This window comes from Enhydra lutris, unplaced genomic scaffold (genome assembly GCF_002288905.1).
Source record: "Enhydra lutris kenyoni isolate GAN:26980312 unplaced genomic scaffold, ASM228890v2 scaffoldscaffold26, whole genome shotgun sequence".
NCBI classification, from domain to species: domain Eukaryota; kingdom Metazoa; phylum Chordata; class Mammalia; order Carnivora; family Mustelidae; genus Enhydra; species Enhydra lutris.
In genome coordinates, this window is record NW_019154110.1 from 12,812,929 (window position 1) to 12,957,107 (window position 144,179).

Consider the following 144,179-nt stretch of genomic DNA (forward strand, 5'->3'; position numbering starts at 1 on the left):
CCCTTACAGTCAGGAATAAAACCCATTTAGCCACAAACAGAAGATTGAAACTGGACCATTTCCTTACAACATACACAATCAACTCAAAATGGTTGAAAGACCTAAATGTGAGAGAGGAATCCATCAAATTCTGAAGGAGAGCACAGGCAGCAAATTCTGTGACCTCAGCTGCAACTTTTTGCTAGACACATTTCTAAAGGCAAGGGAAACAAAAGCAAAAATGAATGACTGGGACTTCATCAGGATAAAAAGCTTTTGCACAGCAAAGGAAACAGTTGACAAAACCAAAAGATGACCGACAGAATGGGAGAAGATATTTGCAAATGACATAGAGAAATGGCTAGTATCCAAGATCTGTAGGAACTTATCAAACTCAACATCCAAAGAACAAACAATGCAATCAAGAAATGGACAGAAGACATGAACAGACATTTCTGCAAAGAAGACATCCAAATGGCCAACAGACACATGAACAAAACCTCCACATCACTTGGCATCAGGGAAATGCAAATCAAAACCACAATGAGATACCACCTCACACCAGTCAGAATGACTAAAATTAGCAAGTCAGGAACGACAGATATTGGTGAGGATGCGGAGAAAGGGAACACTCTTACACTGTTGGTGGGAATGCAAGCTGGTGCAGCCACTCTGGAAAACAGTATGGAGATTCCCCCAAAGAGTTGAAAATAGAACTATCCCATGACCTAGCAATTGCACTACTGGGTATTTACCCGAAAGATATAAATGTAGTGATCCAAAGGGGTACCTGCACCCGATGTATATAACAGCCAAACTCTGGAAAGAGCCCAGATGTCCATCAACAGATGAATAGATAAAGATGTAGTGTGTCTGTATATAGACACAGACACACAGACACACACACACACTGGAACACTACTCAGCCATCAAAAAGAAATGAAATCTTACCATTTGCAATGATGTAGATGAAACTAGAGGGTATTATGCTAAGCAAAACAAGCCAAACAGAAAAAGACAATTATCATATGATCTCACTCACAATTATCATATGATCTCACTCAGAATTTAAGACATAAAAGGGGATCACAGGGGAAGAGAGGACAAAATAAAGCAAGAAGAAATCAGAGAGGGAGACAAACCATAAGAGACTCTTAATCATAGGAAGCAAACAGAGTTGTTGGCCAGCGGGGTCGGGGTGGTGGGGATTGGGTAACTGGGTGATGGACATTAAGAAGGGCACCGGGTATTACATATAAGACTGATGAATCACTGACCTCTACTGCTGAAATTAATAATACATTATTTGTTAATTAAATGAATTTAAATTTTTTAAAAATGAGGAAAAATGTAATAATATATATAAAGGGAAGGCTAATTATATTTAAAAATAGACTGATAAATCACTGACCTCTACCTCTGAAGCTAGTAATACATTATATGTTAATTAATTGAATTTAAATTTTAAGAAAGGAGAAAAGGGTGCCTGGGTGGCTCAGTCAGTTAAGTGTCTGCCTTCAACTCAGGTAATGATTCCAGAATCACAGGAACAAGTCCTGCATAGGGCTCCCCGCTCAGAAATCTGGTTCTCCCCCTGACCCTTCCCCTTCTCATGTTCTCTCTCTCAAATAAATACATAAAATCTAAAAAAAAAAAAAGAAAAGAAAAGAAAAGAAGAAGAAGAAAACAACAACACACCCAGCCCAAATAAGATAGCTGGAGTATAAAGGTGATGAGTTTGACACTAAGTCCCCTTTCTTTCCCTTCCAATTATTTTTACGATTTGTCAGGGGATGCTGAGTGGCTCAGTGGGTTAAGCCTCCGCCTTTGGCTCAGGTCATGATCTCAGGGTCCTGGGATCGAGCCCCACATCAGGCTCTCTGCTCAGCAGGGAGCCTGCTTCCCCTCTCTCTCTGCCTGCCTCTCTGCGTACTTGTGATCTCTATCTCTGTCAAATAAAATCTTTTTTTTTTTTTAAAAGATTTATAGGGAACCTGGGTGGCTCAGTTGGTTAAGCAACTGCCTTCGGCTCAGGTCATGATCCTGGAGTCCCAGGATCAAGTCCCACATCAGGCCCTCTGCTCATCAGGGAGCTGGCTTCTCCCTCTGCCCCTCGCCCCTTTCATGCTCTCTCTCTCTCAAATAAATAAAATCTTCTAAAAAAAAAAAAAAAGATTTATATTTCAGAGAGAGCGTACAAGCAGGGGGAGTGGCGGAGGCAGAGGAAGAAGCAGCCTCCTCCCTGAGCAAGGAGCCTGATGCAGGACTCAATCCCAGGACCCTTGGAATCATGACCTGAGCCAAAGGCACATGCTTAACTGCTTAACTCACTGAGCCACCCAGGCATCCCATTCTTCTCTTCCAATTCCAATCACCCACTACCCAGAATTGCTCAAGCCAGAAACCTGGAAGTCATCCCAGGCTCCAGGCCTCTCCCCACTTACATCCACACAGTCAGTCTTTCAAATCTACATTGCAGTGTTTGCCAGTGAAATCATTTTGACCATCATATAGAACGTAGGGAAAAAAGATTTACTCGTGAACTTTTTTTTATTAACATATAATGTATTATTGGCTTCAGGGGTACAGCTTTGTGAATCATCAGTCTTACACAATTCATAGCACTCACCATAGTACATACCCTCCCCAATATCCATCACCCAGTCACCCCATCCCTCCCACCCGCCTCCCTTCCAGCAACCCTCAGTTTGTTTCCTGAGATTAAGAGTCTCTTATATAGTTTGTCTCCCTCCCTGGTCCCATCTTGTTTCATTTTTCCCTCCCTTCCCCTCAAGACTCCCTGCCCTGCCTCTCAAATTCCTATCAGAGAGATCATATAATTGTCTTTCTCTGATTGACTTATTTTGCTTAGCATAATACCCTCTAGTTCCATCCACATCATTGCAAATGGCAAGATTTCATATTTTGATGGCTGCATAGTATTCCATTGTAGATGTCTATATACCACTACTCATGAACTTCTGAGTTTTAGATCTGCTTCCTCTGACACTCATTCACAAACTATACTAAAATAAATTTTTAAAGATTTTGCAGCTGTGGTATTTAGACAGATTAAGAACTTATAGAAGGGTAAAGTAGCCCTAACATTTAGTTGCTTATAAACCACAAAACTTTGATTATTGAAGGAGTATCTTATCTAATTATGGTGTACCCTTTGTGATATAAAATGCTTGAGGAAATAACTCCCTTTTAAGATTAATGTGGCACTGAGCTCATTACCATTTCTACTCACAAAAAGATATATTTCATCAACTCTGTGATAACTTTTATTCAGATTTTATTTTTTTTAATTTTTTATTTTTTTGAGAGAGAGAAAATGGGAGGAGGGACAGGGGGAGAGGTATAAAGAGAATCCTCAAGCATACTCTGCATTGAGCACAGAGCTCCATGTCGGGCTTGATCTCAAGATCTCAAGAGTGTGAGATCGTGACCTGAGCCAAAATTAAGACACTCAGACACTTAACTGACAGAGCTACCCAGGTGCCCCATTTTTTTTTTACTTTTTAACATTTATTAAATTGGAATGTCTTTTTAAAAAATATTTGAGAGAGAGAGCATGCGCACAAGTGGGGTGAAGTGGCAGAGGGAGAGGTGGAGAATCTTAAGCAGGCTTCATGCCCAATGCAGAGTCCATGGTGGAGCTCCATCTCACAGCCTTTGAGATCATGACCTGAGCCAAAATCAAGAGTCAAATGCTTAACCAACTGAGCCACCAATGAGCCTCTGAAATTGGGATGTCTCAAAATCAGTAGCGTAATTTACTTAGCATTTTTATGTTTTAGTGGTACATAAAATTATGTCTTACAATTACTGGTGTTTAGATATGGTGAAACATGCTTCAGGTCAAAATAGCAACTCCTTCCTAAGTGAGGTAAATATTCCCCTCTGACTGGCTTACTTTACTCTTTTCCACTTTATTTTTCAGTAAGACTAAGGAGAGAAAGGAGAAACAGAAAGAAAAACAATGATGTTTCAGGTATACTAGGTGTAGATTATTGCCAAGGAAATGAGCTTCAAGAAATTAGAAGACCTCTGTATTTATAGACCAATATTCTTTGGAAATATGATCATAGAATGTCAAAATAAAACAATCTCAGGAGTCATCTAGTTTGTTTTCTCAACGTGGGACTTTCCTAAGGTTTTATTTATTTATTTGTCACGGTGTGGGGGGGGGCAGGGAGAGAGAGAGTGCACATGCAGGAGGAGCAGGAGGCTGAGGGGGAAGCAGGCTTCCCGCTGAGCAAGGAGCCAGATGTGGGATCTGATCCCAAGGATCATGACGTGAGCTGAAGGCAGATGCTTAACTGAGCCAGGCAAGCGTCCCAACATGGTACTCTTTTTATAATTATCCTCAATAGTGTCCTATTTTATATCGTTAAGATTCCTTCTATTTTCTCCTTTGAGATCTTTTGGACTTTTACACTGGCTGTCTGCTTTGGCTATGCAGATCATATATTCATTAATTTCATGAATAAAATATTGAATAGAATTAGGTCCAACCAAGATTCTATAGCACAAGATTGGAGACAACCCTCCAGGTTGATACAGCTTCATTAATCAAGCCTTTTGGATGATTATTCAATTAATTATTAATCATCCCAGCTACTACAATACTTCCCTGCTTTGGGATAAAGTTCACTTTCCCTAAGGTTGCACTCAAAATTAAGAGCTTTTCATGGTCTGACTTCTTAATTCTGGCTTGGACTCCTGCATTATCTATCTCTCATAAGCACCTGTTTTAGTCTGTTGGAACTGCTTGTTTCCCAAATCCCTCATGGTATTCATGGGTCCTCTCCCCGCCTCCCTCAACTGGTTCCTCTGTCTGAAATTTCTTTATTCTCTTTATATAATACCTATGTATCCTTTAAGTCTCACTTTGTGTTTCCAAATCTTTTCTTGACAAACCACCTATCTCTTCATTAGATTTAAGTATCCCTTATCGATGTTCCCAAGACACCTTTTGCTTCCTTCCATCATAGTACTTCACATTTTGCACTGTATTGTTTGAACTTGTCTCTCCTAAAAACACAAAACACACACCAACCAAACAAAAAACAAGAACAAAAACCCCTCATCCCTCCTACCAGCATACTTGGAGGGCAGGAACTATATTTTATTTCTTTGCCTTTGGCACAGTATGGTACTGAATACTGGTTTGGATTAATGATTTCAGTGTAATGATACCATGAAACCTTATTAAATAACCTAAATATGCATCTCTGTATTGTTTGCTAATGCTGTCAAAATAAAATGTAGAGATTGATTTCAACTACTCTACTCTTTCTTGTATATGCACTGCATTATTATATTACAGTAGAAGGCCTATGGTGGTAATTATATATATATACGAGTATGTTTGTCAGTAGACTAGAGCTAAAGGTCAAAGATTTGTATCTCATAACTAGTGTACAGCAGATAGTCTATTAAATGGAGAGTGCTGAAAATATGCTGGTTTCTAATGATCTTTTTCTTCAACTAAATTTGTCTGTAGTTTCTTTTTAAAAACTAAAAAACGGGGAAGTTGTATGTTTCCACTCCTCTGGCATCTTCCAGTTTTCTACAGCGTTTCTGAAATCATTATCTACAAATTCTTTTAGTACCAAGGATGTAACTTTCTTGGACCTGGCACCTTTAAGTTCTTTTTGTCAGTTAACTATCTCAGATTTTAATTTCATCATAGTTATTTTACATTTTAGAGTTTGTTTTTTTTTTTTTTAAGATTTTATTTGAGAGAGAGAGAGTGAGAGAGCATGAGAGGGGAGAAGGTCAGAGGGAGAAGCAAACTCCCCGTGGAGCTGGGAGCCTGATGCGGTACTAGATCTGGGGACTCCAGGATCATGACCTGACCCTTCAAGCTGGTTTTTAGTTTCTCCCTTTAGAAGGAAGATAAAAAGTATTAAATACTTGACTCTTTGCATTTTTTCCATCCTTGATCTTGCTAAAAGCATGTTTTTAAATTTTCCTTAGGATTTTATTCATTTGAGAGGGAGAGTGAGAGTGAGAAGCAGGATCCCCACTGAGCAGCTCTGTGGGACTCAATCCCAGGACCCCAAGACATTGACCAGACCTGAAGGCAGACTCAACCAAATGAGCCACCCAGGCGCCCCTAAAAGCATGTTTTTAAAAAGTCCTGTTATAGCCTTTAAGCATTTTTTTTCCTCTGGCATGCCTTAATTATTCCAGATTTGAGCCTTCTACAGAACATAAAGGGTGTATTTGGAAAGTGGGAAAGCCTTAAGACAAAAATAACCATAGGGCTTTCAAAGAACTCATATGCCTAAGAGACTGGGAGGAAAACATATGAAAGAAGCCCATTTTGAGGTTTGTGAAAAGACAGCAGGATATAGATAAGACTTTTATTATTGTTTTAATTTTATTTATTTATTTGACACAGAGAGAGAGAGAGAGAGAGCGCACAAGTAGGCAGAGTAGCAGGGAGAGGGAGAGGGAGTAGCAGGCTCCACACTGAGCAAGGAGCCCGATGTGGGGCTCGATCCTAGGACCCTGGGATCATAACCTGAGCTGAAGGCAGTTGCTTAACCAACTGAGCCACCCAGGCGTCCCCAAGACTTTTGGTATTTAGATCAAGAAGCAGCCATAAAGGATTTTAAACTACCATGAAAAAAAATTACAGGTAATATGAACTGTGAGATGTAGAATAACTTAGTAAGGTACAAGTTCCAACAACGTACACCTCCTTTTAAAGCCTTATTTTAAAACTTCTGCTGGCAGAAACTATTTCAAAATGAACACAATTATTTGGGGGTTTGTCCTTACTCAGCTTAAGTTTGTACAAAAATATTTAAAATGGGTACCTATACAAAGTATTTTTAATGGATTGTTCATATCTGAACCCCTATGTTTCAAAACATTTATGTGATCAAATAGGACTGAACTAAGCTTTAAATATTTGAAAGTAACTTGTTTAGACTAGAAAACTGATACCAAACTGATCAGTCTAAAAGAAATATGTATGTACTTACACAGTTTTCTTGTATATTAATCACTGATATAGTTAAAAATCTCCTTTTAAATAAAATACTTCAGATAGAGAAATTAAAAGTCCATTAATTTTTAAGTTACCCCTTTCCACTTAGAATGAAAAAAAAAATACTATTAATTTTTACATAAGTTTAAGATGGAAATATTTTTAACAGAATGAGACACCACAATGAAGGCTTCATGAATAATTTATTCCATTTGAAGTTTTGTTTTGTTTTTTGTTTTTTTTTTTTAAAAAGTATAAACCTTTTCATTTCCTCAATCACAATTTGTACAACTCAGTGTTATGGCATTCGGCAGCAATAGTGTTTGTTCCTTATTCTTTTTTTTTTGTCACATAAAAAAAAAAATTGGACCATATTAAATGTCACTGCTAAACAACAACTTTAAAACGCCCCTTCATAAAGTGACCAAGCTATTTTGAGAGAGTTGATGCTGACATGTCCAGTAATGACGTTACAATTTGTAGTTTAAACTCAGTAACTTTAAGGTCCACAAATCCAGTTTACTTTGAAAACTAAAGCTATTTTAAAACTTCATGAATACATCAACCTGAGGAGTATTTTAGGTCCCAAATCCAGTTTTTAATTCATACTCCACAAAAGAGAAAACATGAAAATTTAAACCACAGTTCTTGGGCCCATTAAAACACCAAGAAAAACCAGAAGGTTAAGATTTCTAGCTGATTGGGGGTGGGGGGGGGACAAAAAAAAAATATGTCAAAAACATTTTTCCTTAATTTAGAAAAACTAAAATCTTAAGAGGAAACCCAGACCAAAACATTACTCATGCAACAATAAATGTATTAATAGACTGATATGTGATGCCATAGTGGATGAATAGCAAATTATATGATGCAACAGCATTTAAAAACTTCCTTTTAATGTATTCAATTTGAACATTTTAAATAATGCAACATAGTATTTTGATATTACAGTATTAACATAGTGCTTGATTAAAGATCTGCAAATCTTTGTAGTAACACATTAAGTTAAAAAATTACCTCAGAAGGTAAATATGAAGACGAAAAGAATATTTTAATACAGTAATCTGTGCCATACTGACAATTGAGTACGAATACAGCTGAGGATAGTTGACTAAGTAGTAAGAGCTTAATTTTAGTGGTTTAAGAAAAGTTTAGAAAGATTTAAAAATTACAGCTACTTTAAAATTTAAGGATTACATATAAGTACACTTGGTGGCCTTCTGGCCAAACAATAAGGTGTACAGAAATTTATTCATACAGTGTTAATTCACAGTCCTGATAACTGAATGGCTTGCATAAGAAAGTATGGCTAGATGTTTCTCACTGGCTGGAAGCAGACATTATATAACTAATCTTTTTAAATGCCAAAATACTGAACTTCCACCCTGCTTGGTAATGGATAACTGCACAAAAAACACATTAGCACTGTAACAAAGAAGTCAAGGTGTTGGTGATCAACTGGTATAAAGTATGTATTATTTTGCTTTACCATTTAAACAAAAATACTACCCATACTTGTCTGTGACAGTATGTTAGTAAGTCAGATCCATCATCCTGCATAAAAGGCTTAGTTTTTTTCTGAAATAAGTCTCCTGACCTTTCCTAATGGCTATTTAATAATGTTCTATTTAAGTGTGAACTTGTATGTGAAGGGAAGAAAATAAAATCTTATCAGCAAATCCTGTATATTTGGGAACTACTCCCTGATTCCCAGATAAAAAGGAATTGTATACTGGGTTTCTTCTTTATGGCTCCATATAAAAGAAACTGTCAGGGAATAATTTTTTAAAAATCTATTTTCAAACTGAGGTGTGGTTACTATAAGCTAGTGATATTAAACAACTGAGAATATAGCTTTTATTTTTAAAAGTTACTACTGAGCTAAGTATATAAAAAGGATACTTTTTATAGAAATTCCAAATAAACATCTTTTCCCTCAAATCTCAGACAAGTTTAAGTACAGAACAAAACATGCCAACATAATCTGTAGTGTGCTAGCATAATTTAAAAATGAATGCAGAGATGTGATCTTTAAATTCTAATTTCAAAAATGCTGACCACTGGAATTGCATTGTAATTTTGAAGAAGTGATTGAAAACCTTTGTCACCAGTTGTGTTCTTTATAGAAAAAACAAGACCTGCTAATGTTTTAATATACACAATTTGAAGAAGTTATACTGTTCATAAGAAAGTGATATTTAAGCTAAGCATATAGTATTTACAAAACAAGTTTCAGTAAAAACAAAATAAAACATACCGAATTACAGTTTTGTAAATACAACTGATTTTGTCTTTGTGGAGAATTAGTGAATGTACAAATTCGGAATTTTGCTAGACTGCTTCCAAGAAAGATAGGTAGACTTGGTGACTGTGAATTCAAGTCAGCAACACAAGTAGGAGGCTAACTTGGACTCTCTTGTGAGCAGCACTGTAGAAATAACGCTTTAACGGGGTAAAGCCTGCATAAAAGCATTTCTCTTGGCATGTGCAAACAAGAAGGGGGAAAGCTGTATTGAAGGAAGGGGTGAATTAAAGTCCCTAAAATTCAAGTCCCTTCTTTAGGGAGGTGAGAACCTCCTTGGCATATGCCCTGCCTTAATCTGAGCTGTGTTACAGAAAAGTACAGACTCTGGTGTTTGGGACTGCCATCTCCAAACCAAGAAAATTAAATAAATAAAAAAGGCAAAAGGAAACAGGTTAAGTTTAGAAAATGGTTCTTTAACTAGTGGAATAGAGTCTGAATACCAGAATTCACTGAGAATCTATTTACACCACAGTTTGATTGCACACACACATACACACACACATATACACCCATACATATGCATACTCTCACACACATACCCAATCTTTAATTTAAAAAAACAAAAAAAGTCAAACAATCAGAGTGACTGTTCTTAAAATAATTTGTAAAATGCCTAGAGCTGGGCTAAATTTCAACCTTATAGCAGATCCTGAAGATAATTTTTATAATTAATAATATTCCCATGCCTAGATGTGCCACTGTCAAAACTGAAGGAAAAAAAAAAAAACAAAAAATGAAACATTTAAGCATGTAACATTAAACACCAAAATTAGTTTAAGCATTCAGTAGCAAATGTTTTTCTTGTAAAACTAAGTTTCTTTCACTGGAAATGGCCTGAAATATTAGTCATAGCCCTAAACCATAGTACAAAATATAACTGAAGAATTCTCATTTTATTCTAAGTTAAACCACCCAACAATATCACTTGTATATTGCCATCATGTTATTCTGTAAAGGTGTGATATATAAAATGCTGTAAGACCTGGTACCTTTTTAATTTATAAACACAGTGAACTTCATTACTGTACATGTACTCTGCAACTACAGCTTAGCTGTAAATCCTCCACACACAATGGTATGGACATTATTCCTCCTCTATCCCCATTAAACTGTACATCAAGACAATACAAATTTACTGTCCGTCCCACCCACCCCCTTACAAAAAAATAATACTCTAAAAGCAACCCTACTGCAACTTTTTAATTAAGACGATTACATATATTTTAGACCAATTGCTTTAAAGCAAGAAGGCAGTATAAACCTTCTAGGAAAATTTTTATAAAAGAGGTTAAGAAATATAAGACAATTTATACATTTAAAAACTTACAATAAATAAGAGATGCAGGCATTTTTGAATACTAGATACTATAATCCAATACAAGAACATCTTGATGTTCTGAAGCCATATGTTGAAATTCATTGTTCCTCATGTTTCCTCTCCATGCTTTTAATATTCATTTAACATGACTGGGTACTATGGCTCATTACTTTTCACAAATACTGTGACTGGAAAAAAAAAGGTTAATTTTGCTACGAAAATGTTATAATACGTTTTGTATGATCAGTCATCATCCTAAAGAGTTCAGTATAGTCAGTGAAAAATAGCAGGGTTATAGCCCCTCCCCCCAAGTCAAAACAATATTTGTTGAAGTAATAAGAATTAGACCCCATCACAGATGACTTTCACTGAGAAAATAACTGTAACTTAATCTTGCAGCGAAATATTTTCCTTGTTTTTTTCTTGTACAGTTCCACTGAATGAAGATCACAGCATATTCATGATAAAGTTATATAACTGATTCAGCACCACAAAATGAATTGGGAGACATGAGCGTCTGTCCTGGATTGCAGGGTCACAGGTTAGCCAGGAGAGTGCATTGTACTGTTCCAAAACAAACCTGAAAAGTATAAGTCATGTATTTATTTTCACTGTAGATTTTGGAAGCAGTTCCCAGTTATGGCATCTAAGATTCAAAGCCACTTTGAAAAATGGTGGAAGGTATAGAATAAAGAGTTCTAGGGGAGATTAAAGATTAACTAATTTTCATAAAAAGTACTCTCAAAAGTAGATTACACATGCTAGGAAGAAAAGCACTCATTCTGAATGATGTACTTCATCTAGAGATCCAAGGGTACAGGACTGTAAATTATTGCCAAATATGAGAAAACTACATGAGAATCAACATTATATTCTTTCAAAGATGCAATGGAGAACCTTTAATGGTAAAAAAGAGTTATACCTGAGGACATCTGAAGTCTGATTTGAGTCAAGTGGGTGGGAGTGTTTACTGTGAAGCAGCTCATCAGATTGCACTGAAGGCACGTGGAGGTGCAAAGAGGCCTAAAAAAATAGGAAATCAGTCAGCCAAATGGAAAAGTTGTTGGTTTTACCTTATTTTTCCAAGGTCTCGTCCTTGATGAAATACATTTTAGACCTATGTATTGAATGGCCACCACTATTAAAGATGCTTGTTCTTCTTGCTTAACCAACTTATTACAGAATTAATTTTTAAGTGCATAACTTACATTCAATCTTACTTTATTTTCATAATCTCTACCGCTTTTGAGACCACATAATAATCCTTAAAAAACTTATTTAAAAGGTATTTAAAAAGTCATCTATTTTCTGAGTGTAACATGCCTAGATGTGTAAATGTTTAAAGAAGCCCTAAGCTGATAAACCTGAACAGTCTGTCTACAGGTTACTTAGAACTTTAAATTATACACATACATGAAGATCTAGCACTGAAAAATATACGAGGAGTAAGCATATGCAAATATACTGCTTACAAATCTATAATTTTAAACAAACCTACCTATGGTGGAATTGTGAGCACTCTAGTACAGTGCATAGAATGCCTTCTTTTGCCCATGCAATTTCATACTGGAGGCTTGGTGACAACTGTCACACCCATTTCGGTATGACAATGAAGAGTGGAAAAAAGGAATTTCAATTAAAGTGAATCATTTTTTTGTTTATTGAGTCAATATTTATAAAGTGTTTAAAAAAAAAACTATGAGAGATGGAGAAACTCTTAGCAGATCTGTATACTGTAAAAGGTACTATTTCATATTTAGGTGATTTCTCCTCTACAACTGTACTTATATATATTTATATATATTTATATTCTTGTATTATATATTCAAGAATATAATTATATATACATATTTATATTCTTGTGTTATATATTCAAGAATATAACCACAGATATATATTTTTTAACTGCCCATAAACCCTTGATTTATAAGTCATAAGAAGTCTCATATGGCAGATCACTACAAATTAGATGAATAATCAGTACTAGAAATTACTATTTAATTTCTATGATAAAAAGATTTTTTAATCATCTAGGTAACAATCCATTATTTTTCCAAGTAAAGAAAAACACATCAAGTGATTTTATTGCCTATGGTATAGGAAATAAAATGGAATGTATGAAAACAAAAGGTGAACAAAATTACGGTAAATTATGCCTTACCTGGTAATTCAGACCAGAAGTCCTAATCTTGTTACACTGTATCTGAGGGTGAATGCCCACTTTACACTATCCTCTCTGCAAATAAATATTGAGTAGAAAAGAATCTGGATAGTCCCTTGGACTTTTTGTAAAGTGGTGTTTCCTAAAAAAATGTTCTGTGAAACACTAAGGTCATGAACTTTGAACTGGTGTTACACAATTGCTTTTTTGTGTATTAAAGTAAGTTTGGGAAATAGTAGGTATACAATGTTATTTACTGCTGTTTTTTCAAAGACTTTAATGTGCATACATGTATTATAACAACAAAAGGGGGACAGAAAGCATGTGCAACATTTCCCAAAGGACCAAAGAACCCTTTGTTTTCTAGAAACACCAAGGACTACTATTTTGCAGAAACACTCTTGGGAATATGTTCTTGTAATGAGATCTGTATAGACCACTGTATATATATTGGAAGGGGAAGAAAAGTCATATATGATCAAACTTTATTACCCTGGCTGACACTCCCTAAATATATTATTGCATCAATAGTCAATTCACATCAAGAGCTGTTGTATTCTTTATGAATGTGCTACAGAAGTTCAATGCTTAGGCTCAAATGTCACTGACTCAATGTTATGTGGGCCAGGGGTAACAAGATAGCAACAGGCTTAAGAGAGGGCAAGCCTATCGGTTCAGGTACCCACTAAAATATAATCCCCCAAAACTAAAGCATAGTATCCAACCTTTACCCTAAGAGTAAAAATCAATTGGCAAGAAGTGATTAGCATGACTTCTGGAATAAAAGTCAACTTCTGGTGCATGTAGGTAAGAAAAAGTGAATCAGATCTGAATTTCCTATTTTGGAATAGCAGTAAGCTACAGAAGTAACAAATCCTGGATAGGGCTTTCACATCTCATTTTACCACTTTACAATGTATCTAAACCTCATTATGTCACTTGCTAATGAACTTGTTTTGATAAATAAGTCAGTATGGGTCTGAGAATCTTAGCACTTGGAAACCACTTAATAGTTTTAACATAGCAATTTACACAAAGCTAGAAAGAAATTTTAAGGAGATAATAAATGGACCTAAATATCAAATATATTCTTAGAAAATTATGAATCCTTTAATCCCCAAAATACTGTGGCATAATAGCAGTATGATGTAATTCAAAGAATAATAGTATAATCATGAAAGGACCCAGACTGTAGTTCTGGGTCTACTACCAATTTATGACTTCGGACAAATAAGTTTTTCTGAACTTTAATATGCTCACCTAGAAAATGAAAAGGTTAGATTAAAAGTAATATAAGGTTCACCCAGCTCTATACTTCATATGAGCAGCTGCAAATATTAAGAGCAAGGGTCCCAGAAATACGAAAAGATAAATTAAAAGTTCAAACTTAGTAGAGCTGTTTCATAATTAGATAACTTCTTTGTGATCTTGTCATATTTCACAATTCATTTAATAAGACCTTAGACAACTCTATATTTCTTTGGAACTAAGGCATCAATCAGCATTATTTAGGAACTGGCATAGAAATGGAAATACCTTAAGAAAAAGGGGACACTGATATTGTGCTTGAGGACATGCTGACCAGAACCAGTCAGGTAATGGACCCGCTTTGGCAGTTGATACAAAGTAACCAAGGGCCAATGGTTGCTGAAGAATATTAGTTACTTCATCATGAGATTCTGTTGAAAGTAGCCGATCAGTACCCTGACCCTTAAAGAGAGAAAATTAAAAGTATGTTAGTTCATTTGATACACCTTGGCACTAGATATACAGAGTGGTTTATGGCAATCAGTCTCACTATCTTATGACATCAACTTAAAAAAAAAACACTAAAGGATATTGAAAAAAATCAATTGCTATGTACTTAGACGAGCATAATTAGTAACAATATTAAAAGAATGAGTTTTAAGAGTTATATGAGGAAATAAATATACAAACTGTTTAATAAGTTTGTATTATGATGCCGAGCCCATGTTCAGTATATGTGTTTAAACCTTTCCAGCTAACTGAAAATACAAAATGTTCAATGAAATTCCTAACTTACTTCCTAATTATTTCCTCAACTAATTCCTGATCACCACACCTCAATCCAATAGGTAAATTAAATTTAGCTTTGTTCATCTAACACTATAAAATGCAGTTACTAGTGTTTTGGAAAGCACTATGGCAACAGGAAGGGATGACTATCAAGTGATGCTCATATCCTTTAGATTAGTCCATGTATTTCTTGGCATTTACATTAAGGAAATAAATAAAAAGAAAATGATATGCAAGGAAATGTTCATTGCAACATTATCTGTAACAGAAAAAAATAAGATACTTAAATATCCAACATTTTGGGAATGATATAACAATTACGGGAGAACAACGTTAAAAAGCTCATTATACTTAAATTTATATGTACTGAAAAGTTAAAATATAAACACATGTGAAAGGAAAGTAATCTGCTAAAAGTAAAAAACAATTTTATCGAAGTGGTGAGATTACTGGTGCTATTCTATATACATATTTTTTTTTCAATAATCTCACCTTTCCCCCCAAGTTTTTGTGTTTTTTTTTTAATTTTTATGTAATCTCTACACCCAAATTTAAAACCCCCAAATCAAGAGTTGCATACTTTACCAGCTGACCCAACAGGCACTACAATAATCTCACTTCTGTCCAGGTTTTAAAAAAGAGGGGAAGGAAAGAATCCAAGGTAAAACTGGAGAAAGATCCTTATTTTAAAAGGGCAGGTTCTAAACATGTGCATTCTATAACAATCAAATAACCACTATATATAATTTCACTCAAATAAAGATGTTATTCAAATGAAACCCCATTAGTTTTGGGTTCAAACAGAAGGACAAGACAGCCGGCTTCCCAAATATTGAAAATTAACATAGAGGAAAGAAGGAAGATGGTCAGTGTTTCTTCTGTTCTTAGGAGAAAATCAGTATTTCTTTTTTCCTTAGAGATCACAAGTAGGCAGAGAGGCAGGCAGAGAGAGAGGGAGAAGCAGGCTCCCTGCTGAGCAGAGCGCCCGATGCAGGGCTCGATCCCAGGACTCCGAGATCATGACCTGAGCCGAAGGCAGAGGCTTAACCCACAGAGCCACCCAGGCGCCCCAAGAATCAGTATTTCTATTACATTCCTCCAAAAAAGCCCTGATATGAATGGCAGCTCTTACAGCATATACTAATTTGCAGATAACCTGATCCTCTACCTAATTAGAAGGTATGGTAAAGTGGCAGGAAAACTACAAAAGTAGTACTAAAGCCAAGTAGTCTAGAAAACAAAGATACAGAAGAACCTTAAGAGACTCTCTTTATAATGCACAATTCAAAGTAATAACATCTGTAAGACAGAAGTGCAAGAATGTACTATTAATCTCACTTCTTGCTAATTTCCAAGGAAAAAATAGTGTTTTAGCTCACGTATCAATCCATTTATAAGTTAATGAATGACAGACTGACTAAACTTTTGTAACAGGGTTACCTTGCCAGCATCACCTCCATGGGGGTAATGAGATCCTGGAGAATGTACAGGAGACCCCGTTGGAGATGCAGGAAGAATATTAATGATATCAGGATCAAGATCATCTCCTGTGTCTAACAAATCAAAGATACCCATTCCATCTGCTCCATCTACATAGGAGAAAGAAAAATAAATAAATCCTCCATTTTTCACATCCCGCGGTCATATAGGAGGGTTAAAATAAATTAATGAATTTTAACCAAAATGGGTTAATTTAATTAACATCTACTGAATGTCTACCATGTGCCAGGTACTGTTTTAGGAGCCATATAAACAATTATATATTATAAACAAGCATGTGGTAGTGTGAATAATGCCCTCCCCCACAAGATGTCCACATCCTAATCCCAGGAACGTGTGAATATGTTACCATAAAGAACTCTGCAGATGTGATCAAGCTAAGGATCTTGAGATGGGGAGATTATTCTGGATTATCCAGGTGGGTCCAATGTAATCACAGGGGTCCTAATAAGAGGGAGGCAGTAGGGTTAGAGTCAGTGATGGAGATGTGATGATGCTACACTGCTGCTGCTGAGGATGGAAGAAGGGTCCATGAGCAAGAGGTGCAGGTGGTCTCTAGAAGTTAGCAAAGGCAAAGAAACAGATTCTCCCTTAGAGCTTCCAGAAAGAACCAACCTTGCAGACACACTGACTTTAGCCCAGTTAAGACTGATTTTAAACTTTTGATCTCCAGAACTGTAACATAATAAACATGTGATGTTTAAAGCTACTAAGCATGCGTCAATTTGCTACAGCAGCAACAGCAAATGAATACAGAACAAACGTAATATGCTAGAAATGAAAATGTACTTAAAGTGGGACTATACACAATAGTCTAATTATTATGTAAAATATATTCAAGTTATTGTATAACACACTGAAAGAAAATAAATATTCCTTGTGATTTTTTTTTTTTTTTAATTTATCTGAGAGAGAGAGAGTGGGGGGAGTAGCAGAGGGACAGAAACTCAAGCAGAATCTGTGCTGAGCAGAGAGCCTGACATGGGGCTGGATCCCAGGACCCTGAGATCACGATCTGAGCTGAAATTAAGAGAGGGATGCTCAAACGACTGAGCCACCCAGGTGCCCCCTACTTGTGACTTTAGAGATATGCCATTTTCTAAGGTACCTCAGAGCAACAATGGAATACCATTTATTTTCTCTTCTAATAAAATGTAATCTGTAAATTTATCTGTAAGAGTTATTTCCTACTATGGCAGTTTATATAAATACGGCAAATCAATTCAGAAAGGAATATACAATGTGCTGCCAAGTCTATGGCCTATGCACAGGTAGCAAGCAGCACAGACAAAAACCTGTGCATTTTATGATCAATTGTTGCCTTTTAAAATAAGTAAATATTTAAAAAAAAAAAAAAAAAAAAAAAAATAAGTAAATATTTATGAGATAATTCACAGCACTAGTTCCAATATCAATAAGGTAGAAGAATGGTTCTATTAGTTTCCTATTGTCTTTTAACCAGTTATCACAAACTTATTGACTCAAAACAACACACCTTCATTCTCTTACAGTTCTGGGGTCCAAAAGTCCAAAATCAGTTTTACTGGGCTGAAATCAAAGTACTGGTCATTAGGTCAAAATCAAGAACCAGGAGGCCTATGTTCTTTCTGGAGGCTCCAGGGGAAATCTGTTTTCTTCTCTTTTCCAGCATTTAGCACTACATTCCTTGCATTCCTTGGCTCATGGTCCCTTCCTCCATCTTCAAAGTCAGCAGCACAGCATCATTTCTCTGACTTTTCTTCCCTCCATTTCCATCACGTGACTTTCTCCTCTTGTGCATCATCAAATTTCCCTTTACTTCCCTTTATAAGGATACATGTGATTGCATTTAGTGCCCACCTGCATAACCCAGGATAACCTCTCCATCTCAAAATCTTTAACTTAATCACATATGCAAAGTCTTTTTTGGTCATCTGAGGTTAATATTCATAGGTTTCAGAAACATTTACCGGACAAGGATAGGATTGGGGAGGCACTCTTCAGCCTAAAATCAGCCACAAGCATCAAGACTTATTTTATATTTGCAAACCTTTAAAGAACAATTCACCTACCATTGTTGGGATTAAAAGCTAAGTCCAAATTTTCAGTGGTATAAGTAGCTGAAGCTACTTGCACAGAAGCAGAAGTAGGGAACACAAGTATATGAGTACATGATGTATCCTGTGGGGTACTTAGCTGAGATGTCTGCATGTTTAGAGTGGTGCTTCTTCCAAATACAGAACCAGTTGACACAGAATCTGAAAATAAAGAGAATTTATTTTTTCTTTCAATAAATAAAGAATCAACTTTACATAATATTAGAAACACAAGCACATGAAGAATTAAATCTGACATAAACTAAGGATAGCTACCTGGCATAATAACAAAAGAGCCTTGGGGTTCCATTGCTACCAAACAAGCACTGAGAATGCTAGGAGAGTCTGCAGCAGATATACCACACATTCTACACATGTCTTTGAGCCTTTTACTTAGAGATTGCAAGTTTCGACGACTCAGCAAGCTGCTCCAATCTGTGGGTATCAACAGTAAAAAAAAAACCAAAACATCAAAAGTAACAGCATTGTTAAGCCCTCTAAAACCAAAGTTAAAACACAGTCATTTTAAAGTCAGTGAATTCCTCATAATAGGAGTAATCATCAAGCCAAAAATCTCTTCTTGCTGATGTTACTCAATATCCTTTATCCCCCTAACTTTAATGTATATCAACATCAATTAGTATCTGTTAAACAGGGGATGAGCTGAATAATAAGAAGAGGAAAAATGGAAGACAATAAATAAGAACAGTAGTAATAACACTGGTATTAAAGTCAAAATATAGTAAAATGTCCTTTTAAAATTGGAATTAGGCCATTTGTGACCTAGACATATGTGATACCTCTTTGAAAACAAAAAACTAGTTTTTATAACCTCTGCATTTTATTCAGTACATATATCTAGATGTAGTATGATGGTGTATTAATTAACATAAAACAGAAGTTGGAAGTACTTGACAATCAAAGCACAACCTTACCTTTCAGTTCTCCATGACCAATCCTTCCTAAGCGGCCAATTACAACTCTCCACGGTAATGAACTCATTTGTACAAGTCCTAAGCACCACTCCCAAAGCTTCTGTAGACCAAACCTCCTAGCAGATCCTTTTTTCCGACGAGCCCTGTTTTAAGTAAATAGATAATTGAGTATTTTAAAATTCATATGAGAACATTTTAAAAGAGCTCAAATTTGGTGCAAAAACTAATCCCTTAATTTTAATGCTTGACACTTTTTATTTAAGTCCTAAGCAAGAATATACATAAAACAATAGGTTTTGCATGCTACTTTGTGTTTTTCATAATACACACTAAAACAGATTAACTTAAAAAGAAAAATTGTCAAAAAAAAAAAAAAAAAAGAAAAATTGTCCATGAACCACCAAAATTCATCAGAAACACTGTTCTACACCAGAGATTGGCAAACTTTTTCCCTAAAGGGCCAATATAGTAAACTTTCCAGGCCATCAAGATTCTGTTCTAACAAAAATTCTGTTCTATAGCATGAAGGCAGCTATACATAATACTTAAACAAATTTGTGTAGCCAGATTTGGCCCACAGGCTATGGTGTGCCAACCCTTGCTCTATACTTTAAATTGAAGAATATTAAACAAAATACTATACTTCTCAGACCAAACAACACTGCTGTGTTTTCTGCATGCATGTCCTTTATTAGGCAAGTACATGACTCTGTGGCTGAGCAATGGTAACTATGATTTACTGAGTACTTAATACATAGGAAGCATTATGCCAGTCAGTTTACACGTAATACCTCATTTCGGCCTAACAAATCCTATGAGGCAGATAAAATTATTCAACCAGGGTTTTTTGTTTGTTTGTTTTTTGTTGTTGTTGTTGTTGTTTTTTATTCAACCAGTTTTACAGAGAAGCAAGCTGAAGCTCGGCTAGCTAACCTGATTTTCTCAAGATCACATACCCAGAAAGTAGAAGAGTTGGGATTTGAACCCAGGTCACCACAACTCTGTGGAGTTGGACCTTTTAACCATTACCTCACTTCTACTTTCAGTAAAATGGCAATACTGTCTTTATATTGGAAAGGTGATTTATTCGTTCTCTACTCTTTCTCATCCTTCATAGATAAGCATAATATTTCCAAAATTCACTTAATGAGCATTTTAAAAAATCAAAATTGTTTCAAGGAAATAAGGTATGAAGTATTTCTTTAAGGTTTATTAAAAAATGGTCAATAAATCTTTATAACCAATAATCTAAGATTAATGTTTCTCTATTCTACTTCTTCAGCACCACTATAACCTAATATTCATTAAACATTTCTGCATATAATTAATTTCTGAACTTAAGGAAACTGATCTTTATATAATAAAAAAATAGGGGCTGGAACCAAACCTCAAAATTGAACATTACTTCATGGACTTGCCTTTCAGTTTCACTACCCTTGAAACACGTTACTAGAAATATCTATTAGATTTTAAGTTATAAGTTAATGTAAGTTATAGGTTTTAAGTTAATATGAGGCTTACCTGTTGTGATCTATTACAGCCCTCATAAATAACTGAGTATGACAGCTAATTACCACCAAGAAGAATTCTAAAAACAAGGCCACCATTTTCAGAAAACATTCCAACATTTAAAAGGAACATTTTCAGTCAACAATTTTAGTAAAGGAGGTTAATTCAATTAATTCAGGACTGTATTTCAGATGGCACTTAAGAGAAGTAAATGCTATAGGACAATCTTTTTTAAATGAAGAGGGCTCTCATTCCATTCTTTAAAATTTCTTAGGCTGAAATTATTGCCTCAAACTTCATTACATAGAATTGAGACTTTAATCTCTTTTGTCTGTGTAACAAAGCCCACTCACAATTATTTCTAATTCTAATTATACAATATATTCACCACCCCCCAAAATGAAAAGCACCCACAATCTCAAAACTTAATGTACATGACCCTCCAAACAGTTTTCTATTCATTAAAAATGAAACATTGTGTGTGTTAGAGAATTTCTTTAAATGGATGATACAGTGATACACTTAAAGAAACAGAGGTACCTATTTGGGACATCGATGTTAATGATACAAGTTTCTAAAAGTTCTCCATATAGATCTGTACAAGATGCAAGAATCCATCTTTGATCATGTGATAAACAGTAGCCCACGAAAAGAACATTGTATTTCTGTCCAGCTTCTCCAAATGTTTCTCCTAGCTCCGTCTGTTTATCCTTCACTGGAGCCAGAATAAAAGGAGGTGTATAAAGTCGAATACACTCTGGTCTCTGTAAAATAAAAAATTAAGGTACTATGGTATTACGCAATCATAAAAAAATATTTTATTGAAAATGTGATATACTATCTCTACCCAATTATAAGATAATTGGAAAATGAGAACTAAACAGAGAACTGCACTTAGTTTTGTATAAAATCATAAAATGTATATAGTCATTCAATAACTAGTCATGGAAAACACACTTACATCAGGACTCTTAAGAGCAGTTTCCATGGCTAAACCTGGACCAAAGCCAGTCAATGTTTTCACGTTGGTCGATGTTGGAAGTGGTCTCCGACACTGGGTAAAGGCCGAAAAAGCCAGGGATTTTAAATGCTGGGTATAGATTTGTCTATCTTCGTGTTTCACAGGTTGCAACAGGTACTGACAAGGAACAATCTAAGAATTATAGGCAAATATTACAAAGGTTAAACTTCCAAAAATAAAAATAAAAAGAATCATGGGTCTAAAACTCTAAAAACGTTTACTATAAAATTTGAATGTAATTAAAACTATATTCTAAAGAATTTTCTTATTATATAGGTTTTTAATAATCAATTTTACTAAAAGTTTATGTAAAAACCTTTTAAAATTTCTACATGGCACTTAATATTGTCATTGATTAGTCCTACTAGAGTCTGTAAAGAAATAATTCAGAATCTCTGCAAGCAAGTTAATATCATTAATTTCTTTTTCTTTTTTTATTTTTAAAAAGAGTTGTTTGAGAGTGCACGAGAGCACATGTGAGTGGCAGGAAGGGCGGAGGAAGAGAGAATCCTCAGGTAGATGCCCTACTGAGCACAGAGCCCGACAAGGAGTTCAATCCCAGGATCCTGAGATCATAATCTGAACTCTTGCAATCAAGAATAAAGCACTTAACCAACTGAGCTTCCCAGCCCGGAACCCAATGCAGGGCTTGAACTCATGACCCTGAGATCAAGACATGAGCTAAGATCAAGAGTCACAAACTTAACCAACTGACCCACCCTAGCACCCTAGTATCATTAATTTCTACTTTTACTTGCAATCTATCTTATTTAGAACTCTAGTTTATATAGATCCATGCTCTGGTCTTCTATTTAAGCTTATGAATTTAAAAACTGGTTTATAAAAATAACACAAGAGAAATAGTTAATGTACTTAAATGCAATCTTTTTATCTTCCATTATTATTGTGGTATGATTGTTAAGTTTATTTCTTTTTTTTAAGATTTTATTTATTTATTTGACAGAGAGAGAGACAGATTGGGAGAGGAGAGAGGAACACAAGCAGGGTGTGGTGGGAGAGGGAGAAGCAGGGAGCCCAATGTGGGGCTTGATTCCGGGACCCTGGGATCATGGCCTGAGCCAAAGGCAGACACTTAATGATTGAGCCACCTAGGCACCCCTATGTTTATTTTTTATAAAATCCCTAAAGATTCTATTATAGTATCTCTTAAAGTGAAATATAACAGAACATGGCTTTAAAAAAAAACCAACTTTGATACTAAATAGTATTTCTGAAACTTCTGTCTACATCAAACTGTTTTATATAAATTTAACTTGCAAAAGTGATCATTCTTACCTGTACAGAAACAGTATTTTTAATATGAGGAGGAAGAGTCTGGACCATTTCCAGAAAGCATCGAAGTAGCCCCAAAGTCCATACATTAGAAGAATTAGTGCTCTCATCTTTATTTTCATAGGTAAAAGGATCAATTATATAAACAACAATTGCAGGTGGATAAGTGACTGCATGTGAATCACCATCTGTGGGGATACCCACTTTATCCCGATCCATTGTGCTAAAATTTAAGGTAGAAATATACAGTTAGGAAAAAAGTTGTACCATTACTTTCTGAGGTAATATCAAAAAGCAGGTTCTTAATAACCTCCCCTCTTTTTCTGGTGGGGGACCTTCTCTAAAAATTGGGGACATCTCTTTCTCTCCAAATAGAATAGTAAGTAATTTGTAAGTAATACAAATACCCTTACATTAGGAGGGCTTGTATTAAAAAGGGGGATAGAATTTCTAAAACCACAGAATATCCAGAAACACTAGAAATCTTAGTGCTTAAGTGATAAAACTGAGACAAAGATAGGTTAACTCAGCTGCTAAATCACAAGGCAGAGCTAGACCAGAAAGAAACCAGGTTTTCAGACTTAGTCAATGTTCTATTACATTAAAAGTCTATACACATTCATTTCACACTTCATAACTTTAATAATGCACAAGCTTCATTCCTGGATGGTGATATGATTTTTTTAAACTCCAAATCTATTTAGATGTTCAAGATGAATGCATCAATCTGGGTAAATTAATAGTTTGTTTTTACTCACATAAATAAGTTTAACTTTGTGCAAAATGCATCTGGGTATCTGAAAGATATTACCAAGCTCATGTTAACCTAACCTATAAATCAAAAAGAAAGCTCACTCAATACCTTCATCATAAAAAGAATAAAGAGCTGCAATCATCACACATGTTTGAAAACATTGTATAGAGCACTTAGTGTACATTATTGTCCTACTGCTCCCATTTTACAGATAACATGTTCAGAAAGTCAGACAACTTTCCTAAAGTCACATAGCCAGTAAATAGCAGAGCTGAGATTCAAATCTCTGTATGGTTCTTAATAAGCTCTGAACAGACTGGTTCAGTAGTGACTTCTAAATCAAGGTAGTGATTTGCAGAGGAAAATTTACTTAACAGTCATGTCACAGAACATATTCAAACATCACAGTATAGTTGAACTAAATGGTTTTCAAGGTCTTAATAACCACAATGAGATTTTAGGATTCTATGCTAAAGACTTTATGAAGAGTCTACATTATAAAGATAAAATAATCAACTTTACAAAAACTAAAATAATTAATTATAAAACAAAAACTAAAATTTTTCAAGGATAAGATCAAAAAACTCTCCATGTTCATTCACAAGGATTACCTCAGACAGAAAGAAGCATAATATATTTACATTTCTGCAAAGAATAGTATATTCAAAGGTACCTTTCAGACACATCAGGATGAGGCTGAGTGGGAAGTGAAGATGATTCTCCAGAAATCCCAGCTGTTTGTAGAGCTGATGACTGTTGCCCTCCTAGCTGGCCATTCTGAACTGTACTTGCTTGTGTAGACATGGATCCTGTAGCACTACTGTTTATACTGCCAAAGGGTGGAAATGAAGGTAGTTTATTTGATGATACTCCACTATTCAAGTTGGAGGATGATGAAGATGAAGTTGAAGTTGTGGTCAAAGTTGAATTAGCTGTGGCAACTGAAGAAGACATGGTAACCCCTGATGTCATTGTCATAGTACTACTTGCTGCAGATGCTAGGGTGGCAGATGGAGTATTAGCATTTCCAGTACTTGTCATCTGAGATGGAGTAATCAAAGACTGACTTGTAGGGGCAACTAAATTTGGTTGGGAAAGTAGAGAGCTGTCCAAAGGCTGGGAAGCAAGATAAGGACCTAAAGATAACAAAAACAGGCAGGATATTTAATTCTTTATTAAGATTGGTTCTTTCTTTATTCTACTATATGAATAATAATCTAGTTAATGCTTTTTGGTAATTATCCTCCCTTAGTTGCATGCTAACAATGTAGCAGATACAAGCTTCTTATTTTGCCCAGAAACTGAAGAAACAAATTTTAGATGGAACTAAAAAAGTAAACAGCATTTTCATACAAAATAAACAGGTCCTGTGAAAGTATAACTAAATTATATTTACTAGACATAATTAACTGAATGAAAATAATATCTAGCAAATTTTTATTAAATAATTCAAAGGTTCCTAAATCACAAGTTGAATAAATATTGCCTAAACTGAGAGCTAACTAGATATAAAATGAAAAATGTTATCATGGGGTTCATATTATAGAGGTGCCTAAGGAGGGTCAATATTTTGGTTCTGTGTTTCTTTGGATTAAGTCTACTAAAGTCCATCAATATTTAATTCAATGTTAATTCAGGGGCGTTAAAAGCAAGTCTTAAATAGTTGTCATTTTCTTAGTTCCAACAAAGAACTGTTTCTTAATGTTGCAGAAGTAACTACAAGTTATTTCATCTCTAAACCATTAAGAAATCAAAAATTTTAATGTTAATAAGCTTAATTAAAAACACAAATTCATCAGATCCTACAGAAGTATAATTATTTATACCCACAATTTCTTCTTACCTGATGGGATCCCTATTTTAGGATCAGCAAACTTTTCCTGTCAACCGTCAGACAGTAAATATTTTAGTTTTGTGGGTCACACAGTCTGTCTCAACTATTCAGCTCTAATCTTATAGCACAAAAGCAGCCACAGAGAATATGTAAGTAAGTGAGCAGGGCTGGGTTCCAATAAAATTTTATTTACAAAAACAGCAGATACACTGGGCCATATTTTGTGACCACTGGTTTTATAAAAAAAAATACAAATTCAATACCTAGGTCATATCTGCAGACTTGTGCATAAAGCTTGAGTTTAGAAAATGCTTCATTGTTACCATCAGCTGCCTGAGAAAACCATTCTGCTACCAACTTTTCTGATAGTTTCTTTGATGCAGTAGATCCAACTCTCATGATTCCATCCGTCAACAGTCGAGAAATAGGTCTGTGTTGACCTAATCGACAGGACTACAGATATACATACAGAAAGCAGAATTAGTGAATTTATTATAGTATCTGAGTATGCATTACAAAATAAAGCATTTAAGTTATTTATTTTTTAAAAGCTATATTTCTAAGTAATCTCTATACCCAATATGGGACTTGAACTCACAACTCCGAGATCAAGAGTCGCGTGCTCTACCAACTGAGTCAGACAGGTGTCCCAGGCATTTAAGCTACTTAAACTAAGCCTTATAATTTATAATTAACATTTGAGATAAAAATATCACGTGAAATGGTACATCATTTTCTTTTTTACATTAGAAATCCATTAAAAATTTTTTTTTCAAAATTAAACTATCTCCAGTGAAATACAACACCTACATAATAATGGCACAAGGACCATTTGGTATGAACAATGAAAACTTACAGAATTCAGATCTAAGTGAGCAAAAAAAAAATGCACATATATCCAAGTCAAATCAAAATAAAAATTGTTCTATGAATATACTATGTATTTGTCAGCTCACTCTCTAATTCTGTGGGCCACTGATGTTTATTACAAGAAGCCCAATATCAAATAAGTTTGTAATACTAAATCAAGAAAATTAAGACAGAGGATTTTTTTTTTTTTTTTAAGTAGGCTCCACACCCAAGGTGGGGCTTGACCTCACAACCCTGAGATCAAGAGTCACAAGTTCCACCAACTGAGTCAGCCAGGCACCCTTAGACAGAGGATGTCTTTACTGTTAAGACTTTCAAAGGCTTTAATAATCCAGTATGAATAGTGAATCTCTTAGTAATGTAAGACATGTTTCCCCAAGCCTGTTTAATTATGGAATTTTTTCTGGGAATATTTTGCAGAACTAGTAGTTCCAAGTAACACTCTTTTTTTTTTTTTTTTTTTTTTTAAGATTTTATTTATTTAACAGAGAGAGAGACCACAAGTTGGCAGAGAGGCAGGCAGAGACAGGGGGAAGCAGGCTCCCCGCTGAGGAGCGAGTCCGATGTGGGGCTCGATCTCAGAACCCTGAGATCATGACCTGAGTCAAAGGCAGAGGCTTAACCCACTGAGCCACCCAGGTGCCCCCAAGTAACACTCTTTAGGAAATATTTATTTCCCAAATCTACAGGGCAGATACCTTGTAATTAAGTAGAATATTTATAAGGAGCTAAACCAGCACAAACTAACAACTCAGACTGTAGAAGAAATTAAATTTTAAAGACTGGATTTCTAAGCATTTACAGGGAAAGGAAAATATAATGAAGTTAAGACTTTATGTCCTGAAGCCCTTAAAATTTGTAATCACTGCACTCAGTGATGGATACAACATCAGAATTATTAACATCAGCTAAGAATTTAAAAGATCAGTCAAGAATTTCAGAAATGATATAACTCATAGAGATCTCAAGCACAGCTTTATTTTATGAAAGTGAGGCCTAGTGTCAGCACCTAAGGTCCTAGAGAATCACGTCCAGAATTTTTATAAATGTAATTTCTTTCCTGGCTACTTAATAATGCAACCCTTTATTTAAATTAAAAAAAAAAAAGATAATCTAAAATGACATATATATGTCCTCAATGGTTTTTCCCCAATACAGCAATTTCTACTGTAACCAAAGCACACCCATCTAACAAACAGTCCAGGTGTCAAATGCTGTAAAGACTATAACTGGCTAGCATGAGAACTACATGACTAGTTTCACGTCATTATTACTCTGTCCCAATCAACTGAACTGCCCCGTATTTGTATATAAGTATACAAATTATGGTTTTAAAATGCTACCTCTTTTTTTTTTTTTTAAGTTTTTAATTTATTTAAGAGAGAGCAAGAGCGTACTCATGTGCTCAAGAGACAGCAGGAGGGGCAGAGGAAGAGGGAGAAGCAGACTCCCCACCAGAAGGCTACCTCTTTTTAAACACCTACCTCATATATTGCAGTGAGGTCTCTAAAAAAGCTTTTGGCTCCATTTAACAAGGCTTCATTTTCTGGACATAATACAACATAGGCTATATCTCTTTGAGATCCATAGGGTTCCAGCATAAGTCTCTCCCAATAAGGGAGCGCAAATGGAGAAAGCACCAGAAAATCATAATCGTAACCCAACAAAAACGTAGGGATTGGCAGTGGTTCTGGGGATTCATCAGTTCCTAAATAAGAAAAACATATTTTAAGAAAATATTTTAAAGCAGTCACATGTCTTCCTTTTATTTAAATGTCAAAGTTACTGAAATCATTAGCAAAAATATTTGATCAAAGACAAAAATATCTAAAGCCAATTAATGTCTGAGACGTTTCCATAGTTAGGAATTTGCTAAATGGTCTTTAGGAAACATATGACCTATACCATCATTTAATTTTAAGAAAAATTAATTCAGATGAAAAGTTAGAAGTACAATAGAAAACATGGGAGTGGAGTTATATTTTATTTTTTATAAATTTGGACTGGGGAAAGCCTTTCTATGCATAAAATAAAATCTGTCCATCTAAAAGTTGATCAATCTGACTGTATAAATTTTAAAAACTGGCATAAAAGAACATTATAAAAGAGCCAAATGATTAACAACAAATTGGAAAAAAGATTTGTAATGCATATGACAAAAGGTTAAATTCCTTACCATATAAAGGGAACATATAAATCCCTAAGAAAATGATCAGCAACCTAACAGAAAAATGGGTAAAGGATATGAACTAAGTTTACAGAAATAGAAATACTTACACATAAAAAACTGCTCAATCTCATTAAGAGAAAGCAATTTAAAATAATTAATGGTGAAAAATTATACCATTTACTATGTGCTGGATACTGTTGAAAGATCTTTACACATGCTAACTTTACACATATTAACTCATTTAACCCTCACAAAACCATATAAGGCAGATACTAATATTAACCTCATTTTAGAAAACTGGAATGAAGAAGTTAAGCAACTTGTCCAGAATCACACAAGAAATGATAGACATGGGATTAGAGACCAGGAAACCTACTCTTAGGGTCTGTACTATGTTATTTCTCAAGCTATAATAAAACCACCATTTTCACCCATCTACTCAGCAAGGGTTTGCAGAACAGGCATTTTGCTGGAGGGAGTTTAAATTGGTATATAGAGAGTAATTTGGCAACATTAAACAACAACAACAACAAAACACACAATCTTTAAGCCAGAAACTTGTGCATTACAGAAAAACAGTTGTGATGGCAATGACAGAAACAATATGTATGTCCATAAACAGCAGACTGGTAAAATAATACCACATGTAAAGAACAATGCAATACACGAACCCCTTAAAAATAAAGGAAGATAGCTCTGTATGTACTGGTCAGTAAGGTGCAGAACTGTGCACGTGCATGCGTGTGTGTGTACACTATTTGGTTTTTAAAAGAATGTAAAAATATAATTAACCTGTATTTTTCACTAAATGTCAAGCTTTTAATGATCATTATTTAGCTGTTAATAAAAGGAGGAAAATGAAAATATGAGCAAATCTACTACTTCTGTACATAATGCATTCTAAAACCATGCATGGAAGTCAAAGATTTAAATGTTAAAAACTATTATTTAAAAAAAAAACTATTATTCCATATATATGTATATATATACTTGTGTGTGTGTGTGTGTGTATATATATATACATATATATATATATATAATTTTTTTTTTTTTTTGGAGAGAGGGAGACAAGCAGTGGGGAGAGATAGAGGGAGAGAGAGAGAAACAGAGTTCCCTGCTGAGCAAGCAGCCCAATCGCAGGGCTCAATCTGAGAACCCTGGAATCACGACATGACCTAAAGGCAGATGCTTAACTGACTGAGCCACCCAAGCACCTCCCAAATATATTTTTAAAAGCTCCCACCTTTCAGAGACAATCTTCAACAGATAGTTCAAGTATTTTGAATGTTCTTTGCCTGGACTGATGACTATAAATCTGTGTACCATATACATATATTTTAAAGATTTCTTATTTAAGTAATCTCTATACCCAATATGGAGCTTAAACTCACAATCCTGAGATCAAGAGCCACATGTTCCAGTGGCTGAGCCAGTCAGGCGCCCCTCTACTATGCACCATATTTAGAGTATTCCTTTGCTACTCTTACAACCAGCAAACTTCTTTTTTTTTTTAAATGAAGAACTTGGGGTCTTTCATCACTAGTATTATCCCCTTATTTTTGCCCCATTCTTCATTCAACTTTATAAAATGGTAATTTACAATGAAAGTAGTGTTCATTCATTTGAAAAATTTTGGCGGTATGATTCTTTCTTCAAATAAAATCTTACTCGTCAATCTAATCTGTAAAAATAGAGCTAAGTGAAGCTGTTCTGTCTAAAGAGAGGCTGGAGAACCTAGTAAGTTGAATGTTGGAAATGTTCAAGTAATGAAGGCTAAGACTGACCACACTGGCCTTAAGTCAAGCATATGCCACAAAAATATTTAAGGAAGACAAATGTGCTTATTCCAAGTTGGGCACAAAAATGAAGGGCTGATATAAAATCAGTCAATACACATTACAATAAATTACTTACCATAGGAGCCTCGGCCAGCCATTTTATGAAACTGTTGCCAAGTGAGAGGACCTTGAACTCCCCAAGGCCTTACTGTTCTTTTTTTCTGAATAGCATCCTGAAGAACTGGCTGAAGAGATAGGAGCATTCGAAGTATATCCTGCGAGCACTGCATGCTCACATCTACAACCATTACAAAAAAAAAAAAAAAAGGTAAGAATTACTATTGCCAACACAAAGAAATAAAATTTATAAACAAAATACATGAAAGTTCAACTTCAATCATCAAGATTAAGCATCTGCCTGTGCACAGAACTGTATTAGGTTCAATTTCAAATGATCTGTAGAAATGGTTCCTTTAGATACTTACCTAGAACAGACATAATAAAAAGTTACTATAACTCCTCTCCATGAAAATGTCACTCATTACCTCAATAACCAATTAAATTAATCAAATAAATTTGTTCCATTTTTTGCATTTGTTATTGTTGTTTTTTGGTGCTTGTAGGTATTTTCCCAGAAAGAACTCTACCTCACACTGAAGTGAGTTATAAACTGTACCTTATTAACCACCACTATGATAAAATGATCGGATAGATAAGACTGGTTTTTAATTACTGATTAAGGTTTAATTTGGGAAAAATAGACTGTAACAATTCTGAAATATAGTACTTGTACGTAACATAAACTTGCTCACACTAGAAAAGGTGTTATAATATCCATAGATAATTTATAAACCTAGATTTATAGATTATATTACTATGACCTGCATTTCTGACCAACTATCAGAATGCGTATGAAAGATGCTACTCCTAAATGTCAAATGGCTTTAAAAAAGAAAAAAAATCACTATATTACTGATATAATTAATCCGTGCTCCCAGTACATTCAGTTGTACCATTAAACATGTTTGAGCACTTGTACCTTAAATCATTCAATTTTTAAAAAAGAAGATTTTATTTATTAATTTGAGAGACTGAGCAAAAGAGAGAGAGAAAGAGAGAGAGAACACACCAGGAGAGGGAGAGGGAGAAGCAGACTCCCCTGCTGAGAAGGGAATCTGACTGAGGGGCTCAATCCCAGGACCTTGGGATCATGACCTGAGCCAAAGGCGGACACTTAACTGACTGTGCCACCCAGATGGCCCTAAATCACTCAACTTTATTTCATTATTATTACTGCCTAATTTATTATTTCTGCCTTTCATTCCCTACATCTAAATAGTATACAGAATTTTAAATAATTTAATTTTAGCTATACTGCTTAATCACTATTACATTTAAATAACCTACTATAGGGTTGGTCACCTGCATGGCTCAGTTGGTTTGAGATCCTACTCTTGATTTCAATGCAGGTCATGATCTCAGGGCTCTGAGATCAAGCCCCACATTGGGTTCTGCACTGGGGGGTGGAGCCTGCTTAAGATTCCCTCTTTCCCAGGCACTTGGGTGGCTCAGCTGGTTAAGTGTCTGCCTTCAGCTTAGGTCATGATCTTGTAGCCCTGGGATGGAGCCCCACAGTGGGCTCCCTGCTCAGTGGGGAGTCTGCTTTTCCTTCTCCCTCTGCCCCTTCTCTCTCTCTCTCTCAAAAAGTAAATAAAATCTTTAAAAAAAAAAAATTCTACCCCTCTCCCTTTGCCCCTCCCCCACTCTCCCTCTTAAACAAAAAAATAACCTACCTCATACATAATAGAGTATGTAGTCACTAAGTTAACAACAGAGCTATCTGAAATGGACTGGTAAATCAAAGCAAGTTATAAAACTATCTGTAGAAGATATTTTACACCAAAAGTATAAAATACAATTATGTGGGGGGAACCTGGGTGGCTCAGTGGGTTAAAGCCTCTGCCTTCAGCTCAAGTCATAATCCGAGTCCTGGGATCAAGCCCCGTATCGGGTTCTCTGCTCAGTGGGTAGCCTGCTTCCTCCTCTCTCTCTCTCTCTCTGCCTGCCTCTCTGTCTACTTGTGATCTCTGTCAAATAAATAAAGAAAATCTTTAAAAAAAAATACAATTATGTGTATTCATATCTGAATATTCACATAAAACGAAGTCCAGAAAAAGTTGCTGTTGGGTAAGGTTATTTATCATAATCACATGGGAACTTTTTAAGGACATATTTATGCAGAGCTACCATGAGAAATTCTGGCATGGGTGTAGCTCAGCAATTTGTATTTTGATTTTAACTCAGAGTCTTAAATACTTTTTCATTTCTTTAGAAAATATATTTATTGAAGACCTCCCATGGGCTAGGAATTGTTCTAGCTGTGGGGAATATTACGTAAATAAATTCTTATTCGTATCTTGAAGGATCTTATTATCTTGTGGGGGAGACTGACATGGAAAAGAATTATAACTGTATACAGCAACAGGTGCCATTTCTCTATGAAGCTGAAAACTGGGTGGAAAGCAATGATTAAAAGGTTTTAAGTATTTTTTTTAAAGATATTATTTATTTTTTTGACAGAGATCTCAAGTAGGTGGAGAGGCAGGCAGAGAGAGAGAGAGAGAGAGAGAGGAGGAAGCAGGCTCCCCACTGAGCCATTCAGGTGCCCCGGTTGTAAATATTTTTAAAATCATCATCACGAAGCATAGACACATAGATCAGTAGAACAGAACTGAACATCCAGAAATCTCACATTTATAGTCAATTAATTTTTTACAGGGTGTCAAGACAATTTAATGAGGAAAGATAATTTTTTTAACAAATGGTTCTAAGACAGCTGGATATCCACATGCAGAAGAATAAAGCTGGACCCCTTTCTCACACCTAATACAAAAGTTAATTCAGAATGGATTATACACCTAAATAGTGCTATAACTATAAATGTCCTAGAAAAAACACAGGAGTAAATATTCATGACTTCCTTAAGGTTAGGAAAAGCCTTTTTATTATTTATTTATTTTTTGACAGACAGATCACAAGCAGGCAGAGAGGCAGAGAGAGAGGAGGAAGCAGGCCCCCCGCCAAACAGTGAGCCCGACGTGGGGCTCGATCCCAGGACCCCGAGACCACGACCTGAGCCAAAGGCAGAGACCTTAACCCACTGAGCCATCCAGGAGCCTCAGGAAAAGCCTTTTAAGATATGACACCAAAAGCACAAGCAACAAGAGTATTGAACTTGATTAAAATTAAAAACTTTTCTGCTTCAAAGGATACCATCAAAAAAAGAAAAGACAACCCAGAGAATAGGAGAAAATATTTGCAAATCATACCTACAACTCAATGATGAAAACAAAAAAGTCTAATTAAAAAATGGGACAAAGGTTCTGAAAAGACATTTCTCCAAAGATATACAAATGGACAATAAGCACATGAAAAGCCATTAGGGAAATGCAAATCAACCACAATGAGAGGACACTTCATACTCACTATGATGACTATAATCAAAAAGACAATAGGACAAGTGTTAATGAAGATGTGGAGAAAGCAGAACACTCACACATGGCTGGTGGGAATATAAAATGGTACAGCTGCTTTCAAAAACAGTATGGCAATTCCTCAAAAGGTAAATCAGAGTTCTATAGCCCACCAAGTCCACCCACGAGTAATGAAAATATATGTTCACATGAAAAATTGTACACGAATGCACACCAGCATTATTCATAAGAGCCAAAATGCAGAAACAACTGAAATGTCCATCAACAGATGAATGAATAAAGTGTGGTATACCCTGAATACTATAGATTATTATTTACCAATTAAGTACTAATGCATGCTACATGGATGAACTTTGAGAATGCTAACTAAAAGAAGCCAATCATAAAAGACCATTATGGTGTATGATTCTATTAATGTGAAATGTTAAAAAAAAATCTATATGGAGAGAATGTAGTTGACTGGCATGGAGACGGGGGGGTTTGGAGGGAATAGGGAGTGACCTCTAAGAGGCACGGTGTTTCTTTTCATGGTGATGAAAATGCTCTAAAACTGACTGTGGTAATGGCTACACAACTCTGTGAATACAGGGATACCTTGCTTTATTCTGTTTCAAAAATACTGTTTGTTTTTTTTAACAGGGTGATAGTTTGTGGCAACCCTGCAATAAGCAGGTCCATTAGGAACATTTTTCTAATATCGCTGTGTCACACTTTGGTAATTCAGTATTTCAAAGTTCCTCATTATTATATTTGTTACGGTGATCTGCGACCATTAGTGATCTTTGATGTCACTATTGTAAATTCTGGGGGACACCAAGAACCATGTTCATATAAGACAGCATACTTAATAAGTGTTGTTCTGTGTGTGTTCTGACTGCTCCATAACTGGCTATTCCCCATGTCTCTCTCCCTCTCCTTGGGCCTCTTTATTCCCCGAGACACAACAATGTTGAAATTAGGCCAAATAAAAACCTTGCTGGGGTCTCTAAGTGTTCAAGTGAATAAAGAATTGTACTTTACATCAAAAGCTAAAAGTAATTAAGCTTAGTGAGGAAGGTATGTTAAAAGCCCACACAGGCTGAAAGCTAGGCCCCTTATACCAAATAGTCAAGTTGTGAATGCAAAGGATAGGTTCTCAAAGAAAATTAGAAGTGCAACTCCAGTGAACACATGAATGATAAGAAAAGTGAAACACCTGTCTGCTGATATGGAGAAAGTTTTAATGGTCTGGACAGAACGGAACATTTTCTTAAGGCAAAACCAATCCAAAGCAAGACCTTTTTTCAATTCTGTGAGGGCTGGGACAAGTAAGGAAACTGCAGAAGAAAAATCTGAAGCTAGCAGAGGCTGGTTCATGATGTTTAGGCAAAGAAGACATCTCTGTAACATCAAAGTGCAAAGTGAAGCAATAAGTGCTGATGTAGAAGCTGCAGCAAGTTATCCAGAAGATTAAGCTAAGATCATTAATGAAGATAGCTACACTAAATAAGAGACTTTTCAATGGAAATGAAACAACATTCTATTGGAAGAAGGTATCATCATCCAGGGGTTTTCACAGCTAAAGAGAAGTTGATGCATAGTTCCAAAGCTTCAAAGGACATGTTATCTCTCTTGTTAGGGACTAATGCACCTGGCGACATTATGTTGAAGCCAATGCTCACTTACCATTTTGAAAATCCTAAGGCCCTTAAGAATTATGCTAAATCTACTCTGCCCCTGCTCTATAACTGGAACAGCAAAGCCTAGATGACAGCACATCTGTTTACAACATGATTTACTGAATATGTTAAGTCCACTGCTGAGATTTACTGCTCAGAAAAAGATTCCTTTCAAAATATGACTGCTCAGATAGATGCTGGCGAGGACGCGGAGAAAGGGGAACCCTCCTACACTGTTGGTGGGAATGCAAGCTGGTGCAACCACTCTGGAAAACAGCATGGAGGCTCCTCAAAATGTTGAAAATAGAACTACCCTATGACCCAGCAATTGCACTACTGGGTATTTACCCTAAAGATACAAACGTACTGATCCGAAGGGGCACGTGCACCCGAAGGTTTATAGCAGCAATGTCTACAATAGCCAAACTATGGAAAGAACCTAGATGTCCGTCAACAGATGAATGGATAAAGAAGATGTGGTATATATACACAATGGAATACTATGCAGCCATCAAAAGAAATGAAACCTTGCCATTTGCGACGACATGGATGGAACTAGAGGGTACCATGCTTAGCGAAATAAGTCAATCAGAGAAAGACAACTATCATATGATCTCCCTGATATGAGAAAGTGGAGATGCAACATGGGGGGGTTAAGGGGGTAGGAGAAGAATAAATGAAACAAGATGGGATTGGGCGGGAGACAAAGCAGAAGTGACTCAATCTCACAAAACAAACTGAGGGTTGCTGGGGGGAAGGGGGTTGGGAGAAGGGGGGTGGGGTTATGGACATTGGGAAGGGTATGTGCTATGGTGAGTGCTGTGAAGTGTGTAAACCTGGCGATTCACAGACCTGTACCCCTGGGGATAAAAATATATGTTTATAAAAATAAATAAATAAATAAATAAAAATAAAAAGAATATATTAAAAGTTATATATTAAAATATCTCTCTACTATGCAAAATGATTAAAGTTAATAAGTGAAATAAGGTTAATTTAATAAAGGGAAATTGAAATTAAAAAAAAAAAATGACTGCTCAGTCAATGGCCGTACCACCCTAAACGTGACCAATCTCCTCAAAATATGACCGCTCATTGGTCATCCCAGAGCTCTGATGGTGATGTACAATGACATTAATGTTGTTTTCACGCCTGTAACCCATTCTGCATCCCATGGATCAAGGAGCAATTTCAACTTTCAAGTCTTACTATTTAAGAAATACATTTCATAAAGCTGTAGCTGCCATAGATAGTGATTCCTTTGATGGATTTGGGCAAAGTAAATTGAAAAGCTTCTGGGAGTGATTCACTAGTCTAGATGCCATTTAGGAACATTTGTGATTCATGGGAAGAGGTCAAAATATCAACAGTAACACAAATTTGGAAGGAGCTGACTGTAACCCTCAAGGATGATTTTGAGGGATTCAAGATTTCAGTGGAAATGTGGTAGAAATAGTGAAAGAACTATAATTGGAAATAGATGTGACTGAATTGCTTCAATCTCATGATAAAACTTTAATGGATGATAAGTTGCTTCTTATTCCCGAGATGAAATCTACTTCCAGTGATGACACTGTGAATTGATGAAATGACAACAAAGGATTCAAGATATCTATAAACTTAGTTGATAAAGCAGAAGGAGAATTTGAAAGAATTGACTCCAATTTTGAAAGCAGTTCCACTGTGGGTAAAATGCTATCAAACAGCACCTCATACTACAGAGAAATTGTTCATGAAAGAATCAATGTGGCAAACTTAATTGTTGTCTCCTTTTAAGAAACTGCCAAACTGGGTACCTGGGTGGCTCAGTTGGTTAAGCAACTGCCTTGGGCTCAGGTCATGATCCTGGAGTCCTACGACTGAGTTCCGCACTGGGCTGCCTGCTCAGAGGGGAGTCTGCTTCTCCCTGCTGACCCTTTCCCCTCTCATGCTCTCTCTCTCACTCTCATTCTCTCTCAAATAAATAAATAAATAAAATCTTTTTTTTTTTTTTTTAAGATTTTATTTATTTATTTGACAGAGAGATCAGGAGTAGGCAGAGAGAGAGAGGAGGAAGCAGGCTCCCTGCTGAGAAGAGAGCCCGACACAGGGCTCAATCCCAGGACCCTGAGATCATGACCTGAGCCAAAGGCAGACGTTTTAACCCACTGAGCCACCCAGGCGCCCCTTGAATTTTTTTTTTTTTTTAAGATTTTATTATTGGAGAGAGCAAGACAGAGATAGTGAGAGAGGACAGGAGCATGGCGAAGCAGGCTACCGCTGAGCAGGGAGCCAGATGTGGGACTTGATCCCAGGACTCTGGGATCGTGACCTGAGCGAAAGGCAGTTGCTTAACCAACTGAGCCCACCCAGGCACCCTGTTTTGAATTATTTTAATACAAGTTGTTAGGATGAAATTTATCCTTATGGCTGTAAAGTTTCCTATTTACATCAGTGTTTACTGTTACACAGAAAATGCTGAGGCTCAATGTCTTCTATTTGGCAGAGAAGTTGGTCCTTTTTTTTGAGGTACAACTAGCATAAGTTGGTTCATTTTTTATCAAGGTAAAACCAGCATAACATTAGTTTCAGGTGCACAATGACTCAGTATTTGTATATATTGCAAAATAATGACCACACTAAGTCCAGTCAACATCCATCACCGTACATAGTTACATACTATTTTTCTTGTGATGAAAACTTTCAAGATGAGTTGGTTCTTAAAAACAAGTAATAGAAAAAGAGTACCACTAATACAACTGCTTCTGCTCTTACTATTACCAACTTGCTAATATTTGAGTTCTTACTTTGTGCCAAGCACCACTCTCTCTGTTGCACTGAACACTGATCGTTTCAACACTCTCTGGGGTAAATATTATTACTGACACAATTTAAGAAAATTGAGGCACAGAGAGCTTAAGTAACTTGCCCAATGTCATAGTATATAGTGATAAAGCCATATTTCAAACTCAAGCCGTCTGCCTCCACAGCACATGTTCTTAGCAACTACCTATGGCTGAAAACAATTCTGCCCTTTTTTTTAAACATCTATGGCATTTACTTATACCGTTTTCTTTTTTACTTGGTCTTTGAGTATAAGGAGTTCCATGAATCATCAAACTATGTCATGAACAAAATATTAACCATTGGTCCATGTACTGCCCTCCCACATCACAAATTTTCTTTAATAATAATAACATTATGAACAACTATGATCTCACAGCCCAAGAACTAGAACACCACCACAACAATCTTATTAGCGCTTCTCCCTATCCTAACCCTCCTTCAGCTTTTAAACATCAACCACTGTCCTGAATTTTATGTGCATCTAAAAAATATTTAGTTTTGCTTGTTTTAAAACTTTACAAAAAGGTAACTTGCCATATATAATCTTCTAGGACTTGTTTCCACTCTCCTTCCTCTCAATATTAAGATTCACCTGTTTGTTCTATATAGTTTTATGTCTAGAACTATGCAACATTCTATCTGTACTATCAAAATCATTTATCCATTCTCCCATCAATGGGTATTTAGGGTGTTTTTACTTCTTTCAACCCTGCACTATAGTTTCGGTTCTCTGAGTACTGCATAAGCAATTTAAGGGTCAGGTATCTTCATATCGCCTAGAATACCAAGCACATTGTTCTGCATATGTGTCAAAAAAAATTACCGAATTAGCGAATGACACACGGACCAACGAAAAGTTATTATATGGAACTTATCACCTTAGAAAAGATCCCTACCCAAAACCACATTTGGAAGGAGGCTAATTTTCTGTATAATAACCAAAAGTTTAAAAAGTTAGTGGTATATTGAGACATCTTTTAGAAAGTGTTAGGTTGGTTGTGGCTGAAAGAAAAATATCTAATTGATTATTTTAGTAATAACAGCAGCTTGTATTAGTTCAGTACTATGTTCCAAGCACTGCACTAAGCATTTAATATGGATTAACACATTAGATCTTCAGAACTCTATACAAGTATCTGACATTGTATTTGTGTAACATTATTTGGCATTGAGACCATTCTCTCCTTCAAACAATTCCTATACGTGACTTCCAGGACACCATACTCTCTTGGTTTTCCTCCCACCTCCTTGTTTTCCTATCCTGGATCCTCCCTTCTTCTCTACCTCTAAACGTCAGTTCCATCCTTAGACTTCTCTCTAGTCACTCTCTTGGTTGTTTGATACAGCTCCATAGATTTTAATACTGATAACTTACACAAGAAAATTTTATTCTACAACCCCAACCACTCCTCTGAATTTAAAAGTGTTATCTCTAATTGTGTACTTGACCTCTTTCCCCAAAGTTTCCCTCTTTTATAAATGGGACCATCAATTCAAGCTCAAGCTACTTGTGATGCCTCATCTTTTCTTGTATGAATCCTGTAGGTTCTATTTCCCAAAAATACCTAGAACCCACTACTCATATCTCTACTGCTTCCAATCTTCTCTAAATTACCATCATCTTTCACCTGGACTACTGCAATTGCCTCCTAACTATTCTATCTGCTTCTATTCTTACCTTCACCATCCACAACACAATAGCCAGAGTGATCTTTTAAAAAATTAACATAAAAAGACCATATTATTTCTTTGTTCAAAACAGGTGCTTCAAAACTTTGTTCAAAACTGATAGCTTCCCATCAATCTTAGAATAAACAATAAAAGTCTTGCATGGTCCTTAACATCCCTACATTTGGTGTTTGGCCAGGTCTCAGATATCATGTCTGACCAATCTCCCATCACTCAGTTCATTCCAGCAACAGTGTCTTCTTAACACATTAACCACACTACTCCCTCAGGGTCTTTGCACTGTCTGAAACACTCTTCCCTTGGTTAGCCACATAGCTCCATTTTCCCACTTTCTGCAGTTTTTGCTCAAGAGCCTCCATAATATCTTCTCTAACCATACATCTAAAATAGTACACTTTTTTCCACTTCTTTCACCTTTTTCTTCAAAGCAATTGTTACTATCTAACATTATATAATTACTTTTTTTTTAATGTCTTCTCTCATAAATTACAGGCTCAAAAAGGGCAGGAAGTATGTTTGCTTCATTTAATGCTGTACTTTATAAAGAAACACTGTGTGGCACACATATCAGGTGCTCAGTAAATATTTAATGAGTGAAAGAATGTTGAATAAAGCAGACAACTAGCAATTTTCTGCTAATTAACATCTGCAAAGTGCCTTTTATACTCCTACGTAAGTATGCTAATTACAGATTTACTATAACCATACTTTTATTGGTGAAATCAAACTAAACTGCTAGGGAATTCTCCCTCTAAAAATGTCATTCTTACAGGAATTTTAAGTCCAAATTTCAATGTCTCTATTAGCTACATAGAAAACTGCCTTTAACACTTTTTCCTAAGAAAGAAAAGCAGTCTTACAACTAAAGGAAGATAAACAGAAAAATTATTCCATTAGGACGCTTACCATTTCTTTTGGACCAGGGGTGTAAGCATGAACTTTTCACAAGTGCTTCATCAACTTTTCCTCCTGACATGTTATCCATGAACTGACGCCCATGTTCCAATGCAAGGTAGCAGTCATTGCAACAGTCCCGCTCTTCAACACGTACCCAGTTACTAATTACACCAATCCTGGGAAAAGGATCTTGGTCTGCTGCTCCAAAGGGTGAAAATAAATTAGTGCACTGATCTTGTAGCAATAATATCAACTCATCAGGGAATTTTTCAGATTCCTTTAGTCCTCCATTAACATGTTCAGCAGAAGTAGCCCTGAGAGCTTCAAAACGTTTTTCTGCTTCTTTGCCACATTCTGTGTTGCGTCCTATGATATCTAGTTCATCTTCAAGAAATAATCCTGAATTGTTTCCAAATTTTCTGTTCATGACAGCACTGAAGCCACAGGTACACCTATACTGTGCTTCCTGCATTGGATCTGGAATGTAAACTCCAACATCGGCACCCTTGATATTCATGTTGCAGACACAGATACAACAACTATCAAAGTTACAGTCTTTGAACAAATTCATAACTGATTCTGAAAGAATGAGGTTTACATAAAGACTATGTGCTTCAGGGATGGAGGGAACAGTTGCAGGTTCAACAGAATTAAGGGGTCTGCATGTGGATGGGGTAGAAGCTGGTGAATACAAGTCTGAATTTTCATATTTGACTGAACCTTGAGCACTAGCAGGTCCACCAGCCCGAGGAGTCCTTGGAGTCCTTGGAGTCCTTGGAGTCGGAAACCTAGGCGTAGACGGAGAAGGAAGAATTCCTGCTCCACTGTTACTAGGAGGTGCACTGCTAGGAGGCATCCCAAAAGAAGTATGAGTCTGAGGTGTATAAGCAGGACCATATTCTTGATCAATAGTACTTCCATCACTAGTGTCACCGGGGTAAAAGAAAATTAAACACATATATAAAGGAACATATTAACAATATGAAACAGAACTAAAAATGTCCCAGTATTTTTCAGTAACACTGAAAATTATGAAAACACAATTAGTGCAAAAACTACAAGTATAACTAAAACATATTTCTGGTTATAATATCCACTCTAGTGACTGTTATAGACTGTGGACTGACCAACTAGTTCCAAAATTGCAAATAAAATATATTTACATTTATCCACACCTAGACATCCACATTTACTATCTATATTTCTTATACTACAAATAATCAAATTTCACTGATCCTAAGATGTTACTATTTTTTTAAAAATCCTGATTTTAGAGATGTTTACATACAATAAGGGACAAAGGCAATTTTAAGAGGCTACCGAGTATAATACATCCCAATTCCAGAAATACTGAAATATTAAAAGTGTGTGATATGGCAAATAAACAAATGGGATTTAGTATTTTAGAACAAAATAAAAGGTACTTCTGAAGACAACCCCTCCAAATGAAGACAAATAATCAAAGCATAATGGTCTTAAGTTTTCCAACAGTTTACCCACATGCAACTAACACCATTATAATTTATTGATCAAAAAACAATCTTTAGAATTTTCAAAAACCAGTATCTTTTTTCTAAGTACTAGCAAAGCAGGTACTTCTATGAAAAAAATTAAAGCTAGGTAAGCACACCTACACTATACCAGTAACATAAATCAAAATCATACCCTTCTTTGATGAATGGTACCGCAGGCCCTGAAGGAAGCAATTCTAATTTTCCCACAGTCCAACTCTGACGGTAAATACATTCTTCAGGCAATTTGATAGGAGGCAAACATTGGCTTGGTAGACTTTTTAGAGGTGCAAACATGGAACATCCCACCAGAACTTGACAATTTTCAGGCTTATAGACATAAGAAAAATCCTATAATACAAAGACCATGACTTTCAGCAACTTACCTTCCAGGGGAAAACTGCAAACTAACTCCAGCCCTTTAACTCCCTCTCTTTAAACAAAATAACAAAATACAAATAAAATTCTATTCTTTTTTTTTTTTTTTTTTTTTTTAAAGTAGGCTCCATGACCAAAGTAGGTCTTCAACTCACAACCCTGAGACCAAGAGTCATATGCTCCACTGACAGAGCCAGCCAGGTACCCAATATAATTCTGTTCTTAAATGCATTCATTCTAATTCCAGTTAATTAACAGTGCTGTATTAGTTCAAGTGTACACTAGTGATTGAACAATACCATACATCACCCAGTGCTCATCACAAGGGCACTCCTTAATCCCCATACCATCCCCCTACCAATTTCCCCTCTGGTAACCATTGGATTATTCTTTATCGTCAAGTGTTTCTTGGTTTGTCTTTTTTTTTTTTTTCCTTTTCTCATTTCCCCTTTGTTTCTTAAATTCCACATATAAATAAAAGCATATGGTATTTGTCTTTTCCTGTTTGACTTATTTTGCTTAGCATTACACTCTCTAGCTCCATCCATGTCATTAAAAATGGCAAGATTTCATTCTTTTTTATGGCTGAATAATATTCGTGTGTGTGTGTGTGTGTGTGTGTGTGTGTGTGTGTGTGTATACACATACCCCTTTATCCATTCATCTGCTCAGCATCATTCATCATCAGGGTTATGCAAATCAAAACTACAATGAGAGGGGTGCCTGCCTGGCTAAGGTGGTAGAGCATGCAACTCTTGATCTCAGGATTTTAAGTTTGAGCCCTGTGTCAGGCATAGAGTTTACCTTAAAAAGAAACTAAGCAAACAAACTAGAGTAAAATCACCTCACACTTATAAGAATGGTTAAAATAAAAAACACAAGTGGAGAGCCTGGGTGGCTCAGTCAGTTGGGCATCTGCCTTCAGCTCAGGTCATGATCCCAGGATCCTGGGATCAAGCCCCATGTTGGGCTCCCTGCTCAGTGGGGAGCCTACTTTTCCCTTGCCCTCTGCCTGCTGCTCCCCCTACTTAAAGCTGTCAAATAAATCAAATGTTTAAAAAAACACACACACACAAGAAACAATAGGTGTTGATGGAGATAAAGGAACCCTCTTGCACCGCTGGTAGCAATGCAAACTGGTGAAGTCATTGTGGAAAACAATGAAGGTTCCTAAATAAGTTAAAAATAGAACTACCCTACAATTCAATAATCACACTGCTGGATATCTACTCAAAAGGTACGTGGGGCACCTGAGTGGCTCAGTTGGTGAGGTAGCTGCCTTCAGTTCAGCCCACAGTCCTAGGATCAAGCCCCAAGTTGGGTCCCCTGCTCAGCAGGGAGTTTGATTTTTCACCTTGCTCTGCCTGCTACTACCCCTGCTTGTGCTCTGTCAAATAAATAAATAAAATCTTTTTTAAAAATTACAAAAACACTAATTCAAAGGGATTCATGCACCCCTATGTTTATAGCACCATTATTTACAATAGCCAAATTATGGAAGCAGCCTAAGTGTTCTTTTTTTTTTTTTTTTTTTTTAAATTTTATTTATTCATTTGACAGACAGAGATCACAAGTAGGCAGAGAGACAGGCAGAGAGAGAGGAGGAAGCAGGTTCCCTGCTGAGCAGAGAGCCCGATGCGGGGCTCGATCCCAGGACCCTGGGATCATGACCTGAGCCGAAGGCAGAGGCTTATAACCCACTGAGCCACCCAGGTGCCCCAGCCTAAGTGTTCTTAAATGCATTCTTAATAGTATAACCACTATTTAGTCTTCAAATCTGTCAACCACAATATAGGATTCACCATGAACAGATTTTTTAATATAGCAATATACTGAGTCTGTAAGAAAATACTGGAGGGGCACCTGGGTGGCTCAGCTGGTAGGGTGTCTCTGACTTTTGACTTCAGCTCAAGTCACTCTCTCAGGGTTGCGAGACAGAGCCCCACTTCAGCCTCCACACTGGGCGTGGAGCCTGTTTAAGAACCTCTCTCCCTCTCCTTCTGCTCCTCCCCAGCCTCCCCTCTCCCCTCCCCATATACAAAATATATATAGGAAGTCAATTATTTTTCTAGAAAAATAAAATACTTACTTTAATTTCAGAAGGTTTGGGGCTACAGAATCCTTCATCAACCTCAATTTTGAACTGTGTTCCTATACTAGAACTATTTCCTTCTAGAACAGTTCCTCCAGGTGTTATATCCATACTACCATATTCTTTATTACTCATATTCATTGGGGAAAATCCCATAATATGTTGTTCCAACGATGGTGGTGTAGGATACATTTTATGAAGATCTGCAGTGCCTATATTTAATAAAACACACACTTTAACATAAGACTAAAAAGAAGTAAATCTGTGTTTAAAAGAAAGGGGTGGGAATTTTATTCAGATTAAAAATTTGCAAACTTATCTGGAGCAGATTTGGGAAGCTTACTTATGCAAGATAGTGGGTCCAGATTTCCTGTCTTTGATTCCTTACTGCTTGATTTATCATCTGTTCCATTTGCTGACTTTTTAGATCCAGGCTATTAACAAAAACAAAAACACATTATTTATCTAAAATTTTAAGACCAATGTGATTCAAGATGGTAATCATTAAGATATAACTTGAAAGTCAACCCTATTCGTCAAATATATTATTCTGGTTGTGCCAGAGACAAATATTAGTTATTAGAAACAATTCAAAAAGATGTAGAACACTTTTTAGGCAATCAATGAATCCAGATTAATTTCTCTGTTTATTTGATAATCCTACAAGTTAACAGAGGGAAAAGTTCCTCCAAAACACAGGACCAATACTTTCAGAACACACAGAAGCAAAAATAACCTACCACTTAAAGCCTATTAAAAAAAAAAAAAAAAAAAAAAAAAGAATGAAAGAAAAGGAACTGTGCAATAAGGATCTGTAATATCCGAACTACTTCTTAGTAAAAGATACCCATAAAGCATTTGTCCCCTTAAATAAAACACAATGAAGTTTCCTATATAAATCACACCTCTGAAATCTAATTTACATTTTTATCTTGTTTAATAATCTCCTTACCCTTACAAAAATGTTACAACATGTAAAACAAAGCACAAACTTCAGAAAGATCTCATATGATAAGTAACAGGATACCTAACTAAAAATTAGTTTTAATACATTGAACAAGTCGTTTTACCATCTCCAATCTGTCACCAATGTTTTCAGACCTGACAACTTGGTTCCAAGCCTTTTGTTAGCCACTTTGTCATAAATATACAGACTGAGTTCTAATTACAACCTTTTTACCTCACAAGAGCCACAGCTGATACATGAATGGTAACAGAGAGAAAGCATAAAACTACACAAGTATTCAGGGATATAGAACTTAAGTTTATGTATAGCTATATCTACCTTAGGTCACTTAAATGGAGACACCAAATGTGCATATATGTGTATATACATATATACATAAATATACATATGTAGTGTGTATGTGTGTATCATAGAGAGGATTAAAAGTACATATTATATAGAACAAGAATGACCAAAAGTACTATAGAAGTTTCTAAGCTACCTTTATGCAGATGAAAATGGAATTCTTTTTATAATAATGCAGCACTCAGTTCATTAATTTGCTAGAGACTTGACATTCTAGCAAATCTCATTTTAAGCTTTCTTTTATAATCATCTTCCTCTGCAAATGGATGTTCAAAGTTAAATATTTCTTTTTCTACCTCTTTCATTATTATAGTATATAGCTGTCTTATAATAATGGCTAGAATGTCAAACATATTCAAAGGAGCAGTATTCCTTAATAAATTGACAAGGCACATAATTATAATGTTATTATTTTATGCATGAGTCAATTCTAGGGTCATTTCTCAAATGAGAGATCAAAGAACAGGAAAATAATTCTGCTTCCTAAAGACTGCAGAAAAAGAATATATGGTAGAAATTAAGCTTAATCACACATGTCCTTCAAATATAAAAAAATTAAGAAAAAACCTTTACAGTTTGTATGTGACACTATAGCAAGATTGCTCAAATATAAGTTTAAAAAAAGAAACCAATTAATAAAATTTAATTTCAAAATATTTCCTATTTTTCAGGGCAAAACATACTATTCAAGTCACACATCACTTCTGAAAAGTCTATATAAGATCAAGGAAAAGAAAATATAACCTTAACCATTAATAGAATACTCACTGTTAGTTCATCTTCATCAGAATTGAAGAGATTATCAAGGTCAGTGTAAGAGACAGCCAGGTCTGAGTCATAAATCAAACTGGTTGATGGAGGACGGGCATGACTAGTAGGGCGTGGAGCATCTATATATGTCAATCAGAAAAACAAAATAAAAAATTCTACAACTGACCAAATATTATTCTATTAATTTAAACTAGACCTCTAACTTTAAACTTGTAAGAGTATTATGCAATAAAAAACTGTGATTTGCTTAAATCTAAGAAATTTGTTTATAGAAATAAAGTTGCAAACATAACAGTACTAACTTCTCCAGGAAGCTCACCAAACGCTACGTAATCCATAACACGGCTAAGTACTCCAATTTTATATATCAAATAAAAAGATATAGTCTTAGAACTATAGTAGACACACACACATTCTTATTTTTCTATCTTCCTGAAATGTAAAACAAGCATAGTACGATGACTAAGTGCTCTGGCTCTTGAGTAAGATGGACTATTATTAATTTGAATTCCCAACTCACACTAATAGAATGACCCTGAGCAAGTTACTTAACCTCTCTGTACCTTAGTAATGGCAAGAACTAAACATGAAAGGATATAGCTAAAACACTTTATCCAGTGCTAGGCACTTAAGTACTCAATAAATATTATCTTTTGGTTAAGCTTCCTTTTAGTTCTAGAATTTTATTTCCCTTTTCCCTTTTTTTCCCCCCAAGATGCAGGGGGGAAAATATATAATTACTTAAGAAAAAAGTACAAATACCAATGGAAGTTAAACTCCTCTTACATTCCCACACACAAAAAACAAATTTGTAGTTTGATATATAACCTTCTGAAGCATCCTTAGAGTATCAAATGACTTGAAATAGCCCTCATTTTCAGAAACATAAAAGCCACTTTCCAAGTGCCTCTGCATGTCAGTTCTAAAAATTCACTAGAACATTAATTCTGAAATTTGGCGTAAAAAAAATCATCTAGGGTACTTATTAAAAACCAAGATTTGCAATCTCCACCTCAAAAGATGATCCAGAATGCAGTATGTGGTCCAGATTGTGAGAAAGTACAAGATAGCAATTACATATTCTCTACATCCTACGGTAGGTAAATAGCTCAAAGAACGCAAACTGTTAACCTATGAAGCTACTCAAAATTATTAACTGAATTTACTTCATTAAAGACCATTTTTTCCTTATTCTGAGAGCCTGACCCTCTCTATTTCAAATATTAAAACAGAACTTTGTCCCTAAAAAAACCTACCGAAGGACTTCTTTTGCCTTCATCAAAAGTTAAATAGAACTTGTAAAAGAACGTGCTGTCGTATGCCTATTCCAAGCACAACAAAACTAGTCAGATACTTTCAAAGTGTCAAGAACTATGCCTACATGTAACACCTGCTTGAAAATTATTTGTTAAATTAGTAATTTCAGCAACAGTTCTCCTAATTTGAGAGAAAAGGACAACAAAATTATAGTCAAGCCTAATTTGTAAATTTTCAGATCTGAGAGGGACCTTAGGTGATGATCTCTTAAATCTCATTTTAAAGATGAGAACTATTTTTATTTGTGAGAAAGCAAACTTCCAACAATGGAAAACAAAGGATTTTTACCACCTCAACTTGCTTCTCCCAGTGCAAAATAAACAATAAAGCCATCATTTTAAGATAGGTACCTCTCTATAAAACCTATGAATTACACAAAAAGGAACAACAGAAGTCTAATAATATCAAATTAGTTTGTAGTAATAATCCTGCAATGCAATATCTTTATTAGGAAACAGAAGTTTTACCTTGCTTGATAGAGGGACTAAATAATGACATAGCATCTTCCTCATGTGATAAAACTGTTACACTAGATGGCCCATCTTCTCCCTGCAAACAGTATTACATATTAGATTAAAATATATAATTTAAAATAACAAAATCTTCCAAGTATTGAGTAACTACGTGTCATGTCAAGCATCCTGCCAGGTGTTCTACAGACATACTAATTCCCACAACTAACCTATATGATAAGTAAGTACTATGCTCGACTCACAGGCAAAAAGTAGTGTTAAAGATAACCCAGGAAATATATCTGATAAATAAATATATCTGATAAATAGTGGAGCTGGGATTCCAACATAAATCTCTCAATTTCCAAAGTCCACATTCTTTCTAGAGCACCTATAGCCTTCCCAGCTACTACTGTTCTCATATTTACAAAAGGACAAATTTTCAAGTACCGGCCACACAGTTAAGGCTAAAAACTTTGGGAAATGAATTCTTTGTATTACACTTATTATTGGATCCTTTTCACAATTTTATAGCTTTTAATGTCTACATTTCGTTTTTAAGGCAAAATTCTTAACAGCATGATCTTGTGCTTAATAGATCCTCTAATATTTGATTTTTTTACATTTTAATAAATATTTCTATATCCTACACAAAATACATTAAGGGACACTATAAGTTCTTAACTCACATTTAAAAATATCATGTATTTTATAAACTAGGCATTGTGTATTTTATTGTATTTTTGAAAACTGGCAATTTACCTATAGCATATTTTAATTCAGTTTATCAAGAGTTTATCTACTTAAATGCCCTGATTTCAGTATCGCAGAAGTTAATGTACTTTCTCTAATCCAAAAACTCTTAAACAGTAAGAATCTTTTCATTATTAGAGACCAGCTATAAAGTCCACACAAGCTCTTAAATTTTGTATAATGTGCCTGACGCACCTATTAAAAAAAAAACGTATCTTCCTGGGGCACATGGGTGCTCAGTCAGTTAAGCATCTGACTCTTGATTTCGGCTCAGGTTATCTCAGGGTCATGAGCTTGAGCCCCATGTTGGGCTCTTCACTGGGCATGGAGCCTGCTTAACATTCTCTTTCAGGGCACCTGGGTGGCTCAGTTGGTTAAGCGTCTGACTTCAGCTCAGGTCATGATCTCAGGATCCTGGGACTAAGCCCTGTGTCAGGCTTCCCTGCTCAGCAGGGAGTTTGCATCTTCCTCTCCCTCTGCCCCTCCCTCCCTATTCCTACTCTCTCTCTAATAAATAAATAAAATCTTTAAAAAAAAAAAAGAAAAAAGATTTTCTCTCTCTCTCTCTGCCCTCCCCTCACCCTGGTCTTTCTTGCTCTCTTTTTAAAAAAAAAAAAAAAAAAAAAGTTTTCCTAAGTTACAATGATAAATCTGTTCTATTTTTTTTAATCTGTTCTATTTTAAAAGACAATAATGAGAAGTGTGGTATACATGCAGTGTTACAAATCATTAGTGACCCTTTGGTGTACTTTGATTTCTTTTACTCACCTTGTGTTTTTTTACAGCTTCTCTCTCACTATTTTGTCTTTCTTTCTTATCAGGAAAAAGGAATTCCTCATCTCCTTCAACAAATGCATATGGATCGATTTTAGATTCTTGCTCTGCATCAGATGCTATTGCTGAAAGATACTGATTTTTAATTTGATATTGCTGTACTAATTCATCAGAAACTTTTAAAGGTTTCTTACATTGCACCATTAACCTGCATAAAAAAAACAAAATTAGAAAATTAGTATTTATTTTCCATAAAATCATTAAAAAATTACAATGTGCCTTAAGAATCATAAAGTTTTCAGGATTATTTAGAGATCATCTAACCTGCAATCCTTCATTATATAAATGAAGAAACCAGAGCACAGAAAGGTTATATGATTTATTAAACCTTCAAATTTAGCAATAAAGAAATGAAGCTAAAATCTAAGCCTCTTCTTGCTATGTTCTTTCACCAAAATATACTCTTTTGGTAATCCACTTTTTTCCCAAATCCTCAAATGCATTAACGTGTCCAAATCCATTCACTGAAAGGGACTCTTAAATTGCAACTGCTCCAAGATAGGAACTCCCAAAATGTGGACTACATGGTGAGACAAGTTTATACAATTTATATATTTATACAATGAAAGTGATTATCATCTTCCCACTGCATGAATGGATAGTTACAAAATATTTTAAAGACCTAGTCTGTGTCTTCCACAAATAACATTATAACTATTATTAATTCAGACAAGAGGTTTTATAATAGCAAGTTTCAGCACAAGTACTTTAAAGATTTTTTTCTGATCATGCTGAAAAATTTATTTTTATATTATCAGCCTTATGGTTTCACATGGTGAGTAATAAACGTTATGTTTCTTTATATTCTCCAATAAATATCCAATAAAATGACAAAGAACAACAGAACAAGAGAGGAAACAACAGTGAAGCTGGAAAGATAAACTAGTAGAAACTTACAGATCAGAGAAAGCTAAAATCTAAGGTAAAAAGAAGCCACAAGCTGATTTGCACACCAGAATTCTGGAAAGCATCAGAACTTTTCCATCTCTGAAGACGGGGGTGCTTGGTGAGTGTAAATACTAAATGATTTGATTTTGGTTTGTGTAAGACACTTTTTGACTCCCAAATTCATGTTCTCTGTTGTCTGTGAAGCTGAGTTTCCTATGCTGCCAGAAAGAAGCAGCTAAACCTCTAGTCAGACCATGGTCAAAATCCTGCAGGACTATTTTATTCTGAATAAAAACTAAAGTCCTTATAATATCCTACCACAGTTTTCCATGATCTTTCTCTTTTCCTCTCCCAACTTCACCTTCTGTTATTCTACTCCTTCCTCTCTCACTCTGCTTCCAAGAACTTTCTTGATATTCTTCAAACAGGCCTGATACACTGCTGAGTGTTCCCTTTGTTTGGAGCATCCTTTCTCGAAATATCAGCATGGCCATCTCCCTTACTTCCTAAAAGTTTCTGTTTAAATGTCACCCTATGTATGAGTCCTTATTTAAAATTGCAAAATGCTCAACTACCTCAACACTGAACCCCTTTGCCCTGCTCTATTTTTCCTTAGCAGTTATCTTTTAACATACTTCTGAACTTGCTTATGTTCATAGCTGATTGTCACTCTCAGTAGAATATAAGTCCCTAAATGATGAGGATCTTGTCTTTGTTCACTGAAATATTCCAAATGCCTAGAACAGCACCTGGCATGTTAAAGTAACTCAGTAAGTATTTCCTAAATGAATATGTCAAATCTAAAAGCCATATAGGATAGAGATGTTGGGGTTGCACTAATAATCCTAAATCCTGTACTTTGAAACAAGCCATCTTTATTCATCAGGAAGTGGTATGGCTACCACTTTCTGTCCAACAATTTAACACAAAAAAAATCCTAAGAGATCTAAGATCTGGGAATGACGAAAGCATATGCTAGTTCAGAAAATCCTGGAATGAGAGGGATATATTTTTAAATCTATTCACCAATGCCCAGCACTAGAAGCACTATAAACTAAGGTTGAAACAGAAGCCATAAAAAAGGTAACTGGTATTTTCTAAACCTGCTATCAAATATCATACATGCCATTTTTATTCCTAATATGCCCATTTATCCCCAAAACTAAAATCCCAAGTCTACAAAGACTTTCTTCCATGAAAACATGGGGCTATCTAGTCAACAGGGATATGTTTTACAATTAATTGTTAGGACAGGGTGCCTGGGTGGCTTGGTCTGTTAAGTGTCTGCCTTCAGCTCAGGTCATGATCCTGTGTGTTGGTCTCCCTGCTTGTTGGGGAGCCTGCTTCGCCCTCTCCCTTTGCCCCACCTCTGCTCCTACTCTGTTTCCATCTAAAATAAATAAATAAAATCTTAAAAAAAAAAAAAACAATTTTTAGAGTAGTACTGTTCTATAAATGAACATTTATTTCTTAAGAGTAGCTTTATACCTTACCATGTTAGACCCTAAGTAACTATTTTTTGAACTATTAGATTTTAACATAAATACTGTGAAAATGGTTTTTCCATCTACTTTGACATAGATTTTCTTACTTAAAACTTACATTTAACGTTATAAGATAGGAAATGAAGGGTATGTTCTCTTTGATGTGCAAACTATGCAGAAAAAAATGGTTTGCTAAGATAATATATAGCAAAGTTGGGCTAGACAGATTTTAAGTACGTATATTCAAATTAACTATTCATAGGGTAAAAGTGTAAAATCGCACTACCCCTACCCCTCTCCACCACCAACCTGAAAGACAACACTACTCTGTGAAGGGCTGAATAACACAACTCTGCTTTTCATATTAAGTTGTCCTCTAGCAGAAGCAGAAAAACTGCCACACTGTTTACATAGGTAGTTAAATTAGTGTGCAGTAATATTAAAAGGACCAATCCTACTGCATAGGGCTCTATGAAGAATAAAAATGAGTAAAGCAAATGCAGTGCCTAAAGACAACTTGTTATTTTATTGAACGGTTATCACAGACATTAGGATATGCAAAGAATTTAAATGTAGTTAATAGTATCATGAGTATCAAGTCATAACAAATATTAAAATATAAATTTACATTACACATCCTTCTGTATTTAAAAATAATTAAGAGTAGAAAAATTGTGATTTTTAAAAGATGCCAAATTAAAAACTCAGTCACTTTAACACTATCCAATTATGTAGTATACACATACTTTTGTGAAACAGGAATAACACCTCTCCTTTTCTAAAAGAAACTGACATATAGCCAAATGGTTAACTACAGAGATAGTTTCAATCAAATATAAAGCTAAATACAGACCAGCTGGAAGAGGATTAGGTACAGCCATGAACAGGAAGCTTTGCAAAGCCCAAAGCAAACTGAAATTACTTTTATATTATTCATTAATTGTATCTCTTTTCTTTTACTATGACAACAGTAACATTCCATCCTAAAAATAATTATGTAAGATTTATTAAAGAGAGAGAGAGAGAATGACTGTGCACATGAGCAGCGGGAGGGGCAGAGGGAGATGAACAGAATCTCCAGCAGACTCCCCACTGACCATGGAGCCTGACAAGGGGCTTGATCTCACCACCTGAGAGATCATGACCTGAGCCAAAATCAAGAGTTAGGACACTCAACTGAGCCACCCACATGCCCCTCCTGAAATACAATTGTAGAGAATTTAACATACCTTAGAGTAGCACATGCTTTTAAGCCTTTATTCAATAAAATTCTTTCCAGACAAGATATGACAATATTAAGATTGACATTTATAAAAGGAGATAAACTACAGAAGAAGATGTTAAGGAATAAATGAATTCAATAAATATAAAAAATCCCGTTTTCTTTAATTGTACCTTTTCTAATATCATCTCCAATCTTCAGAATCAATCCTTAAACTGAGTCAAGCTTGCTGTCAAAAGTAAAGCTTTATTGTATTATCAAATAAGATTTACTTAAAAGATTTAGAATACAGTAAATCAAAAGTTTATTTCATCATAGACTTCTATGAAACAAAATAACTAAAACTAACTTTTAAAGGTCAAATAACACACTCTAAAAACCATTTAATATATACAATAAAAAACTGGATATATCACTAATACAATGTAGGATCTAGTTCTATTGATGAATGCTATGGTTAAAATACCCTGATGTATGTGGCCTTACTACCAAACAAAACATGATACAAATATGCTCAAGCATAGTTCTTCCTTGCTCAGGGTTTAGAAATGTTTCCCTCTTGGGTGCCTGGGTGGCTCAGTGGGTTAAAGCCTCTGCCTTCGGCTCAGGTCATGATCCCAGGGTCCTGGGATCGAGGCCCGCATCGGGCTCTCTGCTCAGCGGGGAGCCTGCATCCTCATCTCTCTCTGCATGCTTCTCTGCCTACTTGTGATCTCTCTCTCTGTCAAATAAATAAATAAAATCTTTAAAAAAAAAAAAAAAAAGAAATGTTTCCCTCTGATTCAGAACAGAAGACCATTTTAAGCAATCACAAATAATACTAGAATTAAGTATTAAGCTAAGCCCTTGAAAAATGATATTAACAACTGTCATGTTTCTTTGCAGAAACTCTATCTTCAAAACTTACAAGGTCTTAAAAGCCACTATTCTAAAATAGATGCTATCATTAACTAATAGAGAAACTAAAAATAACTAGAAGCAAAAAGAGGATGGCCACAGATGTGTATATCGTGTATGTAGGATATGCTATGTGCCACCCAACCTTTCTCCTTGAACAAACACTAAGACATTTAAGAAGGAATTTTGCTTTAAAGTAGTTGCTTAAAAATCTGGCATCAATGCTGCACACTGGGAAGGTGTTTAAAAATGATGAATCCTATTACTCTGTCCTAGTTAGGCAGCCAACAGCACCTAAAATTAATGAGAAAAACCAACAGTATTGCTTTCTTTTGTTTATTCACCTATTATGGAAGCACAATGCCACCTTTTAACAGCAATCAATGGAAAACTTAACTTACACCAAATGGAAATCGAGTTTTCACTTAACATAAATAAAACAAACATCCAAGTTCCTCCTTCATCACTTTCTAAAAAGACACACACCTGTCAATTTTTATTTAAAAAGTTTCTTTTTAAATTTCTACTGATACATTCTTGCCCCTCTATGCCTCTGTATTACTCCAACTGGGTTAATATAAGTTTTCTCCTAAGCTTGAAACACTTGACAACTGCCTGACTGAATCTTTAAGCAGGCTCCTAAAACTGAATTCACAAATTTACAACGTATATGTATTACAAGCACATAGTTAAAAGTCATATTCTACACAAAGGCCTAACAGAGACATAAAAATTTCCCAATCCCTCTCCTTCAAGATAACAAGAGATTAACAGCTTCTTTCGCTTTAAAAAAACTATAAAAATTAAGCTTAAGATTTAGTCCAATGTAAAAAAGTAGGAAAGCAGCATTCAGATCTGTTTTTCCTCTTTCCCTCATAAAATAAATATGCTGGTCTTTAACACTTCTATTACTCCCCTACTTTACTATTCAATGATTGGCTGTAAAGTTCTTCAGCCTACTCTACATCCACAAAATCCATACATCTCTAATGATCTCGTTCTAATTTTCCTTTGGCCCTCAATTACCTTGTATCTGAGCTATTCAAGATGTCCAAACTGACGTCCTTTCATACATCTCTCTTCATCTAAACAGTCTTTCAATAATGCTACTTGGTTAGTATTTCTAAAATCCTATCTTCCAAAACCTGTTATTTTATCTACCTCAAAAAAGCTTCCACCAGTGCCCCTATCATCTTAAGGATAATACATTAATACATAAACTTATAAACAATATTTTGCTATTCCATTATATAGCCCTACCCCACCTTTCACGACTCCTTACTCATCATGACATACCAAACTAGTAAGCAACACCAGATAATCTAGCCATACCAAACTACATAAAGCTTCTGGATCTTCATAAATGGAATGAAATTATTCTTTACTCTGGTTCTCCATCCCTAATATATTTTATGTATACTTCTATCAGAGAATTTAACATTATTTTCCATTAGATTACAATTTCATTTAGGGCCAGGACCAAATTTATTTTATACTCCAACAGTGCCTTATAGCATTTTGCATATTAGAGAAACTTCAGTTTTATTCAAACTGATAAAATATATCTTTGAGGAGTATGATCTTTTAAAAAGGGTGAAAAAACATAGGAGTTACAATAGCCCCCTAACTGCCTGCCATATATTTAAATATGCTTTCAAAACTCAAGAGTATGGAAAAAGATTAGAAATTTACAATGTCTACTAAGAATTCAAAAATTTATTTATATAAAAATCTAGACTTCTGAATGGATTACTCTGACTAGAAAAATCTTTTTTTTTTTTTTTAAAGATTTTTTATTTATTTGACAGACAGAGATCAGAAGTAGGCAGAGACGCAGGCAGAGAGAGAGAGGAGGAAGCAGGCTCCCTGCTAAGCAGGGAGCCTGATGCAGGGCTCTATCCCAGGACCCTGGGATCATGACCTAAGCCGAAGGCAGAGGCTTTAACCCACTGAGCCACCCAGGTGCCCTGAAAAGATCCTATCTTTAAAGCTATACAATGCTTCTTTTAAAAATTTAAGGTTGTTTAAATGCCAGTGAGAGAATATTAATTCACAGAACTTATTTTAATGACAAGGAATATCATCTGACAGATGATCCTCATGGCTTCCTATCTCAAGTAACATTAATAGCTGGACCAGAATCACTAAATTACCCAAACAAGATCCTTTTAACATATGGAAACAAACAAATCAAAAAACCAAAACTTCTGCTTTAGCATAATGCTAACACTAAAGCCCATGCCAGATATTTTACTGGATAATAAAATAGTATGGGGGAATCTCCCTAGTAAAACTAGGAATCTCCCTAGTAAAACTAATCAGTAAACAGGTTTGGCCTAATTTAGTAATCTATCCTAGAGTTCAAATTTCTGTTAAAAATGATTCATGATATTAAAGCACTTCAACACTATTAACATTTTGGGCTTTGTTGTTGGGGACCGTACTATATATATGGTAGGATATTTAGCAAGCCCCATGTTGTGACAACACTACCCCATGTCACCTGAAGGTATGAGTGGGGAAATAAGAAATTGCCCCAACTGAGAATTACAGCCATAGAACAGTTAACTACAAAAGGAAAGAATAAAATCAAAAAACTTCTAACCTATCAAATACAGAACAATTATATTCCATAAATGTTTTAGTTCATGTTTCAAGCAGCTAAGCTGAGGGCTTACTTTTTTGTGGTATTTTTTATATTCTAATCTACTATAACAATAAAAAGGATTCATCTAAAAGTAAACTGTGACACAATATACATTTAGTAACTAGTAAAACCAAAACAATACTTACATGAGACACAGAATTTAAAAACAAAACAAAACAAAACAAAACACACACACACCTTTTATTCATTCTTTTCCTTTCTTTTTATGAAGTAGAAAAAATGGTGACCAGGAACAGATAGAAGCATGTCATTTCCTTAATTTAAATAATCATGACCCAGCACCATTCTACTCTGCATGCTACCTTTCTGCATTATGCTTCTTCCTTCTCTTATTCAGTGAGAAAAATGTCAAATATTATCAGAACAGATTCTAAGATTAAACTGCATTAACTTCTAAGAGACCTTCATTTCATTTCACTTGATGTTCATTCATGCACACAAGCAGCTAATACACTTACTTAAAGTTATGGATAGGACTCTTGGATCTTATGAATATGATGTGCCCATAAAAACTCACCCTGTAAGTTTGTAAAGCTAAAAATATTCACAATGCTACATTTTATATACATTAAATAAGAAAATAAAATCTAGAAAGAAAACAAGTTCTAAAATCAGTAACCCTAGGGCCATACCATTGTTTCATTTATCCCAACATTTGCCAAATGTCTACTATGGACCTAGAATTGTTCTAGGCATGTATATGTGTGTGTGTATGCTAGAGAAATACAGCAGTAAACAAGACAGAGAGTCCTTGCCCTCATATAGGTTACATTTTAATGAAAAGATCATTAACAAATACATAATGTAATTTTAGATAACCTATATAAAGAAAAAATTAAAAATAAATATAAAAAATTTTTAAAAAGCAGTGTACAAGATAGGCAGTGATTTGGGGAGTTTAGATAATAGTCAGGAAAATACCTCCTGAGAAGGTAACTTTTCAACAGGGCTAAATAAGAAAAGGTGAACTGTCTCCCCATCCGTAATACAATTCTAAAGGTCATTAGGAATGAGGTTGGCTTTCTGAAGGAATAGCAAGAAAGTTGATGTCATGAAATCAAGAAGCAAATAAGAGAGTTAGTAAATAAGAGTGAAGAACTAGCAGGAACTGGGCAGAATCTTTCAGATAAGGAAGGAGTCTGGATTTTATTCTAAATGTAAAGGAAAACTACTCAAGGGTTTTAAGCAAATGAGTAACATAACATTTAACTTATAATGATCACTCTACTATGTATGTAGAGAAGTACAGAAACAGAAAGACCAACAGTAGTTCCAGACAAGAACTTAGGACTTTTATAATACCTCCAGTACTCAGATCTTTTAGATTTGTGTCCAAGACATCATTTGCTTTCATGAGATCTCCTGACTAAAAACTAATAAGCTAGGTTTCTTCCATGATCATAAGGGTATCCTGAAGTCCCTAAGTTTCAAATCCAGATTAATTCTAATTTAAAAAAAAAAAAAAATACCAGAGTATCTTTAAGATTCAAAGAGCTAGGTAAGGCACACAGGTTTGTCCGCTAAAATAAAGAATATAAAAAGAGAATAAACCTTTAACAGTAAGGAAAATGAGATAGGATGAGGCTACAAATGGGCTACACATTTTACTTAGTCTCAGGGAAGCTCAAAATCAATGAAACACAGCAGAGAAAGGTCATGGCCTAGAACATGCAAGAGGGGGCTATAGGCAACCTATATAAACAACAGGAGAGCCAAACTCTCAAAAAAAAAAAAAAGAGAGAGAGAGAGAAAATTTGGACCTGTATCTCCAGACAGAATTGAAAAATAAGAGCTGAAAATGGAGGAGTAAGAGTTCCTTCTCTAAGAAAAATGAATAAGCTACCTGATGAAAACCCAAGATCTGACATCTTTTTATTCTGGAATTTAGGTACCAGGCCTCCCCTCCAAATCATCCCCCACACAGTTATCATAAAGCAGTATACAGAATCAATACAAAGAATACACTAAATTATTTACTAAATGAGTAAGGCCTGCCAATCAACTCCCCTATTCCTTCATTCTGGAATGTATGAAGAGGGGCACAGATGGCTGAGCCAGTTAAGCATGCGACGACTCTTGATTTCAACTCAGGTCATAATGTCAGGATTGAGGGAATGAGCTCCCCCCTGCCCCCCGCAAACACTGGGCTTGGGTTCCATGCTGGGCATGGAACCTGCTTAAGATTCTCTCTTTTCCTCTCCCCTCCACCCTCTCAGTACATCTCTCTCAAAAAAGAAAAAAATAAGTGTATGAAGAAATAATTATTTAAAAAAGGAAAATAAAGTAATTTTAAAGAAAAAATTATAGAACATTAAATAAGAAGGGAATGCTATTTTTTAAAAAGTTTAGAAATAAGAAAACATAAGCAATAAATATTAAGGCTTCAAGAAAGCGTTAGAAGAAATTTGAGGAATCCTCTTAGAATACAAAGGAAAAAATGCATGGGAAATGAAAGAAAATACAGAAATCCAACATATGAATTACAGAGGTTCCATAGAGAAGGGGGGGGGGATATAAAAACTTCCCAGAAGGACAAAAAAAGAATTCAAACTGATCGAGCTCACTGCAAATGCCCAATAAAGACAACCAAGGATCACTATACCTGCACATATTCTTCTGAAATTTTAAAATTCTAAGCTAAAATCAAAACCTTAAATACTTTTGCTGACAATAACCTTTGCACACTATTTGGTCTTGCACTGGTAAGAAGACAGACATTTTTAATGAAATTAATGTTTTGTTGGTTGATTTTCACCTTTTAGAAAAATTTATATATAAAAGTGCAAAAATTTATGGGACAAAATATAAATGTAATCAGGGTAACATAGGGCAACCTATGGGCAACCCAAACCCAACCTATGGGCAACAAAGGGCAACCCAAAAAAGCTTCCCACCCCAAGTACGTCACACAGAAAGTGGACAATGACAATCCACAGAATGGAGGAAGATATCTGTAACAAATGTAACTAAGATTAATAGCCAGAACATGCAAAGAATTGGGGGGAAAAGTGAAAGAAAAACAGACTATAGACAGTTCACAAAGGACGAAATCTAAATGTCCAGTGAACATTTTAAATGATGCTTAATCTTGTTAGGAATCTGGAAAACACATATTAAGAGAATTAAGATGCCATTCTGTATACAGAAGATTAGCCAAACTAAAAGTCTTGTAATACCAAACACTGAGGAAAATACCATTCTCATACTCTCCTGGTTGATGAAGATGTAAACTGGTATAGGTGGAGAGCCAACCTGGCAATGACCCCAAGGCCCAGCAATTCCATTTTTAAATGCATTCCCTGGAGAAATTTTATACAAATACATAAGGAAATATGTACAAAAAAGCTTACTGCTACATCCTATGTAACTGGAAAAACACTGAAAATAACATGTCCATCTTTAAAAAAGTAGATAAATTATGTATTATTCATAACAAAGAAACACTATAAAGCAATTAAAATGAACTAACTAGAACTACATGTATAAAAACATCTATAGAAATGATATAAATACCAAATTTAGGACAGAGGAAGGAAAAATGGAGGAAGAAAAATTGTACACAGTAGTTCTAATTATATGCAAAACCATGAAGTTGGTAGGTGGATAAGGGCTATTATTTTCTCCACTTTTTTTGTGACTAATATTTCACAATAAAGAGGTTCCCTGAGGAAAAAAACACACTAAAGAAGTTATGCAAAACGAATACTTAAAGGATTATTATTATAAATCCAACCCTGAAACCAATTCTGGAGTCCTAGTATCAAGAACTTACATCATTTCTACCCTTAAATTATAAATAGCGACTATTAAAAAAATACATACTCTGTAACTGATGTTACACTTTCCTGTCCAAAAGGTCCAACTGGATCATCCTTGAATTTATCACTTGGAAGCTGAGGTGGTAAAAACTCTACATCTTTTTTCTTTGGGACCTTGTAATATTTCCAGGCTATATTAGCTTCATCTTCTTCCAAGTTTACTGCTGTACCAACATACACTGTAGGTTCTACAGCTTCCTGGAACTGAGCTGGGAAAGACTGGGATAAACTGTCTATCCTATCTTCCATCGGTTTAGAAGGAACCAAGGGATCTGGTGTTGGCATTTGATAAAAATGCTGACTTTGAGGAGTTGAAGGTGTTTTAGTCACTCCTTCATCGACCACGTCACATGGGTGAGGACTAAGTGGAGGTGGCTGAGGTGAATTTGCCATTTCGGTGCCATGCATCTGAGGAGTCTTTGCTACATCATTAGTTCGGATATTTGAAAATCTCACTTGACTGTCTGGAGCGGAGATCACAAGTCTTTGGCTAGCTGAATCTGTATCCATGCCAACATCATCACTAACAGATACACGATGGTGAAAAGGAGTCAAGGGGCGTTTCTGTGGTTTTTCACTCTTTTCTTGTTTTTCATTGGTCTTGTGCTTAGGAAGTACTTGTTGTTGCTGACTTAAAGACAGTGCCTGTCCTTGTTGTCCAGGATTTCTTGGTTTGAGATTTTTGTGCCTAAAAAGTTAGAAGAATGGTTACAGTATAGCTATTACATCAAAGTACGCAAGTTAACACTATTAGACAATTCATGTATTTGTTTTTTTACATATAAATCTAAAAGTAAATTATTTGAATTTACACGGAAAAAAATACTTTGTTCAGCAACCTGAAACTACGAACTTCAGAAAGATTTATAAGAGCCAATTATCTTCTGCTCATTTAATAACTATGTGATCAGATAACAAAGATGATTTACCTTACATAACCTAAAGTTTTTATTTTATTTAAAGATTTTATTTATTTATTTGTCAGAGAAAGCGAGAGAGCACAAGCAGGGGGGAGAGGCAGGCAGAGGGAGAGGGAGAAGCAGGCTCCCTCCTGAGCAGGGAGCCCGATGCAGGGCTTGATCCCAGGACCCTGGGATCATGACTTGAGCTGAAAGCAGATGCTTAAGCAACTGAACCACCCAGGAGCCTCGCACAACCTAAATATTTTAGTATGTGAATACACAGAGATAAAATTCTAGTTATTTTAAGATAAAAGAGTATAGAAAGATCTGAAACTCATTCATTCATGATTGTACCTGATATTTCAGAATAACTGTTATAAATCATTGGCTTGGCTGAGCTCAAACATCATCTACAATCCTATAGCAAACAGCCAAAAAACTTATTCTACAGAAATGAAGTTAAATCATTCTGGATAGCACACTGCAACAGCTTGATGGACCACACACAGCACCTACCTTCCTTCTCCCAAGTCTTACCACTACAAACTAAAGAATCAGCTAACTAGAAAAGAAATTGACTAAAAGAATTATTTTCCTCATAATGTGAAGGAATTCTGAAACTGAAAAACTTAAAACTATATACCTAAACACCTAGTAATTTTGTTCAGAGTTTAAGATTTAAGTGTAGTAAAAATACTGTGCACCTTGAGATTTCTAAATTCAACTGACAATGATGTATATAATGTATTTTTTAAACTAAGAAACTAAGCAAAAAATGTGGAGGAATATAAAGTAAAAGCATTCAGTATTCATTAGATTTTGTTTTGTTGTGTCAGAGATAACCAGAAAGTATGAAAAAGCAATTGTAGGTGTTTTGAAGAACCCTCTCTATTCAGGGAACATGCTGAACACTCCTCCGTACAGAGTCTAGGACATAATTATATGCATAAGGGGAAAAAAGCATGAAAGTTATCGAAGAAAATTAGGATTATGTCAAAAAGACATCATTAAAAATCCACATTAACCTGTTAACAAAATCAAAGACATTATAAGAAAAGGAAATCACAGAATAATATCCCTCAAGAATATAGATGTAAATCATTAACAAAATATTAGTAATCCAGTAATTTATAAAAGTATAATACATCATGACCAAACGATAGCTGTCCCAGGAATAGAAGGTAGAACATTCAACAGAAATCAGTATTATTCATCACATTAACAGAATAAAAGAGAAAACCATATAGTTATCTCCAAAAGTACAGAAAAACATATGGCAAAATTCAACACATAATTCTTTATAAGAAGGTTCAAAATGCAGACTAAACTTAATTTGATAAAGGACATCTATGAGAAACAACTAATATCATACTTAATGATAAAAGACTGAAAAATTTATCCCTACAACTGGGAACAAAGCAAAAATATTAATTCAATATTTCTATTCAATAACTATTGAAAGTTTTAGCCAAAGTAGTAAGAAAAAAGAGATTATTCATAGTAAAAATGGTCAACTTTACAATGAGGGGTCAAAGCTGATCATCACCTCCTCAATCTCAACTAATTATTAAAAGTGAACAAACAGACATTTGTCTTCTGATGTGACACAATACAAAACAACACAGCACCACTTACGGAGTACTCTCCTCAAATATTTTGAGCCTGAGGTGTGCCTCGGTGCCTCAGTGGGTTAGCATCTGACTCTTGATTTCAGCTCAGGTCAAGATCTCAGGGTCCTGAGACTGAGCCCAGTGTCAGGGTGTGTGTGCTGGGCGTGGAGCCCGCCTAAGATCCTCTCTCTCTCCCCCAACCCACAGCTCACACATTTGCTCTCTCAAAAATAAAATTTAAAAATTTTTAAAAATTAAACATGAATACATTAAGCCTCTAGATCAGCACTGTCCAACAAAACTTCCTGTAATAATGGAAATGTTCTATTTGGCTACTGAGGACCTGATATGTGACTAGTTCAACTGAGAAACTGAATTTTTAAGTGTATTTAAATCCACATACTTTAAATAGCCACTAGTGGCTAGAACTGGACAGCACAGCTCTACAACTAACTTCCATTTATAGAAATGCAAGGGATAAAGGAAGAAATTAAATGACACACTTAAAGTATAGGTTATAATATATATGACAAACTGAGAAATCCAGAATGTGGAACATTCCACAGGATAACTGACATAGCTTTTCCAACCAGAGTCAATGGCATAAAAATGGTGTAGGGGATTACAAGGGAGACCTAGAAGACTTAACCAAATGTAAACTTCCTGTTCAGATCCTTGTCAAAACAAACCTACTACAAAAAGATATTTCAGAGACAAATCTGTAGACGGTATGAGATGATACTAAGAAAATACTATTCTTTTTATTAGGTGTGATAATGAAATTACAGTTATGTAAGAAAATAATAAAATATTAATAGATAATTAATAATAAATTACTAGAGTTGTGTACTGAAGGAGTGAAATGATACTTAGTATTTGCTTTAAAATTTTTCAGCAAGGTGTGCCTGGGTGGCTCAGCTCGTTAAGCGCCAGCCTTCAGCTCAGGTCATGATTTCAGGGTCCTAGGATCGAGCCCCACATGGGGCTCACTGCTCAGCGGGGAGTCTGCTTCTCCCTCTCCTTCTGCCCCTCCCTCCTGCTAGTGCTCTCTCGTTCTCTCAAATAAATAAATAAAATCTCTAAAAAAAAAATCTTCAGCCAAGAGTACAGCATAGGGGAATGCCCAAATAAAGTATTACATCTTCACAGTATTATGGAGTAGTATAAACTTAACTCAGAGGAGGGTCCATATATGTTAACATAGAAAAATACCCATGATAACTGTTAATCAAAATAAGAAAGCTGCAGAACAGTATATATAGCATGATGTCATTTGTATGAAAGAAAGTAGGCAAATCTGCAGACATATATAGGAGAGGAAATTAAGTTTTTAATTTTATTTCATATGCATTATTTGAATTATTCAAATTTAGCATTTAAAAAAATTTTAATAAAAAACTGGTCATTAAAAAACAAGCAGTAGTTTATTCCAATGTAGAATAATCCCTTCTCTGATCATCCTGTCTTTGAATACTTTCAATGACAAGGCCCACATTACCTTATAAGGAAATGCATTCCATTGTTAAATAGCTCCAGTTGTTAAAAAAGAATTTTAAAAAATTTTATTTAAGTAATCTATCCCCAGTGTGGGGCTCAAACTCATGACCCCAAGATCAAGAGTCCAGACAACAAGCCAGGCACCCTGTTAAAAAATAATTTATGCTAAATGGAAACTTCCCTTTTGTGTATCTTCCAGTCATTAGTCCTAGTTCTATTTCTAAAGTTCTGCTGTCTAACAATGATATCTACAATCATATGTGACTACTAGAAACTCAAAATGTGTCTAGTTCAAATTGAGATGTGCTTCAAGTGTAAAATGTAAACCAGTTTTTGAAGACATGAAAAAAAAGATGTCAAGTATCTCAAAATTTTATACTGGTATGTCAAAATAATCATTTTAGATGAATCAACTTCAATAAAATGTTAAAATTTTTACAAATCTTCAGTAGAAGGGGCTCCTGGGTGGCTCAGTGGGTTAAGCCGCTGCCTTCGGCTCAGGTCATGATCCCAGGTCCTGGGTTCAAGCCCCACATCGGGCTTTCTGCTCAGCAGGGAGCCTGCTTCCTCCTCTCTCTCTGCCTGCCTCTCTGCCTACTTGTGATTTCTCTCTGTCAAATAAATAAAATCTTTAAAAAAAAAAAAAAAAACAAATCTTCAGTAGAAGAGGTCTAAATGAAGTAAATGTAGTAAGTAAATATGGATGGCTGCTACATAAAAGTACACAGTCCAATTTTCTTACTTTTCTGCATGTTTGAAAATTTTCCCAACAGAACAAGGTAGAGTTAAAATGCAAAAAACAACAACACAGAAAATAACTGGCGCAAGATTAACATGTCCAAAGGTCCTTGTCTGTTCCATAAAGAAAATGGACATAAAGATTAACTTTAGATTTGACAGAACACAATGCAATAAGGAAAACAGACATAATGATTAACTTTCAATTTGACAGAAAACAAATGCAATAAATGTTTGATTCAACTTACAGAAGAATTAAAATAGAGTAACTTCTAAGCCAGGTTAAGAAAAAAAGGACAACAGTCAACAATAACAGCAAGAAAGGGAAAGGAAAGCAAAGGAAAAAAAAAAACACAGGAAAAAAACAAAACAGAAGAAGGCAAGAATTAGTAGATATCATGACAGTTTTTATTCATTTAATAACTATTCAAATATTTTAGTGTCTACTACAAAAGTCCTCAAAATATGGTTCACACTCTTTCAAGGGTTGTTTGTGGAGTTCAAACCATTATCATAATAGCATCAAGACATTACTTGCCTTTTTTTTTTTTTTAAAGATTTTTTTTATTTATTCGACAGACAAATCACAAGTAGGCAGAGAAGCAGGCAGAGAGAGAGGAGGAAGCAGGCTCCCCGCTGAGCAGAGAGCCTGATGCGGGGCTCGATCCCAGCACCCTGGGATCATGACCTGAGCCAAAAGCAGAGGCTTTAACCCACCGAGCTACCCAGGCACCCCCATTATTTGCCTTTTTCATTATGGTGATATTTACAATGAAGTTACAAAAGCAAGGGACAGTAAAACTGCTGGCAACCAAACATGAATCAAGACAGTGATACTATTAGTAGAAGTGCTATGTTCTTTACTAACATACTCAATTTTTTTAAAAGTCAGTTTCACTTAAGAATATCCTTCTGAAGATTAAAAAAGTAATCTTTAGGGGCGCCTGGGTGGCTCAATGGGTTAAGCCTCTGCCTTCAGCTCAGGTCATGATCTCGGGGTCCTGGGATCGAGCCCCGCATCAGGCTCTCTGCTCAGTGGGGAGCCTGCTTCCCCCCTCTCTCTCTGCCTGCCTCTCTGCCTACTTGTGATCTCTCTGTCAAATAAATAAATAATCAGAATCTTAAAAAAAAAAAAAGTTATCTTTATTAAATTCAATCTTTGCATATACAGCTTTTCATATTCTACATAAAGAAATAGGAGGAGCACCCAGCTTGCTCAGTTGGCAGAGCATGTGACTCTTGATCTCAGTTAGAGTCATGAGTTCAAGGCCTGCCTGGGGTATAGAGTTTACTTAAAAAACAAAAACTCATTAAAAAAAAAAAAAGGAAATACACATAAAGCATTTCTGCCACATATTAAAAACAATGGCTGATTTAAGGGAAAGTCATTATATATTTGAGTTGCAAGCTAAACTAGGCATTTTTTTCATAGAACACTGTTTTCATTTAAAAAAACAATAATTAGGGCACCTGGGTGACTCAGTGGGTTAAGCCTCTGCCTTCAGCTCAGGTCATAATCTCAGCGTCCTGGGATCGAGCCCTGCATTGGGCTCCCTACTTAGCGGGGAGCCTGCTTCCCCCTCTCTCTCTGCCTGCCTTTCTGCCTACTTGTGATCTGTCAAATGGATAAATAAAATCTTTAAAAAAAAATTTTTAATAAATAAATACACTAATAATTAACTGATAAACCTTAGTTACCTAGATTTGGTTATCTGGCAGACGTGGTTATTTGGGTCTCAAAAATGAACAAAAGGAGTTTATCACTTTAAGGAAAAACAAATAATTAAATTTGAGCTTTTAAGCAAGACTTAGAATTTGGAAATTTTATATGCGACAATAAGCTTCACAACTTTCCAATATTAAAAGGACTTTTCTAATGAGATCACTGGTAATATGAACAAATGCAAATTTTTTATACCATACAACAAAATATGTTAACATTCAAGAATCCACATAATTCAGTGACTTCATATTTACCAAATGATGAATTTTCCAAATCACGCATAAGTAAAAGATTCATCTAGTTATTATGGAATACAGGAATGTGATTAATATGGCTTCAGATTATACATTTAAACTAATCTTTTAGAAACCACCACTTGTCAAACTTTGGTGTAGTATCAAAGCATATCCACAATTACCTGATAAAGCTATTAAAATAAACTCTTCCCCTCTTCCAATTGCATAGCTATGTGAGGCTGGATTTTCTTCACATACTTCAACTAAGACAACATACACAGAAGACTGATTGCAGAAGGAGATGAGAATCTGGGTATCTTCTATTAAGCTCAATACTGAAGAGATTTGCAGAACTGTACAACAATGCCACTCTTCCAGTATTGTTTGCTTCACAAAACACAACTGATTTCTTTTTTTTTTTTTTTTAAGATTTTATTTATTTATTTGACAGACAGAGATCACAAGTAGGCAGAGAGGCAGGCAGAGAGAGAGGAGGAAGCAGGCTCCCTGCCGAGCAGAGAGCCCAATGCGGGGCTTGATCCCAGGACCCTGAGATCATGACCTGAGCCGAAGGCAGAGGCTCTAACCACTGAGCCACCCAGGCGCCCCCACAATTGATTTCTATACAAGTCTCTTATTCATGTTAATGTGTACTGGGTTTATTGGGGTTTTTTTAATAAATTAAATAGAACTTTAAAATTTAACTAAAATATGAGGCGCCTGGGTGGCTCAGTCGGGTTAAGCGTCTGCCTTCGACTCAGACCATGATCCCAGGTCCTGGGATGGAGTCTCGCATCCAGCTCCCTGCTCAGTGGGGAACCTGCTTCTCCTTCTCCCTCTGCCTGCTGCTCCCCCTACCCGTTCTCTCTTTCTCTCTGTCAAAATAAAATCTTTAGAAAAAAAGTTAAAGAAATTAGTAAAATTTCACTAAAATAGATGTAAACAGATGTAACCCACAAAAATAAAAGCACTTTGGGATCCTCAATAATTTTTAAGAGTGTAAAGGAGTGATGTGACCAAAAGTTAAGATTAGTCAAGTAATGCAAGGCACTAAGGAAATACAGTATCTCTAAAAATCTGAGGGGAACTATTAGGTTATTTTCCAAGTATATAAGGGATGTGAAAAGTACACAGCCATAGATTCATTTACCCTTTTATCAGGATAAGAAACTATTAATTTGGTACATATACTAAGAGCAGTGGCTGTCTAAAATTTTGGTAACATTAAATCACAGCCCCTTTCTTCTATATAAACACTTTCCTTTTTTTATTATTATTAACATATATTATTTGTTTCAGAGGTCCAGGTCTGTAGATTTATCAGTCTTACACAATACACAGTATGAACACTTTCCTTAAGGCTAGTCTCCTCTAGAGGAACTTGGCTCAGTCGGTTGAGCTTCCAACTTTTGGTTTCAGCTCAGGTCATGATCTCAGGCTCCCAAGATCAAGCCTCATGTCAGGCCCCCCGCTCTTCTCTCTCTCCCTTTCTAAAAATAAATAAATCTTAAGGGGGGGGGGAAGCTAGTCTCCTTTATAAAAAACAAGTGAATTTCATAAAAGAACTCAACTAATTTGGGGAATTGTCCCAAAAAAGAAGTTGTGTTCTTAAAGCAAAATCCAACAGAAAGATTCCTTTAGATTTGTTTTCCTATTGATAAAGTTCCTAATATTTTAATGTTAACAACTGAAATTTATTGTATCACTTTCTATTTATATAGCTTGCGTAGAGCTAATTTTCTTAAGAACACTATCACACTAAAGCTTAATTTCAATAAATATGCAATATTTAATCTCATTAATAACTGAAAAAAGCCAATTTAAAACAATTTTATGCTTTTCATTTACTCTACTAGCAAAAAATTAATTTTAAGGACTGTTCTCAGATCGGTGAAAGCACAAGAAAAACCAGCACTTCTTATATAAAAAGTGGGAATAAAGTTGGTAGGATCTTTTTGAATTTGCAAGTATTTAATAGCCTCCCCCCCGCACAACTCTGTATCACATCACCCACCTAACTTTTTTCCTCTTAGCACTCACCACTCTTAAAAATCTAAAGATTAAAAATTCTTATTTTAAATAATTATCTATCCCATTACTGTATAGGATACATAATAGCAGGAGCCGTATTCATGACTGTATTTGAGCTTAGGACATCTATCATAGAGTAAGTGTTCAAAAAAAGTCTGATAAATAATTGACAGTCCTAGAAGTATTATTTTTTTAAAAGTAAACACAAACAAAAACTTTTGGAAACAACCTATTTGTCCATCAAACCCAGAATGATTATATACACTATGGTACTTCAGTGGAATACCAAGAAGTTTTTAACAATAATATGGCAGATCTACAAGTAACTAGAATGGAACGATCTGAGGCACATTAAATGAAAAAAATAAGCTGTCAAATACATCCGTACCATATTTTTGTGTTGAGAGGAAAGACATACACAGAATTACAGAAAAACTATGGAAATAATACCTAATTGGCCAGTAGTCAATTCTAGGGAAAAGTAGTAGCATTTGGAAAGAGACTGATAGTGGTCAAGGGTAACTTCAGCTCTATTTGTATAATTTAAATCTTCAAATCATACATTACATACTCATTCAAATTGCTTATATAACTATGCATTTTTTTCTTCAAATTGATTTCTAAGAGAAATCAACATGTTGTTCAGGGTCCAGTCCTGTGTCTTACCAAGAGGAAATCTACTATAGAGAATCCGTTACCAAAAAAAAGAGGAAATTGAGGCAACTCACAGATTACCAATAGCAGAGAGCTTCCGTGACTTCTTGAACTAAAAGGGTAGTAAAACGAAATAGTATCACCAGATCAAAGAAGCTTGGGATGGTGTTAGAACCACAGTGTGATGTCTTCAGTGGTAAACTGGACCATGGAAGAAGGGGCCACTAATAGGACAGAGAACTGCTGCTGGAGTTGGCTCAAAAAAAGGGGTAGAGAAATATGCTGGCTTCTTTCCTCATCTCACCCACCAATCTTCCGTTAGCACCTACCATTGCCAAATCCAAAAAGCAGACTGGTCTAATCAAATAATCACGTTGTACATTTTAAACTCTCACAATGTTATTTATCAATGATATCTCAATAAAGTTGGGGGGTGGGGGCAACAACAAACACATGTAGAAAGCAAAGGACCCTAGGAAATGTAATCCCTTGCAACACAGAACAGAGCAGGGAAAAAGCAGGAGAGATCTGACAGCAAACTGGCTGACTAGCACAGTCAAGTTATCAAATGTGTGCCCTACTTCCTATGTTCTATGGCAGCAGATGATACACGTGGTGGCTCAACATCTATTTTAAGCCTTATTTAAGAATTAAGAGAACCTGATTTGAGGGAAGTGAAGGAGGAATTAGAGGTACAAAATGCAGTAATGGGGGGAGGGGGGAGTAAATTATTAGAAACACTGTTACTTCCTAGAGGAGCAAATATACCAAAGTCAGTCACATGTATAGATTATACAAAATTTCATTATATCAAATCTCTCTATACCTGGGAGGAATTTCTGGAAATATGAGACACAGTAAGTTTTGAAAAATAAAAGTTCAGCTTAGAAACCAAGAATTTAAACTTAAACTTATGTTTACCAATATGCACTTTGAGGGTCTTCCTCTAAAACCATTTTAGGGGTTCCTGAGTGGCTCAGTCAGTTAAATGTCTGCCTTTGGCTCAGGTCATGATCCCAAGGTCCTGGGATCGAGCCCCACATCAGGCTCCCTGCTCAGTGGGGAGTCTTCTCTCTCTCCCTCTGCCATTCCCCCTTGCTCATCCTCTAGTAAAAATCTTAAAAATAACACTTTTAAAACTAAAAAAAAAAAATCTTAAAAATAAATAAGCAAAACCATTTTAAACAAATATACTTAAAACTTGCATCTTTCAAAAAAGAACAAAACAAAATCTAGGTTAGGAACTAAAGAAGAAGAGTTGCTTGATAAAAATGCCAATATTGAAAGAAAAGCCTAATTTCATTTAAGCATTCTACTGATTTTAGACTAGGAACTGGTAAACTTTTTCTGCAAAGGACCAGATGGTAAATATTTTAGGCTCCAGAGACCATGTAGTCTGTGCCACTACTACTCAACTCTGTGAAAGCAGCCACAGTTCACATGTAAATGAACAGATGTGACTCTGTTCCAATAAATCTTTATGGACATTAAAATTTGAATTTCATGCAAGCTTCACATGTCACAAAATATTCTTTTTTGATTTTTTTCCAACGATTTAAAAATGTAAAAATCATTCTCAGCCCACAGGACATATAAAAACAATCAGTGAGCCAAATTTGGCCAATGGATCATAGCTGCTGATCTCTGGTCTCAAATAATGTCATGGAGCTCTACATTTGAAGATTAGGTTTGGGTCGCCTCTGTCCAAATGGCTATGGTGTTAAACTATTTTAAACTATTAAACAAGGGCTAATCTATTCAAATTTTTATTCCAATCTATCCGCAACAGACGAGTTTTTAACATAGTTGTCAGACTTCAAAAAATTATACAGTCTCTAATGCAAAGAATCTATGTAAGTACATTTAACCTACACAAAAACAAACCAGAACACTTGAGAGTCTTTCACGGTATTCTTTTTTTTTTTTTTTTTTTTTTTAAGGATTTTATTTATTTGAGAGAGAGAGAAAGAGTGTGAGCGCGCACAGGCAGGGGTAGAGGCAGAGGCAGGGAAAGAAACAGACCTCCCCTACTCCACCCAAGCTGAACAGGGAGCCCAATGAGGGGCTCAATCCCAGACCCTGGGATCATGACCTGAGCCAAAGATAGCCACTTAACCAACTGAGCCACCCAGGTGCCCCTCTATCACTGTATTCAATCAAACAAAGCTAATATAAGAAAAACCTTGGCCCTAACATACATGCACTCCATTCCTTTGGCTCACATCTGTGACAAAAGAGTAACCAGCTATTAGCTCACAAGTTCTGGTAAGGGATGTCAGGGATATTATTTGTTTACAAGACTGCAAAAGCATATGATCTACCTTTCATTTTAGAATAAAATAATAAAATCTAGGCAATATAATCCAAATGCCTCTGATAACCAAATCTCAAAGTCTCCAATACAGAAATACAACTGCCCAAAGAATTCCAAGTTCATCCATTCTTCTACTAATCTTTAACCAATATAGGCTATGAGAAAGTTTGTATTTTTACAGTGCAGCTTCAATCCCTTGTAGAATCGTTCCTTCTGAATCTTATTTCAACATTTCCCTAGACTTTGCACAAAAGGATGTTAAAAGAAATTGCTGGGCAATACCTAATACCCTATTTACTATAAAAAGGATTGCAAGGGGCACCTGGGTGGCTTAGTCGTTAAGCGTCTGCCTTCAGCTCAGGTCATGATCATAGGGTCCTGAGATCAAGCCCCCACATCAGGCTCCCCACTCGGCAGGAAGCCTGCTTCTCCCTCTTCCACTTCCTCTGTTTGTGTTCCCTCTCTCACTCTCTAATACATACATAAAATCTTTTTTTTTTCTTTTTGAGGGTAGGTAGCTATTTTTTATTTAAAAAAATTATTGACTACTACTTGCTGGGTTTTTTTTTTTTTTTCATATTTTCTGACACTTTTTTTCTTTCTTTATTACTTTATGTACCACATCCAGTGCTCCATGCAATACATGCCCTCTTTAATACCTACCATGAGGCTCACCCAGCCCCTACCCTCCTTCCCTCCAAAACCCTCAGTTCGTTTCTCAGAGTCCAGTCTCTCATGGTTTGTCTTAAATAAAATCTTTAAAAAGCGGGCGGGGCGGGGGGGGGGAGGACTGTAGAAATTTTCATCTAGTATATCATCTATCACCTTTTTGATGAGAACCTATGGAAGAAATTTCTCAGGCACAGTGCCATCTATGAACTCTTTTCTCAAGAGACTTACGTGTCTTTTACCTTATAGATACTACATATATTATACTCTGGTATAAAATTCTTTTATTTAGCTGTAAAACCAAGCCTTCACAGTTCAGCTCTGGTAACCGTGTAAAGACTATGGCACACATTTGTATGTACTTCTATAATCAGCTCCAAGTCACTGAATTTTTTTTCCCCTCAAAATTTTCTTTTGAAAAAAAAAATCCTCACAAATTGTGCTTAGGTTAAGCTAGCTCGAAGTGAGACCTAACTTTTCAACAGCATAAGACACTATCACACCCACGTATATAGACATTCATCAACAGGGGGAAAAAAAAAAAAAGCAAAACTACCTCAAACAGCTGCAGTTTGTTCTTTGTGTGGCTTCAACAAAATCCCAGGATGCTACTTTATCAGGTATCTCTTCTTCAGACAAACCACCTGATGAAGCTGAATATTTCCTCCTAAGATTTGAAATTATAAAATTCTTTAGAAATCATAAGGTTTTCTATAACCATGAATTAAGCATTAAAATTGAAGTTCAAAAGTCAGACTTTTAAAGTCATACAAATGACTCTATACTTTAAATATCTATGTGCAAATAACTACCAACATGCAATATTTTAAACTTGAAAATGAAAACACGTACTTGTTCTGTGCTCTGTTCATATTGCATTCTTGCCAAACTCTATCCACCACATGATTTGCTAATTTTCTGGGTATTTTCCCACCATGGTGGTTAGTACTATCAGAGTTGAAGCCATCAGACACTGAAGAAAATTTGACCCACTTCTGGGCAGACTGAGGATCAACTGAAAACAAACAAAAAAGAATAGGCTATAGGAGAATAAAAGTACTTTTAAAGTAACATTATTTGGGTTTGGGCTTGGGTTTTTTTTTCTTGTTAATTTGTTATGCAGTGTATTCCACAGTTATCTGATTTGTCTCCATATATTTTGAAGCAAAAAGCATGTTACTTTACTTAAAATACAGAAAGCATGGGCGCCTGGGTGGCTCAGTGGGTTAAAGGCTCTGCCTTCAGCTCAGGTCATCATCCCAGGATCCTGGGATCAAGCCCTGCATGGGGCTCTCTGCTCAGCAGGGAACCTACCTCCCCCATCCTCGCTGCCTGCCTCTCTGCCTACTTGTGATCTCTGTCAAATAAATGAATAAAATCTTAAAAAAAAAAAAAAAATACAGAAAGCAAAAAATCCAAACAGAGGATGTAAACTTGGTGGTAGTGTTCTATCAATGCTAACTCCCTGACTTTGAGGATTAAATGGTAGTTATACAGGAGAGTGTTCTTAAATTTGGGAAAAACACTGAGTCAGTGGGCGTAATGGGGCATTGTGTCTGCAGCTTGTTCTCAAATGATTCAGAAAAAGACCAATGATAATAAATGTATACATCTAGAGAGGGTGATGGAACCAATGCTAACAGTTTGGAAATCTGGATGAGGGAGTTCTTTGTATTATACATGGAAACTCTTCAGTAAGTCTGAAATTATTTCAAAATAATTACAACAGATTTATAACTAGTGTTAATGAAACAGATTAATACAATACCTGTTTGGACTTCCTCAGGAGATGTAGGTGGTGTAAGAGTAACTGAAGATATAGCAGGATCTCTTGTGGAAGCAGGCACTTGGTGGACACCCAAGCAAGAAGCTGAACAGTGAGAGGATCCCACAGAGCTAGGAGTAGGAATGTCTGACTGAGGGACTAGAACAAAGCATGCTGGGTAGATCATTCGGACACCAGCTGAAAGGAAAAAATAATGGACAGGAAAATAAATTACCACTGTGACTATAGTGGGATTAGTTTCACTCAAAAGTACTGTAATGGAAAAGTTTATATGATTATATTTGTTTAATTAAATAAACTTAATGTATTTTTTTAAAGATTTTATTTATTTATTTGACACACAGAGATCACAAGTAGGCAGAGAGGCAGGCAGAGAGAAAGAAGGGAAGCGGGCTCCCTGCTGAGCAGAGAGCCTGATGCGGGGCTCGATCCCAGGACCCTGACATCATGACCTGAGCCGAAGGCAGAGGCTTTAACCCACTGAGCCACCCAGGCGCCCTCTTAATGTAATTTTTATAAATACATGCCCCTTTTGGCATAAGGTTTTTTGGAAGAAACTAAGAGAAGCTGTTAATACCTTTAATGGTTACCTTCAGTGAGATACTGAGAAGCAAGCAGCTTTCCCTTTTCATTTTTGGATTTTCTAACCATGAGTGTATATTACTTTTAAATCTTTATTTGTAAAGCTGAAAACTATAATGTATACTTTTAAATTTTTTTAAGTTTAACAAAGGTAATCTGGACACTAGAATTAAGGACCATTTTCTGCTTTCTTCTTCATACGTCTTTTTATGAAAGCTTAATATATGTTTGTGTTTTGTTTCTGGTTTTGTCACAACTACCCTGGTAGTAATGCATTTATTAAAATTCAATACTGGTATTCTTTTTATTTAAAAAAAAAGTGAAAAAGGCAATCTTCATATATTGCCACATGATTCCATTAAACACTGCTGCAGATTCTAATCCTAATTATCTGCTCAATTATACATTCCCCACACCTCCCCCATCTCTCTAATATGGAGAATACCTATTCACTCCATTGTTAGGCTTGCCTGTGTGACCCGCATGTGATATAAACCAGATCCCAACAGGAGCTTTAAATGTGCTTCACGATCAGTCCAGCCTCTCTTATTCCTGTCCTTTCCCTCAAGATGCACATGTCCCAAATATAGTTTACCTTGTTAATCTGGGTCCCTGAATGAGAAAACCATACAGAAGAGTCAATATGAAAAGAGCTGACCTGGGCAGAGCAGATCAAAGCCATGAGTTCTTAAGTGTATCTTCTACCTTCTAAAAGTTATCAGAGGCAAGTTTTACCGAATGTTAAAATACTACACAACACTGGTGGTCAACTTTCCGGCTTCCAAATGTTACTCATTCACAGTTATCTTCTTCCCATCTTTAGCATGCTTACCTCTAGGTGAAATATACTTCCTTGCCCCAATGACTTTGGCATGACAAAGTGACTAGTTCTGTCTAATGCAGTGTAAGCAGATGTAACATACATTATATCCTAGCAGAAGCTTTAAATACACTTACATAGTTACACTCAGTACTTATTATTCCTCTGGTCTTTAAGAACAGCATGTCCCTGAGAGTGGGTAATCACTGAACCTAGGTTGTAGAATGACAAGATATGAGGAGCCAAACCACAATCATACTGCAGCCCTTATGTAATGTGAGGAGAAAACAAAGAAATACATGTTTAATGCTGAAAGGCACTAAGGCATTGGAATTATCATTCAACAAAATCTAAGCAACATACAGTTACATACTTTCCCCTTAAATTTAATACTCAGAATCCATACCAACAAGAACTTCTACTGCAGCTAAAGAATCATCTTCCCAATCCATATCTTCCTGTTTTTCTTCAGACATCTCCTTTAAGCAAGATGAGATAGGATAGAATTGTTTCCATTCACCAATCAGTTTTTTGGTAGCTGAATCAGACATCTTGAATGCTTGTCCTGTGAGAGTGCCATTTAGTCCAAATGGGCTTAAGATTACTAGAAACCCAAAAGAAACATCAAGTAAGTAACTAAAGACTGGTACACCAGGTAAGATCACAATGAATAGTTTGACAAAGTAATTATGCAATCTAAAAAATAAAAGGAAACTCATATTAACAGTCATTTCAGAGAAAAATTTATTATACCTCACTATTGTGAAGATAAAGCACAATATTTATTATAAAATCTTAAAATTTTGTTCACCCAAAGTATCTCACATGGTTAGAATTTCAACATGAGTTGGGGTGTTATGTATATCCTTCAAGTTCTCTTGATTTCCAGTAAGAAAAAGCAACTTAAGGAAAAACTGTGTGCGTGCATGTATCTATAAATCTAAGTACTTTCATTATGCACTGCCATGTAAATTTTTAAAAAGCAAATACTAGGGTTAAAATTAAAACAAGAACATACTGTCAGTCTTTAAAAACCAATCAGCAATTTCATGTAAATATCAAAATCCCCATGTACCAACATTAAAAATGGCTTACATGACTGGACACAAAAGATGACCTTGAAAGCATAAACATATATATCTGCTAAGTGCTATTTAAAAGAGCATTTTAAAATACGTTATCATTCATGTACAAGAATTTTTAAAAATAATATTTGTATTAAAAAGCTTATTTCATTGACTTAAAACAGGAAAAAAGAGTAATTGCTAGGCTAAAGAACAGGGAAATTTCATTAATACCAAAATTTAAAATTACCAATTGCAGTAAGAGTTTTCTTGAAACAATAAGAGATCAAATATCTAAGATAGTAAAATAATCTACCTTGAAATGGGCTATTAGACTGTTGAGCAAGGGTGATATGCTCTTCACTAAGAAGGTATACTGGTTGATGTTGGTTAATTTCCACACTGGTACAAACATTGCTATCTCCATGCAAGAAAAAGGTGAAAGAGCAGGACAAGTGTTCACTAATAAAGAAGAAAAAGTTTTATTTTAGTGATGATTAATAGCGAAAATGTAAGTTAACTTGCTTTTCTTTATTAAAAAGTTATACTAAAAAATACACATCTCTTTAACCCAGAAATTCTACTTCATCATCTGAAAGGAAAAAAAAAAAAAAAAGTCACAGATATAAGCAAAGATTTAGTTTTAAGAAAAAGAAAAAAACAGCACTGTTTATAGTAGAAAAAGCTGCAAATAGAGGAACCAGTAAACAAGTTAGGTACACGCACACATACCCTTATAATACATCCACCAAAATATATAAAAAATCTAGGTATGCAATTGAATTAAGGATGACCTAATGTTTATTTTCCCTTATAATTAAAAAATTAAATGCAACTATATCTTCTCATTTTATTATTTCTAAAATTGGGCTACATTCAATCAGTCAAGCATTTAACGTACTGCTCTCCTCTCACCCCTAATAGTAAGTTATTTTAAAGCAATGAAGGATCTTACAATTGAAGGCATCCTAGAATCCAAGCTATATGCAAAGCAGAACATCTTATGAAACTTAGATATGGCTGAGAAAATAAAAGTTCCCAGAAGGAAAGCACAAAGATCCTCAGAATAAAATACAGACAGGTCAAATGGCCCAGAAGAGAAGACTGTACACTAAGAAGAATCCATTTCTCTTATTTCTTCTCCACACATTTATTTTAAGAATTTGTCCTGGGCACTTGTGTGGTGCAGTTGGTTAAGCATCTGCCTTTGGCATGGGTCATGATCCCAAGGTCCTGGGATCGAGCCCCTTATCAGGCTCCTTGCTCGGTGGGGAGTCTGCTTTTCCTTTTCCCTCTGCCTGCCTCTCCCGCTGCTTGTGCACACGTTGTCTCTCTCTGTGCCAAATAAATAAATAAAATCTTAAGGGAGGAAAAAAAAATAATTTGTTTTAAAGAACCAGTTCTTTAAAACATAACCATTATAAGTCAAAATACTGTTGTTATCTATCTATAAGCCCTCTTGAATTATTTCTGGACAAGGGCACAAAAAAAATAAGTTACAGTAAAAGTAATACTATAGCTAACAAAAGTGGGAAAATAAAATGTCAGAAAGAGGTGATGAGTGCTGCAGAGCTGAGAATTTCTTCACTTTATATATATCAGGGAGCCAACAGATTGTCTGAAGTTGATAGAAATATTAAGAAACTGAAATTTAGGGGTGCCTGGGTGGCTCAGTGGGTTAAAGCCTCTGCCTTCGGCTCAGGTCATGATCCCAGGGTCCTGGGATCGAGCCACGCATCGGGCTCCCTGCTGAGCAGAGAGCCCGATTCCTCCTCTCTCTCTGCCTGCTTATCTGCCTACTTGTGATCTCTATCTGTCAAATGAATAAATAAAAAAAATCTTTAAAAAAAAAAAAAAAGAAACTGAAATTTAAGCTATCTCTCAAGTTAAAGAGATAACCAACAGAAAAACTGACAATACTATCACTAATAAACCAATCTTATCTTTCATGGTAAAGAATCAGTAGATACTGTCTAAAGTTGATAGATCAAGGTCTAGAGGGATAAGCACCTCTGTAATTATGGCAATAACCACTAGAAGTAGTAAGCAAAAAAGTTAAAACACAAAGATGGAAAACTAAACCTGGTTACTTCTAGGGAATGGGACTAAAGTAATTAAGCAGGGATCTTTAGGTTTTCGAAATTTATATTATTCTATACTGCTTTAAGTGTATTATTTTTAAATTTTTAAAAATTATGAATCTTGGGGTGCCTGGGTGGCTCAGTCTTGGTTAAACATCTGCCTTCAGTTCAGGTCATGATCTCAGGATCCTGGGATCAAGCTCTGCTTGGGGCTCTCCACTCAGCAGGGAGTCTCTGTTTCTCCCTCTCAAATAAATGCATATACAATCTTTTATAAAAATTATGAATTATTTAATCAATGCTTACTATATCTTTCCCCACCCCAACAGATTCTGTTGCCCCTTTTTTTTTTTTTTTTTTTTAATAAACTTATTGGGGCGCCTCGGTGGCTCAGGGAGTTAAGCCTCTGCCTTCGGCTCAGGTCATGATCTCAGGGTTCCGGGATCAAGCCCCACATCAGGCGCTCTCTGCTCAGCAGGGAGCCTGCTCCCACCCCCACCTCGCCTGCCTCTGCCTATTTGTGATCTCTTTCTCTCTCTCCCTCTAATAAATAAATAAAATCCTTAAAAATAAATAAATTAAAATTAAAATTAAAAAACTTATTTTTTGAATAACTTCAAATTTACAGAAAAGTTGCAAAGGTATCATAGACAGTTCCCATATATCCTTTATCCAACCCAGTTTCTCCTGAAGTTAAACATCTTACATAACAATGCTATATCCATCAAACAAGTAATTAACACTGGTACATTAATTCCAGTCCTTATTTGGATTTCACCAGGTTTTCCACTTGACCATTTTTCGGTTTCAGGATCCAATCCAAGATACCACCCTGCATTTAGCCAATAGATTCTTTCCTTTCAGGTTTACTGAACCATAAATGATAAAGCCAAATAGTTTTAAAATATGAAATAAAATTACTTTAATTATTTATTAAATTTATTAAATTATATATTAAACTTGTTACTTATCAAAGACCAATCCTATTGGAACAGCTATTGGTTGACTAATTACAAAGCCTACAGACATTTGCTTAGGTATAAAGTAAAATCTAAAATAATCATCAAGAGACTTAACTAGTAACTTTTTGAGACCTGTCCATCAAAAAGCAGACCACTTCTAATACCCATTTAAAATAAAGACAATTTTATCTTTGCTTTCCAGCAATGGTAAGGCACGCATACTGTAAAACAGGGGAAATGTACCAAAAACATAGGTTAACCTAACTCCAAATGCTTAAAGCAGAACATGTACATACATTCAAAAGAACTCTACATTAAACTTAGTATTATATTCAAATCTAAATGAACTATATACTAAGCCACCAGATGAAAGCAAGTATTATTCCTTTATTCAACAAGTATTTTATGGCTAAGGACATGGCACTATAGTAAATACACACTTAATTACTGTTATGTTTAGTGCTATTTAAAAACCACGTACAGGATCTATGAGACTGTCTCAACAAGACCTAGATAATGAACAAACTTTGATTCTTAAGTGGAAAAGAATCAAACTTGGATAACAATACAAAAGTTATCCTTATGTCTCATGGTACATTACATCAGCTTACCCCAGATACCTATTTCTTCTCCAACCTCATCTCTTACTAGTAAGTCTTCCTTTATTACTTTTCCTTTTCAACTGGCCTCTCTTCAGTTCCTTAAACACACCAGACCTTTATACCTACTGTTATTCAATCTGAAACACTCCACATATCTACGTTCACTTTCATTAGGTTTTTTATTCAGATACCTTGTAGATGCTGATTTTACCAATCACCCTACTTTAAATTGTCCTTTAATTCCTATTCTGGGATAGGTTTCCTTTGGCTAAATAATCGTAACCTAAAATTTTAATTTACTTTTTTCTTATAGCTGTCCCAGAATGTAAGCTCTACTAGAGGAGGAATGTGTCTTCTTTATTCAAGGTTGTATCCACAGATTTTAGAATAGGTCCTTGACACATAGTAGGTACGCACTAAATACTGTATCTGAGCAACTTATTTCTAATCAAACATTGCTTTTCTTATCAAGTCTGTATCTATATAGTTGTCCAAAGCTAGAAAAGTGAATCATCCTCAACTCTTTTTTCCTAAACTCCTGATTCTAGTTCTTAAATACCCATGATTCGTCAGTTGTCTTTTTAAGCTCTGAATAACTACTAAAATCTCTAATTTATCTTCTCGCTTTCCACTGCTGACAGGCATCTTTTTAAAAATTAATTCTGATCATGTAACTGGCGGCTCAAAATCAACAGTTGCCCAATGCCCTAAGGAAAAAAAACAAAAAACAACAAAACCCCCCATAGTACAGCACTTTAGACCCTTTGTTATCTGATCCTTGCTAATCTTTCCAGGCAGAGGTACTTAGTCCAAGAACTCCTCCTTTTGTTTACTACAAATTCCTCCCCACTTCTTAAGCATTCAACACTCCTTTTTTTTTTTTTTTTTTTTTAAAGATTTATTTATTTTAGAGAGAGGGAGAGTCCAAGGGAGTGTGAGGAGGGGGCAGAGGGAGAAAGAATCTTTCAAGTTGACTCCCCACTGAGTGAGAAGTCCTTCCCAGGCTTGATCTCAGAACTTATGAGAGCCAAAATCAAGAGTTGGATGCTTAACTGACTCAGCCACCCAGGCACCCCACTTCAACACTCCTTTAAACATTATCTCCGTGCTCCCATAATACTCTATGTTTATCCCAATATTTATTATCACTTATTATTTATTTAACTAATTGAACTCCCCTGCCAAGTTGTAAATTCCTTAATAAAAAGAATTATAACTTTAATATTGGTAGAAAATTGAGTTATTGGTTCCAATTCTTCACCCCCTTCTTTCTCATTTCTTTAACCATGGTAAAAAACACAACATAAAATTTACCATCTTAATCATTTTTAAGTGTATTGTTCAGTAATGTTAAGTATATTCGCATTGTTTTGAAATTGATTTTTTTATGAAATTGATATTTTTAAAGGTTTTATTTATTTGACAGAGAGATCACAAGTAGGCAGAGAGGCAGGCAGAGAGAGGGGGGGAAGCAAGCTCCCCGCAGAGCAGAGAGCCCAACGAGGGGCTCCATCCAAGGACCCTGAGATCATGACCTGGGCTGAAGGCAGAACCCACTGAGCCACCCAGGCGCCCCTTCACATTGTTTTGAAAAAAATCACCACAACTTTTCATATTGCAAATCTGAAATTATACCCATTAAACAACAATTCCTTCTACTTCTTCCAGCCCCTGGCAATCACCATTATATTTTCTGTTTCTATGAATTTATCTATTTTAGATCTACCTCACGTAAGTAAAGTCATACAGTTTGTGTCTCTGTGACCGGCTTTTCCCACTTTACATAATGTCCTCAAGGTTGATTCATGGTGTAGCATGTGACAGGATTTCTCTCCTTTTAAAAGGTGAATAAAAATCCACTATGTACATAACATAGCTTGCATAACCATTCATCCATCAAAGGACATTTGGGTTGTTTCCACCTCTTAGCTACTGGTAATAGTGCTGCTATGAACATGGGTATGCAAATCTCTTCAAGATCCCGTTTTCCCATAGTCAAGACAGTGTGGTACTAGCACAAAAACAGACACACAGATCAATGGAACAGAAGAGAAAACCCAGAAACAGACCTAGAACTATATAGCCAACTCATCTTCAATGAAGCAGGAAAAAATATCCAACAGAAAACAGACAATCTCTTCAACAAATGGTGTTGAGAAAACTAGACAGCCACATGCAAAAAAAGAAAAGAAACTGGACCACTTTCTTTCACCATACATAAAAATAAATTTAAAATGGATGGAAGACCTAAATGTGACACAAGAATCCTTCAAAATTCTAGAGAACACAGGCAGCAACCTCTTTTGACATTGGCTGTAATAACTTCTTACTAGATGCATCTCCAGAGGCAAGGGAAACAAAGGCAAAAACGAACTACTGAGACTTCACCAAGATAAAAGGCTTTTTTTTTCTTTTTTTAAGATTTATTTATCTGAGACAAATAAGAGAGACAGAGACAGAGAGGGTGCAGTAGCAGGTGGCAGGGGCAGGAGGGACAGAATCCTTAAGCAGACTCCCTTCTGAGCGAGTGCAGAGCACGACGCAGGGCTCAATCCCGAGACCGAGATCCATGACCTGAGCAAACCAAGAGTCAGTAACTTAACCCAGTGAGCCAGCCAGGCACCTCAAGATGAAAAAAAAAAAACCTTTCGCACAATGAAAGAAATGATCAACAAAACTAAAATGCAACCTTCAGAATGGGAGAAGATATTTGCAAATGACATCTGACAAAAGGTTAATATCCAAAATCTACAAAGAACTAATCAAACACCCAAAAAACAAACAATCCAGTTAAGAAATGGGCAGAAAACAAGAACAAACTTTTCCAAAGAAGACATCTAGATGGCTAACAGACACAGGAAAAGATGCTCAACATCACTAAACATCAGGGAAATAGAAACAAAACTACAATGGGATGCCACCTCACACCAGTCAGAATGGCTAAAATTAACAACACAAGAAACAACAGGTGCTGGTGAGGATGCCGAGAAAGGGGAAGGTTCTTACACTGTTGGCAGGAATGCAAACTGGTACAGCCACTCTGGAAAACAGCATGGAGGTTCCTCAAAAAGTTAAAATTTCAACTATCCTATGACCCAGCAATCATATTCCTAGGTATTTAGCCAAAGGATAAAAAAAATACAAAAACTGATTCAAAGGGATACACGCAACCTGATGTTTACAGCAGCATTATCAAATAGCCAATTATGAAAAGAGCCCCAAATCCATCAACTGTGAATGGATAAAGTTGTAGTACACATACACAATGGAATCTATTACTCAGCCATAAAACCGAATGAAATCTTGCCCTTTGCAACAAGGTGGATGGAGCTAGAGTATATTATGCTAGTAAGTCAGTCAGGGAAAGACACATACCTAACGATTTCACTCACATGGGGAGTTTAAAAAGCAGAACATATTAAGGGGGTGTGTGGTAGAGAGGCAAACCATAAAACAGACTCTAAACTACAGAGAACAAACTGAAGGTTGCTGGAAGGGTGGTGAGAAGGGGGATGGGCTAAGTGGGTGATGGGTATTAAGGAGGGCACTTGTGATAAGTACTGAGTGTTACATGTGATGAAACACTAAAGTATACTTCTGAAAACAGTATTACACTATATGTTAATTAACTAGAATTTAAATAAAAATTCTAAAAAGAAAACAAAAAGGATCCTTTCAATTCTCTTAGAAGTAGGACTGCTGGATTATATGGTAGTTCTATTTTTAACTTTTTGAGGAACCTCCATAAATGTTTTCCACAGTGGTTGTATCATTTAACAATCCCATCAACAATCAACAAGGGTTACAATTTCTCTATCTTAATACTTGTTAGTTTTCATTTTTTTTGATAGTAGCCATCCTAACAGATATGACTTGCATTTCTCTGATTAGTGATGTTGACCATCTTTTTATATGCTATTGACCATCCCTATATCATTGAAGAAATCTTTTCAAGTCTTTCACCCAATTTTAAATTGGGTTACTTGACTTTGTTGTTGAGTTGTAGTTATTTGCACATGCTAGATATTAACCCCTTATCAGATATATAATTTGCAAACATTTTCTTCCACACTAATTTCTGGACTTTCTACTCCACTGGCTTACCTGGTCTGTATGCTATTACCATACTGTTTGATTACTGTAGCTTTGTAATTGTGTTTTGCTCACCCTCTCTTCATTAAGGCTCTTAGGTGTAACACTGCAGTTTCTCCCATTAGAGGTGAAATATATTTCCCCAACCTTGACTCAGGCTTGCTTTGTGACTTGCTTTGGCCAAGCAGAAGCTTAAAACATGCTTATACAATCTGGATTGCCTTCCAATGCTTCTTTCATTGCCACAAGAATCATATGAAATATACCTTTACTTACCTACAGTTTACAATGTGGACTAAACTGGCTAACCCCCAGCTGACCAGCAGATACATTAATGAGAATATATAACTGCTGTGTTAAGCCTCCATGTTTTGGCAGGACTTTGTTACACAACAGTGGCTAATACGGAAAATGGCAAAAAAAAAAAAAAAAAGGTCTACCATGACAAAAATCTAAGTATGTGGCACTGGTTTGGGGACCTGATGATTGATAGCAAGGAACATAACACACTAAAAAGTGATGAGGAAATTATTATATTGTGACCCATATTATATAATGGAGAAATACATCGTAGAACGGTTGCCCAAAGGGGCTCCTGGATGGCTCAGTAGGTTAAGTGTCTTCCTCCGGCTCAGGTCATGATCCCAGAGTCCTGAGATCAAACCCTGCACTGGGTTCCCTGCTCGGCTAGGAGTCTGCTTCTCCCTCTCCTTCTGCCCCTTCCCCCAGCTCATACTCTCTCTAATAAATAAAATCTTTAAAAAAAAAAAAAAAAAAAAAGAACTGTTGCCTGAAATAATCTAGAAAGCAGAAAATGTGCCTAATGAATTTACAGAGTTGGAGAACAAAGATCAAGTCAAAATGTAATTTGATTATTACCAGTTATATTTGATAGGTACTAAAAAGAAAAAGAGATGAACTAAGAAAAAAAAAACCTGCTTTATAAGCATAATTTAGAGAGAATACAGTCAGCCTGTAGGCTAGAAAATAGTACTATTTCTCAACAAAGTGATGGTATGGCCTATATATAACAGCTTCAAGGAAAAAAAAGAAATCAAGAGTGTGATTCTAATACCCTTTGTTAAAAATACATGTACCAGCTGAAAAAATATTTGATTTTCAAATATTACTCCTAAGCCTCCATACATTTTTCTCAAAGAAGGCATCTAAAGTAAACAAGCGTATATGCAAAAGTTTTGTTACTATATATGGAAATGCATAGTCATATTTGTACTTATCTTTCTTTGAATGTCCTCTTTTCTGACACAGTTCTTCTGTAATTGTTAAGGTTGAGTAACAGAGCATATAAATATATAATTCCTAAATAGTACTTTTGTCTTAGCAAACCACTAATGTTTAATTTCTGAGAAGGATATGCCCATTTTATGTATTGACATAAAACAAGCAGAAATCAATTTTCAAAGCATTTCTTTCTCTAAACAACAAAAAGAAGGTAATAAATTCTGAAAAAATGCTGAAAAAAAAGTTAAGAAAAATTCATATTCAACTGGTTAGAATGACTATGTATTTCTTACCATTACAATGGTAAAAAACTTTTTAGGAAACTTCAGAAGACAAATATTTCTCAATAAAGGGGAAAATTCTGAGTTTAAAGGGGAATTACTAACTAAAAATACTTATGTCAAAAGAAAACATTTATTAAAAAGTGACTCCAGTAAGAATAACCTATTACACAGAGAAATTACAACTTGGTTTTAGGGACCAAGTATTCTATAAAAATGATTATGAGTGCTGTGTGCTTATTCAGTAACTGAATAGATTTTAAAATCTGAATTGCAAATATTTCCAAGAACATTTGCAAGTATAAGCAACCACCTAAAACAGTCTCATGTTCTTTATCTTTAAAAGACAAAGAGGCTAGGAAACCTGAATCTTGTATCGTCCTACTTACTGCTTTTAATCAGTGAAGTATAGTTCTTAAAAATACAGTTTCCAACTGTTTCATTTCATATGTAAAATATTAAATGAGAATTAAAAAGGATATTCTAAATAGATTTTTGCCATGACATAAAAAGCAAATAATGTGACTAAAAATTTTCGTAAAAAGATTATTATAATTTGGAAAATATTTTTTAAAGTATATTACTTAGAGTCTAGTAAATATTATTTAGAAAAATAAATATAATCTGGTATATACGAACACCATGGCCCATTAAGATGAAGGTCCAATATAGCCTTTCCGTATGCCCGATGAGTATTTGACCATAGTAACATTTGTTTATTATTTTTTTACTGTATACTGAAATGTCTTTTTTTAATATAATTTTTTATTATGTTAGTCACCATACAGTACATCATTAGTTTTTGACATAGTGTTCCATGACTCAATCTTTGCATATGACACCCAGTGCTCCATGCAATATGTGCCCTCCCTTAACACCTTTCACCCAGCCTACCCATCCCCCCATTTCCCCATCCCCCCTCCCCTCTAAAACCCTCAGTTTGATTCCCCAAGTCCATAGTCTCCCATGGTTCATCTCCCACTCTGATTTCCCCTCTTCATTTTTCCCTTCCGTCTCCTGATGTCCTCCATGCTATTCCTTATGTTCCACAAATAAGTGCCATCGTAACTTTTAAATCAGAAAAATTTGGCTGACGTAAAGCGAAAAGTATGTCTCTAAGGGGTTTTGTAAGAACCCAATTATGCATACAGAAGTTTAATATGTATACTGCTTTAGCAGGGGCCATATCTAATTTATTTTTAGTACTTCTGTTAGGTAGATACAGAAAGATGATATCCCATTTTGCTGTTAGGGAACTCAAGGCACAAAGAAGTTAAAGGGCTTGTCTTAAATCCTAAAACTAAAGACAATGCTGACTTAAAACCCTAGTCTTCCTGGAGCCCCTGCCTGGCTTGGTTGGTTCAGTGTCTGATTCTTGATTTCAGCACGGGTCAGGATCTCAGGGTCATGAGATCCCTGTGTCAGGCTCTATGCTAGGCACTGAGCCTGCTTAAGATTCTCTCTCCCTCTCCCTCAATCGCCAAACCCTGCTAGAGCATTTTCTCTCTCAAAAACAAAACAAAAACCGTTGTCATCCTAACCAAAATGGACAAAGGACTTAAACACATATTTCTCCAAAGAAGATATACAAATGACCACCAAGGACATGAAAAGATGCTCAACACTAATCAGTGAGGAAATGCAAATCGTAACTATGATATACCATTTCAACCCATACGATGGCTATTATTAAATAAAACATTTTAGAAAACAAGTGTTGGTGAAGATGTGGAAAAGCTGGAACCCTCCTAGTGGGAATGTAAAATGGTGCAGCTACTATGAAGAAGTATGGCAATTCCTTAAAAAAGAAAATAAAAAATCAAACACAGAGTTACTGTATGATCCAACAATTCCACTTCTAAATATATTCCCGAAAGAATTAAAAGCAGGGATCTGAAAGAAATTCGCACATCAATATATAAAACAGCATTATTCATAACAAAGAGTGGAAAAACCCAATCCTCTACTGACCGATGAATATATAAACAAGATGTAATATAAAAATACAATGGAGGGGCGCCTGGGAGGCTCAGTGGGTTGAAGCCTCTGCTTTCGGCTCGGGTCATGATCCCAGGGTCCTGGGTTCGAGCCCCGCATCGGGCTCTCTGCTCAGCAAGGAGCCTGCTTCTTCCCCTCCCCTCTCTCTGCCTGCCTCTCTGCCTACTTGTGATCTCTGTCTGTCAAAATAAATAAATAAGATCTTAAAAAAAAAAAAAAGAAAAGAAAAATACAATGGAATATCATTCACCCTTAAAAAGAAATGAAATTATGGGTCCCCTAGATAGGTCAGTTGCTTAGGTGTCCAACTCTTGATTTCAGCTCAGGTCATGATCTTGGAGTTGTGAGACAGAGAGCCCTGTGTCAGGCTCCATGCCAGGGCTCTGTGCTGGGTGTGGAACCTGCTTGGCATTCTCTTTCCCTCTCCCTCTGTCCCTCCCCATCCCCCCAAAATGAAAAAAAGAAATTGTGGTGTGTACCATAACAAGAATGAGAACCTTAGAACATTATGCTAAATGAAATAAGCCAGACACAAAAGGACAAATACTATGTTAACTCCAGTTATATAAAGTAAATAAAACAAATTCAGACACAAGGTAGAATGGTGGTTACCAGCAGCTGAAAGAAAGGGAAAATAAGGAGTTCTTTAATGGACAGATTTTCAATGTGGGATGATGAAAAAAGGTTCTGTATATAGTGGTGATAGCTGGACAGCAAGGTGAATATACTTAATGCCACTGAACATAATGAAAAATGGTATATGATCCCATTAATTTCAATAGTTTCCAAATCTCTTTTTTATCACAATAACCTGGAGATCTTTTTAAAATTCCAAAGCCTAGGCTCTACTCCAAAATTTAAAAAAGGGCATCAGTATTTTTGAATCTCAGCAGTATTCCACATCCCAACAAGTTTCACTACTGCATTCATCTATATTTTTGTACCTCTCATAACATTTTTGTTTTTTAAATTTATAGTTATTAACTTCAACATTAGGTATTCTGAACATACCTCCATGAACAAGAGACCTTTATTAAAATCCAGAAGAAAACCTCATCTGTGAATTTTGGATATACTTCTGCTCACTGAGTGAACATATTAAACTACACAGTAAAGAATCCTTAGAAAGCAATGATATTCCGGCTTACAGCTTCAAGTGTTCTCCAAGTACTCTTTATATTGCTGTATTTCCCCAATATAAGAAATTTTTAAGTATTGTTTTACTACTTTCTATCACTTTAAAAAGATGTAGGCAGAGGACACCTGGGGGTTCAGTTGGGTAAGCATCGGCCTTTGGCTCAGGTCATCATCCCAGGCCCCTGGTCAGAGATTGGGCTTTCTGCTCTGGGCGAAGCCTGCTTGTTCCTCCTCCCGTGCCCTCCCCCCAGTCATTTGTGGACATGCGTACTCCCTTTCTCTCAAAAAATTACAATCTTTAAAAAAAAAAAAAAAAAAAGATGTAGGAAGAGAAGGTACAGTTGGTCTACAGGGTCCCAAATCTGTTTCATTTTTCATGCCCTATAACCCTACTCCAACATTATTAGCAAGCTATATAACCTTGGATAAGTGACTTCGCCTCTCTGTGCTTTAGATTTACCAACTGTAAAACTGGAGGAACAAAGTTGTAAGAAATGAGTTAATGTTAAGCCCTAATTCTAAACAGAGCCTGGCCAGTTCTGCTTAAGCGAAGGTTTCTCACTACCTTCTCCCCTTCAGGAACAAAACTTCCCTATTATTATTCATATCTGAAACCAATAGTTCAAAAGGACAAATTTATAGGAGTCTATGGCAAAAATCATGTAAGAAATGATAGTAAGAAAAGCTTAACAGAGAGGAAAAAAAGTAAAGTCTTAGCACTTCATTTTTCTCATAAATGTTTCTGGAAAGCATGAGAATGTAGACAACTGATCATGCAAATCCTCATGACTCAAGCATCAGAGAAATTTCATGGGTCATAAGTACTATTATATCATCACTTAAGGTTTCAGAAAATAGGATGCATAATAATCTTGATAAGACATTAACAACAAACCAACATAGGCTGCAGAGAGGCAAAAAAAAGACAGCAACTATGCCCAACTGGGCAAATAGTGGGTACCCTGAGATAAGGTGAAGGTTTCCCCTATCTTTTAGAGTCTAGATCACACTCAAAATTTAGCATATGGCGTGCCTGGGTGACTCCAGTCAGTCGGGCGTCTGACTCTTAGTTTCAGCTCCAGTGGCGGTCTCAGGGTCATAGGATAAAGCCCCACACTGGGCTCCTCATGGTTATGGAGTCTGCTTAAGATTCTCTCTCTCCCCCCTCTCCCTCTGACCTTCCCACTGCTTGCACACTCATGCTCTCACTCTCTAAAATAAATGGATGAATGAAATCTTTTAAAATATTAGAATACAATTCCAAGAGGACTCGAAGACCAATTAGAAAATCTTTTTTTTTTTTTTTTTAAGATTTTATTTATTTATTTGACAGAAAGAGAGCGCACGCATGAGAGCACAAGCAGGGTGGTGGTGGAGGATAGGGAGAGCAGGGCTCAATCCCAGGACCCTGAGATCATGACCTGAGCCAAAGGCAGACACTTGATCAACTAAGCTACCCAGGTGCCCCGGTTAGAAAACATCTTTTACCAATAAACATTATATCAAGCTCAGTTGGGCTTGAAGCCCTAGAGATGCTGTTAATGCAACAGCCAATATATATATGACTACTCAGCACAAAATGCGGGCAATCCAAATGGAGATGTACTCTAAGTATAGAATATACATTAAACTTAAAAAACTTACTTAAAAAAAGTAAAATATCTCACTAATATTCTTTGCATAATTAATTACATGCTAAAATATTTTAGATACTGAGCTAAATATATTTATCTCAGCTGGGTTTTTGTTTTACCTTTTTTAATGTGCCTACTAGAAGATTTAAAATTACATATGTGATTCACATTGTATTTTTACAGGACACTGCTACCTTAGAAGGCAGGAAGAAAGAAAATGAGTCCTTAGAAAACATAATGATTGCTCTTAGCTTCCCTAGAAGTTCAAGTTTTCAAAGGTATTAAGGAACCCAACCAAAGGAAATCCTAAAGCTATATAAAAATGGTTAATAATGTAACTAGAGGAAACTTAAATCTTGTATTACTCACATTTAATTAAAATATTAGAGATAAAAGAACTGTGTAAAAGCCAAAGGTGTAGTGGAAGATAAACACAGTTCTATGGGTGAAATTTAAAGTATAGTCTTTCATCTAGTGCCTTAAAAACAAAAATAACCTTGACCAACTTCTTTAGTAAAGCTCCTAAAGTATTATTTTAATAATAAGGGAAAGGCTCTGGTGTAAATAACATTATCCAAAAGAACTTTCGGCTATGAAGGAAATACTCTATATCTACATTACCCAATACAATAGCCACTAGTCCAGGAGAACTTGAAATGTAGCCAGTGAAACTAAGAAACTGAATTGTAATTTTATTTCTTTAAGTAATCGAAATTTAAATAGTGGCTACTATCCTGAACAGCACAGATCTAAAGCATCTTTAAAATTAAAATAAAATTTTTTTTAAAAAGGGTGCTTGGGTGACTCAGTTGTTAAAGCGTCCACCTTTGGCTCAGGCCATGATCCCAGCACCTGGACTCGAGCCCTGCCATCGGGCTCCCTGCTTGGAGGAAAGCCTTTCTCCCTCTCCCTCTCCCCCTGCCTGTGTTCCCCCTCTTGCTGTTTCTCTGTCAAACAAATAAGAGCTTTAAAAACAAAATAAATAGGGGCGCTTGGGTGGCTCAGTGGGTTAAGCCTCTGCCTTCAGCTCAGGTCATGATCTCAGAGTCCTGGGATTGAGCCCTACATTGGGCTCTATGCTCAGCAGGGAGCCTGCTTCCCCTCTCTCTCTGCCTAGCTCTCTGCCTACTTGCAATCTCTCTCTGTCAAATAAATAAAATCTTTTGAATAAATAAATAAAATAAATAAATAGGTAAGGATTAAATGTCCTTATTTTGCCCTAATATTCTAGTTACAATTAACTCTATGAATACTTAGGAATTACTCCTCTCCTTCCTGTGAACTTTACCGGCTTCATCCCACAAGACCAAAATCTCTTCCTGTGGGCCAGACTCTTTGCTAACACTTAACCCTTAACTCCAGAACCCAAAATAAGGGCATAGAACATACAGAACCTGGGGCACCTGGGTGGCTTAGTCAGTTAAGCATCCAACGCCCGATTTTGGCTCAGGTCATAATCTCAGGGTCATGGGATCAAGCCCCATATGGGGCTCCACGGTCAGTGTGAGTCTACTTGAGATTCTCTCTCCCTCCCCTCTCACACACTCTCTCTCACACACACACACACGCACACTCTCTAATAAATAAAATCTTAAAAAAAAAAAAAAATACAGAACCAGACATTTGATCCAATCTCCTTTGTTATATTCAGCAAAAATTTATTCTATCCTATTTGCATACACATGTGATTATACACACAGATATATACATGATATACAGATATTCTATACTGTCTTTTAAAATTGAGGCTAGGGGTGCCTGGGTGGCTCAGTGGGTGAAAGCCTCTGCCTTCGGCTCAGGTCATGATCCCAGGGTCCTGGGATCAAGCCCCGAATCAGATTCTCTGCCTAGCGGGGAGCCTGCTTCCCTTTTTCTCTCTCTGCCTGCCCCTCTGCCTACTTGTGATCTCTGTTAAATAAATAAATAAAATCTTTAAAAAAATAAAAATAATAAAAATAAATAAAATTGAGGTTAAACAGTAGAGTAAAAACTCAAAGCAGATTTACCAACGGAACAATACATTTTTTTCCACAGAAATTAATTATATGGCTATATCTGTAGTTGAGGGCACAGAGTAAAATTATATATTAAATGTCCCCTATTAACTCTCCTATACAATCTCAACTGCCACTTAATTAGCAGACCTCCTATGTAAATTCATACTGGAAGACATAAACCAACAGTCTTAAAAAAATCCTTATTAATATCTTTCTACTCTGTGTACCTTCCTATAAGCATTTAAAACTCTTACTAAATAAACAAACTTAACTGGCCATTCAGCTCAACTGCTATAATAAATTTAAATGATAAAAAGCCAACGAAGCACAAACTTAGGTTCTTCTTCAAAATAATCTTATCCTAATGTACACTTAAACATCACAAGTTTGTGATGCCTTTTTACTGAGATAATACTTAAAACTACAGTAAGTCATTGGTACTTATTACAGCCATTTACCTGTGGTTTCACTAGCAAACACAGCAACTGCATCTGATCTAGTTTCCTACACTGCAGGAAAACATCTAAACTGTTAAGACAAAACACTGTCCACTCTTTTAATAATACCTGAAGATGGCAGATTTAAAAGCAATTCTTTTAAATTTCTTAGTGTTAATTACCCTAATAACTTCTTAAATTTCTTGGTTAATTACCTATACAGTTGAAGGGTTCTTTACAGCTAACCTAGTTATACCACTAGATTTAACTCCATTTCCTCTCTTTCAGTCCCTGAAAACTGTTAATCAGACAACTAGCTACACTGAAATCCACATTATTAGATGATAATCTATATTTAAGGGGGATAAAGAAAGGAAGAAGAAAGAAAAGGTCAGAAATATTTTCTCCTTTGTTCAAATGAAACCAGTTTCACAATACCAACTTCCTTCCTTGACAACTGTATTTTTTTAAGATTTATTTACTTATTTATTTACAGAGCATGCACAAGAGAGCCCATGAGCGGGGGGAGGGGGGGTGGGGGTGGGGGGGCAGAGGGAGAGAGAATCTCAGACTCCCCACTGAGCACAGAGGCCTTATATGGAACCTTAGCAGCCAATCTCCTAACCCTGAGATCATGACCGGAGTTGAAATCAAGAGTTGGTCGCTTAACTACTGAGTCACCCACTGCCCCAGACAACTGTATTAATTCTTTTTAAGAATGTTTAAACAAGTTCTTGGGGCATCTGGGTGGCTCAATCAATTAAGCATCTGACTCTTGATTTGGATTCAGGTCACGATCTCAGTCAGGGTTGTGAGATGGAGCCCTGTGTCAGGCTCCTAGAGCCTGCTTAAAATTCTCTCTCACCCTCCCCCTACTCCCAGATGCTGTCTGTAAAATTTAAAAATTAAAAAAAAAAAGCTTATGCAAGTTCAACAGAAAGTGACTGGATCAGTAAACAAAAATAGTATATATGGCCCTAAATGGTTTCACCTCATAATGGGACAGAAATGTAATTTATAATCCAGTCATTATCTACATGCCTATTATCATTCCACTGAATTCAATGGAAAAATATGTAGTCCCAAACCGTAATTAAAAGCAGTTGAGAGAGGGGCGCCTGGGTGGCTCAGTGGGTTGAAGCCTCTGCCTTCGGCTCAGGTCATGATCTCAGGGTCCTGGGATGGAGCCCCACATTGTGCTCTCTGCTCAGCAGGGAGCCTTCTTCCTCCTCTCTCTCTCTCTGCCTGACTCTCTGCCTACTTGTAGATCTCTGTCAAATAAATAAATAAAATCTTTAAAAAAAAAAAAAAAGAAAGAAAGCTTCCTTCATGAAGAGAAATAAAGATACTTCCAGTATCTTACATGGCTCATTGAACACATTCATTTACCTCTACTTCTCTGTGAAACACCTTCCATATAGAGAGCAAAAGAGCAAGAGAATGGTACAAGTGAAGGTAGCAGACAAATACTGGCCACAAAATTTGGGCAGCTAACAAAGAAAGGCAAAAATAGTAACTAGCTTAGTAGATAAAGCCTAAGGGAGAAAAAAAACAAGATGCAAACTAAATCAAAACCACAAAATCCCAGAAAGGCACAAAAGTGAAGATACTGGTAGATCTCTGAAAGTGGATGCATGGTGCAACCAAAAACAAAAGGAATGAAAGTTCTTGAGTAAGTTCTTAAGTCAGACTCCTAGACCCACTTCTCTATCCTGCAGACAGGTTCTTTACATTATTCCCTATCAGTAGAAAAGTTAGAAGTTCACTTTAAATTGGATGAAACAGGAACTCGACACTTAAGAGATAGCAAATACAGCTGAAATGATGTATTTAAAAGAAGAATTAAGTGAAAATCTAAATACCATAGAAGTATAGTGTTTCCCTAATATAAATATATAAGGATAGCCTGCTTTACCTTTTAGGCTCCCTAAATGTTGACAGCCAAGCTTATATTCCCTAGTTAGGATCCTGAAGGACTCCTCTGGGAAAAATGATTAACTTTAAGAGGATGGGAGTGGGGAGGGACACATACAGACAGACAGCTGGGCAACAGGCACCCAATAAAATGACTTGGTCCTTGACCAATCAATCTACTGAAGCCTGCTACTTCATAGCTATTCACATACAAATAGAATTTCCAGCCATTTTAGTGCCCAGAAGCCTCAAGAGTAGAAAAGGAGGTAATTCGTATATTCAGGACCCCAAAATATTACTTGTCATGTATTCCCTTCTCAGGAAACTACTGGTGGATGAGCACTACCAAAATAGTAAGACACCCCCCCCCCCAAAAAAGGGCAAACATGAGATCTATAAGATCTAGGAAATAAGGAATCTAACAAAGAGAGGCAAAGGGAATTCGCAAGATGACTGCTGTGAGACAAGCCTATATAAAACAACCAGTCCAAACTGGAACAGAAGAATGAAGGGTTCAAACAGAGATATTAATTAACAAGAGAGAAAAGAAAAAAGAAACCAACAGATTACACAAACTCCTTAAAGGTAGAGAGGCGAGATTTTCTTTCTGGTAGATCCTCTAGGAAGGAATCACCAATAGGTACTTAGATCACAAATAGGTACTTAGATCAGAGGTCAGCAAACTTCATCTGCAAAAAGCCATAGAGTAAATATTATAGGATAACGATTTTACGCTTTGTGGGTCCATCTGTCCTATCACATCTATTCAATTCTGCTATAGTATGAAAGCAGGCATAAAATCTATAAATGAATGAAAATGGCTGTGTTACAGTAAGATTTTATTTACAAAAACACATGGCAGGCTATATTTACCCTGTGGAGTAGTAGTTCACCAACATCTGAGATAGATAATTAAGTGAAAAAAAAAGATAATCGTAACACTGAAGAAAACAAAAAGATACAGAGAAAATGGAACATAATTCTAATATACTATATGGCTCGGCTACAAATAGTATTTATATAATCATAGTATAAACAACAGCTATTGTTTTTACCAACTCTTATAAACTTATTGGCAAGATAAGAAACAAAGGAAGTGGAGTGTATACAAGTGGTTGGCATGGAGGGGGAAGAATGTAAAATAGTTAAACTATCAAAGTCAATATATATAGGGGCACCTTGGTAGTTCAGCTGGTTAAGCATCTGACTCTTAATTTCAAGTCATGATGTCAAGGTCATGATGTCAAGGTCATGGGATCGAGCCCACGTTGGGCTCCACACGCTTGGGCTCCACACTCGGCACAGGGTCTGCTTGAGATTCTCTCTCGCCCTATCCCTCTCCCCCTGCTTGCACTCTCTCTCTCTCTCTCTCTAATAAATAAAATATTTTTTAAAAAGTCAATAGGTTAATACTAAATAACTGAAATAATTAAAAACTCGAGAATCGGCATGTTATTTACTTTTAAATTTTATTTTTTAAAAAGATTTTATTTATGTATTTGAGAAAGAGAGAGCATGAGAGGGGAGAAGATCAGAGGGAGACATGGACTCCCCATGGAGCTGGGAGCCTGATGCAGGACTCGATCTTGGGACTCCAGGATCATGACCTGAGCTGAAGACAGTCGCTTAACCAGCTGAGCCACCCAGGAGCCCTACTTTTAAATTTCTAAATAGGTAAATTAAGTTAAAAGAATTAAAAGGGAATGCCTCTGAGGAGCACATCTAGTATTTGGTGGTCAGATGGCAGCTTTTTATCATTTTAAATCTCAGTTATCAGCTCGACTTCTTAAAACTTTATTAATGTATATGGTGAATACTGCTAATTACCAACCTGACATTTATTTCCCCTTCTTCTTATTGCCTACTTAATGTCTCTTCTCCATTTCTTCTTACAAACCAGAAGCCTTATTTTGTTCAGAGAGGCAATGCTCCCTCCCACATAAAAAATATTTGTTTCTCTTGGTTGGTGTAGCCAAAGATAGGTCAGCTGAAGTCTCTAGGGAAGAACCTATTTTCTGATCCAAGGGTCACCCTTTCTTGCTTTCTCCCTTCCTCTTCCTATCTCATTTCACTGTGAGTGAAATCCAGAAAGGCAACACTCCTGGGGACCAAGTGGATGAAAGCTAAAGGCTAAAGATACATCACAGAAAACTCCAAGATACCAGTCCTTGATGACATTATTGAACAGACCCACCAGTATTGGGCTACCTATCTCCAGACTCCTTGCTACCAAGAAAAATCAATTCCTACATAAGCCAAGTAGTTAGGTGTTCTCTCTTTTGCAACTGAATTCATTCCTAACTTGTACAATATTTTTGTTGACAATAAAGATTTATGTTCATTTTCAAAAAGAAAGAAAATGAAAGAGCCTTGATTTGTCCAGGCTTATCTACTCATCCATCCTACTAAAACTAAAAAGAGGGGCACCTGGGTGGCTCAGTCGTTAAGCATTTGCCTTCAGCTCAGGTCATATCCCAGGGTCATCAGGCTCCCTGCTCAGTGGGAAGTCTGCTTCTCCCTCTCCTACTCCCCCTGCTTGTGTTCCCTCTCTCACTGTCTCTCTCTGTCAAATAAATAATAAAATCTGAAAAAAAAAAAATGTTTAAAACTAAAAAGAAAAGTTTGAAGACTCATACACACTGAAAACAGTGTGTACATAAGACATAAAAGATGGGGACACCTGGGTGGCTCAGCAGGTTAAGCACCTGCCTTTAGCTCAGGTATGATCCCAGGATCCTAAAATCGAATCTAACACTAGGCTCCCCGCTCAGACAGGAGTCTGGTTCTCCCTGTCCATCCGCCCCTCCCTCCCCAGCCTCTACCTACCCCCCATGTGCTCCCTATCTCAAATAAAATCTTTTCAAAAAAATACTTTAAAAAGTGACATAAAAGATGGCATCTCAACAATGATACAACACAGGGATACCTGGGTGGCTCAGTGGGTTAAGCCTCTGCTTTTAGCCCGGGTCATGATCCAGGGTCCTGGGACAGAGCCCCTTGTTGGGCTCTCTGCTCGGCAGGGAGCCTGCTTCTCCCTCTCTCTCTGCCTGCCTCTCTACTTGTGATATCTCTGACAAATAAATAAAATCTTAAAAAACAAACAAACAAAAAACAATGATACAACATAACCAAATGTTTCCTTCATATCCTCACATCTTTCTGGGAAAACTAAAAAACTGCCTTTTCTCTCACATCCCATCTTATGGTTTCATCTTTCTTCAAGCCTCACTAATTTAACTAGTGCTTAAGACCAAATCTTCTAAGAGACTATATATCTTGTATCATATTTAAATCAAAGAGAACTGGGGAGCCTGGGTGTCTCAGTCGGCTGAGTATCCAACCCTTGATTTTGGCTTGGATCATGATCGCAGGGTCATGGGAAAGAGCCCTGAGTCAGGCTGTGCTTTTGGTGGGGAGTCGGCCTGGGATTCTCTGTCTCCTTCTCCCTCTGCCCCTCCCCCTTCTCACACATTCTCTCCCCTGCCCCAAATTAGTAAATAAATAAAACCTAAAATAAATAAATAAATAAAACAGAATGGTAGCAATCTAAAGTTTTGGGGTTTTTTTTAAGATTTCATTTATTTATTTGTCAGAGAGAGAGCGAGAAAGCAAGGGCGCACACACAAGCAGGCAGAGTGGCAGGCAGAGGCGGAGAGAGAAGAAGGTTCCCTGCCCGGCAAGGAGCCCAATGCGTAACTCGATCCCAGGACCCTGGGGTCATGACCTGAGCCAAAGGCAGTGGCTTAACCGACTGAGCCACCCAGGCATTCCAGCAATCTAAAGCTTTTAACTACACAGGAAAAGAAATTATCTTAAAGTCTCCTGTGTCTCTATCTGCAACTATTCTACAAATTAGTGTCATAAATTTGCTTAACTCAAAGTTCAAGCAAATTACACTCCAAGAGTAAATATGTCTTATATAGAAAAACACAAATTTAAATTACTTTAATTAAAGCAAAATTAGAGGTTTGGGAATGAGAGGGTTAACTCAATCCAAAACACAACTACAGATCACTATCTTTAATAAGTATTAATGTTACTTAATTTTAACAGTACTGTAAATATATTTGCACTACTACTAAAAAAGTATACTTCATTGCTTAAGCCTCTGCTTTCATTCCACATTTTTTCTATCATCCCAAACCAAAATTTAGGTCATTAGACACACAGCCTATTCCCACTTCAAGAGAATTCTTAAAATGCATAAAAGAAAGGATGAAGTAGTCAAGGAAAACTGAATACTTACAGTACTCTGCTGAAGTTAACCTCCTGCATATGTCTATATGACAGCTTGTTTTAGTCTACATTTTCTGTAAAGCTATAAAAATTACAAATCCCAAAAAATGTTAAGAGTTTACATAAGATAGCTTACCTTTTATTTATAGGTTTTTCATCTTTTTCATAAGGCTTTACAAACCATTTGCCAATGCGTACAAAGTTCCGATTCATTAAACACCGTTCCAACAGATTGTGAACTGCTTTAAACAGCAAAGTACGACATTCATAGGAAAGTCCATTCTCCCACACTCCATCTTCCTCTTCTACAAGAGAAATGAAAGAAACAAAAAGTAAAGTAGTGGCACTATATCTACTCAGAGCCAAGTAAAAAGTGTTATGGTTTAAATTCATAAACCCTACGACATAAACCCTACTAAACCTCAGAATACTGAGCTACCACCACTTCAATGTATCTCTAGACTTTAAAATAATCAGGTTTCAAAGTTACTCCATAAGGAGCAAAACACGTTAAGTGTCATGTATTCCATCAAAGTACCTGAAAACTATTTTCCTACCGCGTAAAAAGTCAATGATATACTGCAAACATACTGGTTTGGTTTCTGTATCAATGCAAAGAACATCTGTATTAAGCTGGGAAACATTAGGTACTCTACCTAAGATGCCAATTTCTAAGTTGGCTCACTTGATAGTTACTTTGTCCTAATTCCTCCAGTCATTCAGCCTGCCAAAAAAAACCTAGCCAGTTAGTAATTAACTCATAATATTTTGGGTCCATCAGCATTCTAATCCATGACTCAACTATAAAAATAAGTGATGAATAAAAAGGAAGCTTGTGGCACAGAGCCCAACAAGGGATGCATTATTGGCCACCTTAGGTCTCATTTCAACCAAATGAGTCCCATGATTACTATTCAATATAGGATCCCCACTTGAAGAAATTTTAAAATATAAAGACTTACATTTTTAAAGGATTTTATTTACTTATTTGACATAGAGAGAGAGCACAAACAGGGGGTGCAGCAGAGGGAAAGGGAGAAGCAGTCTCCCCGCTGAGCAGGGAGCCAGACCCAGTACTCCATCCCAGGACCCCGGGATCATGACCTGAGCCAAAGGCAGGCACTTAACCGAATGAGCCACTCAGGCGCCCCAGACGTTGTATTTAAAATTTAAGTCTTGGCGCACCTGGGTGGCTCAGTCGTTAAGCATCTGCCTTCAGTTCAGGTCACGATCCCAGGGTCCTGGGATGGAGTCCCACATCAGGCTCCCTGCCCAGTGGAGAGTCCACTTCTCCCTCTGCCCCTCCCCCTGGTCGTATTCTATCAAATAAATAAAATCTTAAAAAAAAAAAAAATAGAACTTTCAATACAAAGTTATAACTACCCTACTAACTATACAGCCTCAATTTTGCCAGCCCATCTATTAACCACTTCAGCTTAACAAAAAAATGTTAACATAGTTATTTTTCAATTAAGTCTAGATGTAATTCAAAAAAATTTATTCTCTATCCATTTCATATCTTTAACAAACCATCCAATGAATCCTGCTACAAATGATAATTGAGCTTTTAACTTACTATTTCAAATATAATTTATATCATTCCTATACACCTTCATAAACATTTTACAAAATTTTTATAAATTTTATAAATATAAATATATAAAATTTTATAAATACAGGTCATCTTTCAATATAAGTAAAAAATAAATGATAAAATCTTTAATTCAACACTAAAAATGTCTCCACTATATCCAAAGAATAATAATAAACTATGATGCCTCTGAATAAAGGCAGAAGCATGTATTAAGAGGGACACATGATTTATATTCATAATCTACACAATAAATGGGTAGACTAAAAAGCAAAGTGACAGTGGACTTTAACTGCACTAGAAATTTGTGCAACTACAAAGGTTAATGTTGATTTTATGTTGTTCTTTAAATTGTTTCCTAAATTAGGCAAGTCTTTCAAGTCAACTGTTTTTCCAAAAAGGTAAGCTTTTAAAAAAATGATGTAAACGTCAAAAAGTGACAATACTTGAGGGCTGGAATAATTTTAAATCATTAATATTAAAGAGAAAAAGGTTTTATTTTCTATTATATTGTAGACAACCTTATATATGTCCATATAAAGCCAAAACTTAACAAGTTTCACTTTATTAAAGAAAACAGTAGGCTAGAAGAAAAGGGACATGGCACATAGTGACTTCACTTTAATTATTTCAGGGTCTAGTTCACAAGTATATTTGTGAGTTACTGAGAAAAAAAAAATCTTAATCTGCTTTCAGCCTAATCAGATTCTGTCATTTCAAAATTAGTCACATTAAGAGTTTTACCTCAAATTGCGATTTATGATAAAAAATACACATGCTTTTAATTTCCAGTTATGCTGGGAATATCTCCCAGTTCTTCACTTCTTTGTAATCTATTAAGTATACTTTATTTTTATTGCTCTTTACCTCAAAACTCCTTACCTTCTGAGAAGCACAATGGTTATAACATTTGTCCTACACAAGAAACCTTTGCCAAAATATTTTTAACTAGTTTTAGGTTTTAAAGCCACAAATATCCATATCCAAGACACAGAGTTGTTACCATTACATATCAAAGTTGTTCAGTTACTATAAACTTCGAATATCAGAAAATTGTTCATTCAAAACTTGATAATGAATCTGTCTTCTTCCCACAAAGAGTAAATAAAAAAGTTTTTGGAATAACAGAAGTCTGTAATACAGTAACTTACATACATTTTTTACATAAAATTCTGAAGATTTTTATTTTAAAAGTCTATCTCAGCTAAACCTGAAGTTGAAAGTTTAAGAATACTAAATATAATTTAAAAATTCAGTCAGTACTAATATTCAAGCATTTCTCCCTCATTGCTCTAAAGTTTATCTAAGGAATCAGGTGAATTTAATGCTTTTATGTAGAGAAATTTAGGTTAACTCAATCCTCATTTTACATTATACCCTCAAACACCCACAATTTTCATTAACACTAAATGGGAGTTATGCATAAAACAAAGAAGGGACCACCTGTTAGGGTTTTCTAAGCCAACAAATATCTGTTATCTTCACCTATAGCAAGTAACTAAGCAACTATTACACTAAGCAACAATTCCATTTTTCACTGCTGAGGAAATAAGTCCTAATAATGTTCAACGAAAAGCCTGATGATTTTTTTGTTTTGTTCTTGGTGTGTGGGGGGCCTGGGGAGGTCACCTAGAAATAAGAGCCTACCTCAGCCAAGCTTCTAATATCCTGATGTTATAATAAGCATAGCAAAAGTATTTCTCTACATGTGAATTCAGATATGAAAAGTGAAATGGTACAATCAACACACCCAAAACAGTGATATGCACCTCTTACACTAATTAAAACCAGCCCCTAAATTTCAACACCAGTATTTTAACAGAGAACAGAATAGACGGAACACATGGCAAATCTTTACCTAGCTCTTGTGAATTTAATCAACCACAGCCTCATGGAAAAAGTCTACTTAATGCATTTAAATAAATGTTTTTCTCCTCTTGTCTCTGTATCCCCAAAGATAATAGATTCAATTTTGTTCATAGTACTTTTTCATTAGAACTCTTAGATTAGAACTCTTTGTCGTCATTACCTGAAAATTTTCTACTAAATATTTGAAGAAAACAATACAAAAGTTCAAATGCTAAATTTGATTACCGTAAAAATCTTCCTAAGGATAGGTTATAGTGATGACACAAACTATGTGATCGGTCAACAAAATAATTCTGAGTGGAAAAAAAAATGAAAAAAACAAAAAAGCTGATACACCCAGTACTCGCATTCAACATTTTTCTCAGAACTGACATCTTTAAATAACTCCACAGTAATAAACCAGTAAAAAAGGTATCTTTTCCTAAATAATTCTGCCAAGCTTTTAAAACACAACATATACTAATGAATAATGAATGGGTCAAAAATTATAGAAAATACCGGAATTTCCTCAGAGAATAAAGAGAAATGTTTAAATATCTAAATCAGTGTTTGTCTTAAATAATAATTGCTCTTTCAAAGCCATTCATTCAACAAATATTACTCAGAGCCTTAAGCTGGCAGCACCACTGATCTCTGGCAAAACCTGAAAACCTCTGGTTTAAAAATCCCCTGAATATATGTTGATAAAATAATTATCTTTGATTTGAAAAGTTAAAAGATGTATGTTTTTGCTCAAAATGGGCAGTACATAGAAGAAATATGGCAAGCAAAATTGTCCCTAGAAGACTAGATAATACAAAAAGTTGGGTCACAAGTAAACTACGGAACAGAAGATAGAAATGAATTAACTCCCTTTAGGCCAGCTGGGGCACATAACAATTTTTTTTTAATTTGGCTGACACTAGATTCCTATACTTGGCTGCTATTTATCTGTTTCTCAATCCTCTTACAGCTGCCACTTAAGGTTAAAATTCCACTATAATTAACATCCTTCAATAAAAGAATCTAAAATTAAATTCTAAGAGCAACCAATGGCCCATTTAGTTTAAAAGTATTATGACGAAATTCTGGTATAATGAAAGTATCTGGACAAGTTACTAAAATCCCATATATACACCACAGGAGCCAGAAAAAATAACAAATATTTTTAGCCCTGCCTGAGTCTGTTTTTTAGTTCTCAAGGTATCAGTTTTCTCAAAGAGTCTCATCGCAGTCTAGCTTGCTATAATTTTTTTTTTTTTTTAAAGATGCAACCTCATGAGAGGGAGTAGTTTTTATTTTTATTTTTGTCTTAAGGGGAGGACTAAAAGCCAATAATGACAGCAATAAAGTTCCAAAAAGGTTAAGGCACAAAAGAAAAATACCCAAAAACTCTTCTCGTTCAAGGACACATTAATGGTAATAAAACAATCTTGCTTTGATGAAAACTAATAGTACACTTAAAAGAACCAATCAGACCTATCTATTATACAGAGAGTTATGACCAGAGGAATTAAGTTAAAATTTTCCCAGCACCGATTTTATACCTCTATCATACAACCACTAAATGAGGTCTGCTACAAATTTTAAATTAAAAAATATGCATAAATAAATAAAATTTAAAAAGCTATAATCAGAGAGTTTTGTTCCCTAATCCTTCTTCTACAAAACATAATGATATTGATTCAACTAACCATTCTCTTAGAGGAAGCAAAGCAAAAAAGTTAAAATAAAAAAAAAAAGTTTTTGGCTTTGGGATTCAAGGGATATTCTGAACAAATCTCTCCCTAGACTGTTATAGTTAAGCTATTACTAGTTAACAAAACTTCTAACCCAAAAATCGTTAGGTCTTTGCAAATTACTAAACAGTACTGACTGCTACTGCTACAAAACAAGTCACAGGGGTTTAAAGTATGTATCAAATTAGATTTGGTTTGCTGTTAACAGATTTTCACCAATTAGCAATAAAGTTAAGTTTACATTGTTTCTATATCTCATCTACACTTGAAATGAAAATGACCGAAACACATGCCACATGATATTCAGACAGGCAAAATTTAAAATGCACCATAGAACCTGTTTAGACTCTTCAAAACTATCAAGGATCATCAAAACAAGGCAAGTGTGAGAAAATATCACAATCTGGAATAGCCTAAGGAGACACCACAACTAAATGTAGTATGCTGGATGAGAACATAGGATAGAAAAAGAACTCTGGGTAAAAATAAAGGAAATCCAAATAAAGTACAGGCTTTAGTTAATAACAGCATCAATATTGGTTCATTAGTTGTGCAAAATGTACACAATACATGGTAGTAACAATAAAAGAAGCTGGGTGAAGGTTATACAGGAACTCACTATACTATCTTCCCAAATTCTGTATAAATCTAAAACAATTTTAAATTAAAAGTTTATTTTTTAAAATACACTATAGGGGACATGAAAGAAAAAAGAGGCTGAGCAAAAGCAATTCTATACTTTTATAACTGGATCTTTCAGTTAATAAGAAAAACAGAATTCTACTCTTTGCAAAATAGAATGCCTTCCCTCTTTCCCTCATCAAGAAGGGAAATAACACCATAATCACAAACATTTCAGTAACAAGATGTGGTAGGTGCTAAGCCAAACAGAAGGGCACTGCCTGTGCCTGCAAAAAGCAAACTCAAACTAAATTAACCAGCTTTTTAGTTACCACCTGGGTCCTTCCGGTTCCCCTTTCCTCAGCGCTACACCTCCACTTGGAACTCAGGACTGCCTCCTGCAGCTGATGCCACCCCTACTGTCCAGCTGCTCTCTTCTCAGGGGAGCTTAAAAGAAGGGAATAGAGTGCCACAGATGGAAAGAAATGAAAAAGGGGTTAGCCAGAGAGACAGAGGCAGACTAATTATCCCAAAAGGGAGGCAGACGGTATCCCTGGAGCAAAGAAAAGGGCGAGACAAATATACTCCATCTGAAAAGACCTTGTCATTCTTTAAAATAGGTCTGATATAAGTAACAACATTCTGAAGTAAATGACAAGTTAGGGAGGAAAAAAGCTAAAACATTACATAAATACTACTGACTATAAACATCGTTTAAAACAGTACAGAACAGGCTTTGGAATGGTAATTACGATTATATATACTACTCCCAATATATTTTGCTTTGCTATTTCAATTCTTTCACTCTGGTAAGTTTTTCAAAGTTAATTATCATTCAATGGCATTCAGCAAAATCTAACAATTAAATTAATCTTCCAAAATTATATTCATTCACATTCAAGATCAGTATTTTAAAACTACAGGTATTACCATTTTTTAAAATTATGCAAAAAAAGCAAAGTTAAACCACAGAAGCAATTTTTTAAACTGTAGCCCAGTTTTAGGAGAAAACATATTTAATTCATAATTTAGGGGGGAAAATCCACATAGTGTTTTAATATATATCAAGACAGCTCACATTTAATTTTAATAGGCTTTGAAAAGAACAGTCCTACTACAGTAAAACTAAATACTACACATCTGTTAAAATTATCTGATTCTACAAAATGTATTACATGAAATCTGGGGGGGAAATGGTCTGTTCAAATGCTCTGCCAACTTTATCAATACTGAAATCCCCAAGTCAGCATTACAGTTCATATAGTATATAGTTTATCAACTAGTTTATATAGCGCATTGTTTATCAATAACATTAAAACAGTCTCCAAACATTTTAGTTAAGGTCTTTATGACCACTTAAAATAAAGAATAAAATAATTCCACCATACCAAAGTCAATGGAAGGAAAAAGGAAGCCTGCAAGCTTAATAGAGAAATGTCATATCCTGACACGTGTGTGTGTGCATACACATATACTTATACATACACATACATATGTGAAGACATCATTGTACATATTTAGAACTACACTGCATACTCAGACCATATTCAGAAGGAAGGACAAATATCTCCAGCAGAGATCTTCTTAGGAAAGCCAGAAAAGCTAAAAAGCATTTATCAGAAAAGAATTATAATCACTCTCAAAAATAAAGATTAGCACCAAAGGCTTTGTTCATTAGAAGGTAAAAGGAACTATCAAAACAAATGTAACACATACATTTCTACAGAAACATTAGTGTTCTTAATGTCTTCAGACAGTCACCTGGATTACATTATATCCAAAAATAAAATAGGTCTTATAAGGCAAATGGACAGTAACAGAAACTTCAGAGTACTCAATTTCAAATAAAAATGCTTTTTTTTAGTTATCTAAAAATCCAAAATTTACCTGTCAAGCAAGAATCATTACCAAACATCTTGCTGAAGTCCATGGACCTTGCAGCAAATAACTAATCATTTACATTACTATCCTGAGATTCAGTTAACATTGACTCTTAAGAGTCTAAAGCAAGCACAAGCTTCACTGACTACATGAAGAGATAGTCTCTTTCTAAAGTAGTATTTGGTCCTAAGTAGTCTTACTGATAGGTTCATAACAAAATTATTTCTGTGTAACTTTACAGAGTATGATTCCATGTCCTATAAAAGCTAAACAAGTTGGCACTAGTCTCATTTTAGTCAGTCTTTGAAGGAACAATATCTAAAAGAATCACTCTCAAAAAAATAACAAAATTAACATATGCTTTCATATGTTAATACAACCACAATTAACAACAAAATATATAACTTGAAAAAACACATGAAAAAGTTACAACGTTTCTAGATACTCCTACAACTGTCTGCATATTCATACAAGAGAGAGCAGTGGCAGAATGGACTCAAATGGTGAATTACAGGTGCCTGCAAATGACTTTGTCAGGAACTTTATGCTCCCCCATTCCATTTTTCTTAAGTAACATGCCTTCCCTGTCTGCAAGAAATTCACAAGGAAGCTGGGTGGTGAAAGAACAATTATTCAAGGCTAAACCCTGCCATAAAATGGATAAATTTACATAAAATAAAACAACCACAGTGAAATATAACAGTAAGCTAAATTTTTATCTGGTTTAACACCTAACAGTGTTTCACAGAAAAAAAAAATCATAATTTGTAATATAAATGATTTTTAGGAAAAGTATATAATGTTGCTATATATCATTAGTTAGAAATGATAAGTTGTGGGACGCCTGGGTGACTCAGTCCATTAAGTTTCTGTCTGCCTTCAGCTCAGCTCATGATCCCAAAGTCTTGGGATCAAGTTCTGCATTGGGCTCCTTGCTTGGCAGGGAACCTGCTTCTCCCCCTGCCTGCTGCTTCCCCTACTTGTGCTCTCTCTGTCAAATAAATAAATAAAATCTTAAAAAAAAAAAAAAAAAAAAAAAAAGAATAAGTTGCTTTCACCTGACAAGTCATGGTGAATTAGGTCAGCAAAACTGGGGTCTTCACCCCACCAAAATATCCACAATTCTCTTCTTCCAGGTCTTTGATCTCGCCGCCAAACACCAAGTACATCTGCCTTAAGGCAGCGACTAAAACTGCTCAAAATGGGGTCTTCCTCTGTCACCGGAAACAGAATAGGGGCAGAAGTTGGGCCTTGCCATACATATCTTTTCCATTTAATTCCCGTCAAGTCAGCCTAAAGAAAAGAAAGCATGATTATTACCGCATATTCAAAATCAATAGTAGTTTCTCTTAAAGCTCCTTATTTCATTGAGACATTACGATTTTTCAATATATACGTAAGATATTAAAGCAGCTGACAAAAAAAAATGATTCTTTGATCATTCAACAGCCAAACTATTAACACTGACATGTCACTGAATAGCAATAAATGTGTCCCAAAGAAAAATAAAATTAAATAAAAGAAACTTAACAATGTTAAATATAAACATGTACTTTAATACAGCACACTTAGTAAACATTTCCTCTAAGTTCTGTTCCAACTGGTCATGTTTATTCCCTGGTGTCAAACATGTAACAGAAAATTAATTTTTAAAGACTCATCATTTCAGGGCATCTGGGTGGCTCACTTGGGTTACGCCTCTGCCTTCGGCTAGGGTCATAATCTCAGGGTCCTGGAGCTAGGGTCATGATCTCAGGGTCCTGGGATGGAGCCCCACATAGGGTTCTCTGCTCTGGAGGGAGACTGCTTTCCCCTCTCTCTCTGCACCTGCCTCTCTGCCTACTTGTGATCTGTCAAATAAATAAAATCTTAAAAAAAAAAGACTCATCATTTCATGTGTATAGAAGTGATGGCTCTAATGAAAAGAAATGTGAACTATAACTGAAAAAATTGTTAGTTCTTCACATATCCCTTTTAGGAAAAGTGAAATAGGTGCTCACAAAGAACTGTCAGATTTGTACTAATCTACTTTCAAAGAACTTGATCTTAAAAGTACTAAAAATAGAGTCAAAGAAGACAAATGTAAAACCTGCTGTTATGTTTTGCTGCATCTGAAGAGATGCTGATTAATGGACACTATACAAGAAAACATTTTCTAAGAGACGGCATTAAAAATCCCAATTTGGAACGGTGAAAGAAATTCAAGAGAAGAAATTCAATTATTCTTTAACTTAGAGGTGCAAAGCATAAGGTGCCAAAAATGAAACTGCTGATACATGACTGGCAGTTTACACTTGCCAACTAGTTGTGCTCCGCCCACTCAGTTCACTTACCTATCACATACTCTCTTAGTATTTCTCCTAGCACACAAAAAATGAAAAAAGAAAGTCACTGAAACTTTAAATCATGAACGGAGCTAAGCTACTGTCCAACAGAGGACTAAATATTTGCAACAGTTGGTAGTTTTCAAAGTCTTAACTGTGGCCGTTCCCAGAACTGGGCCAACCTATACAATTGTCATTCCTGCATCCAGCTTCCCTAGAGTTTTCAATAAAAGGAGGAGCAGCCTGCTCAAAGCACTCTAAAAATACAAGCAAAACAAATACAAAAAAGTAATGATAATAATAAAAGTTAGTGCAAAACCACAGAACCTCCATTAGCCCGTTTCACTCACACAAACATAATGTTCTAATAAAAGCAAGATGGCTAGAAATTGTCAAAATGGCAAAATGTCCTCAAAGTTTAAAGAGAAAACATATGAAATGGTATCTACTGATTTTCACAGAGAGATCTTAACTCATCTAAGGGAGAAACTAATCTTCCGTTAGTTCGACTCATTAGAAAATGTAAAACGAAGAGATTTTTAGTACATAAGTTCCGGTGTCCTGTTTATTGGGGAAACCAAATTACCAGAGTGAGGCATAAAGGCACTGGGAGAACGGGCAATAATGGAAAGTGTTAAGAAGGGATACATGGTCAATAAGGAGAAAAGCAATAGTTAAGCAAGAAACACAGAGGAAAATGTGACTGTCCTGCCAGATAGGAGCACAAGTTGAAGACAAGACTACGGTGAAGAAGAGTCGGAAACAAGAAAAAAAAAAAAAAAAAAAAAAAAAAAAAAAGCCTGCACTCCTTAACCAGAGTCTAGGATGGTGGGTGAACGAACCTGTTTCAGGGGGTGGGTGCGGAGCTCGGCCGCCGCGCCGGCTCCGGCTGGGCCTAGCCTAGGGACTCGGGCATCTGGATCAGACCCGGACCCCCTCCCCCACGGCCCAAGGGCGCACCTCGCGGCCCCCTCCCCCACCGCCCCGCTTGCCGCGGCCCCCGCCCGCGGCCCCTGCACTCACCAGGCAGAAGAGGTTACAGTGACAATCTTCCAGGCTGGCCCCGTTCGGCACGAAGGAGGAACTCATCGTCCCTCACAGCAGCCGCCGCCGGCGCCACAACCCACCATCCGCCATTACCGCCGCCTCCGACCAGAGAGAGAAACACAGACACCGGGGAGGGCGGGGGGGTGGTGGTTGGGGGAGCGGTGGAAGAGGAGGCCGCCGGGCCGCCCGCCCTCCCCACCCACCCCCCCGCCGCCGCGAGCAGCCCCCGCCGCCCGGCCGGCACCTAGCCGCCCGGGGCCCAGGGCCGGCGAAAGGGCCGCGCCGCGCTTGCCCCGCGGGCCGGACTGCGGCCGCCGCGGAGCCCGCGGACGCTCGTGCCTCTCTGAGCGACGGAGGAGATATGTGCCCCTTTCACAAGAAAAAATAATAAATTACACAATAAATAATTAAAATCGAGTCCGAGAGGGCAGAGTCCAAGCCCTGGAGGGCTCTCCCGGGAGGGGAAGCGCCCGCAGAGGGGCAGGAAGGGCAAGAACCGGGAGAGAAGCCCAGGCCCCCGGCCCGGCAACGGCGATGTCCTTAAGCCCAGAATCTCCTCAGTGGCGGAGGTGGTGGCGGCGTCTGCGGGCTCAGACCATTCTCTGGCTATGTCTTCGTGTCGTCCCTGGGCCAAGCTGGCCTGATGTCTGTTCTACTGCGGCCTCACCGCCCAGACGCCGTAGTCTCCCCCATTTTGTGGGCCCAGCGGGCGGTGTTTTTCCCCCTTTAATCCGAATTCACGGGTTTTCCCTTCGCTTTAATGGCGGCCACAGGGACCAGCTCGCCCTCTCTGCTCGCCCATTGGCCGCCTTGAGGTCACGTGGGCCCGGGCTCCGTGGGGAGGAGGAGAGAGAGGGGAGTGAGAGAGGGCCGGGAAGCTTTCGGCGGAGGCGGTGAGCCCTGGGGACCGGACAGCCAGCTGGCGGCTACTAAGATAGCGCCATCTGCTGGGTGCCCCAGCCAGTGTAAGATGACCCCGTCCCAGGCCCGTTCTCCTTGCCAGTGAATTTACAGTGCAAGAGGGTTCACATCAGAAATCGGAGAATTACGTGGAAATCAGTTTGATTTCGTCGGAAGAGAAAGTGTTGCAAAAATTCCCAGGCATTTTCACTCGCAAACCCCTGAGCTTGGGAGTCAGACGATCTGAGACAGAACTTGAACACTTAAAAGTTGTGAGATTAAGAAAGAAATGTATGAGAAACAATATAGCCTTATGGTTACAAGCCTAGGAGTTGGAGCCACACTTGCTCGGGTTCAAACCTTGAGTGCGTCAGTTCTGTGTCTCAGTTTTCTCACTTGTAAAATGGGGAAAACATAACCCCATCTCACAGGAGTGTTGTGATAACTGAGTTAATACAAATAAAGCACGTAGCCCAGTGCCTGACACAGATATGCATTGCTAAGAGTTATCTATCATTGCTGTCTTCCTTACCTCATAAGATTATTGTGAGGAATTGAACCAGTGTATGTAAAGTGCCACTAGTGTAATCTCCCTGAGAATCAGAACCTTGTTTTGCTTACAGCTATAACTCTAGTGCTTAAAAAAAGCTTACTAGCACACAGTAGGTGTTTGGTATTTGTAAATTTGCAAATGAATGAATGGTAAGAAGTGGGAACCAAATGTTACTTCCCTTTCCTATAAAACACTAGATTACACTTCAGTATATGAGTTCAAACATTCTCCTTGACAGTTTTGGAGAGGAGAGAGAGACCGCAGGAAAGGGAGGAGGTAAGGGAAGAAAGGAGAGAGGTAAAAGTAAAGGTGATTTAAAAGTTAGAAACATTAGTGAGTTAGGATTTACCATAACTTGCCATCATAATTGCCTTTGTAAAATGATGGACTCTTCCAAGTCACCTCTTCAGCCATGGAATGAAAAGCATTCCTCATCCACCCATTCATTCATCCATGATGATTAAGAGCCCAAATCTCGAAGCCTAAAGCCTGTAGAAAAGGTTCTGCCACTGTTTCATTGGTTTCAAAGTAAAATTTAGTCCAAAATGAAATTAATTTCTCTCTCAGTTTTCTTATTGTAAAATGAGGATAATAAAAGTACTTTTCTCCTAAAGTGTCTGATGAATGAAACAGTGTAGGTATAGGGCTTACCATAGTGCTTATTAATGTTAGCTATTAAAATACTTTCAAAAATCATTATTGAGCACCTGCGTGCTCAACTGAGTGTGTTCCTGGTCTTTGGTAGGCCTGGGATACAAATATGAATAAGATACCTGCCTGTCCCTCAAGATTCCTGAAGAGAGGCAATAAAGGAAACACTTCCAACAGAATAAGATAAAATACAATGGAGGTAATTGCTTGAATAAGGTATGTATCAACTAGGGCACAATAAGAGCTCTGCGGGAGGAGCACCAAAATCAGAAAAGGTGTCTTAAAGTAGGTAGCATTTGAAATCAGATTTGAAGGATAAAATGAATTCTTACAAAGCCCTTTGAAGCAGTTAAATCTTATTAAGCCCAATTCAGATCCAAAGGCCACATATCAAAGTCAGTTATACAACCAAGACTAATTTAATCCAGGAGCTCAAATCAGTTGAAGTCCATATCCTTTCTGAAAGCCAGCACCAGGAGACAGCAATCCTCAGACCCCATAAGGTAAGAACCCCTCTCCTCATCTCTCTTTCCCTGATAGAATCCTCAGACCTTTGTTCCCACTGCTTCTGTCACTCTGAAATATCCTCCCCCACCTTTTATCTAAAACATATCCCTCCTCTTTAGAAGTCTTTCCCTTCACTGCTCGGCCCCCAACTTGAGCACCTTCCTCAGGACCTCCAGATGCAGCTAGAATCTCCTGAAACCTACCAGGTGCAAAGTAACATTTGACCTTTCTTTAGACTATCAGTCTTCTCGAAAAGAAGAGAGAGATAGGAGACAAGGGAAGAAGACCCGGGGGGAAAACATCTCAGAGAAGATCATGAAAGGAGCAAGACAGAAAGAGAGAGGTGAAAAAGCAAAAGAGAGAAATTGAGAGAGAGAATGGAGAAGGAAGTGGAGGAAAAGGACACCAAACGTGAGAGGAATGGAAATATCACGAGGAGAAGAGAAAAGATCAATGTTAACACGCAGAGAACATGTCAGTAACCACCTACCTTCCCTTAAAACGTTATTTTCTGCAATTTTAAAAGTAATGGAAATTAAAACAGTATACACACATTGTCCAAAAAAGATACAAAAAAGTATCTTCTATTTGGAAGATGCAATAAAGTGTAAAGAGGAAAAACATTTAAATGCACATTATTTTAAAAATGCCCATGCCGGGGCGCCTGGGTGGCTCAGTGGGTTAAAGCCTCTGCCTTCGGCTCAGGTCATGATCCCAGGGTCCTGGGAATGAGCCCTGCATCAGGCTCTGTGCTCAGCGGGGATCCTGCTTTCCCTTCTCTCTCTCTGCCTGCCTGTCTGCCTACTTGTGATTTCTCTCTCTGTGTCAAATAAATAAATAAAATCTTTAAAAAAAAAAATGCCCATGTCATCATTCATAATCAACCATCTCTTAACATTCTGATTTTTTTTCTTTCCAGACTTTTCCATATATATTACATGAATATATTCATATAATATATTATATATTCATATAATTTATAAATTATATATAATATATACTGTAACTATATATACTATATATAATATATGTAATATATTTATAGGTGTAAATAATATATATTTCCATAAATATATCCCCACACAGCTGAAGTTATAGTATATACACATTTTACTTACTTATAGTATATACTTACTTGTAGTATATACACATTTTACTTACTATCTAGTATGCGTGTCCAGTCATGTATAGACAAGGCATAGGATATACAAGGAGCACATAATCTTGGTAGATAAGGCAATTGGATAGTTGGACCAACTAAGATCAAAACTCCACACCACTGCCTGCTAACTCCCTAACTTCCAATTACTCATTAGTAAAATGCATGTGCAAAATTAGCACCTAAATGTTAGAGTTTTAGCAATTAAAAGAGATAATCTAAGTAAAATAGGAGAGCCAATCAGGAACATTAAGGTGAATGTTAGACATTGCCTTGAATAATAATCACCTGTTGTCTTTGACTCTCTGAAACTACATTTGTTTGTTCAATGATCTATATTTAAAATTGTTCTTTAACTCCTCTACCCTTTTAAGGACTCCGTTCTGAATGGGATAGTGGATGTGCCTGGCCTCCAGGAAGGGTGACAGTTACATCATCTAAGCAGAGATAGTCCAGGAAAGAGCAAAGTTTGACCTTAGGACTAATGTTCCCCACCTGTTCTGAAAAATCACAGGGTCTAGAACAGAGCTATCCAGTGGAAATATAACATTAGCTAAAGAAGTAATTTTTTAATTAGCCACATTAAAAAAGATAAAAAAGAAATAGGTGAAATTAATTTTAATTATTTATTTATCCCAATATAACAGAAATATTATTATTTCACATGTAATCAATATAAAAAATTATTGAAATGGGGTCCCTGGGTGGCTGTCGGTTGAGCACCTAACTCTTGGTTTTGGCTCAGGTCATTATCTCAGGGTTGTGGGATCAAGCCCTCCATCGGGCTCCATGCTCAGCCCAAGGTCTGCTTGGGAGTCTCTCTCTCCCTCTCCCTGGGTGCCTCCCCCTACTCGCATACACTCTTGTGTTCTCTCTCTCAAATAAATAAATCTTTTTTAAAAATTGAGAGAGTTTTACTTTTTATTCTTTTTTTTTTTTTAAGATTTTATTTATTTGACAGAGAGAGAGAGTAGGCAGAGAAGCAGGCAGAGAGAGAGGAGGAAGCAGGCTCCCCAGTGAGCAGAGAGCCCAATGAGGGGCTTGATCCCAGGACGCTGGGATCATGACCTGAGCTGAAGGCAGAGGCTTTAACCCACTGAGCCATCCAGGCGCCCCTTGTCTTTTTTCTTTTAACCAAACTTTTCAAAATCCCTGTTTGAATTTTTACTTACAGTATATTTCATTTCACACAAGCCACATTTCAAGTGCCCAATAGCGACACGAGGTTAGTAGCTACTGTGTTGGATAACACACGTCTATGAAAGCTGCGAGTTAAGGACCAATTAAGCTGTGCAGTGAATGGTCTTGAGCCTGGGGACAATACTGATTTTCTTAAGGTCATGTTAATGGTTTCATGTTGTACTTAATTCAATTTAAAAAAAAAAGCTGAGTGAATGCACAGGCAGGCAGAGAGAGAGGAAGGGAAGCAGGCTCCCCGCTGAGCCGAGAACCCAACTCAAGGCTTGATCCCAGAGTCCTGGGATCATGACCTGAGCTGAAAGCAGAGGCTTTAACCCACTGAGCCACCCAGGTGCCCCGCCATTGAAGAAATTTAAACATGACAGTACTGAGCTAAGATTTGTTTTTAGAAGATGCCAGGATACTTGTTGGGGGCATTATGGAAATCCAGACAGGAAGTGAAGAGGCCTAAGCTAATTAAGAGGGGCTTATCTAAAGAGAGATTGAGGGGCATCTGGGTGGCTCAGTCGGTTAAGAGTCTGCCTTTGGGTCAGGTCATGACCCCAGGATCCTGGGATCAAGCCCCACATCAAGCTCCCTGCTTAGCAGGGAGCCTGCTTCTCCCTCTTCCCTGCTCATGCTCTCTCACTATCTCTCTTGCTCTCAAATAAATAAATAGAATCTTAAAAACAAAAAAAAAGTGAGATTGATTCCCTGGAGGTCAAGCCCCACATGAGGCTCCAGGGTGGGTGTGAGGCGGCTTAAGATTCTCTCCCTCTGCCCCTCCCTCACCCCTGAAAGAAAGAAAGAGAGAGAGAGATAAAAAGAAAGAGAGAGAGAGAGAAAGAATGAAAGAAAAGAAACATCCTTCCTGCTTCACATTTATTCCCTCTATTAAGGCATCAGCAAGGAAGATAGGGAAGTAGAGAAAATTGCTTTTGCAAAATGCTGAGCATTCCTTTCTTACTAAGCAGATGATTTTTCTTAGAATAGCAGCCAATGTTGAGAGGAGACAAGCACAGTTCTCTGAACCTTCTCCTTCTGCTAAAAAGTTCCAGACAGGACTTTGATCTCACAGGATAATTATTCCTACCCAGATATAAACCGGTTTGCAATTTTATTGTTCCCTTCCCCCAAGAAAAGGTTCACAGGAATTCAAAAGAGATAATGAGCCAATAAAATAGGAATATTATTCTAGAATCTCTTATTTCTACCATACAGGACTTACATGTATGGAAGGGATTTAATAGTAACATAGAGGAAGGTGATAGCTTCGTACCATTTCTACCACTAGCTTTGACATCCATTCATCTGCTCATTCATTCAATTAACACCGATCGATATTTACTATAAGCAGCGTTCTGAGATAGGTGCTATGATAAGGCGATATGCAACAGTGCATCAGAAATAGATCTGGGGGCACTTGGGTGGCTCAGTGGGTTAAGCCTCTGCCTTCGGCTCAGGTCATGATCTCAGGGTCCTGGGATCAAGCCCCGCATTGGGCTCTCTGCTCGGCGGGGCGCCTGCTTCCCCCTCTCTCTCTGCCTGCCTCTCTGCCTACTTGTGCTCTCTCTCTCTCTGTGTCAAATAAATAAATAAAATCTTAAAAAAAAAAAAAAGAAATAGATCTGAATCTGAAGAAGCTTATTAATTCTCAGACAGTAAGATATGTTAAATAACTGTAAGTTGGGTTTAAAAATGCCTAAAATGGGTGTAGATAAAATATTATGGAATCTAAAGAAGATGGGGTTACCCCAAGTAATGGGAAACAAGAGGTTAGTGGAATAAAACTTTGCATTTAAAGTGGACAATAATTTATGTATAAGATTTGGACTTGCAGAGATTTGGGAAAGAGCAATTTAGGCCACTATTTCCCACAGTAGACTTTGAAAACAAGGTACTGAAGAATATTGGAAATTCCAGGTAAACAGCATTTTGGGTTGTGCTGGTAAGTGGCCTATTTGTTCTCAAATTGATTTCCTTCTCTCCTGCTGCCATGTTTTGTATTTCAAGAAGTTGCTCCTTACAAATGACATTTCTCAGGCTCTCTTATCAATTTCTTTGTGGTTTGGCTTGGCCACTGAAGGCAAGGGCAGCAGATGAGGAACCATGGGCAGGGTAGATCTTTCCTTCTCCCTGTACTTCAGATAGTATCTCCAGTAGTGACTGCATCCCCTTTGTGGTTCCAACTGCAGATGGACAGTCCTTCTCTTGGTGGTCCCAGCTTCTGCTGGGTAGGCCTGGCTCCTGGGCTGTGTGTTTCTTATCTACTGATGCATGTTAAGTTACCTTGAAACTTCACAGCTTAAAACAACAAAAATTTTATTATGTCGCACAATTCCTGAGGTTTAGTAATCTGAGAGTGACTTAGCCAGGTGATTCTGGCTCAAGGTCTCACATGAGGTTGCAGTCAAGATTTGGCTGGGGCTCCAGTTGTCTCAAGGCCAGAGTAGGGCTGCCGAGTTCACTTCCAAGTTCATTCACACGCTTGTTGGCAGGACAGAGCTCCTAGCCAACCATTGGCCAGAGACTTCGGTATTCTGCCAGGTGGCCTCCTCACAGCTGCATACAACATGGCAACTTGTTTCTCCAACAGGAAGCTACCCAGAAGATAGAGATACCAGAATAGAAGTGCAGTCTTTTTAATACCCTAATCTCAGAACTAACAAACCATCACTTCTGTCACATGCTGCTGGTAACACAGACTAACTGTGATAGAGTGTGGAAGGGACACACACAAGGCTCTGAATACCAACAGGCAAGGATATGAGGGCTCTCTTGGAGGCTAGTTACCACAGTAAATCCTGTGGTCCCCAATGATTCATGTCCCTCTCACATGTAAAGTATATTTACTTTCTCCCAAAGTCACCAAAAGTCTCCTTTAGCAATAGCTTGAAGTCAGCGCGTCATTATCTAAATCAAGTCCCAGGGCAGCTGAGGCTCCCTGAGTATGGTTCCTTAATGAATACAGTCCCTCTCCCCCATAGAAGCTAAAGCAATATTATCTGCCCTACATTCACCCAACATACAATGAAGAGACAGGCATAATAGTGTAACTGCTATAGATATTCCTGCTTAAAAAGAGGGAAAATGGCAGGCACAGAGGAGTCACTTGTCCATTGTAATTCCTAAATCCAGCTGAGCAAATGTTGAAGGTTCCTTGATTAAGTCTCAAGGTCTCAGAATAATTCTCCCTGACTCTGAGCTTCATGTTCTGGGGTCTTGGTTCTGACTTCTGAGTCATTCTCCCTTTTCCATGAAAGATAGCCCATGTTTATAGCTGAGGAGTTTTCTCAGCCTACTTCTGCCAGTAGAACTTTGAGAGACTAAAGGCCTTTTTTCATTTTGTACTATCTCTATCTGTTTTGGTCCAAGATGAGAATGCTTCTGCATATACACTTCCTTTAAAAATTTTATGAGTTTTCTGTGATTCTTACTGGATTCACCCCAATTAGACAAAAGGTACACCAACAAATATCTTTCTGATGAGATGGCTGAAGGCTAATGACTCTAAGCTTCCTAGATGCTTTATCTTTTTATTGAGAGACTATGTGAGACATACCTTTAGTCTCCTTAGAGGACATTTTATCTGAAAAGAATAGTACTCTGACACACAACCTTAAATCTTTTTGAGAATCTGACAAAAGATTTACTGTTACACCATTGTTTCATCTTTAGACTGTGTTTTACTGGCAATGCCCTGGACTTGATCTTTGCTCAGAAGCTGTATCTTAATGTTAGAACTGTTTACTATTTGGAGAGGTGAGAATTTTCAAAATCAGCAAACTCAGTCTCCTTTTTGTTGAAAGTTCTTCCTTTATTTTACTTTGGTCCTCCACATGTTCCTATAGGCAACAAGAAGAGAGCTTTGCCTGGCACCTAGTTCATTAGACACATTTTCTACCTTTCAGTTACAGCAGGCAACAGTGTTGCTGAACTTTTTGTCACTGTATAATAAGGATCCCCTTTCCTCTAGTAGCAAATAACATTACCTCATTTTCTTGCAAGCCTTCACCTGAATCCTGATACCTCTATTAATGGTTTCCTCAAGTACTTTGGACTTTCACTATCTCCAGAGTCCAGCCCCCAGTTCCAAAGACACTTCTGCATTTTAGGATTCTGTTACAGGGGAATCGTACTTCTAGGTACCAATACCTGCATTAATTATCTACGTCTATGAAACATATTATTCTGAAACTTACCAGTTTAAAACAGCAAATATTTATTTATTATCTCACACACTTTCTGAGGATCAGGAATCCTGAGACCTGGCTTAGCTATGAGGTTCTGGCTCAGGCTTTCTCATGAAGATGCAATCAGACAGAATGTCAGCTAGAACTTCTGTTACCACAAGGCTTAACTGGGGCTGGAGAATCTACCAAAATATGTATTACCACATCTGGGCAGCACTACCTCTTCCCTTAGTCCCTAGAGTCTAGGGGGTAGCATCTCCCTCATATTGCTCATCTGTGGGCTGTCCCACTGTTACTCTTTGAATTCCTCTAAAATGTTAAAAACTAGTTTCTCATGTCAGATTCCTTTTATTGATTCCCTGGCATAGGTGCTGTTTTCTGTTCTGGATCCTGATTCATATGTTAGTCAACTAAGTCTTGTTGAGTTGAACAAGGTTTTGTTTGAGGTGAACAGATTTCTTTACTGTGGGACTTTTCAGAGCCCTTAATATGCTAAATACATTGTAAACCTCCCTGAGAAATCTACAACAGACAGCATTTCCCAAATTCCTTTTATCACAAGCCCTGCTTTTTTTATTTGTTTGTTTTGGTTTTACATGCACCTAATAGCTTGGATGCAAAAACCATGAATTAGAAACATCATAGTTCAATTTGACTGGAACAATGAGCTTGTGAAGGAAAGCAGTAGAAAACATGGTGAGAAGAGGGTGGAGGCTGAATCATATAGGGCAAGGTGTTTGAACTTGATCCTATAGGCACTGGGGAGTCACTGAAGGTTGCCTCCTGTTAGGTGCAAAGTTAGAATTGTTGAGCTAAACTGTTTAATTATAGCAATACCCTTTATTTTCCTTTTATATGCAGAATTACCTAGTATAATTAGTGAACTAGAGAAAAGAGAATGATATTTCCTCAGGAGGAAAGAAAATGCTTCGATGTATGCCCCTAAAAACCAGTTTTGTCAGAGAAGTTAAAAGATAGAGGAATTCTTTTTTGAAAATAATTGGTGATAAGAAAAGAAGATGGATGGGGCGCCTGGGTGGCTCAGTGGGTTATAGCCTCTGCCTTTGGCTCAGGTCGTGATCCCAGGGTCCTGGGATCAAGTCCCTGGGATCGAGCCCCGAGTCAGGCTCTCTGCTTGGCAGGGAGCCTGCTTCCCTTCCTCTCTCTCTGCCTGCCTCTCTGCCTACCTGTGATCTCTGTCTGTCAAATAAATAAATAAAAAATCTTCAAAAAAAAAAAAAAGAAAAGAAAAAAGAAAAGAAAAGAAAAGAAGGTGGAAGCATATCTCAGGGAAACAATGAGCTAGTAATTAGAGTATAGGCATCTTTTGAGAAAAGAAATATTTAAATGTTAATGTGTGCATTAGTTACCTATTTCTGCAAAACAAATTATCCCCAAACTTTTTGGCTCAAACAATAACATTTATTATCTCTCATAGCTTCTGTGGCTGTTTGGTTCTAGCTTAGAGATTCTCATGAGGTTAAGTCAGATGCTGGTTGTGCCTGCAATCATCTGAAGACTCAACTGAGGCTCCTAGACCTGCTTCTAAGGTGGCTCACTTACATAAATGGCAAGTTAGTGCTGGCTGTTAACAGGAGGCCTCAGTTTCTCTTCACATAGGTTAATTTCAGGGGTCCTTGCATTCACGGTGACTGCCTTTCCCCAGGGCAAGGGACCGAAGGAGCCATGGCAAAAATTATATTGTCTTTTATTGTTTAGCTTCAGAAGGCCTACATTGTCACTTCTATAATAATCTGTCACAAAAATCAGCCCTGATTCAATGTAGGAGGGGAAATACCAAGATATGAGGATCAGTCTATGTTATCTTGGAGGATAGCTACCAGAGTGTATTTTCTATCTTTCTAGACGCCTCTGTTAATATTCTTTCCCTCAAACAAAACTACTTTCAAGACATCTTGGATAGCCAAATCATGTAGCCATATTGAAAGCACCATATTCTCTGGTCAAATTGTGAAAAATTCCAGTGCAAGGTTTGCCAGTCTTCTAGATTTCTGTTTTCAAAAAACGTATGGGATTTCTTACCGCAAAACTTAAGCAAGCCAGGAATCTCTCAAGAACAAAGATTTATCTGAAGGCTGAAATTTCATCATTGATGAAGAAAAGTAGTTTGTGGTACCAGTTATTTTATTTTTCTACTCACTGTAAACAAACTCATCTTTTGGGAGGGGGCAGGTATATATAATATCTGACAGGCTTGATTTTAGAAGGCCTCTTTTTAAGCACATGAAAATTATATAAATAATCAGTAACTTTTTTTCTTTTAAAAGTCCAAACTGCATCCACTCAAAATCTGTACCTTTTAATGTGGGATAAGATACTAAAAGTATATAACCAGAATAAATGTTGACATTTTAATTAATAAAAAGACTTATATTTTTCTTACAAGAACAACCTTGACCTTTATATATCTCTTCTCTAGGAGACTATTCCAAAGGTAAACTATTGCACTTTCCCTCAGTGATGTGCCAAATAAAGGCAGTATGGTATATGAAAAGCATAAACTTTGGAATTTAAGATTTCTATCCTGACTCTGCTAGTCGTATGACCTTGTGCAAGTTACCATACTTCTCCAAACTCTGTTTACTAATCTGTAGAATGGAGGGACTATAACCAAACTAAGGATTAAATTATATATTATAATACTTAGCAAAATGCCTGTCAGAGTGAGGGCTCAACAAATGACAGTTACTCTTTATAGCCTTTATTTATTTTTTTTTTAATTTCTTTTCAGTGTTCCTGAATTCATTGTTTATGCACCACACCCAGTGCTCCTTGCCAGTACGTGCCCTCCATAATACCCACCACCAGGCTCACCCAGCATCCCATACCCCTCCCCTCCAAAACCTTCAAATTGTCTCTCAGAGTCCACAGTCTCTCATGGTTCATCTCCCCCTCCAATTTCCCCCAACTCCCTTCTCCTCTCCAGCTCCCCATGTCCTCCGCAGTATTGTCTCAAATGATAGTTACTCTTAACAATTTGGGCAAGCAATGCTACTACCCATGAGTTCACCTTTCAGTCTTCAGTTCTTATCTACTCCTGGTGCTACATAACATCTGTGATTAGTGACTTTTTTAAAGTTTATTTTCAAAAAAAAAATTTATTTTCATTCCAGTAATTAGCACACAGTGTTATATTAGTTTCAAGTGTACAATATAGTGATCAACAATTCCACACATCACCCAGTGCTCTTCTCAACAAGAGTACTCCTTAATCCCCATCACCTATTTAACCCATCCCCCCATCTGATAACTATCAGTTTGTTCTCAATAATTAAGAGTATGTTTCTTGACGTCTCTATTATTTTTCTCCCTTTGCTTGTTTCATTTCTGAAATTCCACATATGAGTGAAATCATATGGTATTTTCTTTCTCTGACTGACTTATTTCACTTAGCATTATACTCTCTAGCTCCTTCTACATGGTTACAAATGGCAAAATTCCATTCTTATTTATGGCTGGATAATATTCCTCTGCATGGGGGCACCTGGGTAGCTCAGTGGGTTAAGTCTCTGCCTTCAGCTCAGGTCATGATCTCAGGGTCCTGGGATCGAACCCCACATTGGGCTCTCTGCTCGGCAGGGAGCCTGCTTCCTCCTCTCTCTCTGCTTGCCTCTCTGCCTACTTGTGATCTCTGTCTGTCAAATAAATAAATAAAATCCTTTAAAAAAATATTCCTCTGCACGCACGCATGTGTGTGTGTATGTGTGTGTGTATAACATGTATCCAGAGATGGATATAACGATGTGTATAACATCTTTATCCAATCAGTTGAGGGACATTTGGGCTGTTTTATCTTGGCTATTATAAATAATTCTGCTATAAACATAGGAGTGCAGTGCCCAGTAGTATGATTGCTGGATAAGGTAGTTCTATTTTTAACTTTTTGAAGAACCTCCATGCTGTTTTCCACAGTGTCTATACCAGTTTGCATTCCCTCTAACAGGACACTAGGGTTCCTTTTTCTCCACATCCTTGCCAACACTTAAAGTTTCTGTGTTTTTTATTTTAGCCATTCTGGCAGGTGTGAGGTGACACCTCATTATAGTTTTGATTTGCACTTCCCTGATGATAAGTGATGATGAGCATCTTTTCATGTGTCTGTTGGCCATCTGGATGTCTTCTTCTTCTTCTTCTTCTTCTTCTTTTTTTTTTTTAAGATTTACTTACTTATTTGAGAGAGAGGGAAAGAGAACAAGCACATGAGCAGGGTGGGGTGGGGCCAAGGGAGAGAGAAGGAGAAGCAGATTCCCGCTGACCAGGAAGCCTGAGGCAGGGCTCAATCCCAGGACCCTGAGATCACGACCTGAGCTGAACGCAGACACTTAACCAACTGACCCACCCAGGTGCCCTCATCTGTATGTCTTCTTTGGAAAAATGTCTGTTCATGTCTTCTGCCCATTTTAATTGGATTATTTGTTTTTGAGGTGCTGAGTTTTTAAAGGGATATATATATATATATATATATATATATATATATATGTATATGTATATGTATATATGTACACACACACACACATATACCCCTTTATCAGATATGTCATTTGCAAATATCTTCTCCCATTCTGTAGACTGACTTTTAGTTTTGTTGATTGTTTCCTTCACTGTGCAGAAGCTTTTATTCTGATGTAGTCCCAATAGTTTATTTTTGCTTTTGTTTCCCTTGTCTTAGGAGACATATTGTGATTAGTGATTTCAAAATGTTGAAATGAAGGAACTACAAAAATAACAATGATTAAAAAGCTTAATTTATGGTTGTGTTACTCCTTGCCTTTCAGTTTTCTCTGGATGCAAAGCAGTCTATTCAATCCGCAATTCAAATATGAACTAGACATTTTTAAAAATCTGCTTTTTTTCATAATAATGACCTTCAAGAAAAATAAGACACTGCAAAACCACGAAATGATCATTACATTATACATCTGGGCTTAATTTTCCCAAAATTGGACTTTGGAAAATAAATGTTATAAATTTTGAGACATTTTGAGAAGTATTGAAAAAACTTTGGAGGTATTCACGTTTGTAAGACTCTTTTCCTCTATTTTCCAGATGGAAAGGAGAGAAGGAAATAGGGGAGATGGAAAAAAATGGAGAAGAATCATTTTTTAAGGTCTTTTTATATATTCAAATGCAGAATAGCCATGACCAGAAAGACAAATTACAAAAAATAATCAGGAATCTAAATATGTACACATTTTGAATCAGTACTAAATGGGCTTGACAATTTTCGATGCAAAACTATTTACTTTGCGTATATTTGTACCTTAACAATTTTATATACTTTTTAATTTTTTAAAAGATTTTATTTATTTATTTGACAGAGAGAGAGAGATCACAAGTAGGCAGAGAGGCAGGCAGAGAAAGCGGGGGGGGAGCAGGCTCCCCGCTGACCAGAGAGCCTGGTGGATCCCAGGACCCTGGGATCATGACCCAAGCCGAAGGCAGAGGCTTATACCCACTGAGCCACCCAGGGGCTCCTAATTTTATTTTATTTTTTTTTCTCACTATAGCACATACCCTCCCCAATGTCCATCACCCAGCCACCCCATCCTTCGCACCCCCCCACTCTGGGGCCCCAGCAACCCTCAGTTTGTTTCCTGAGATTAAGAGTCTCTTATGGTTTGTCTCCCTCTCTGGTTTCATCTTGTTTCATTTTTCCCTCCCTTCCTCTATGATCCTTTGTCATGTTTCTGATTCCTCATATCAGTGAGATCATATGATAATTGTCTTCATTTTATATTCTTTAAAAAACTTAAATAAGAATAACACTTAGAAAACACACAAAATGAGCTGGTCTCCTTTTAAAAAAGAAAATATGAGTAAACTAGATTAAGAAAATGTGATTTTTTAAACATAATTTACAAAGCAGCTACAGATATTATTTTTCTATTAAAAAACATTAACACAAAGTATTAGTGTTGGCTTACATAACTTTGCGCAACTCAGTGATGATTCGAAAGGCCCACAGCCTATATGGATATAATGGAATGCCAAGTAGCTACCAAAATTGATAAGAGCCTCACTTAGGTCTGTACATGGAAATGTGTATAGAGTAATATAAACAGGAGAGAAGAGACACAAAATAGCATACTCTGATTAAACTATGAAAAACATATGCCTGTATAATAGTACAGTGAACTGAAGGCAGAGAATACCATGTATATAATTACTCAATAAATACTTGCTGAATAAGAGTAAGTGAAAATTATTTTGAGTCTTATAGACAGAGTCAAACATCTTTTCTGGTATATTTCTATGGCTTTGTAGTTGAGGCTAATTTAGCAGAAAAGGCCCTTACAGACCTCCCGCAGTGTTTATGATAAGATTAATTTAAGAAATTATTCTTATTACTGTGCCTGTCCTCCCTTCAGCCTACAAGTATTTCCCCATAAATTTTGCTTCCCTTCTATTCAGAAATTCTTTCTATTCAGAAATTCTTCTTTCTTTGATACAATTGAAGCTAGAAGAGATGATTATCTGTGCTTTACTCTCATTTCTTTCTGAGTTACTTGTATCCAGATATTTGATTATTAATTTTTTATTATTAATTTGATACAGTGGTTAAACACCCATTAGCGTGCTCTCTCTCTCTTGCTTTTTTTTTTTTTTTTTGCAACCTCAGTTTACAAACTTGTCTGAAGTTAAATGATACCAACCACCACTTTCAAAACTGTTGGGCGTTGGGACAGAAGTGAGGGTCAGAGCAAGGGAGGAGAGGTCACAAGGCCAGCAATTAGCAATGTGGTCTCTACCCAACGTCTGTGGTTTTTACCAGCTTTAGAACTACTCATCTCAGCCGTGGGGCTCCAACACTTCTCTCTCCGAACACTAATACTTGAACCTGCTTCCCTTAAAAATAACAGCATTTTGCATTTGTAGAGCAATTAAGTGTTTACAAGACAATTTTTACCCCCATGATCTTACTTATATCTTATTTAATCCCTTTATTCTCATGCAGGTTATTTATTACAAGTTTTTCTAGGAGATCTAACGGGAAAACTTGAGTAAGATGTGGGAAAAGGAAGTTCAAAATAGTGCATTATGAACTGCCAAAATAGTAACACTGTAATCATGATGAAACCAAAGCTATTTTGACTGGCTGAAGTTCTTCACTCTGGATAGAGTTGATTTGTTACCTTCTGAGGGCTGATGTTCTCCTTGTCCTTCGCTGTCTGGCATCCATAATTAGTTGTGTTGGAAAGCTGACACTACTACTAAGGGCATGCGGGACCTACTTGTCTCTCAGTCTAGTTAGTACCTGGCTCTGTCTTCCTTGCAAGCTGGAAACTGGCGGTTCTTCATCTCATCTCTCTCCTCCAGGCCTATTAGCTTGGGCTTATCACCTGTTAGGGGCCTGTTGCTACCTAAGAAATGAATGATTCTTCCCTTTGTTCTGATGTCTCTCCTCTAAATTGTTTTTCCTATTCTCCTGACCTCAGACTATTTCTATCTTTTCCTTTTGCTGCTTTTGTTTTTCCGATGTTTCCTGTAACCGTACTTGTTGATTCTCTTTTCATCTTGTATGTTGGCAGCTGATGACCTAGTCTGTCCCATTATCTCAGCTTCATGATTCTACCCACTTTCTTGGGTATTAATCACTCAGGTGCCTTGGGGAACTGTGACTTCCCAAAGTCAACTCATTACGTTTTTACCAAGGCCAGCCCAATACCCTACGGACCCTGGTAATAAAATAATAATAACAATTACCATTATTGAGTACTTACAGATGTGTCCTTCCAGGCAATTTACATAAATGATTCTATTTAATCCTCCACACAACCTTATGAGGTCAAATTTGAACAGGTAGGTCAATAGAGACTTTATTTGCATGATTGTAAATAAAATCACATAGGAAAGTTAGTGACCAGACATGTTGACTAGCATGACTAGTATGACTAGTCCTATACAGTAAGACCCCCATGCTCTCAGGACACATTTGATGGGAATTCTACTACATTCAGAAAAAACTTACTCTGAGTGGGGAGAGAGATAAATCCTGGTGTATGTTTACTAAATCTAGAGCCGGCAAATAAAACCTACACTAACATTTTTTTATTATGTTAGTCACCATACATATACTAATATTTCTTATAGAAGTTAGTTACACTGAAAGCCTTCAATCAACCATACCTCCTGGCATTTACCCCCTTATACAGTACCTCCCATCAGGGCTGGGCCTATCATTTGTTTTTAAGAATAGAATACAGGAGAAGTGACACTGTGTCTGTTCCAGGTCTAAGCCTTTTTTTTTTTTTTTAATTTTATTTGTTTATTTGTCAGAGAGAGAAAGAGCACAAACAGGGAGAGCAGCAGGCAGAGGGAGAAGTAGGCTCCCCGCTGAGCAAGGAGCCCAATGAGGGACTCATTCCCAGGACCCTGGGATCATGACCTGAGCTGAAGGCAGATGCTGAACCGACGGAGCCACCCAGGAGTCCCAGGTCTCACTCAGCCTTAAGAATGTCTGGCAGCTTCCACTTTTATGCATGTAGGAGCCCTGAGTCACCACCACTGGGTAAGTTCACATGGAGAGGGAAAAGCCCTGGGACTACATGGTAGGAAAGAGAGGTCTTACCTCGCCAGCATCCCAGCTGAGTCTGGCCTTCCAGACATGCTCAGTGAGGGGTCAGATACATGAGTGAAGCTACCCTGGAGATTTCCAGCCTCAGCTGCCAGCTGACCGTGGCCATGTGAGAGACCCAAAGGAGACCAACAGAACTGACAAGCAGAGCACCAACTACAACACTCATGAAAAATTAAAAAAAAAAAAGATTTCTGTTTTAAGCCACTACATTTTAGGGTGGTTTATTAAGCAGTAATAGATAACCAAAACACTACTAAGATTAATAATATTAAAGATTATGGTTAGTTTGGAGTCCCATTAGATAACATTCAGTCAAGAAGCTTAAGAATACCAGAATTCTACCTTAGACCACAGCCACCCCCAGACCCCCCCACCAAGGTCTGGAGGGAGAAATATATACAGGAGACAGTGGCAAAAGAAAACAACACTTGGATTTTAGCTAGGTTTTCTTTCTCTGATAAGGTGGTCTGAGGACACATGCCTAGAGCTTGAGGTTTACAGAGCCTTTTTTGGGTAAAATTTAAAATATTTAGCTACCGGGAAAGCCAAGAACATGCCCAATCAATACGGACACTAGCTGAACCAGGCTGCACGTTCACAGAGTAACTACAACCTGGTTGTTCCCTCTCTCTAAGCCTAAGAGCAGGCCTGGGTTGGAGTGTCACTCAGTACTATGGAGACAAAGACAGAAGAGCCCAGAGAGATCCACACCCATGTGTGACCCAGGCACATTGTACGTGATCTTGACTGCAGGGAAAAATGACCTGGTCAATGTCTTGGAATCTGACCAACCAAGTTAGCCATTTCTGTCATGGAGGGTAAGGGAAACATGAAGGGTGATAAGGAAGAGACTGTGGAAGCATCCCCTTCCCTAGACCCTTTACATAATATCTCATTTAATCCTCACAGCAACTGTGAAAGGTAGAAATTTTTCTTGCCATATCACCCATGAGAAAATTAAATACTATAGAGGCTGAATGACTTGCATTAGGAATGACAGTGGTGGGTTGGAGGAGGTTGAAAAGGAGAGATGATTTTCGAGTATGGCATGTAATAAAGTCACTTACATTGTCATCTCAGTTGTTTTCTGTTCAAGTGAAGAACAAAGTCAAAGGAAAGTTCTGTACTGTTAGAGGCACCCAAGGAAATAGGGCCCAAAATCACCCTTTTTTTGTGGCTTGATAATAGCACGGGTGGGAAGAAGGCATCTCCTTCTACTACAGCAGAGAAGTAGCTGCACGCCAGCAGTGGTTGGTGATATGACTCAGTGTTATAGCCACTCAGAAATACATGTGAAACCTCCCCTCCCCCCATAAATCTTTGAGAGATACAGAAGGGAACTGTGGTTCTAATGACCTCTTTGTAGGCCAGTACTGTCCATATTACCCAAATGGATTGTCAAACTAGAGCAGCCTGGAGAAATGTCTGCTACACAAACATTACATCTCTGACGGAAAACTCTATATTTGTTCCACCCCCACATTCTCCATTCAAGTTCCCAGAAGTTTGCAATTATCCTCAAAAGATGTTTCCAGACAAGGCTTACTCAGCTTCAGTTTTCAGTAGGATAAGATTGTTTTGTTTTGTTTTCATTTCTTTGAACTTGGCTGACCATTCTCAGTCTATCCTAGGCTGGTGTGTAAAAGCCAGTCATGAACCATATACCTATTCTCATTCACTTTTCGCCTGCCTGTTCTTTCTCTCCTGATCCTTGATTCTTGGCCCTATGTATCAATTTGATATCTCCATCTCTCTCTTTCTTTGTGTCAACCCCACTTCATTCTTGCTGGGTTTTACTTTCTTCTTCAGGCCACCTGGACTTTGACCTCTTGCCCAGCTTTCAGTTATGCAAATCCCTCTGGCTTGGTATCCTATACTGACTTAGCTGAAAATCTTCATATCAAGGCCCAGGACTGCAGAATTCCACCAGCCAACTACACCTGGGTGACACCTGGTGGCATATATCATCCAAGCCCTGTGCCTGGGTAAAGAAAAGTCTCTGACAAAATCAATGGCAGAAGAGAGGGAAGAGTTGTGTTTAACCCACACTTGCTGTCAGGCCAGCCAAATTTCTACCTGCCCGCCTCTGCACCATTTTTCCTCCAGCTCTAAGAGATTTAGGAAGGATTTTTAAAATATATATATATCCTTGGTTACAACAACTTTGGAAACTGTTTGGCAGTATCTACTAAAACTGAACATATGCATATACTTTTACTAAACAATTCTACTCCTAGATATATTCACAACAGAAATGCATGCATATGTTCACCAAAAGACATGTACAAGAATGTTCATAGCAGGACTATTCATGATAGCTAGAAAGTGGAAACAATCCAAATGTCCAATAGCGGTAGAATAGATAAAGAGTAGTAGATTCACACAATGTGCTAATACAAGAGCAAAAAGAACAGACTCTTGCTATGCATGACAACATGGATAAATGTTACATATATAACGTGACCCCAAAAAAAACCACACACAAAAGAATACATAATATATATTCAATTTATGTAAAGTTCTAAAACAGACAAAATGAATCAATGTTGTTAGAAGTCAGAAGAGTGATTACCATATGGGGAGTGGTAACCAGGTGGGGACACTGGATTGGATGCTGATAATGTTTGTTTCTTAATCTGCGTCCTGATTAAACTAGTATGTTCACTTTGTGAAAATTCATCCAGCTGTACACTTGTGATTCATGTATTTTCCTGTATATGGTCCATGTGAATAAAGCGAATGACAGAAAGAAAAATTTCCTTAATTTCTCCTGAAAATGTAAAGGACACTCGAGTTTAGTGGCTGAGTAAATGGGGTTCCTTTGTTCCCACGCATCATTTGGAAAACCTAGCAATTCCTATTAATCTATAAAACTTGTAGATTCCTCTGCTATAATGAAAACACCCCTCCTCAAACCCCTCCCCTCCACCTCCAAGTGGACATCCTGGTCTTTGGCAAGATATGATCAGTGGTATGGCACACAGCCAACACTATACAGGTCTCCACCTCTTGGTTCCCAGGTGGAATGGACGAAACATAATTGTGGGACCTCTAAGAAGGAGTCAGGGGGTATTCTGGGACAAGTTAACCAGTTGGCTGGATAAGACAGCTTGCAGGCTGCAGAGCATGGGGCCACAGCAAATTGGGATGCTGTCAAGGGTTAAAACTGTAACATATGACCACAGAGATTATCTTAGTGAATTACGTGGCCATTGACAATAGGTAGAGAATCAGAGGCTAGGTTTGGGTTAACAGGATGGAAATGGAGACCATCAGGATAGATAATGTAGTTTGATTTAAAAAACAAACAAACAAACATGGGAATGAGCAGTCACAGGCTTTTTTAAAAAATTATTTATTTATTTGAGGTGGGAGGGGCAGAGGGAGAGAGAGTCTTAAGCAGGCTCTGCACTCAGTGCAGGGTATGGGGCTCAATCTCACAGCCTTGAGATCAGGACTTAAGCGGAAACCAAGAATCAGGCACTTAACCAACTATACCACCCTACAGCCACAGGCTTTTAGTAGGGCCGCCACAGGCTTTTAGTAGGGCCTTTACAGCCTCTGTGAATTGGGCAAGAACTGTTCTAGACAAAAATCCTATACTCTTTCTACTACTATCCAGCTTCCCTTTCTGGGTACTTTGTTTTGGTGACATCCCTCACTCACATCCTACCACCCAGCTTCTAAGATTTTGGTTCCTTGAACATTTCCCAGTCCTGCTGGCTTCTATAATTTCCCATCATCTGGGGTGAGAAATCCCACACTTCAGCCAATGACCTCCTGCCCCCAAACCCTGACCCCTCCAGTCCCTTAGGTCAACAGTGGTCCTCTCCTTCACTCACCATCGCCCTATTAGGGTGGGGATTCTGGATAGAAAGAAAAAGGGCAGCTAGAACCAAACAAGGCTATCTCCTCAACTCAAGGTCATGTCTTTGCTGCTAGAGTCACTACACACCTTCTCTAATACTCTGTCCCTGGTGCAGTCTGTTCCCTTTTGGACTGTGTTGCTGTACTAGGCAAACCCATGTAAACTAGCATGGAAATTTATAATGAAGTCCACTAGTATCTATCTGCCATGTTGGGAATTTGTCCAGACTATAGAATTCCTTCCCATCCCCTTTGCTTCAACTTAATCATTAGGCCCCTTGTTTTCCCACTTATATTGATTCCATACCTTGGCACCAACCACTCTAGCACAGTGAGGGTAATAGGCACTCTGTTCTGGTCCCTGTAGGATGCTACTCTACTTGGCCACCTTTGTCCTACTTTATCCTACCAGGATAGAATAATCAAAATTCTCTTTGCTTCTATAGTATTTCTTGCTGTTTATTGTGTCTGTTTGACATTCTCTTTCTTAAAATGTTGCAAACTAAAATCTGAAACAACAGCAGCAATACAGGGTAGTAGAAGTCTATATTTTGGAAACTGACAAAATGGGATTGAATTCCTAGATCTATCTATTGCCTGCTAGCTAGGAGACCATGGACAATTTTCCTGTCCTTTTTAAGCCTCAGTTTTCTCAACTATAAAAGAGTGATCTAGTCTTGAATAGTTGTTGGGAAGGTTAAGTAATACTGTGTGGGGATAATATCTGCTCATACAAACTACTAAATAAATGCTGGTTGTTATTGTTAGAAGATTTGTTTTAAGAACAGACATTAACTACCTTCCAATCACTGAATAGTGTTAAGGAGTCCAGCTGATCTGAAAAAGAAAATGCATTTGCTAAGAAATACACAAATGAATCTGTCTACTAAGAAAAGCATACACAGCAAGCACTGCAAAGAAGCACATTCTGAGGTGCAGAAAAAGGCAATTCAAGGATACAAATTAAGCACCAAAATTACATTATACATTTAAAAACACAAATATTGGGGCACTTGGGTGGCTCAGTGGGTTAAGCCTCTGCTTTCGGCTCAGGTTATGATCTCAGGGTCCTGGGATCGAGTCCCACATCAGGGTCTCTGCTTGGTGGGGAGCCTGCTTCCTCCTTTCTCCCTCTGACTGCCTCTATGCCTACTTGTGATCTCTCTCTGTCAAATAAATAAATAAAATCTTTAAAAAAAAAAAAACACACAGGGGTGCCTGGGTGGCTCAGTGGGTTAAGCCTCTGCCTTCGGCCCAGGTCATGATCTCAGGGTCCTGGGATCGAGCCCCACATCGGGCTTTCTGCTCAGTGCGGAGCCTGCTTCCCCCCACCTCTGCCTGCCTCTCTGCCTACTTGTGATCTCTCTCTCTCTGTCAAATAAATAAATAAAATCTTAAAAAAAAAAAAAAAAACACACAGGGGTGCCTGGATGGCTCAGTGGGTTAAAGCCTCTGCCTTCGGCTCAGGTCATGATCCCGGGGTCCTGGGATCGAGCCCCACATTGGGCTCTCTGTTTGGCGGGGGACCTGATTCCCTTTCTTTCTCTCTGCCTGCCTGTCTGCCTACTTGAGATCTCTGTCTGTCAAATAAATAAATAAATAAAATCTTTTAAAAAATAAAAAATAAAACTAAAAAACCACACAAATATTAAAAAATTGATAGAATTAAGAAAAAGTCACAGTACTAAGATAGTACTGATCTCAATAAATGGTTTTTGAATGTGGAAGGACCTAAAAGAAGCTGGCTCCAAAGTAGTATATGTTTGGTATACCTATAGAGAATTCTAGAGAGAAGTAGTATTTATGTTGAATGTTGCAGCAGACAAAGGGTATGAGAGAACTAGGCCACAACAAGAAATGCAAGGGTTGGGGCAGCAATAAGACAAAGGCCAATTAATCAACAAAAATCAAGAGCAAGTAAATAAGTTTCCGAGGGCGGAACAAGATAAGATGACCAAAGTACATACAGTCTGCAGGGAGGAGAGCTACTGATCCAACAGCTGGCCTCAGAAAGGGTCACAGGAAATGTGGCCAAGGCAGAGTTAGAAGGACAGTCCCCAGACTCAACACAGAAGGACTCTCAGTATAGAATCAACATACTATTTGAGCCTCAATAAAGCCATTATAGGGCGCCTGGGTGGCTCAGTTGGTTGGGTAGCTGCCTTCGACTCGGGTCATGATCCTGGAGATCCCGGCTCCGTAGGGGTCTGCTTCTCCCTCTGACCTTCTACCTTCTCATGTCTCTCTTACTGTCACTCTCTCAAATAAATAAATAAAATATTTAAAAACAAAAAAGCCATTACAGTTCTCTCACCTGGGTGAGAGTACATCTTTAATAAACCTGGTCTGTAACCTTGCTGAATATTGTAACAGATGGTTAGGAGTTGGAATGAGACTTGACAAAGTTCTCTGGAAAAGTATTTCAGGGCTGTTTTGGCTAGCTTCTTGGATGCAGGCTTATCTGAGTGTCACTGATGGAGAGGATTTGATTGGATCATGGATCTAATCAGTAAATCCCTGTGGTCAGTACGCAGGTCCACAAGCCTTCCCAGTTAATAAAACAGCAAGATTATCTTTCTAAGAAAAAATATTTAGTGTGTCTAGCAGTGTCTAGCAGTCTTCCTGGTTATACACCACAGTGGGGAAATAGAAGCAGCATTCTGTCCTTGGAACATCTTTTCTCTTTAGATGTGCAATGCCAAATACATCTTTAAAGAGTTCCAGAAAGTCAGTCTTAAAGCCCCTGAAGGAATCTTTTGTCTCTTTTTATATAGATGAGCTAAGTTAAGTTCCAAAGAAAATTTAGGAGGCCATGTAACATACTGGAAAGGGTACGAGTTTTAGTGTCTGACAAATCTAGTTTGAATTCCAGATTTACCACTTATCAGCTGTGTGATTTTGCACAAATTTATATAATTTGACTCACTCAGAGTCTCAGTTTCCCCAGCTATGAAATGGAGATAATATCTATTGGAGAGTTGTTTAATATGTATCTTACTATTCCTGACACATTGAGGCTAATAACACTTAGTAAATGGTAATTCTCTTTTCTTTCTGCTGATTATTAAATGATAAAGCCATATCTCATTTCTTAGAATAAGGTTCCCTCCATCTAGCAACCTACTTGCACTTTCTATAAACATACTTGACTGCTATCTTGATCCTAGATGTTCTTCTTTTTTCTTTTTTAAGATTTTATGTATTTATTTAAGATAGAGTGTGTGCATGCATAACAGAGAGAGAGAGAGCACAAGCTGGGGTGGCAGGAGAGGCAGAGGGAGAGGGAGAAGCGGGCTCGTGGGAAGCCCGATGCAGGGCTCGATCCCAGGACACCGGAAACATGACCTGAGCTATAGGCAGACACCTAACCTACCGAGCCACCCTGGTGCTCCATGATCTTAGATATTCTTAATAGGAACATAAAAGGATGTCTAACTTGACTGTATAACTACAGAATAATTGCTCCCCCAAAATGTCCATCTCCTAATCCCTATAATCTGTGAGTATGTTACCTGACTTGGCAAAAAGGATTTTGCAGATGTGATTAAGGTTAAGCACCTTGAAATGGGGAGATTATTCTGGATTATGCAGGTGGGCCCAACTTAATCACAGGAGTCCTTAAAAGCAGTGAACATTTCCCAGCTGAAGTCAGTGAAAGGGAAATGTGATGGTGAAGAAGGGTCAGAAAAATTTGATGTATAAAGGGCTCAACACACCATTGTTGGTTTTGAAAACGGAAAAGTGTGGGGTGCCTAGCTGGCTCAGTCAGAGCAGCATGGGACTCTTGATCTCAGGGTTGTGAGTTAAAGTCCCACACTGGGTGTGGAGATTACTTAAAAATAAAAATATTTTAAAAAATAAAAAATTGGACATGGAATACAGGCATCCCATAGAAGCTAGAAAGGGCTAAGGAAACCGACTCTTCCCTAAAAGCCTCTGGAAAGGGATGAAACCCTTCTAACATCTTGATTTTAGCCCAGTGAGGCCTTGTCGAACTTCTAGTATAAAACTATAAGATAATAAATTTGTGTTGTTTAAGCCCTAGAGGAGTGATAATTTGTTATGGTAGCAATAGAAAACCTATATATATAGACACTGGAAAGAGCTCAGGACCATGGGGGTAATTGACAGTATGGCTCTCCAATTAACCAACTGATGAATCATAATAACCAAGCAATAATTATTGATGACGATATGATGAAAATTATCTTCACAACTCCTCATATTATTATTCTAAAATAGTTTTTTTCTAATCTTCAATTTATTTTATTTTTTAAAAATATTTATTTGAGAGAGAGAGCAAGCATGTGGTAGGGGGAGGGGCAGAGAGAGAGGGAGAGAGAATCTCAAGCAGTTTCCCTGCTGAGCATGGAGCCTCACACAGCGCTCAGTCTCACAACCCTGAGATCATGACCTGAGCCGAAATCACGAGTCGGATGCTTAACTGACTGAACCACCCAGGTGCCCCAAGCCATTTGTCTAATCTTCAATTTTAAAATGCAGATGTGCCCAAGCAAATCTGGTTATCATTGCTCAAGAGTAATGCAAGGATTTTCTTAAAATGTGGGGTAAAAAAAAACAAGACATTTATGCCAGGAGTTCTAGGTGGAGCACAAGCTTTGTCTCCACTCTGAATTCAATCACATCAGGACATCTCCGTCACTGGCCATCACTCTGTTCACAGAAAGAGATGTGCTTCATGGGAAAAATAACTAGATTCCTTAGAGCTCATGTGCTTTCTTCAAGCTTCCAAAGCTGAGACTACCAAGAGTGGCAATTCATTCAAGTTACCTTTAGAAATAAATGGTTTATTGTAAAGATGCATATTCATAAAAACCCAGGGAAGGATGAGCAGTCAGGGTCAGGAAGAACAGGAAAAGGCGGGTAGCTGTGGATTCAAGGAAGTTCCAAGACCTCAGCCAGAGGTTTTTGTGACTCGTTACTCTTAGGTGACTCAGCTACTCCCTGTGTGTCTGCTACACTCTCCACTTACTACTGTCTGGCTTCCTTACCATCTACTCTATGTGTCTTCTCTGCATCATAGATTCTGTTTACTCATAACTTGGCTTACTCATAACCTGACTTAGTCAAACCTTTGACTCATTCAAGTCCCCTCCTGACTTCCCTGACTTCTCTTAACCTCATAGCCTTTCTGCTTTATTCATGCATTTATTAATTTGGAAAATATCTATTGAGCAACTACTATGTGCTCCCATACAGTTTATTGTCTAGTCAGAAAGAAAGACATTAATCAGATAATCACAAAAGTGCTTCTAATTGCCTCAGCTTTTTTGTTCAAACCAGGCCTTGGGGTCAGTTGCTAAACTCTCTGTAAGCTGGCCATCTTCAGGAGCAGCGGCCATCGTCTGTCATGTTTACATGTCCACAACATCCAGACAGAGCTGACTGGACTAAGGGTTGGCATTTGACTAAGGACAATTAATACCTTGGCTGCTCAGCAACCTGCAGTTTAACTCAAATTAATAAGCTTCCCCTGGAAGAAAGAAATTACAGTGCACCAGACATTATATGGAATTGACAGGTTTACCATGTACAGATAAACCTCACACTCCAGAGCAGTAATAACACTAAATGCGGGAGGACTTTACCCACAAGGAACATTCTCATTCATGAGATAGAAAGTTAGAGGGCGGGGCACCTGGGTGGCTCAGTGGGTTGAGACCTCTGCCTTCTGCTCAGGTCGTGGTCCCGGGGTCCTGGGATCGAGCCCCGCATCGGGCTCTCTGCTCGGCAGGGAGCCTGCTTCCCCCCACCCCTCTCTGCCTGCCTCTCTGTCTACTTGTGGTCTCTGTCTGTCAGATAAATAACTAAATATTAAAAAAAAAAAAAGAAAGAAAGTTAGAGGGCACTTGTTTGGTTCAGGGACCCTGAGTAGGGTGCAGGGCAGAGAGCAGGGGTGTTTCTGAACATAGCATAGGGCTATGTTAATCACTCAAATGATGACCAGAGTGAGGCTTCAGGAAATTCTGCCAAGTTCCTTGCAGGAAAGCAGCCTTAGATAGGGGTAGATAGGTTATAGTTTCCAAAAAATTTGCTTCCTGGGCTGATGAAGACAAAGTGGCAAAAGCAAGAGGCCTTTGGGTTCTCTGGGAGAGTCCTTAGTCAGGCCTAATTGCCATAGGTTTCAGCATAACACTAGCTCTTACGCCAGACTCAGAACAATTTGCATACCTTAGGCAGTTCTCAACGAACAATCTTAGACAAGCCATGATATGCACAGGCATCATGGCACAACTATAGCAAATGACCTTGACTTCCCCTGCTGGAACCCAAAGACAGGAATTTATGTGGAGAAAATCAGATTAAGCGGCAGCCCCCCATACGGTTGATTATGAGTTAGCAACAACTTTGGCATGACTCAGTTACCTACAGGTGCTGTGTTATGTGACTGATGTGGTTGAAAAGGAGGTCAGGACCCAGGGATGTTGAATAGTAACAGCATTTTCTAGACAGAGATTGATTAAAGGGCTGGTGGTTCCTGAGAGTTTGTGTATTTTGGTTTTTGGAACAGGATGTTAGCACATTTGTTCTGTTGTCTGAAGATAGGCTTGATTTTGAAATAAAAACACACAGAGAACTGAGTTTTCTCTGGGACCATCTGGTAGTGTGTCCCAAACCTGACTTGAACATAAGTATTTGGTGTTGGTCTAGAGTTATTCAGGGTTATGGTGGTTCATGCAGACCCTAATCATGGTCCTGGAACAAAAAAGCAGAAATCCAAGAACCATAGATCTGCTAGGAGCAGAAGAACACTGACCAAAAAATTGGATGGGAAGTGAGAAGCATGAGACTACTTCACTATCTGGAAGTTCTCTGGTAGCTAGAGACCACTGGCACCCCCCGTGCTCACTTCATACTATACATTAGAGGTCATCTGGTTCAGCTTTCTCATGTTACTGGCAAAAATGCTAAGGCCCAGAAAAGCCAAGTAACCTTGTCTACTTCAATTAATGATTGAAGCAGGAATAGAACTCATGGGATGAACTCCCTTCAACAAGATCTGGCAGGAAATGATCACAGTCAAAGCTGAAAAATAGGCAGTGACATGTCTTTAGTGTGAATATCATATTTACATGCATGTTGAGAATCTATGTGTTCAGCAGTTTCTTAGCATGTGGTGATGGTGTTGATAAAATTGCTCAAGATCTTCTGTACCAACTGTTGAGTGACATCATTTAATCATCAAGTTGGGCAAGGCAGAAATCTCAGTGGCCCTTAATACCCAACCCATATCCAGTCCTTCACCATGACTTGTCATACCACCTTGTATCCACTTCTCCCCTTTTTCCTCATAGCCACGCTGGTCTGAACTACCATATTTTCTTGCCTGGACTTCTGAGATAGCTTTTTTTTTTTTTTTTAAGATTTTTATTTATTTATTTGACATAGAGAGAGAGATCACAAGTAGGCAGAGGCAGGCGGGGGTGGGGAGGAAGCAGGCTCCCTGCTGAGCAGAGAGCCTGATGCCAGGCTTGATCACCAGGACCCTGAGATCAAGACCTGAGCTGAAGGCAGAGTAAGCTTAACCCACTGAGCCACCCAGGCACCCCCGAGTCAGTTTTTAATGGTTTGCCCACATTTCTTCTGCCTCCTGTATACTTTCCTTGCAGCAGCCAGTGGTCCTCCCCATCCCTCTTACATAATAAAATTAGTTAGTAGACTTTATTTTTTTAGAGAAATTTTAGGTCCACATAAAAATTGAGCGCATAGGGGCACCTGGGTGGCTCAGGGGGTTAAAGCCTCTGCCTTCAGCTGAGGTCATGATCCCAGGGTCCTGGATCGGGCTCTCTGCTCAGCAGGGAGCCTGCTTCCCTCTCTGCCTATCTCTGTCTGTGAAATAAATAAATAAAATCTTTTTTAAAAATTGAGCACATAGTACAGAGAGTTCCCTTATAACCCCTCTCTGTTCCATTCCCAGTTTTCCCCATCATTATTATTATTATTAACTAAAACCCATCATTCATATTGGGGTTCACTCTTAGTGTTTTATAGTTCTACAGGTTTTGCAATATCATGCAGAACAGTTTTACTAACCTAAAAAAAGCCCCTGGGCTCCACCTATTCATCTCTTGCCAGTGGTCCTTTCAAAATGCGGATCTCACACTGTCATTCACCCTGTCACCTCATTCAGTCTCATTTTGCTCCACTCTTTTTCTAGTTTTCTGTCTCCAACCATGCAGGTCTTTTTGTTTCATTTCCATTCAGCCCAGAGCTTTGCTCATGCTGTTTCTTCTTCCTGAAATGCCCCTTTCTACCTCCCAGCCTTACCCCCAGGTCTTATCATGGTTTATAATTATATATATGAGTGTGATTATTGGATTCAAATCCCTTTGGACTGTGAGCTTCTCAATGGAAAAGCTGTGCCATTGTATCTACAGTACCTGGCACAAAGTAGGTATGTGATGAATATTTGTTGAATATTATTCATTAATTAACTAATTAATTAATTAATTAATGACCAGGGAGTTTCACTTCATTATGTGGAACTTAAGAAGGATAGTAAAGATTTGCAGTGACTGTAAGGGATGAAAGGAAAAGCTGATAGGAAACAAGTAAAAAGGTTTATCCAATAGGCTGAGCACACAGCTGAAAATTTGTAAAAGCCTCAGTCCATCAGATTGTGCCAGCAAAGTGGGCTCATGGGTAGCTACAGTGATAGAGAGTTTAAGTTTTCCAGGGAAGAACTGTTCTGGTGGTGACAAAGTACAGAGTATGGCCTCAGGAGGAGACTACTGTGAACTGGAAGGGAAGATGCTGAGTTTGAAAGGTCAAGGAACTAACTGGGCCATTAAATGGAAGTGCCACAGAGTCAACAAAATCCCCCTCCCCACAGGATGACATAATAAACCAGGCATTTAATAAATGTGAAGGTGTAACCAGGTTGTTAGATGATAAGAGAGAAAGTGACTAGTTGAATAGTATGAACTTCGGTGGGGCAGAGGTTTTTCATACTAGAATAGAGGAGAAATTATTTAGAAGGGCCTTGGGGAGCTAGAAGACTGTTGCTGTTGCCTCTCTGTATGTGGGGTATGGGGGAATAAATAGCTTCTGCTTGAAAGGACTGCAGGGGAAGTGGTAACCTCAGGGGAAAGCCAGGTTTCAGTTCAGGCTAGAAGGTGAAGACAGATTAGCCAGGTCTCTGGTTGCACGTAACAGAAATCATCTCTAGCTATCTGTGGTTAGTAGGGAGTGAATGATTGGGGGGTGGTGGTAAACAAGGGTATCCTGGACACATTGAACAAGATGATAGCCAAAAGTCCACCATTATGGGTCGGGAGAGGTGCTATGGAGGTCTTTGGGAGCTGGGAAGATACTCCAAAAGGTGTTTGCTATAGTCATTTCTGTGAATAACTAGAGGAAGTAGGGGAATTTGTTCACTAACAGACAGAGGTTCCATAGAACACAAATAGAAATGTCTGCTGGGGTAAAGAGAAGCAGAAGTACAGAGAAGTATGAGGATTAGAGTGGCTTGTGGGTTCCACATAGTGGTGTCGGGAAGGTGGTATCTAAAATGATAGCTATAGGGACGCTTAGGTGGTGCAGTCAGTTAAGCATCTGATTCTTGGTTTTAGCTCAGGTTGTGATCTCAGGGTCCTGAGATCCAGCCCTGTGTTGGGCTTGGTGCTCAGTGCACAGTCTGCTTAAGACTCTCTCCCTTTCCCTTTGCCCTTCCCCCACTCTCTAAAATAAACAAACAAAATCTTTTTTTATTTTAAAAAATTAAATAAAAAATAAAATGATAGCTATAGGAGGACCTATAAGCACATGATGACAGTTGTCCCATTTGTCCACTGCCTGAACTCCTGTTCCACTCCAGATACGTTCTCTCCTTGATTCATCTTTACCCACTGAATTTGAGTTTCTGATCTCCCCCATTTCATTCCTTTCCTTTGTCCCTGAACATCTCTTAGATCCTTCACCAAACCCTCTGCTACTCCCCTAAGAAGTTACATCCTGGCTTATTTATTAAACTAATGCCTAGTGTGTGGGTCTATTGCTGATCCAGCCTGTCCCCTGAGCCCTCTCAATCCCCCTCTATCTTCCAAATTACCACATTATATTGTAATTGTTTTTATATGTCCTCCCCTCTTCTAGTGAGTGTCTTCATGACAGAGGCCATTTTTTGTTCTTGTTTATACATTTCTCCCCTATAATGCTTAACACATTGCCCTCGATTTAAACAGTGGTTAATTTGTTAGATAAATGACAGCATGAATAACTGAGTGAGTGAATGGACCTTGACCTCTTATTGCCCTGTTCTCATAACCTATAAATATTGGGCTCCATGGGGTGACTTCTCTGACAAGAATTTTCCATTCTGGCCCACCCTTTTCTACAATTATCAATTTCCTAGCCTTGATTCCATGCTTGCCAGATAGAAGCCATATCCTCGCCTAGAAAAATCCAGCTCAGGAGACACCCTGGCCCAATTCTTTCCAGTCTACTTCCCAACATCCCTCCAGAATATGGGTCTGACCCATACTGAGTGTTTTCTCCATTTCCTACAATTCCCCTCTACAGCACAGCTTAGGTCCCCATCCCCAAACACTTGGATCAGGGCCAAGTCACCTGGTCCATGTTCCCCAGACTGATTCTTTTCCCACTTTTACATCTCTACCATTGCAGCAGAGGGAAAGCCTAGGGTAAGTATACAGAATGACTGAGAATTTACAGGGCCATGATAATCACAGTATAGTGATTCAGTAAAGTGATTACTTCTGGAATTAGAGGGAGGTGGGATGAGACCAAGG

General features: G+C 37.0%; 1 protein-coding gene across 3 annotated transcripts; it reads right to left on the reverse strand.

Moving 5' to 3' along the window:
- Positions 1 to 7,864: 7,864 nt before the first annotated feature.
- LOC111151269 (mediator complex subunit 13) lies at positions 7,865 to 111,925 on the reverse strand. 3 transcript variants are annotated; one of them, XM_022509144.1, is made up of 30 exons: positions 111,776 to 111,925; positions 109,487 to 109,721; positions 100,885 to 101,053; positions 78,452 to 78,597; positions 77,478 to 77,675; positions 75,652 to 75,846; positions 74,736 to 74,898; positions 74,440 to 74,550; positions 61,514 to 62,197; positions 50,467 to 50,680; positions 48,961 to 49,042; positions 47,174 to 47,295; positions 45,437 to 45,527; positions 45,091 to 45,305; positions 42,778 to 42,974; positions 41,122 to 42,035; positions 30,685 to 30,846; positions 28,085 to 28,308; positions 25,994 to 26,183; positions 24,570 to 25,032; positions 23,146 to 23,365; positions 21,790 to 21,981; positions 21,369 to 21,592; positions 19,320 to 19,462; positions 18,661 to 18,819; positions 18,361 to 18,546; positions 16,250 to 16,398; positions 14,309 to 14,482; positions 11,534 to 11,634; positions 7,865 to 11,191 (listed from the first exon to the last, which is right to left on the reverse strand). In XM_022509144.1, the coding sequence occupies exons 1-30, from the start codon at positions 111,839 to 111,841 to the stop codon at positions 11,059 to 11,061; spliced, it is 6,522 nt and encodes a 2,173-aa protein (XP_022364852.1). In that variant the 5' UTR covers positions 111,842 to 111,925; the 3' UTR covers positions 7,865 to 11,058. The 3 variants fall into 3 exon arrangements, 2 of the variants coding, with proteins under 2 accessions (XP_022364852.1, XP_022364854.1); XM_022509146.1 differs by having other exon boundaries at positions 10,013 to 11,191; positions 48,961 to 49,038; positions 50,463 to 50,680; positions 111,776 to 111,841; XR_002640847.1 differs by having other exon boundaries at positions 11,149 to 11,191; positions 11,534 to 12,195.
- Between the last annotated feature and the right edge of the window lie 32,254 nt (positions 111,926 to 144,179).

Coding starts and splice junctions, on each gene's coding strand:
- LOC111151269 (XM_022509144.1), bottom strand. CDS start 111,841: ATGAGTTCCTCCTTCGTGCCGAACGGGGCCAGCCTGGAAGATTGTCAC. Junction 77,676..78,451: donor GTCTAATAGCCCATTTCAAG/GTAGATTATTTT, acceptor TTGGGTTTCTAG/TAATCTTAAGCCCATTTGGA. Junction 26,184..28,084: donor ACCTCACTGCAATATATGAG/GTAGGTGTTTAA, acceptor GTATATCTGTAG/TCCTGTCGATTAGGTCAACA.